The sequence below is a fragment of the Hydra vulgaris genome, chromosome 06 (assembly GCF_038396675.1).
Source record: "Hydra vulgaris chromosome 06, alternate assembly HydraT2T_AEP".
Classification (NCBI taxonomy): Eukaryota; Metazoa; Cnidaria; class Hydrozoa; order Anthoathecata; family Hydridae; genus Hydra; species Hydra vulgaris.
Genome location: NC_088925.1, coordinates 23,890,286 through 24,034,464, shown reverse-complemented (window position 1 = coordinate 24,034,464; position 144,179 = coordinate 23,890,286). Strand labels below are relative to the sequence as shown.

Genomic DNA, 144,179 nt, shown 5'->3' with positions numbered 1-144,179 from the left:
TGGCAATCACTGTTATTCGGTGAGTGCATTGTCACCAGGAATGATTTCTCACCTGTATTAATTTTTTATAAAATTAATGAATTTTATTTTAAAAGTACTCTATCAATTATGTGTATTTAAACATTTTCTAAGTAAAAAATTTTTGTGAAGTAGAAAAATGTTTAAGAATATAATAATATAGAAAACTATATAAACATAAACATACATGGTTCACAATGGAGTAAGTGTTATAGTTTTTTGAACCCAGAGTCCTTAGGTATAATGGCAAGGACTCCGGACTTATAAACAATAAGTTCCAAGTCATTAAATCTCATGAATTTTTTCATATGGCAGATTATAAGTCAACAAGCATGTTTAGAGCTTCTTCTGGACACTACAGACCTAAAAAATTAGAGATATATAGCCGGAGTCCTTTTGGGACTCTGCATCCCTGATTGATTGTTCCTCTTACCTAAAAGTATTAATTTTTTTTCCTATTATAAGTTCATAAATTTTTAAATATTTTTAGAGCTTCTGGATACCAAAAAACTAGGAAGAAGTAATCTTTTTGTGACTTTTATATTCAGAGTCCTTTTTGGGATTCTGCATCCCTGGCACTAGCACTTTTTATAAATGGTAAAATATGATTCACCTGCATGTTCTGAATAAATTCTAAATCTATTATCAGTACTAGTCTAGTACTGATAATAGATTTAGAATTTATTCAGAACATATCGGTTCATCATGAGTTTAAGATGGCTAATATTTGATCAAAAGATAACAAAACCACTCAGAACATGTTAGGCAATTATAATTTAATGTTGTGGAGTTGTCAGTATTTAATAAATAGTTAATATATGCTTGTTATTGCAGTTAATAAATCATCTACTTAACCCATGCCTTTGACAAAATTGTTATTTATGTATAAATTTAACTTTGAAGAACTTTAATATCATAAAGGTTAAAATTAGTTAGTTTTATTTTTGTGTTATAAAGCTATATAACATTATTTGTATATTATTATGGAATATCTATATAACTATATAACATTATTTGTGTAATATAAAGCTTATGATATTATGGAATATCTATATTAACATTAAACGCATTTAGTTCATTTTATAAAAATTTTTGTTGTTATTATACCAACAGTTTTTTGTTAAAATTAGGCTAAAAGTTGCCTTTTTTTATTAAAACTTAATTAGATTTTTGGTTAATATAAAAAAATCTGTTGATATATTTTTACCTATTTAAGTTGGCACCAACAAATATTTTAAAATATTTTAAAAGTATTTTAAAATTTTTTATGGAAAAGGTCAAATTTTTGGGTTTCATTGTTTTTAGACTTCAATTGGTTTTTCCAAGCATCTTTGTTTGATAGCATTTAAAATTTTGTATTTTTACAGCATTTACAAATATTTTTTATTTAGTTTTCATTACTCTAATTGTTACATACTGAGTATTTATGTACAATCTAGTTTTATATGAACTATTTAGGCATTTTTTGAGTCTCTAAACATTGCACTTTCATCCCCATTCTGCCCCTCTTTCATCCTCATCTTGCCCCACCTTTCGTTTTTCTGGGTCAGCTTAAAGTGAGGTTTATAATTTTATTATAATATTATTATAAAATTTTTTTTTAGTTTTTGCTTGTGGTTTTGCTTTGTTTTGGGGTCTGTTTAAAGTTGAGAGACAGTCCTCTAATACTAAGCTTGGGTTTGTGTTTTATCTAATGTATGGAGCAATGGGAAGTGCTGTACTTGCTTTGATATTCTCGATTGTATTGCTATGTATCCAAGCCCCTGGAGCTTACAGAGTAACTAAAAAAGATGATGAAATTATAATGCTTGCACGTTAGAGAATTGAAATTGTAAAGATAAAAGCGTTAACTCGAAAACATTATCAAAGTCATTCAGTCATGTGAGAGAATCATGAAAACGTCTTATGATGTTTTGTACCTTATGATGAAGGTTATAACTGTTAATATTTATTACCATAAAGAAATTATCGAATTTAAATTTGCACGTTATTAATATTTGTGATCATGAAAAAGTTTAGACTGCTTAAGTGTTGTAAATATTTTATGTATTTGCATTTGTTGGGTTTTCTCAAAAGTTTAACTACTTCAAATTATTTAAGTTAAAACATCAATGATTTGAATAAAAGTCTCAACTTTGATTTTTTACTGAATGGGTTTTTTCCTGTAGTTCTTGATGTTTGTTTTTCTTTGTGTTTATAAAATTTCAACTTCTGGATTACGAATATTTTTTTTAAAGGCTTTTTAGTTGAAACTGTTATTTAAGTTTATATAACAATCGTTTTTATGTATGAATTATTATTTCATATATATATATATATATATATATATATATATATATATATATATATATATATATATATATATATATATATATATATATATATATATATATCTAGGTTTTATATTTTTCAAAGCATACTTGAGTAATAATATTGGCTATTTAATTTTCATAATTTATTTAATTTAAGCTATTTCATAAATGGTTTATAAAACCATGATTTTTGATTTTTCAACATCAATATGAGTTGGTTTCGTAACGTCATAAATGTAATGGACGAATTTTTATTTTTAACAGCAAATATATAATTGTGTCCAGCGTTGGCCGGTGACAATAAAATTAGGTAGGACCAGGAAAAAAAATAAAAGAAGCAAAAGGAAAAAAAATAAGGTTTCTTAACATAACATAATTGTATTCATAACGTAACATAATTGCGGAAAAACTACGTGAAGAATTAGTTTTGTTCATTTAGATGAGAGGGTTATCCACTAGCTCTAACGGCAGCGTCACACTAATAGTATTTGAATGAAAACTAATGTGTTTATCCAAAAAATAAATGTTTAAAATGTAAACATATTTAAATAAAGATTACTATGCGATTATTTTCATAAAGCATCTTACTTTAGTTTAAACGTTTTACCAATTGTATACCAAAATATCAATTGTCGATTTCTATTAAATTGATATGTATTAAATTCATTATGGTAAATTTAATTAAACATTTTTAGTTAAACTGTAGTGTAGGGAAGACCGAGGCTAGTTGCAACAAAGTCGTTTTAAAGATGATTTTTATATAATATTCCTAAATTGTTTTTACATAGTATAACTAATAATATGTCAGCTGTAAAAAAACTTTCAGTAATAAATTAAAGTTTTTAAAAGTTATTGATAATTTTTTTTTCGATATAAAATTCTAATTTTTGTTTTCAAAGTTCTTTTTTAAAGTATTGGACTTTTTTTTTAACGAATATGTGATGTCTCGCATAATAAAAGTATTACAACTCAATGAAAACACCAATATGCTTTAATTTAACTATAAAATTTTTTTGTTGCCAAATAAAAATTATAGATTAACTTGTTATTTTTCTTTGGCTTTTTATGTATTGTGTTGCAACTAACCTCATTCACTGTTGCAATTTGTTTAACAAAAATTTGAAATTTTTGTTTTATTTTAAGGAAATTTTAAAGAACAACTAAGGCACTTTTAAGGAACAACTAAGTTTTATATCTATTAATGTTGGTTTAATAAGTCACTACAATCTATTTTATAACCCCCTGATAGAAAGTTTTGAAAAAATCAAAGTTACAGGAGTTAAATGCAGTTTTTGAAACTTTGTTGCAACTAGACCCGGTCTCCCCTAACTATGTTTTAATTGTTGCAATATTGTGAAGCTATATTGTAGTTTTTCATTTCGTAACTTTTATACTAAATAAAAAACTATAGTTGTGATTTTGCCTACTCCTAAGATAGATATAAAACTTTAAAATAAAAATGATACTGAAAACTAAATAAAACGTACTAATTATTAAAAAAAAAAAAAATTTATTTATTAGAATTAATTAATATTTTAACTAAAAATGCTATAATTTTTAGTAGAGTTAATTAATATTTTTAGTAAAAATATTAGAAAATATTATTTCTATCTAAAATTATTGCATTTTAAAAATGTTCAGTATTGTTTTTATTTTGAGGGTTTATACCTAATTTGTTTACAATACAAACGTCGTAAATTAAATAAAGATAAATTTTTTTTTTACTCCAGGCGTCGGGGCATGCAGATTTTTGTATTGTGTTCGAGACTGGGGTTGCTATGCCACTCTCTTATAAGGGTTTCTATCAATTGCTGCATGGTAGTGACAATTTCTTTGGCAATTTCCCGTTTTGTGAACTCCTATGGGATTTCTATGGGGTTCATCAGGTGAATTTTTTTTTCAGTTAAGAATGATGTAACACTTCTAGTTTTATGGCACGGTGCTGAGTCATGCATGAACATATACTCTTCATTATCAGGAAGCCATTCTTGGACTTAGCGCAGGAACCTGTTTTCCAGTACTCACTTGAACTGGTTCAGCCTCATGGTCCCTTCCACAATGTTAAGACAGCCCATACCCTTGGGTGAGATCACAGACCACACCATTACACTCACAAGATGTTTAACCTTTTCCAAAAGACAGTCCTGGTCGAATTTTTCTCCTGGGCGTTGTCGAACAAATGACCTTTTGTCCATCAAAATTTGAAATGTTGATTCGTCCGAGAAGCAGACCTGTAAAACATTAAAAATATATTTTAAATTATTGACCTGAAATTTTCCTGGTTTCTTACAATATCATAAATTTTATTTACTCTACTCCAGCCTTCAATAGTCATATGCTGGTGTTTTCTAGCCCATTCGAGTTTTTTTTTTATGGCATCAATTAAACGTGGTTTTTTGGTTAGACGACGACTTATTAAGTTCTTTTCAGTCAACCTTCTCTGAACCGTCCTTTCGGAGACGTTAGTTCCTTCATTGTTTATCATTGTGGCTAGTTGCGCCTCACTTTCTTTTCTGTTTTAAGACAGATGTCTCTAATTTTACGATTTCAACGAGGGGTAGTGACCCTTTTTCTGCCACTTTTGCCGACACGGTTTTGTTCAAGAGGCACATTTACAGTATTGGACAAAACATTTGCAACCAACATCGAACAATGCTAAAAAGTGTTCCTAATTTTACATGTCTTAAAAACGAAACAAACTATACTACCACAGCAAACAGTTCATGAGTCTGGAGTCATAGCATGCCATGACATGAGCAATCAGCTGACAGGTGACAGCACACAGGCAAAATTTCGTTGACAAGTGCTATTTTGCAGCGGACAAAACAAGTGCAACTTTTTTGCTTTGTTTCATTTTCTAAAGTCTGGTCCATGTCAACGCCACGAAAGTTTTTTAATAATTAAAGGAAGTATCCAGAAGTTTCCAGAAGCATGCAGAAGCTTTCAGAAGTTTCCAGAAGAAGCATCTGGAAGCCTCCAGTAGCATCCAGAAGTATCCAGAAACATTCAGAAGCATCTAGACGCATCCAGAAGCTTCCAGAAGCATCGAAAAGAAGCATCTAGAATCTTCCAAAACAGGTTCACACAGGTTCATTTTACTATATAAGAGACATGTAAATCGACATGTAATTCAGTCAGTATATGGAAGTCAATCAGTCAGTATTATCAAGACAGTTTATCGAAGTGAGTTTTATCAAAGTGTTTTATCGAAGAACATCAATACAAGAAGTGAAATACAACAAGTGTTTCATTACATCAATACAGTCCACATCCAACCAAGACGTTGTATTTCACAGAGCATTATCGTATCATCACAAGGTAAATGTAACACGGTAAGCCTTGAGAAGCGTGATTATTTGTTTTTATTATTTTTATGACTTCAAGTGCAAAAATGGCTCCCGACAGTCTTGGATTGGAACTAAGAAAGAAAGTTATTGGTGATTACGTAAGTGGAATGTCACAAAAAAGTATTTGTGATAAATATCGCGTGAAAAAATGGACCGTATCAAGACTATGTTCCAAATATCGTTCTACGGGGAAGTTGGCAGCAGATAACAAAGGTGGAAGACCGCGTTCCACCACTTCTAGAATGGATTCTATGATCGTCATATCCGTCAAGAAGGATCTCTGGATATCATCAGTCGAGATACAAAAGCAATTAGAGCTGCCTGTATCGGACCGAACAATCAGACGACGTGCTGTTGAAGCCGGATTGTTTTCTCGACGCCCTGCAAAGAAACCGCTGATTTCATTAAAAAAATCAGAAGAAATGACTCTTGTTTGCTACATCTCATATTGACAGGAATGTGCAGAAATGGCGAACTGTCCTGTTCAGTGATGTATCGAAGTTCAACATCATTGGGATGGCATTTGCCGTGTACGTCGACCGGCCGGAAAACGCCTCGATTTACGTTACTGCCATAAGACCGTGAAGCATGGTGGAGGTAATGTAATGGTCTGGGTGTTTTTCTGCTAACGGTCTAGGTCCAATACATCGAAACGATGGAATAATGGACCGTTTCATGTATAAAAATATCCTGAAAGATGTTATTTTACCTCATGCTGAATGGAATATGCTAATAAAAGTTTTTCAGCAAGACAACGATCCGAAACACACTGCAAAAGTAGTCAAGCAGTGGTTTCAAGACAACCACCTATCGGTGATGGATTGGCCGCCTCAATCTCCGGATCTTAACCCTATCGAGAACCTGTGGGAGATTGTCAACCGCAGAATTAATCGTGAAGGTGTTCGTAATAAGGATCAAATGTTTGAACAAATCCAAAAGGCCTGGGCAGCGATTCCACAAAGTTTCATTGATCACCTGATCGAATCTATGCCTTGAAGATGCAAGGCTGTGATAGACAACAAAGGATACGCCAAGAAATACTGATAACGAAATACAGCTTGGTCAACATTTTGTCGAGTTGCACTTGTTTTGTCCAGAAGGAAATCAACTTTTTTTAATACTTTTGATTAATTTATTAATTTTCGTGTACAAATAATGAACTTTGTGATGAATAAAACTTGAAGAACTTTGTCTCTAAACAGTTACATAGTTATTTCTCCAAATTAAAAAAATGCAACACTTTTATATAAAGAAACTAAATTAGCATTATTTGGTTAAGCTCGTTTTGTCCGATACTGTATATCAATTTTTCTTTTAATTCGACTCATTACTGACTGTAAAACACTTGCTGCTATCTCTTTCTGAGAATGTGTAGAATGAAGAAGTAAGGTTTTTTCTTCTTTTTCTTGGGTTTAAGTCTGGAACTTGCCCATACTGAAAAAATCAATGAGAGGTGAGAATGGTTAAAAATCAGGATTTATGCATTAAAATTAGCAAAAATAATAAAATATTAACTATAACTAATTGAACTATTAACCAGTACTTAGGTTTCAATAGTTCTGAACTCGAAAACTCAAACCACACTTTTCGACAATCGACTGCTAAATGAGTAATAACCTGACTTTTTGACAGGGTGAACTGACACAATTGCTACAGTTTAAAAACAATTATAGTTATATTAGTAACTAAAATACTTTTTTCTTATCTCTTATATAACAATTATAGTTATATTAGTAACTAAAATACTTTTTTAATTATCTTTTTTCTTTCTCTTCTAACTATTATATTACTATTTACTTTTACTAAATATTTTGTCGGCTCGAAGAGTAATTTAATATACATTATATTATTAATAATTATTCATTAATCTACATTTATATAAATATATACTTGTTTATATATAAAATCTTATTATTAATGTAATAGGATTTTAATACATTTTTAATTCTTTATATAAATTTTCAATATTAAAGACGAGTTTTGCATTACATATACTTTGTTGTTTGATTTTTTTTTTCTTTTCTTTAGTTTTTCAAGTTGCGTTTGCACCTAACTTTTTTCCTCAATCTGTTGTTTGCTTGTTATTTCTTTGATTGTCATTTCTTCAATGTTAATTCTTCGATTAACTTGTTGCTTTAATATTTGTCAATTAAATTTATATCAAGTGAATTGTATCAATCTATGAAGAAGTTTTTTTTGTTGTTGTTAACATCTTTCTAATCGACCATAATACAAACAAAAGTTATTTTACTGCAAATATAAACACAGTTGCAAGAAAAAATGAATGTCAAAGCTGAACATTCATGTAAATAATGTGGTCATATCTTAAAAACAACAGGCCGACACACCGAAAAAAGCAAAAAACAAACAAATTAATTAATAAAGTTTCCATTAAGTAAACATTTAAAAAATACAACAAGCGTATCATCACATAGTAAAGCGCCACCAATCACTCAAACAGAAGTCAAATGCTATAGCAAAAATACTATAAAGTCAAAGAACAAACCACGAGCCAATTATGCTATAATAAATCAAATAACATCAATGAAACTATTCCTAATCTTTCTGAAGTTGTTCAAGTTAATGAAACTATTCCTAATCTTCCTAAATTTGTTCAAGTTAACAGAAAGCTAAGTGGTACATTTATCAATTTAAGTAGTTCAGATTTCTTTACCTATATAAACAAAGGATATGACGAAGTGTTAAAATGGCGGAAAAACATATTTAAGATTCCTTCTGGAAAAGAAGCAAAAGATTTTATCAGAACTTATATTCTGGCTAACCCAATATAACACAAATTCCGATCTTCACGGAATTGCTTTAAAAGTATTCATGTTCTTTATACTTGTTAAGATTATATAGAAATTAAAAATTAAGTTTACGCATGTTTATGAATTGAGAATTTTTTTAATCTACTCATCGATTTATATTAAATTAATTCAAATTAAGTTCATAAAGGGGTTTTATAATATTTTTAGTTACACAATTATTCTAGCTAGATTGACTTTTTTAGTAAATTGAAAAAAGTTGCAGAAGTCATTCATTGTTTGCAAAATTTACTAGCAACATTGGTTACCACTTTTACATTATATGTAAAAGTTTTAACCGATGTAATTTTACATAATATATAAAAGTTGTAACCTTTTCTAAAGTCATTAGCTAACGACTTTAGAAAAGCAATATTAATAGCATAGCAACAGTTGTATTACATTTTTAGTTGTATTACATTTTTACAGTTTTACATTAAAAAAAAAAAATTTTATACGTAAATTTTGTTAAGTTACCCATTACTACTGGCTTAACACAACATTATGTTATGTATTTTTATTAACACAACATAACTCCGAGTTTTTCCTGGAGAAACAGCAAGTTTCAATGTTAGCAATATTATTTTGTAAAATATACTCCTGAATCCCAGTTTAAAGAGACCAGAGGTGTTTGTTTTTCTTTATTTGAAAGCTCTGCGCGCGCGTCATACATATATATATATATATACCGTACAAATATAAAAAAGAAACAATAAAAACATCGCTTAGCGATCTTCACAAATCAAATAAAATAACGCTGCAATACTTATAAAAACTTATTAATAAAATAACAAAAGGCAAATTTATAATCTTTTCTTTCACTTGACCAGAGCTTTTAATGAAATGTCTTCACGAAAATCAATTTTGTGGACAAGTTACTTGACGAATTCATCAAGTAACTTTTCCTCAGTTTTTATTTTTATTTGTTACTACATCAATTTGTTTGCGTAGTGCTGTGCATGTAATTATATATTTCTTTTGAGGCGCGGGTGATAGTGTTGCTGGTTCAATTTCTTTTCAGGGAAAAATTTTATTGTAAATTTAAATGTTTTATTTCTAGGAGGTCATTATTTGTACACTCGTTCAATTGTACGTTTTCATTACATTGTCGCTCACATTTGTACACTTGTACAAATAATGTTTGCATAATAAAAACTTTATTTGTATGCAAAATTTTGTTTAAATACTTTAATATTTCTCCTCGTCGTTATAGTAGGTTAGTACTGTGGATGTAATAGTTGTCTAATTTCGAGGCCCAACTAACAGGGTTTTGGGTTCATTGATTATGATAAAAAAACGCGTTAGCATTATATTGCAGTTTATATATAACCAATTTTGTAAATCAGTATTTGCTATAAATATATCATAATCTGGACATTTTATATTGGTGTAATATTGTTAAGAACATTTAGCCAGCATTGAGATAAATATTGTACCAATATTGCACCATTGTTGCTTGCTACTATGGAACTTAATCACAACATTTCTTCTTATTTCTTGTAGACTGACCACTGTTTAATAACACTGGGCAACAAAAAATATTTTTTTTTTGTATCTTAAGCAATTTTATTCAAATTATACTAATTTTAAGCTGAGAAAAAAGAAAATGACAACGAAAATTTTTTATTAGCTCTAGTTTTTAAGATATAGATATTGCAATAACAAGCAATATAGATATAGCAATAAATTTTTGTTTCAGTTATTTTGCAATATGACACAGGGGCGGATGCAGGATTTTTTGTGGGTGTTGCCAAAATATAGTCGGCGATATTTTTTTGTAAACCCCTCCCCCGGGCTAGGGAGGGGGGGGGGAGGTTGCAAAAAAATATCGCCGAGTATATATTGGTAATTCGTCATCAAAGCGGCATCAGTACTTTATTATTACTTACTTGGCATTGTTCTCAATTACCCATATAAAACAAAACTAATAAAAATATTGCCTTGGCTATTCTGTTCATAAATTAGACATTATTTACTTGTCTAACCTATTTAACAAAGTGCACCAACGAGAAGGTAAGCCAAAGGACTTTGCACTCCATCTGTAAACTGTCATATGGCCTAAGGTTAGCCCTCCATTTCTGGATTCTTTCCGTTTTTTGATAGGCAGTTTAAGTAAAGTATTAATATTGTTGCCTTAGGTTAGTCCCCCATTTCTGGATTCTTTCCTTTTCTTGATAGGCAGTTAGGCCAAATTTTTTTTAATAGGGTTTTTTTTTTTAATTTTTATGTTGGTTTTTCTAATTTTCACTAAATATAAGATAAACTTAAATATAAAATAAAATACACGAATATAGTCAATAAACAAAAAAGAAATTAATAAATTAATATTAGGTAAAACCAACTCTAAGTGTCGTTCCCCTAAAACAGAAAAAATATTTAAAACTCTTTCTACATCAGGAATTATTTTTTGATGAATAGACATCAGAGCTAAAGAATTAAATCTTGACTCTGTCATGAGGCTTCGCATATAAGTTTTCAGTCTGCGTATAACAGAAATGCTCCTCTCGCATTCACATGCAGTAATTGGAATTGTTCCCATTATTAAAAAACCTTTCCTAATGTTTGGGAAACCCCTCATATCAATAGACTTAAAAGTCTCTGTAATAGTGGATGGGATCACAGATTGATTGTTCCAAAATGTTTCCCACAAATCTAATTCAGCATGAATTGATGTAGGATGAGGCATATCCGATATATAAAAATGTAAAAGTTCCATAAAATCTGACTTCCAAAAACATTTTTCTTTATTTTTTTTTACAACAGTTGCAAGAATACCAGATAAACCTTTGTAAACAATCATCTCACCTTCATCAAATCTATCGAAGAGGAGATGTGATGGAATATTTGAAATAATCTGAAACTGTGTCAGAAGGATAATTATCTCTATAAATGTGTCTGCCACAGAGCCTTGGTTTAACTTTCGAAACATCAAGAGTCTTAGCTAGAACAAGAGCAATTAAGTAACATTCGTTATGATAGACATCAATATTTTTTTTTAAATCTAAAATTTGAGTTTTCAAACAATTTATTTCATTACACTGTTGTGATATATCAAATGCTTTAGTTTGGAGAACAACAGTGATGGCGTAGAAATAGTCCATTATTTGTTTTGATAAAACTAAGCTCACAATAAAAGATAAATTTTTCATAAGATTTAAAAAACATGAAGCTTTTGAAGAAGTATCAATATTATAACTCTTACCTTCATTGTATGCCATTTCTTCCATTAAATGAAAAACGGATATGTAGTTATTAAAAAAATAACCAGACCTTTAAGTTTCTGAACCCATCTAGTTCGACATGTACCAATTAATTTTGCTTGACCAGGAAAAGTGAATTTATTAAGACAGCTAGCACGTTTAGGTGATAAGTTAAAAAAATATGATATATCTTTGATTTGATCAAGAGCATTTCTAACACTCTGAACATTGCATGATTTACTAATAACTAAATTAAGTTTATGGCATGCACAGTGAACAAAAATAGTATATATAAACATCATAAAAAGGAAGGCTTGAAGACTGATCTGATGTACAAGGAATACAATTAACTAAGATTGGATTAGGAGTAATATCAATATTTACATCTACAACTTTAGTTTCATTATCTATGCAAAACTTTATGTGAGATTGAACTAATAATTTTTTATTTGAAAATAGATTTTTAGGAGGTTGACAAGATAAATTAAGAACCTTAGTGGTAACATAAGTATGCGATAGAACACTTGGCAAAACTGAACACGATCCTCTTTTTAAATCACTTTTAACAAATTTCTTTAAGCATAAAACTTCTCTTTTCACAATAGGGACAAAATGATTTGGTGACCACATATATTTATCCTTAGAAATAGAGCAACAATCAGTGTTACACCATAAAATACTCAGAATTTAGATAATGCAATTATCTAAATTCAAAAAACAAAGAAAAGAAGCAAATTTATTGTTTCTGCAATTGTTATAGGCTTCTTTTTCTATAAGTTCAGAAATATTTATATCATTTAATTCTGTAAAAGAATCAGAAGACTCAAATGAAACACATGCCGTGAAAACACTAGAGAGTGAAGAAAAACTTTTAGATTCTACTTGGTTTAAGATTATTGGGTATCTTGAATAAAAGGTTGCTTTCTCAAACAACTCAACAGAAGTTAATAGTCGAAGAATTTCATGTGTTTTATCTGATGAATTTATTAATAAAGCAGCAGAGTTGTAAAGACAGTTACCATTTTCCATTGACCTGTAAAGTCATATCATATATAAACTAAATATAACTAAAAAAAACATATGTAACTAAAGGTTATTTGTTAAGAATTGTTTTATAAACAAAATAAAACATAAAAAAACGCGTTTAAACTCATACTTTAAAACAATATAGTCTTCATTTTCTTTTTGCATGGGAATAAAAGCTTCCATTTCAGAATTTCTTAAAGAAAGAAGATCTTTGTTTACAACAGGAAACTTTGAATTTAAATCTTAGAGATTATTACGAAGCTTTACTTTGTAGGTCGTAATATTAGGCAAATGCTTGGCTTTAATGGCATTGGATAGCAACAAATCCATAATTGCAAACAAAAATAAAATTTGTACTTAAAATTACTTTAAACTAATTTTTGATAAAACTTCAATTTATTGGAATACGTAGAGCTTTATTTTAAAGCTTTAATTATTCGTTTAAAGTTTATACGAATAATTAAGGCGTTATTGGAATAATTAAGGATTCATTTTTATATTTAAACGGAATCGAGAGAACCCTTTTGATCAAACGTTCCTGCAACTTTTTTTTGTTGTCTACCGGAAATTCGGGTCAAATGAATCCTAAAACAATAGGGATTTTTTTGGCCTTAATTACGGCAACCAAAATAAATACATTCCAATAACGGTTGTTTAAAAGGGTTCTTTCGGTTCCGTTTACTTTAAAAAAAAAATCCTGATTAATAGCGACGTTTTAAAACATCACGGAGGAGAGCGAAGTCTTTGAAACATTGTGAAAGCCGTGTATGTTTTTCTATAAAGGCTATATTTATTTTTTTAAAGAACTCATATATACATATTAGTATACTATAAATTTAAGTTTAGTATTTTTTATATTATGAAACGGAATTTTTTATAACTTCTTAGAATATTATGGGTGAATCCTGGGCAACACAGGATACCCCCTAGATCCGCCCCTGTGACATATAATTTATATATTCTAATAATATTTAAAGTACATTTGGTTTTTTTTATTACAGATATATTTTAACAGTTTTAAACAAAGAAATCATGATCATCAAGCTAATAGGTACAAAGGTGATTACGGGGTATCGTCACGAGATTATGATCTTTTTGCTTTCCTTTTGTAGACTAGTTGTGAAGCATCCCTACACACAAACCAACAGTAATCTGCAAGCATAGCCTCATTCCAACAACCCTGATATCTTTGTTCCATTTCATAAATAACTTGTTGAACCTTTCCCCATTGTTCATCAATAGCAGCTCTACAATTGGGGGGAGGAAGGGGGAAGAAGTCTCGGTGTGAGTGGAGGAAATGAGTCTTGTTGAAGTTGATGATATTTTTGCAGAAGTACTGCTACCAATTGAATATAGTTATCATCTCGTTTGTTGCCTAAAAATCCACAAATCACTCCCTTAAGAGCTTCCCAATTTTCCCTTTCTTACCCCTTCAAAACTTTGTCAAATGCAGGATCCTTCATAAGTTGACGTATTTGTGGCCCAACAAAAATTCCCTCTTTAACTTTTGCATCACTTATTTTTGGAAATTTTTTTCTTAAATACCTAAAAGTCTGTCCTTCTTTGTTCATACCTTTGACAAAAATTTTCATTAAACCCAACTTAATATGTAATGGTGGAAGAAGAACATCTTTTGGATCCACATGTGGTTCAACAATAACATTTCTTGCAGGCCAGTCTTCTTTTACACAATGTGAACTTCTGTCTCTGCTGTCTACTTATACAAAATGCAGCAGTATTTAGCATACCCTAAATGCATTCCTAAAAGTATAGCAATGACTTTTAGATCAAAAGAAATTTTCCATTTGTGTTCATTGCACTTAATTGAGTTGAGAAGAACTTTCATGTTTATATAAGTTTCTTTCATGTGAACTGCATGGCCAATAGGAATAGAAAGAAGACGGTCTCCGTTGTGCACAAATACAGCTTTCAAGCTTAGCTTAGATGAGTCTATGAATAATCTCCATTCAATTGGATTATAGTTCAAATTAAGATAATACATTAATCCAAAGACATCAATTCAAACAACAAGACAATTTCTTCTCAAAAAAAGAAAGTAGATTCTACTGCCGTTTTCTGTAATGTGAAACCTTGAAATCAAATTGGAGAAGATTTCACTGCTTTAGTCTTGACCCTAAAAGTTCTGTCTTTTTCTGTGACAAGTCCAGATCTGTAACAAGATCACTTAATTCTGCTTACTCAATCTGTGTGGCATAACATCTGTTAACACAAAATCAGGATCACTAATGCGGAAGGCTTGTTTTTTCTACTTCATTCCTGCCTTCATTTTCTGCTTCTAACTCACAACTTTGTGGTAGAGTAGGAACTGGTAAACTATCTGAATGTGGAATATGTTGAATGGCAGATGGAAGATTCGAATATTTAACTGTTCCTATTTTCATCATTGACAAACCTGCCTTAATGGGTGAGGTCAAGCAGAAATAACAGTCATCTATATGGTTTTTAGGCTCTCTCCATACCATAGGAACAGCAAAAGCCAAAGATCTTTTTTTATTTTTGAACCACTCTCGTAGTTTAACCAAACAAGAGCTACAGCATATATGTGGAGCCCATGACTTATACTGGTCCCCTACCTTCATATCGAAGTAATGCTGGTAAGCAGTCTTCACAAGAGGTGTCATAGTCCTTTTCTGTAAGGAAAATGTTATTTCACCACAAATGTAACAAAAACTTTCCACTAAATTTACACACATCCTTGGCATGTTGCTTTGTCAAATTTTACACTAGTAAATGAAAAAAACAAACAACTAAGAATAGATTAGACCAGAAACTTTAGCAAACACACATAACTAATATCACAAGTTTTAAACATGAATAAAACATTATGGATAGTCAAAAGCATAAAATTTTTTTTTTTTAAAAATGAAAATTTATACCTTTGAGAGAAAATTTTTTTATTTCTTAAACTAGAGCTAATATCATTTTTAAAATGTCATTTTATTAATGTCATTTTTTTAATGTCAGTTTTAAATTCAGCAGATGGAAATATATAGGATATAACTAATATTGGTTATGAAATAAAATCACTGTTGGGCAGTGTAATAATATTGCTAGATAACAATAATTTGCATAGAAGAAGAATATAAAATAAAATATAGCAAAAAACGTTTGTTAAAAAATATAATTTTTGTTTTTGGAAAAAAAAACTTTTTAATTTAACAGTTCAGTAAACTAAAACTTAAAAACAAATTAAAGAACTTTTGTTTACTGAACTATTAAATTTAAATCAAAAAGTTTATTTTCCGCTTTTTAGTACAAAAAGGATTAGTTTCTATAGTCTTGTTTTAATTAAACTTTGGTGCAAATAGTTCAGACTATAGACTTAAACCATTTATTGCTCACACTTTAGTATTAAGTAACATTCAGTGAATGTTTTTTTTTTTTTTGCTTTGAATATTTTGTGATTTTAAAATAAAACAAAGCGAAGTCAAATTTTTGCAAAAAAACTACAAAAATTGCCTTAATTACTCGGTGTAGTTAAGGCAATTTTAAAGTATTATAGCATCTGTATGATATTTTGTTGACTACAACATATTTCCGTTAAATTAAAAACCAAGTCTGTGAATTATGAAAAGACGAAAAAAATTAAACGTGTAAATATTTACACGTGCATATTGTATGATACCACAAAATTAACATATGTTTATAGCGAAAAAAGCCAGACCGAAGATTCTTTTCTTTAAAAAAAAGATCTTCTTATAATCACAATCGCTTGTCCAAATTTAAATAAGATTTTAAATAAATACGTTTTTTAGGTGAAATGAGCATTATAGTTTAACAATTTGATCTGTTTTGATCGTTTATTGGCAATTTTTCTTAATTATAAACTCTTTCAGGCGGATTTCAAGTAATTTTTGTGAGAATCGATAGAAATATTGTGTTTTGACAACTACATATAGCTAATATACGTCAGAACCGATTAGAACTAGGATCAATAGTATATTAAGGAACTTTTTCAAAAGGTTTCAACTAAATTCATGTTAACACCGATGAGCGGAATTGATCTAAAGATTCCAAAATGGTGTTTTGTAGATTTACTATTATGGGTAGTAAAAACATTTTGAAAGTTATATATAAAAAAAGAAAAGTTTCTTTAAATATCAAAAAAACCTGAAGTAAAAAAAATTATACCATTTAAAGCCCTTGTTTGGAATTAGCTGATAAAATCATGCTAATCCTAAATAAAAGAATTCGAATAATTTGTAAATTGCCTTAACTACACCGAGTATTCAAAAAAATATTAATGGCGAACAATGCCACCTTAGATGTGAGATTATTTAAAAAATCGTTAATTTAAATAAAAAAAAGTATAGAGCCAAGGATAAAAACTTAAGGAACCCTTGAAGTTACAGGAAATAAAGAAGAGCGCTGTCTATTGAGACAACTTTTATACTTCGATTAGTAAGAAAAGATTAAATAATCTTAAAGATGTTACCTGATACACCGTAAGAAAACAACTTATGAAGAAGACCAGCATGCTAAACTTTATCAAAAGCTTTAGGATTGTCAAGAGCAAGAGCCTTGACCTCTCCAGATTTATTTAATGCACGATAAAACTTTAGATACAGAAGCTGTAGTGATACGAACGTTAGGCAACGGATTTACCTGTTTGTTGGCTACATCAGGTAAAACGCGACTAATGGAATCAAGAGATAATATTGATAAGAAGTTCTTAGCAAACAGTTCAGCTTTGTATTTAGGTGAGTTGACAAAATCTGAAACTTACAAGAGAGGTGGAACAACAGATTTTCCCTTATTATAGATACTGTTTATATAATATAAAATTTTGTGACCTAAGAATAGCGGGCTTTAACCTTAGACAAAACCTTTTTGCAGTGATTTCTAGCAATAGTAAGCAGACGCCTGTTTTCTTGAGAATTTTTTTGCTGACAGATATGAAAGTAATGGTTACAATTGGAAATTGAAGCAGCATGATGAGAGGAAAACCATAGAGAAGGGTGAGACTTAACTTGAAATTGTCAAGAGGAAATAAAAGATTTTAAGCCAGCAGGCTAGAAAACAACAATGCAGCTTTTCAACAAACTGGAAAACAAGATTCTGATAAACTCTTGTTAAAAAATTTTGAAAATATAGACGACAGTTCCGGATAACACTTCAGCGAGACTATAACAGGTGTATTTTCCGGACCACAAGCTCAAAAAGAGAATAAGCAGGAAATCACTTTTGATACAGAAGCTAGAGTTATACGTACGTCAAGCAATGGATCAACCTGTTTGTCGGCTATAAAAGGTAGGATGTGATTGTGGAATCAAGAGATGAGATTGATGAAAAATTTTTAGCAAACAATTGAGCCTTTTTTTTTTAGGTAAGGTAAAAAAATCTGAACCATGTAAGAAAGGAAAAGTAACAGATTTGCAATTGCACTGGTAAAGATTCTCCAGAAGTCTTGGGTGTTCAAGACCGTACTAAGAACGGGGTCAGCCGGGCCGCGGCTCGAGGCGCCAACTTTAGTAGGGCGCCAAAATCCCCCAAAAAAAAATTAAAATTTTTTTTTTAATTGAAAACAAATTTTAATGGCGTCACTTTGAAGTTGATATTAAAGTTAATTAAAATTGCGCCTCTTTACATAAACTTTAACTTATAAAAGTTCCTTTACTGAACAGAAGAGCGCCTTTTAGCACTAACATAATTGATATATTTTTACAAAATTACCTTCTTTTAATGGAGAACATTCAATGCTAATATTGTTTATGTTTGTTATACTTTAAAATGTATGAAAAGTCCCATCGTAAGATAACAACGTTAAAGTATTTTTACAAAATTGTTAAAAAGAAAAAACCGTTAAAAAAAAGAAGGAAAAAGCAAACTGCATTACCCAGCTAGCACACTTACATTGGGTCAACGTATGTGAATACATCGCGAACGTCGGCTGTTTTATCCAATGCAAATACAATGTTGATCCAATGTTAGTTGTATTGTATTTATATTAATGAAAACCTTAATAACGACGTGATCAAAAATAGCTAGCAAAGTTACATTGGTCCAAAGTATGTAAAAACATTGCTAAAGTTGATTGTTTTTCCGATCTATACCCAACATTTATCCAATGTATATGGATATATCTATATATATACATATTTATCTATCTATTATCTATTTATCTATCTATCTATCTATTTATCTATCTATATATATATATATATATATATATATATATATATATATATATATATATATATATATATATATATATATATATATATATATATATATATATATATATATATACGTAAGTGTATATATATAAATAAAGAAAATATCTTTATATTATCATGCATAATATTGTATACTTGAAAGAGTGCTCAATAGATAAACTAGAGCTATATAATATATATGTTACTGTTACCCGCAGTACCAGGAATTAGCTAAATGCTAATGTTTATAATATATTAAATTATATTATAAACATTAGCATTTAGCTAACATATATATTATATATATATATATATATATATATATATATATATATATATATATATATATATATATATATATATATATATATATTTAAATATAAAGCAAAAGTATTTAATTCCGATAAAAATAAATATAACGTTGTGTAAACGTAAAATATAGCGTCAAATCAACTTAAAATACAACGTTCCGACAACTTAACATACAACGTTGGGCAAACGTAAAATAAAACGTTGAATAAACGTATAATATTACGCAATGCTGACGTATAATATTACGTATAATTATTAATGCTAAACGTATAATATTACGCAATGTTTTTTGGTTGTTGGCAATGTTGCATTTGTAAAAAAACATTTGGCGGTCGATGTTGGGCCATCGCAACGCGCAACATAGCTCTAGCGTCTTATCAACGTATATGTGCTAGCTGGGTAGTATAACTTTTTAACGAAACATTGGTTTCCAAAACTTAGTTAAAACATAGTTGATAACTTGTGAACATTAATATTCAATAATAAACCCCATCAAAAAATTATCTGGCGCTCAATTTAAGAAGAAAATAAATTAATAGCAACGAAAGTGATGATAAACTATAAAATTGTTTCAAAAATTAGTAAGTAACAAACTCTACAGTGGAAAAATAAATTATTTCAATTGATATTTGTGTTGAAGTTAATGACAATTCTACAGATACAATTTTTCAAATAGCTCAAATTAATAACTTAAGTTCAGAATATTATTTGGAATTACTTGAAGAGGAAATTTTCATTAGCCAAAGTCAAGAAGAATTTTGCACAAATGATTCAGAAACAACAGGGGAAGATGAAAATTCCCACGAATCTGATCGAGCTGCGATCGATGACCATGAACTTTATTCAGAAATATCAGACTTTCAACCAATCTAAGGAGAATACCTTTAACATAGGAATCCAGCAACATGATTTAAAGTAACGAACAAAGCAAGAGGCTTTTTGATTCAGCATGGACAGAGACAAAGGAAGAGAGTTTTTTCCATACAAGCTCTGCGGTTTTGACAACAGAATGCAACTTTTTAGCACAGAAAAAGTATAAAAAAACTAATTCTAACGGTGATTAAATTTGTTTGCTATTTGTTACTGTACAGCAATTAAAAAGATTCATTGTTTGTTCCTGCTGTTATTTGTAACAACGAAAACTAACAATTTCTTAGAAATTTCAATAGGATTTTGTGACTGGAAAAAAGTAAATCTCAGAATTCCTGAACATAAAAGTAGCTATGAACACTAACCCTAGATACTAATCCTAACTCATCAAAAAAAACATTGAAGAAGGAAAGTGAAAAAGTGGAAAGACATCTTGAAAATCCAATTGATGCAGTTTGTTCTGGGAAATAACAATCTTGCCCTACGGAGCACAACAGACGTCATGGGTAAACAAAACAGTAGAATTTTTCTCAACTTGATTGAGTTGATATACCAGAATTATCCTTTAGTGGCTGAACACATTGCATCTGTTAAAACAAGGGGCTTTCTAGTTTTCTCCTCGAATTTAAAATGAGCTGATTGATTTACTCAGGCAGAAAGTCAGAAAATGAATATTATCAAACAATAAAGAGGTTAAATACCACTCTGTTTTGTTTGACTGCAGTACAGATGCCTTCCACAAGAAGCGGATTACTTAAATGACCAGATATCTCCACATCAATGATAAACCTGTATAATTGAGAAAAAACTTTGTGAACTTCATTGTATCTCACGAAAAAACCGGAGAAGATCTTGTGACAGAGACAACTGTAAAATCAGAGAACAATGTCTGAAAAGTAACGACAATGGAGCCAATATGTCTGAAAAATACAATGACGTCCACGCTCAGATATGTTCTCTCTGTGATTCAACAAGATTTGTTCTATGTGCAGCTCACACTTTGAATCTTGTTTGTCTCTCATGCTGCTTAGATGACGCTTATCCTAACTCGACGATTACAATTTGCATTTTCCTCACTATACAAGTCAAAGTTGCTAAGTGTGAAAGAAGTATCAGTAAACTTAAGCTCATAAAAAGCTACATGAGATCATCTATAGGCCAAGGACGTTATTCTAGCCTGGCTATAATATTAATTGAAGATAAAGTAGCCGACAGTAGTGAACTTGAACTGAGGCTTGTACAACATTCATGACAAACTGTACTTTAACTTGATGTCATAAAGTTTGTCACCAATAAACCATTTTTTAATTCTAATTTTTTTTATTTTTGTTTACTCGAAGCGCAAAGTTGACTCAGTTTGCTGGAGTCTAATGTTCAATACTCCATAATATGTTCAAATTCTCCATAATAGTATAAATTGTATTAATTTTATAGACAGTCAATTTCCTGGTTAAGTGATAAATATAATTTTAAATTTAAAAAACTTTAATTAATTCAAATTGAAAAATACACAAAAAATTATTTGAAAATATTTTTATTCTTTAAGAAAATTCCACTTCATTTATAACTTTTTTATTTTTGAAGATTTTTGTAATAGTTTATTGTTAATTTAGGCATTGAACTTGGGAGAGAAAATATTATATAGATTTAAAACTATATCCAAAATTTAAGTACAATATTATTATTTTTGTCATGTCAAAATTGAGTTGATCCAATCAAATTTGAAAACTATTGTGAATAAACAGTTTTAGTCATCAATAAAAAATATTCATGGCACCAAATTCCTGCTTATGTTGATAAAGTTTTATCTCATGGAACTCAAATTGGGGTTGAATTAGTTTTGCTAGGTTAAACTTTTGGCAAAAATGCTAAAGAAAGATTTTACAAATGTCATAGAAAAGATTTGGATCATGCAAGAAAAACCTCAAGATTTAACAACTTAACTGATATTTTTTTTTCGAGGCTTAGAAACATCAAATTCTCATATTTCTAGTATTGTTGTAAAAAAAAGTTCAAAGTCTGAATGCAAATCAGCATTATCAGAAAAAGTGTTGCATTTTTTACTGATTTAAAATTCTACAGACTCGGCATTTGATTTTGGTTTTTTTTTGTTTTGTTTTTAGAGCTATGTGCATTTCTGATTCCGGTTAACATGATTATTTGGTGAACTAGTGAGTATAGCTGATTTACGACTTACGGAATTGTTTTCAAGTTTAATGAGTTTTTCCATTTAGAATTTTTTAAAATTTCATTTGTAAAGCAATTGTGACAGAAGCCATAGATATGGCGGACAAAAGTTTTTATTGAGATCAAAATTTTAGTAAACTGTGAAAAAGCGTGTGCCTAAAATTTACGATTTTGGATTGCAGAAATCGATCTCAAATCATTTAAAACGAATAGTACAAAAAAATGACAGTGTAAATTTTCTTGATTATTTTAATTCTAAACACCCGAATATTAAATTCACATGTAAACATGAACAAAATGGTAAATTATCTTTTCTTGATGTTTGTATTGAAAACCAAAATAACCTCATAACTAGTATATACCATAAAGAAACTTTTACTGGGCTACTGACTAATTACTTTAGTTCAATACAAATTGGGGCTAATTAAAGCTCTCATTGACCGTACATTTAAAATAAATAACACCCGGGCAGTATTTTATGAAAATATTCAGTCAACTAAAATAACTTTACTTAAGAATCAATATCCTAATAAATTAATAGATAATTCCTTATAAAAGTATTTGGATCTTAAACACTCTGAGCATTTTGAAAAACCTAAATATGAATGTAAATATTTTAAATTACCCTGTATTGGTGAACGATCTTTAAACGCTCAAAGCAAAATATCGGAGTTAATAAAGCTGTTTTGCAAAGAAAAATTTATCAAAAAATTGGCATTTACTTCTACTAAAATTCAACAGTTTTTTTCATTAAAAGATATTATTCCCAGAAATTTTAAAATCTAACTTTGTTTATAAATTTAATTGTGCAAACTGTAATGTTTGTTACATAGGGCGAACTGTCTGACACTTTTCTCAACGTATTGATGAACATTTTAAGGAAGATAAAAAATCACATATCCTTCAACATATTAAATCCAACATTGATTGTTTTAATAAAGCAACTGCAGAATGTTTTACCATTCTGGATTCTGACAATAAGGAAACTGAATTAGAAATTAAAGAAAGTCTTTATATAAAATGACTGAACCCTGAGTTAAACAAACAAGTTAGGCACAGAGGCACATGTTCAATCTAACTGATAAAATATTTTTATTTATGTAATAATAAATATAAAATATTTTTAACAATGTGTTATGTATTTATTTATTTTGTAATGTATTTACCAATATGTATGTCTACGTTTAAATCTTTATACTTATATATTTTATGTATTTGAACGTGTATATAAAGTTTGCTATTTCGCTACCTAAGGAGCAAGGTGATGAGATGTATTTTCTTCTGCTTGCTCCTGTCAGAATTTAGAGAATGTATTTTATTTTTTACAAGTATGGCCTACTTAAATTACACGGACTACTTACAATTACGCGGCCTTATATTATGCTGGATTTTTTGTTAACTGATTGCCTGCTTCAGTTTATTCAAATAACATAGAATACTGAAATAGGTTTTCAGATAGCTATATATAAACATGCTACTAAAAATAAACTTACGTGCTGCTAACATTGCCTAAAATTTTCCAATGAAAATAAAATCAAAGGTTTGTAATTTTGTATTTATTAAAATTGAAATTAAAAAAAGAAAGATATTTTTGCTAGGAACATTTATTTGGTCTTTGTTTTTTTTGGAATTTATCTCTGGCCCAAACCCTAACCCTGTCCCAAATTATGTACGTTAAATCGCGCCAATCCCTATTTGTCAGTCGATGTATGTGCATTCAGTTATGCCAATCCCTATTTGTCAATCGATGCATGTACATTTAATTGCGCCGATCCCTATTTGTCAGTCGATTTATGTACATTTAAAAAGCAAAATCTTATATTAATTTTTAAAAAATTAATTAAAGATATATAAAATATATAAATTAAAAACATTTAACTTAAATATAATTTAATTTTGACGACAATAAAAACTGGGTTGCGTAATTAAAAAAAGATTTTCTGAGCGATTGATTTCAAAATTTAAACCTTGACGTAAAACGTTTTTAAAAAATGGCGAATATTAAAGTTTTTTAGTGTAGTTTTTTAAACTTCAACAGCGAATTAGAGCACTTTCTGTTGATTTTTAGATCTAAGTTTTTATACGATTCTTAATCAGCATAAAATTTTCTATCATAATCAGGAATAAAAAAAGGGGGAGAAACTGCAGAAGCGCCACAATACGAGATCGATATTTGATTCTACACTTTTGATGTTTTTCATCAGTAAAATTGACACTGCTATAGCAAATCTTTAAAAGTTTTGATAATCCTTAAAAAATATTATGCAAGATATTGCTTAGTTGTTTGCATTAATACTAGTATCAGCCTTCCGAAGATAGCACAGATATATATATACATATATATATATATATATATATATATATATATATATATATATATATATATATATATATATATATATATATATATATATATATATAAATGTATATATATATATATATATATATACATATATACATATATGTTTATACTTTAGTATATATATATATATATATATATATATATATATATATATATATATATATATATATATATATATATATATATATATATATATATATATATATATATATATATATATACTAAAGTAAATAATATTGGTAAAAATTAACAAAAAGATGTTAAACTTATGTCTTAATTTTTTACGAAAAATGCAACAAATCAGGCCGTGCAATCTAAGTTGGCCATACAAGTATATTAAGTGAACGTGTGCCATTTCTCCACATGCAATAAACATCGATACACCTTTTATCTAGTTTACTTGCTATAGATTTATCGCGATAAAGCTACGATACTTTATAGCAAATGACAACATATTGCGACTTTGTAGCTAGCGATATTATTACAATTTTTAGCCACCTAATAGTTGAAGACTTATAGTTTCGTTATCATTTGCTATAAAGCATGGTAGCTTTATAACAATAAATCTATAGCATGCAAACTAGATAAGTGAGTATGGATGCTTTTTGCATGTGGAGAAATGGGCACGTTCAGTTTAATTCCGATATATATATATATATATATATATATATATATATATATATATATATATATACATATATATATATATATATATATATATATATATATATATATATATATATATATATATATACATATATATATATATATATATATATATATATATATATATATATATATATATATGTATATACATATATATATATATATATATATATATATATATATATATATATATATATATATATATATATATATATATATATATATATATATGTCGGAATTCGGTCGAATTCCAACAGTATTTTAAATTTTTTTGTGTCTTTAAAATTATAAAAATAACTTATTTGAGATAATTCATTAATATCTATTGCATAAAAAAATACTTTCTTTAAAAATAAAAAATAAACATAGAATTATACCAAATTCAATTAGTACAGAAACATTCAAATATGGTATATCATTTAATAATAAAAAATAAAAAATTATTGTTTTATTTGCCTAAAATATGCCTTGAGGAAGCAGAGATCACTTAAAGCTGCGTCTCCGAGTCTCGTTTGAACTTTTGTATAAAAGTTACCAGCAATTGAGAAGGCTCGCTCAGACTTTACGCTCGATGGCAGAATCAAAATCAAATATGAGTAGACGGACTCTAATATTTTGCCACAAACGTCGTTCTCTTTGAAAAAATTCATTTCAGATTTAATTTTTGAAATTAAGTTCCTAATTATTATTTGTTGAGTTGAGTTGAACATTATGTTGGACGATAAATTCAATTGAATTTTGTTTTCCAACTTTTGCATTAATGTTAAGGGCTTAGTTTGTACTTCCAACATCACTTCTATTACATCGTCAGCTTCTGACTGCTTGCCTGAGGAAGTTTCCATTTTAGTGTTAAATATCAATCTTTGTGCAAAGTTTTCAATAACTTTGGCTATTGTTTTTTTCAATGGTCTAGTGATGATAGATGATAGAAAGATGCTTGAAACTCACTTTTTCCGCCATTGTGTAAATACTGGAGAGTTCCAGACAGATTAGTTTTTCTTTGAATTATTCGGTCTCCTAATTTCTTCTTTAATTTTAATGAAAATTCATCAGATCCGAAAATCTCAAGCATAAAAGAAAATGCTGCATCAGCAGAAAGCAGATTTGCATCTTCTCGACATAAGGGTTCAATAGTAAGCTTCACTGGGAGAAGTGCAGAGATATTTTTTTTAATCAACAAAATTTCAGCATCTAGAACAACGATATCAGATGCAATGTCAACCAATGCTTTTCTAACACAGTTTTTTAGCTTGTTAAACCTTTCAAGCATTTCGACTAAGCTATTCCATCTACTTCTAGTGTCCATAATAAGTTTCAATTGTTTTCCAAATTCTTGTTTCACGTATACTTAAAGAATAACATTTGGTGTTCTCACGAAATTTCTTTACAATCGAACAAAATTTTTTGATGAGAAAACTAAATCCAAGTTCTTCAGTCTCAACAAGCTCAGCTTCATTATAAGTTTGTTCAATTAAACCAATATTATTATCTTCAATGTATTCCTCATCCGATTCATCGAAGTCACTTTTCCTTCTTCACTTAATCTTTTACACTTGCATTTTCTGGTCATGTGTGATGGTGGCTCACAGATTCAGTTGTATTCGAATTATTATATAGAACATCAATTACAGCTAAATGTATCGCGTGTACGAAGCATAAATGCTGATTATATGGTGAAAGCTATCCATCTTTTTGCATCACAGCTGCCCCATCAGTTGTTATAGAGGTAATATCTTTATCGATGTTTAGATTGTTGTCTTGCAATGTGGTTTTCAGGGCCGTAATGTATTTCTCTACAAGGAAACGTTCTTTAACAGGTACTAGTCCTAAATTCCAAAACTGTTTCTTGCCATGGGCATTCAATTTTAGTTGGATAACATTGGTTTCTTGAAGATGTCCATTCATCTAGAGTTAAGGAAAATCTTGTTCCATCTTCTTTTAAATTTTTAAAATCCTGCATCAATTTAGCACGCATTTTTTGTGCGTATTCTAAAACCATTTCGCAAATCGAGTTAACTGATTTTGGTAATACGTAATCTCGAGCGCCTCTAGCCAAAAATAGTTTTCTCAAACCAATAGACATACAGAAAACTTTGAATGGAATATTATCAAAGGCACACAATCGTGATACGATTGCAGTGATTCATCTTTTTTTGTTGAATAAATAGTTTGTAACCATCATTTTTGATGCGCTGCTTTTTGGACCTTCATCTTGCACGACGTTCCGTTTTAATACATTAATATTGTGTATTGTTCTTAAATGCGTGTGCTGCGGTGTTGCTGTTAAACCAGCGGTTTATACTATTTCATAACATATTTTACATTTTGCTGTTAGATTTTTTGATCCTCTCAAAATATGAATCCAAATAGAATTTTGATTTTTATATGGCTTTATGTATTCCGAATAACTTTCCTTTGAAGACATTTTAGGATATACTGTTGATAATAATTTAATTTGTTACACAAAACAAAATTAAAATTGAATAGTTATCAAATAATGTTGTTAAATTAAAACTGCTATTATTCCTGCTATTATTTGCTTACCTATTTGAAAAATATTAATGCAAACAATTCAATACACAACGCACTCCAACAAGCAAATCTCAACACTGTTGAAAATCGTAAAATATAAGACACGAACACGAGGTTACACCAAATATAAAAGTTATTACATGCGGATAAGAAAAGAAAACATGAAACCGTTAACTGCAATAACGTAATAACGCAACAACGCAATAAACAAATCACAACAAATTAGTACATGCGGATATGAAATGATGACATAAAACCGTTAACTACAATTTAGGAATGTTTTCTCTATGTCTACTTGTATTGTGCAGGATAACTGTAATTTACAATTGTTTTCTTTATTTCTTCTTATAGAATTAGAATGTAGAATTTTAAATATACAGAAACAGAAAGACAATTTAAAAGTTGGAGAGAGCACGAAAAAATAAATTTTAATTCGGAATTCTTTGGAAAAATTTTCGGAATTCGAAACTATATTATGAAAACTGGAAAAATTGGAAAAATTCTCGAAATTCTAATTTCGAGATGCAATCCCTATATATATGTATATAAATTATGTTAGTGTATTCTATAAATAGAGTGCTCAATGTTCTTAAAGAACAGAGCAATAATAAATTAGTAAAAACACTTATCTAAATTTTAGTTGTCTTCAACAGCGTGTTTCTCCATCAGTAGGTTCATCAGAATCTTCCTCATGAACCTACTGATGATGTCTCACATATTCTACTAGGTAAACTGTTGTATTTATTTTATGATTGGTCACTAGTTAGTAGCTAGCGATCCAATAAAGACAGCCAAGTCACTGTCTTCAATGTTACGAGTTATCGCTAACTTATATGGCTAGTTAGTCGCTAGTTTATGTGGCCTGCAATCCTCGAGGCCAAGCTACTGTCTTTATCGTTACGAGTTGTCTTTAGCTAGTTGCATTCTTATATAACTAACTAGTCGCTAGCTTATACAGCTAACTAGTCGCAAGCTTATCTGGCTAACAATCCTCGTGGCCAAACTGCTTTCTTTATTGTCACGAATGTCGCTAGCTATACATAGGGGTGAGCAAAACCGGATACCCGATCCGGTTTTTAAAATTAGATTTTAACGAACCGGATCGGAATCCGGTTCGGTTTGTTAAAATCTGTAGTTGAAGCTTCCGACAATGGGTGAGCAAAACCGGATATCCGAAATAGAGTAATTAAAATCACTCCCAGTTAAAACTTCCAGCTTGGAAGTTTTAACTAGGGGTGAGCAAAACCGGATCGGATATCCGGATTTGCACTCCCTTAGACGAACGTATAAAAATATAAGAGTTGTTTTTTACAAAAGTTTTCCGCCGCTAGTTGCATGCCGTTTCTGTTTCTTTGTTAGAATTATATGAAACCTAGTTCTTTTCAGCTTGCTGAAATAGTCTATAACGAATTCATTTGTTACTTTTATGGAAATTTTGCCCTAAGATTGTTGATTAGTACGACGTTTTTGTTTTTGAAATACATTGATTACGGAGACATCAACGAAAACAATAGACAAATAGATTCAGTAAGGAACCAAAGGATCGGAACTCTTTATTTTATATTTTAATAAAAAAACTCTTTTATAAAAACTTAGCAATAAAAATACGAAATTTAATTTTCTATTCATGCTTTTAAATTTCTATTCATGCTTTTATTTAAAACGCTGTTATGTTTGATGATTTTGCAATTATTGTTATAATTCGTTATAATCACGAACTATGACAATAATAAAAAGCTAGGACGATTGTATTTATTGAAATAATTTGATTAGGCGATTTGTAGTTATTGCCTTTATTAGTAATTATTATGAATTATGACTAGGTTTGTCATAATTCATTATAAACTTTTTCATTAACACGCAAGAGTGCGTTAATGATATGATTGATTATTATTATCAACCTCAATATCAATAAAATACAAGAATATATGCGGTAACCGCGCACTTTTGCGTGCTTAATACGCAGGAGGGGACGCTCATTATAATTCGGAATTTTTCCACCCACCCTTATTAAGGCCCCACCCCTCTTGTTATAAAAAAATCTATAAAAAAATCTCCTAAATCTTGATTTGTCCAAAATGAGTTTGTGAACTTTTCCTTACCACACTATAAAACTTATATAAGCATATTATCCAATTGTAGCTCCTTTTTTTTTCACATTTGTTGGTCGTATTATAATTCTATATTGCCAAAAATAAAAATAATAAACTTTCACAAGTTTTCGATAAACGATATAGCAAATATTAAACAAGGTATCTGAAAGAAGATCAAAGGATCTTGTCGTCAGAACCTTAAATAAATTCAAACAAGCATTTAACAAAAGTAACAACAATAATACTAAACTTGTATAAATTTTCAAAGTATAAATTATATAATCAAAAGTGAAATCACGCGTATCTACTCACCAATATTTTATACAAACGTATACGTACCAAAATATAATAAAATGTTAAATAAAAAGTATAAAAATCAACAAAATAAGTAAGAATAATTTTTTTTATAAATGTTAATAAGTAAAGGCAAAATTATTAATTCATATTATTAATTATAACAAAATATGTCATCTTATGAAAAAATTAGGGCTTTTAATTTACTTTTAAAAAGGCGAAAAGTAATCAGTAGTTCAAAATCAAAATTCGCCAAAGCAATATTATTCCAAAGGTGTGGTGCTCGAAAGGCAATACAAAATTGATTAAAGTTCGTTTGACAAAAAGGTTCATTTAAAAATCAGAATTTCTCAAATTGTATTTGTTGATAGGTTTCGGAGTAAAAATATCTTTGAAGACAGATTTGGACAAGTCATTTTTACACATGTATACAAAGCACAAAACATTACATATATTTAGCTCGTATATATTTAATATTCTCATTTCATTAAATTAATGTTTTGCATGAGAAAAGCGATTTGCAAAGCAGATTAAAAGGATTGCATATTTCTGACGGCGATAAAAACGCTGCAACTTACTTTTTTCTATACTACCCAAGGCAGTATTAGCATAATTTAGATAACTGTGTATAAATGAATAATAAAGTCTGGTTAAAATTTTCTTATTGAAGTAGATTCGTGCTTTATATAAAGCTCCTATGTTTTTTTATGAAATTTCAGTGCTTATGCAGTCGATAAGATGATTCCAAGTGATGTTTTCATCAAGATAAACACCTAAAAATTTTGTTACTGAATCCCTTTTTATTTAATTTGATCGATAAAAATTTGAGGTAAGTTGAATGGCAAAAACCACTTTTTGGAAAACGAATGGAATAAGGTCTACTTTGTTTTATTAGTATTTAGAGTTAACTTATTACACTTAATACTTGTTAGTTTGCTTATTGCACATAATACTTGTTAGTTTAGAGGCTTTATTCAAATCACTAATATAATTTAACTCAATTTAAATCATTAATATAAGTCAAATTTAAACTCAATTTAAATTGTTTATATAAATTAACCTGTAGTTAGGGCACAAATTATTGTCATGTGGGAGTAGTTGGGTAGGGAGGGGGATCAATTACAATTTTTGCCGATTAAAAAAAATAAGGTCCTTGTTATTTAAATTTTCCGACTGCCTAGTCGACATTTACAGCAACTGACTATCTAAATTTGCCGACTGGCTTTTCTAAAAGGGTCAAATATACCGACTAAATGAACGAAAAATTCATTGAGTGTCACACCTTTCTCCCTCACCCCAACAACTCCCCTTTGCGCCGGTCTAACCTGTAGTTAAACTACCGTTAAAAATAACAAATTTTTAATCACCCAAGCTGTTTGGGTTATGAAAATAATGAAAAGATGTATCCGTTTGGTGACGCATAGTGCGGTAGAAAGCTTAATGTTTACGTCGAGAGTATTTCTTCCCGACGTAAAAGAACGACGTAAAACTCATAAGTTTTTTTTTTATAAACATTTGATTTTAAATTCACTTCATCTTTGTAATTAAATTTATGCATGTCTTTTTGCCTTATTAGAATTAAACAAGAAATAAATAATTAAAAAGAATGCTTGTACCATCCTTATATATTTCAATAAAACTGTAAAACTTAATCAAACTGTATTACAGTTAATCAAAACTGTATTAAACTTAATCAAACTATAAAAATGAATCAAAGTTTTTCTTTCAGATAATCTAAAAAGAGATCATCTGACAGATGCTTTGCTTATGCATTGTTGTATTCAAATATGTGCTTTCATTAAATTTACTGGAAAAGTTAATTGGTTTAAATCAAATTATTTTTTATATAAAAAAAAGCCTTGTAAAAAAAAAAAGGTCAAAATTTTTGACTTTTTCCCATTCCTCTTTTAAAAAAAGTTAATATTTTTCTGAATGTGTAACATATGTATTTGTTGCTCTTTTTTTTTGTTTTTTATTTGTATATTTCGAGTTTAAAATTAGTTTTTAGATGGAGAATAATCGGCCAAGAATTAAAAACAAACGGATACTATGTGAAAGAATTGAAAAATTTATTTCATCTGTTTATTTTTCAGATGTAAATTTGTATAGTCAGTATGAATTTTAAAATATTTTTTACATTTATAAACACTTGCATGCATGTGTGTATGTGTGTGTGTCTACACACACACGAACACACATACACAAACCACAAACACACACACAAACATATTTTTGTTTTTTTAGACTCTACACTGAGGTTCAAAAAGTTAAAGAAATCTGGCATTACAATGCTCCATCAAGAATATCTTTTAATGAAGCTTCTAGTGAAAATGTTTTGTATGAAAAAACAAGAATTGGAGAATGTTTTGGCACCACGTGTGTAATTTTGTATATTTAGAGTTTACTATTTAATAAATAAAATCCTAATATCGTAATAGTATTAGAGAATAGTATTATAGCAGTAGAAGTAAATTAAGTTTATATTAGTTTTAATAATCAATTTTCAGTCTGTACCTACACAGATTTTTGTTTTGGTATCTGACTGGGGTTTTAAATATTACTATTACTAGTGAAATTTAGAAGAATGGAAAAATTTTTTGAAAATTTAAATTAATTTCAAATTAAAAAAACTATTTTCTTTCGCTGTTATATAGACTTTTTTTTTCATAAAAAGTTATTTTTTAATTTTGAACCAACACTTTTCTCAAATAATCCTTAATTTATCCACATTTTACTGAGCTCTATTCATAAATAGTTTTCTATTTGTTTACATTTTTCTGACCTCTATGCCTAAATAAATTTTAATATATATACACTTTGCTAATCTTTAAAAAAATAGTTATTGTATACAAAATTTTAATAAAATGAATTATCTTTTTTACTATTTACAGTATTGATTTTTACTATTTACAGTTATTAAATTTGATTAAAAAGATCTATGATGACGATAATTACTTAAACACAAGTACCTTAACATATGATGGATCCTAATACAAAAATTATCTATATACAAAAATTATCTATATACTAAAAAATGAGAAGCTGAAACTCAAATAGGTTGAGTCTCAAATAAAATGTATTTTATTTTTGCATTTTGTGAAAATTATAGTTTGCAATTCTCACAATATTTAACTTTAATTTATTCATCAACTGAGGGTTGAAATAGATGCCAGACATTGATACTTCTCTAACCATCTCCAACACTTGCTTGAAGAGGGCAACCTACTATTGTTTACTTTTTTTGATAAAATGAATGTTCCTATGGATTCTAATTCGGAGATGTTTTATTGCTGTTTAACTTCTGGATAAGACTGTACAAAAGTTAAAGGACATTAAATAAGAAAAAGAAAGCTTAAATATTATAGTTCTTTTGGGAAAGTATTTACTATAGCTTGTAGGCACTAGAACAAACGATGTAAAGCATGAAGTTTTGGCAAATTGGATTTTCCTAGTATGTTCAGTTCACTTTTTAGTAGTTTAAGATTATTGGTTTCAAGATACCATAGGTTTCAATGAAGTATACATAAATTTTGTAAGATTAACATTAACTAACAATTTATTTAGGCTTTTTCAACCTGAAAAATTAAATTGAAGCAAAACTTAATAGAGTAGAGTAAGCTGCAGACCAAAATTTTACTTTAAGAAAACATATATATTGCTGTCAGGATTTTAAAAGTTTACCAATCAAAATCAACCAATACCCAAACTAGTCATTGTTGAGATTTCTTTTATTTGGTTTTTTAATTTAGCTTTTAATTGGTTTTTTAATTTTTTAATTTGTTTGACATGATGAAACAGCCCAAAATGAAAATAATGTTAGTAGTTGTGTAGTCCATTAAACCATGTGTCTTCTTTTTGTGTTATATTTTGACACATTATTCCTAACTATAAAAAATGTTGCATGCAAAACTTCAGCTAAAAATGTTGAGCAGTTGACAAGATACTGCAATTTTAATATTGAAATGGTTTCCCAAAATGACCCGGTTTTCATAACATTCTGAAAAAACATTTTTCTTAAAAAAACAGGAAATAAAAATGGCAAAACTATGAAAATAAACATATATAATGTTTTTTTGATGCTGAATTCAATAAATGCACTTAAAATGCTGAAATATAAAAGGAGCATGCTTAAAAGTTAATAAAACAACTAGTTTCTATAAACCAACTTTGGGGCCCAATATCTCAAATTTTTTTTTTTTTTTTTGCTGTTTATATTTTCAGCTGCTTATAATCTTACTAGGCAAAAAAAATCTAACTGGAAAAACAACTGAAATATATAAAACTTTAATTTCAAAGATGTGTTACTTTTTCAAGAAATTCCCAAACAATATTTGTAAATAAAATGAAAATAAGTTAATCGTAATTTAAAAAGTTACTTGAATAAACAAGATTTTCAAAGGTATCAAAGATGTAAGTTATTTTGACTACGTTTGTAATAGTTCACAATATTGTTCCCATTTTACTTGTACTTCTTCTATTTCAGCATTTTCAAACACATAGTTTCTACCGGAACTAGAGCAAGCTTGTGGAACAGATAGTTTTTTTCAATATGTTGGTGTTGGGAATAAAACAGTAGTCATCTCTTTCAGGCCAGTTAAAATAGATTGATGACCTTTTGGGTGAAGAAATTTAACTTTAGCATCAACTTCTTCTAGGTTGGTTTTAGTTACAATGCCGATCCACCACTTATCATCATAGACTACAGCTACATAATCTCCTAAAGTAACAGTATCAATTTGAAATATATCATGTTTCTTTTTAAAATTGTGGATTTTTGTATAATTAGTATCTGTACTACACCTCTTTGCCCCAACCCTGTTATCTCCAAGATGAATAAATTGATGAAAGCTACGAGTACCAGGTAGAGTTTTTACACCGGTAAAAACTCTACCTGGTACTCGTAGCTTTCTTTTTGCTCTTCACGTTGCAATTGTAAGTCCAATCCCTTTATGTAAATGAAGTTAACAACTTTGATTTTATCAATACAAAATTCATACATAGCTTCTGAAGTGAGAATTTGGTTTCTGTATGGTCGTTTTAAACTTTCTTGTGCTGTTAATCTTTTTACAGTACCACCAATCCCATCGCATGGTGACTTTCCGTGGGACGTAGCAAAAAAGTTCCATTCAACTTTAAAGGCAAATTCGCTCTCTAGTTGACATAGATTGTAAAAGCTTTTACAATTTTTGTACTGTCCTGCGCAACCATCAGTGAATAAATGTAATATGGACATATTGAAAAATTTTATTTTTAATATTGGTATGATTAGTTGAAATATTTTGTACACGTAAGTTACATCATGTGTAATGTTGTCTGATATAAAACAGTAAGAAATATGTTTCAGTACACCTTGATCATCTTTATAGTATATCACTAATGGATGTAAAGAACATTGTTGGGTGTTCCAATGATAGCTTTGTATTTCATCTTGGACTACAAAAGCATAATTTTCAGCAAAGTTGCCAATAATTATAATGTTTGATTGATCCATATTTTGTTTTAGTTGGTTAAGGTACTGTGATTGAGAGCGAGCAATAAAAGAATGAGCTTGTAGCTTTTCAAAGCAAGATACTAATAGTTCAACAAATGTTGGAACATCTGCTCTTAAACTCAATAGTGTTGCACGATCAGTAGTTTGCCATTGCTTGTAGTATCTCAAAATCAACTTCGTATTCTCCAAAAATCTCATACAAATATTTGGTAAGGGGTTCTTTACCAGGACAATTATCAAACTGTGAAAGCATTCTTTGTTTTCTACTGAACAAACGGTTTTCGAAAGTAAATCCTTATACTTTAGTCCAATATTTAAGGCATCTACTAGCAATTTAGCATTTTGGTGATAAGAACAAACACAAATAGAATGTGTACCGCTTGCACTTGGCAAAATGCACCACTTTGGTCTAAGTGAACAAATTTTGAGTAACTTATTTGTATTTCTGGATTGTTTTCTTTGTATAATACATATAGTTCCTTAAATTACACAAAAGCAGTTTTTTTTGTTTATGGACGTTCTTTTGAATGCTAACATAATCTTTTTTGTCTAGACATAGTTCTACATAAATCACTCGAGTCATAAAAAAATTTAACAGAATCTTCTATTTCTTTGTGTAAGACTTTACCTTTATACAACAGAGAGATGGTTAACAATCCTTTTTTATTAAAAATTTGTCTAGCCATTTTTGCTTGGTATTCTGTAACTGCAAAGTTATTTTGTACTTCTAATATTGACCAACTTGAAGGTGCCAGTGTTAAAAGTTGAACAATAGTCCTTTTGTCAGAACATAGAATTTTTTCTTTTATCAAGCTCATTATTTCATCAAAGTTTTCAGCCTTCTTTTTCATGTTATTTGTTTCATAACACAGTTTTGAGGGAACATCGAATTGACTTTCAGATTTTCTAGTAACGTTACTTACCATTTCATTGATGCGCGCAACTTTTCGCTTTTCTTCTGAGAGTATATGTTTTGGTGACTTTGAATGAGATTTTAGAGGAGATATATTAAAATTTTCAAGTTCTTCATTGATCTCCTGTCTTTTTGATTTGAATGATGATATTAGAAAATCTTCATCTTGTTCACCCTGACTTTGCTTCTCTTTCTTAAGATCTGCTTGTCTGGCAATCTTTTGCTTACAAGGTTTGCAAAGTTTCTTTCCAGGAGCAATATTTAAACTACTTCTCATCATGATTTGTGATTCATTTATTGTAACTACTTTGAGATTTTCTGAAAGTAATTTATTGTAACTACTTCGAGATTTTCTAAAAGTAATTTATTGTAACTACTTCGAGATTTTCTAAAAGTAATTGAATTGTATAAAGCTTATCTGCACAATTGTTTAGAACATTGTTTATGTTTTGGAAAACACAAATTAAAAAAGTATATATATTTAAATATTTAAATTCTACTTCTACTTACTTGTGATTTTCTTTGTATGTTTATGGAATGGATCACAGCATGGTTTCTGCCATAAAGGATACATTTTCAAATATTTTGTAGTATATCTTTCACATAACAGTATTAAGTTTGATAGTTCAATGTTACAGCGTAATGATATAGTTTTTTTTTTTTTTCATTGCTTAAAGTTTCAATAACATCTTGTTGGCCTTTGCATGCATCTGATGTCATTAAGCCAATATAACACATCTTATAATAAATTACTTAGTATGAATGTATTTCCTAAAAAAAAGAGAATTCTTCTTTCCTACTTAATTTTTAGTTCAAAAGAAAAAAAATTTTAATATAGAAATAATTCAAACCTTTTCAGAATCCCTGTTGTATAATTTTTTACACTGATAGAAATTGTTAATTTTCTTTATAGATATATTTATATATATATACAATCTATATATATATCAAATTGTTAATTTGTTAAAATTTGAATAAAATTTCACCAATAAATGCTGTTCTATAACTAAACTTTTTATAAACTAGTTATTATAAACTTATACAAAATATAGTTGTCAAAATTTTTTTTTAAACAAATGCACATCAATATCACACTTAATTAGTTTTTATATAAAAACAATTGTTTTTATATAAAAACTGATTAAAATGTTTTTTTCAGTTATTAAGATCAAATAACTAAGTTATCATATAATTAAGACTTCTTTAAATATAACAAAGTTGTTTTTGTTTTTTTAAGGAGTCTATAAACCAAATTTAGTATTTTACAGAACTCTATTTGCAAGTTTTTTAAAATAATTTGATGAAAATTTGATATATCTTTGAAATTAAAGTTCCATATGTTTCAGTTGTTTTTCCAGTTGGATTTTTTGTGCCTAGTAAGATTATAAGCAGCTGAAAATAATAACAGCAAAAAAAAAAAAATTATAGAAACTAGTTGTTTTATTAATTTTTAAGCATGTTCCTCTTTTATTTCAGCATTTTAAGTACATTTATTGAATTCAGCGTCAAAAAAACATTGTATATGTTTATTTTCATAACTTTGCCATTTTTATTTCCTGTTTTTTTAAGAAAAATGTTTTTTCAGAATGTTATGAAAACCGGGTCATTTTGGGAAACCAGGTCAATATTAAAATTGCAGTATCTTGTCAACCGCTCAACATTTTTAGCTGAAATTTTATGTGTCAACTTTTCTTTTTAAGATGCAACAGCCAAATAAGTTTTTAAAAAATTTGAGGACCCATGGTGCAAAATTTCCTAAATTTTGGGTGATTTGATGCGGAATTACCCTTTTATAAGTTGGATAAATATGAGAATCTGAATAGATTTATTATTTCTTTATATAAGTTTTTTCTTGAAACATTATTGAAGTAAAGTAATAGTATATTAAAAAATTTAAACAAAACTAATTGTATTTTGCAAATCATAGTTTAAGGTGTGTTTAAAAAATAAAGTTACATTTAAAAAGTAAAAAAAGTATACCTTTTGCTTTTTTTATATGTTTGGTTAATGAAGCAGCGAATGTTTCATTTAAAAAACATTTGTTTCCTAACTTTTCTTATTTTATTCCATTTCTTTAACCCTATAATTTTTTGTTGTTATTGTCAGTTGAAACATTTTCAATAAATTTCTTGTTTCTTTTTATATGAGATTTGTTAATCAACTATTTGCCCATTGAATAATTGCCAAGATTTTCTAAATAAAACATATAATTTCTAATATATAAATTTAATTTTATTTCAAAGAGCAACCAGAGTAAAAAGTGGGTGAGCCAAAAATAAATTTAAATTAAATAGTTTCAAGTCAATAAACTTAAAGCTATTTAATTTAGATTTGTTTTTACGTTTTACTCATTAAAAACAGAATCCTTGTAAAAATCTGATTTAAATGTATAAATACTATATATTTATATATACATTACTTTAAAACAGATTTTAAAGACGTAAACTGGCCTTAAAGAGTATTTATTGTTTATCTAAAAAAAACTTTGAATTGACATCCAAATTTTTCCTGGATATTTTATTCATTGAGTTTTTTTAATGGTAAAATTAACAAAAAAAAATCATGTTCAAAAATGTTTAATTGCTTTGTTTTAATTAGGAAAGTGTTGCAGTAATAATCAAAGATTTTTTTTTTTTAAACTTCCTCTTAGCATAAGTTTATTTTATAATTCATTAGTTCTTATATTAAAGTATAACAACAATCGTTGCTTACTTTGTGTAAATAATCAGGTGTACAAAATTTAAAAAATCTTAGAAAAAAAAATCTTTCAATTAATTTTAAGGGATTTCAAAATATGAACTCAGTGTTGAACTGAATGAATGCAACAAGTAATTATATTTAGTTAGATAAAATTGAAAGATAAAACTTAAATGTTTTTAAAAATCATTTTTAATTTATAAAAATGTGTTTCAATGTAAAACTTGTTATGATTGTTATTTTTTCTCCTTTTCACTTTTATTTATAGCTGGTCAACTCATTGGTTTAAATTTGAGATTGATTTAAGTTTGCAAAACTCTTGGAAAGGACACGAAATACGACTGCGATGGAATAGTGGGTCTGAAGCAATGGTTTGTTTATTAGTTGCATTATTTTATTATTTTGATATATTAATTAAAATATCATAAAGTATTACTTTATGATATGTTAATGTGCTGTTGTTTGCATTACAGAATATAAATCTGAATGTATGTTAATATTTCATTATCTTAAATCGAACTCTTATCTGATAAATCTGTTTTGTCTGATGATGAGCAAGTTATTACCAACTGCATAACTAAGTGTATTATCAATTCAATTTTCCTCACTTGACAAATATTATTAATACTTTTTTTGTTTAAACTTTAGTTTTATAATTTTACTTTTGACCCCAGTATTTAGTTTTTAAACTTAGTTTATTCAAAATTATAAAAATAAAATAAAAAATTTTCTGCTGATGTAGGTCTGCACTGTTCTATTATATTTTCCAGACTTTTTTCTAAATGTCAGCTTTCAGACAGTTTTTTAATCAAAGAAAAAGAAAAAGATAAGGAATAAAAAAAAGTTAAAATTTTGTTGTAATAAATTCCTTCATAGATTGATATTGTCTACTCAAATCTAAACCTCAAGTTGACATATATGTTCGCTTTTATTTCTTAGTTACATTATTTCAAGAACATCTTTCTTTGATTTAAAGGTGGGAAGTTCTTCCCTATGTATCATTCTTGCTCTAACAAATCCATCTCTTCTTTCTTTGCCATAAACAATGGCAGATGCATCCTTAATGATTTTGACACAATATTCTGTTGCTTAAGTGTGAATGCTGAATTTAGGAATTTTAACGGATTTTCAATGGTTTTGTAGATCTCCACTTTAGAAAGATTACATGTTGGAATCTAAAAGATTGATTTATAACAATCTTTTAGATTCTAAGAAATTAATTCTTGAATATTAGTTGTGTCAGAGTTAATCTTCCGAGATATTTTTTTTTTTTCAGCAGTGTCTCCAGGCTCATTATTTCCTCTAATTTTTAAAATCTTATCAACATCAAACTTTCTTTTAACTTTGCTAGAGCTAGTTAATAGTAAATTCAGAATACAATCACTATGGCTGTACCAAACCCCCGTTTGTATATACGGTGTAATAATATTCAGCACATTGACTGGGAGTGTCTTTTTTTATAAAATAGTTTTTATGTCTATAATTTTATAAAATATATTTTTATGTCTACAGTTCGTGGCGTTGGTTTGACAAGGTTTTAACTGATTTTTTTCACATTAGGAAAATAGTAAATAAATAATTTTTTCTTTTTTTTTGTTGTTGTCTAAATAAAAATATTTATATGATTGTTTTTTTGTTTCTTTATGTATTTTTATACATCATTTAAAAAAAGAGTATGTAAACAAATAAAATAACAATAATATTAATAACTTTAAGTAAACATTAAAAAAAAGTTAAAAGATTCTTTCTAAATTCTCTTAATATAAAAAATTTCTGTTAGAACTTTGTCAAACTTACGCGACAAGTTTTAAGTTCAAGCAAAATGTGCCTTTGTCTGTCCTCCAGCAGATGTTTGGTAGAAATTTCAAAATGAAGTTTGAAATACATTTTGACACAAAATTCAACTAATATCTTCAAGATTTCCAGCTCCAGTATTTGAGGTTATGAATTCTTGTCCCCAAAATACAAACCCATACCTGTTGTAAGCCAGCGAGAGTGAGACAATGATCCACCTTTGAGATTTGCAAGGTTCTTAGAAAATTTTCCAAACTTTGTCAGCATTTACATCTATAACTGATATAAGCATCGGTAGATAAGCTTTTTATGGCATCATGTTTTAGAAGTTCCTCTCCATCTATCACCCATGGCAAGGGTGTAAAATTACAATTTATTGTCATACCATTTATATACTTAAGATTTTTGCAAAATAACCCTGAAAATCTGGCAACGCTATATAAGTCTTAGCTTGTGCTCATTTGTGTGTTTCATGCAAATTGCCTAATATGATTTATGTCATAACATTTTCTCAAGATAGGCATGAATAACTCTGACCTGTGTTTGTGTCTCTACCTATTACTACTCATGATTCAGTTGTTTTTTTAAAGCATCTCATAGAGTGCTTCAGCTATCTTTTTTGCAGGTTTTTCCGGATTAATGGTATGTTTTGGTGTGGTGTGAGCAAGATAATGTCCAGTTGGCACTCAATTTACACTTGCATGCTCCTTTTTTATGACTCTAGGGTGAAGTTTTCCATATTTTTCTGGAATTAATGTTTTGGTCTTGTCTTTTCTTCCATCATACGAAATTCCAATTTTATTTTCATTACTATATTTATGAGCTTCAATGATTGTATTTTCGTTCATTACATTATTCTTCGCATTTTATTTAGGTTGACAGAAAGATATGACATATCAGGAGAAAAACAACCTACAGCTATGCATCATTGTTGTTGCTTTCTTCCCTCAGATCTAAATCTAGTTCAGAATTCTAAACTGTTTTAAAATGTAATTATCATAATATATATTATTTCTTACCAATATTAAATTAATTCATTGATTGTAATTTAGCTAACCTGAAGTTTATTAAACTCATTTTTTCCTATATTTTCTTTTTTTCTTTCCTTTTTCTTTTAACTTCTTACTTTGTGTTTTTTTCTTTTTTCTTTACTCTTTAGGCTTTTTGTAATAGAAGACATGAACAATAAACATGTGCACCTATCTTGCAGTTTTTAGGATTATAACAAAATGATTCTGCCTCTGTGCATATATTGATTGTATGAGTACATGCATTAATATTAAAGAGACTATCAAGGTTCTCTCTATTATATATGATTATAATTATTTTATTGGTTACTTCTTTGGATGATTTTGCGTTTTTAAAAAACTTAGACATTTTAATCCACAATTTAGTTGCTAAATTATGTCTAGTTTTCACATTTGATGTATACACTGGTGGGCACAGTTAAAATAAAATTTAAATTTGCTAACAGACGGTAATTTTAAAATTAACTCTGTTAAAGTTAAATTGTTAAATTAATGAAATACTCTTTGTGCAGTTTATTGTTCATCGCTAATTACTAGTGAAATTAATTTTTAAATCTTGTAAGTATTTATTTACATATTCATAGAAACCGCATAATCAAGTTTGAGAATATTCTTACTGAATATTTTAATCATAATCTTTAAATTAAAAAAATTAAACATACAAACATAAATGAAATTAAACATACAAATATAAATGAAATTAAAAATACAAACATAAATGAGATTAAACATACAAATATAAATGGAATTAAAAATACAAACATAAATGAAATTAAACATACAAACATAAATGAAATTAAACATACAAACATAAATGAAATTAAAAGTACAAACATAAATAGAATTAAACATACAAGCATAAATGAAATTAAACATATAAACATGAATAAAATTAAACATACAAGCATAAAATGAATTTTAACAACTAGTGTTTGAAAAAAATAAACTTTGAATCTTTAAAACAAATTATGTTTGTAAAAGTGTATAAGAGTGTATTTTAAAAATGGATACTACTTGTTTACTTAATTCAAAACATAAGAATTTTTGATTTCAAAATAACTTTAGTAGAAAATTTTTTAATACAAATATTTTTTCATTTAAACAAAACAGAGCAGACTTAATCTTTACATATGATCTTTTAAAAAGAAAAATTTCTCACTCAAAATTTAACAAAAATGCTCACTTTGTTCATAAAAAATGAGGAAAAAAAGCAATTTTAACGCTGTCGTTGTTGTTAGGCTTGCGTAAAAACAAAGTGACACATGAAAAGGTGTTTTGCCAAATCTTTATTTTTTGATTAACGAATATTAGTGGCAAAAATATTAGCGGAAGTTAACAGCTAACTAGTGTCTTTCAAGTCATTAAATAGTTAACCAAAACTTTAATAGAGTTGATTAGCGGCATTATGTTCACCCCTGGATGTAGAATTAGTTAGTTACAAAGTACTCATTGTTAGTACTTTTGTTAAAAATAACAAAAGACACATTAAAATTTTTTTTGAGAAGAGTTTTTTAAAATGAATAAAATTGTACTACATTTTAAATATATCTCACCTTAACAAAAATAACATGTATTTAGACTATTTAACAATATTAATTAAAATAATCAAGTAGATAAAACATCTATTACAAGGTTAAAAAAACAACAACATAATTTTGTCACATGATACGTTTTATCACATATATATACTATGCATACTCACTAAGTATGCATAGTATGAACTCGTTATAAAAACAAATATTATGAAATTTCATAACTGGTATTAATTTTTTTTTTACATGAGTGTTACTCACCATGAGAGTTAATATTGTTGTTACAACACATTCTCAAAAAACGGGTAATTTTTTTAATTTAATTTTTTACAAAAAAATGATAAAATGCACAACAAAATGTGTTAATAGTACTACCAAAACATTTTCAAATTAAACAATACAAAAAAGAAACTCAAATTAAAATTTAATTTTTCATAGGAATATGAGTATGACAAACTACTTTATTCAAAATTATTTTTGTGATCTAACCTAATGGTGGGTGTTTTATTTTACCAAAAATATTTTTCTCCTAAAGTATGTCATATTGAATCTCAAAAGTGAAATTTTATAGAGATTTCATAAATAACATTCTTTTTTAAATGTAACCTTCTTAACAAAGGTATTGTTTAAAAAAACGTCTTTTTTTCAATTTTTGTTGAAATTTTTTTTTTTACACAATAAAATAACATATATGTTACTAAACTGATTAGTCAGAATTTAATATTTTATAATTTTGATTTTTTTTCTGCTTGTTGAATGCTAGTTTCTGTGGTTTTCACAAAAATTTGCAGATACTGTTTCAAATCCCTACCTTGGACATGTGAAGTCTTTATTTAGTTTGATTCTTTTTTTTGCAGTAACTATTGATAGCAGTAACCAATGACAACAACCCAATAATCAATGGCAACAGTTAACTCATTGATGAATCTATGCAGGCATTGGTCTATAGAGAAATTGTGCAAGCCCTTCAGAAATCATATAATATAAATAAATAAACTTTGTTTATATATTTATGTTATACGATTTCTGAATATTCAAAATGCATATTATGTATATAAATATAAACCCTGTATATATAAATCATAAAAGCAGGTTATTAAAATCATACCTGCAGCTAACTTTTACAAATAAGTCTTTTTTATTCCAGATTAGATGTTGAAAAAACCATCCATTGAGATCCATCAAAACTAGATGAAACTAGAGTCATCTGATTTTAAAACCATTTCAATCATCCATTTTCTTTCAACATCAGAAATTATGGAAAGCACATTTGTTCGCATCTGAAGTGATGATTCTATTTATTGCAGATCCCAAATCTTTTTGCTGCCTTTTCATTGCTTATGCCTACTTTTTGCCATTGGTACTTTATTCAGTTGTTCTTTTTTTTCCTTTACTCCTCCCCCTCTCTACCTCTTAAAAAAATGAGGCATTAACAATTCTCTCATTCTATGCAATTTTTTCATAGAATCTTTTTTCATAGAAAGTTTTTAAATATAAAGAAAAGATTCTTCAGCAATCAAAATCTCATATTGCTGTTATATAAATGATTAAAACCAAAGATGTTTTAAGTAATTTACAGTTAATATTTTTAACCTGATATAATTATCTGAAATATGAGAAAAACTAAACTGTTTATGATCTTTCTTTTATTATCATACATTTACTGATTCATTTAGTCATTCATTTTACCAAATTGTGTATAGTTATTCATTTAATTTAGTTTGATGTTATTTTATTTACTCCTTTTACAATTTTTTAAATAAAAGATATTATAGAAAGTTTTTTTTGTTGAGTAGAAGTTTATTTAACTTTTTGAAATTTGGAAATTACAGATTTGGATGGATGGAAAACCAATACAAGTAAGCACAATTTGATTGTCTTCTGCTATTCTACTATAACTTAGAATTTAAATTACTTTCCAAGACTATTTAATCTAAAACTCATTAAAATGAGTTTTATATTCTTATTACTAATTATTTGGCACAACAGACTTACGTGTTAAATATAAAAAATATTATTAACTTGGATTTTATGTCTATTTTTATTTAGCACTATTTTAAATAAAATATTTTAAAATCCTATTTATTTAGGGCCTAACTGGTGGTGACGGACAATTAAGAACTGACTTTATTTTGACAGAAAATTGCAATGGTGATGAAAAGTAAGCACAATTGTTTATAATAAAGACTAAAACATAAATTAGTGAAATATTAAGTAGTCATTTTAAATTATAAGTTATAAATTATTTTAAAATTATATTATTTATTTATAAACTAAGAAAAATTAGTTTAAACACTGAATGTTCAGCATACATGTCACAAGGCATGTTGTATTCAGCTTACTTCATCTTTAAAGTGTTTCATATCTAAAAAGTACCTGTGAGTTGCATAGAAATTTCCTTCAAATTTCTAGTTCTTTATATTTTCTTTTGGATTAAGACCTGGTGAGTTTTATTTGATCATGGGGTTAAGGCTGTTTTGTCAGTCATTACTTGAAAGGTTAGCTTGTCCAAATAGCAGACCTAGAACAATGTTTATTTTATTATTGTATATAGTAACATTTTAAGGTTTTGAATGTTGTGAATTTTTTTAAAACCTAAATTTTTCTTTGATATCAATTTTATTCTTTATTCACATCAGGGTTTAGTTAGGAATCTAAAGAATTTAAGCAATTATTTACTAATTAAATTAGGTATTTTTCAGAAGACATCTGAATTATTTACTTTAATGAAATAACTTATAAAAGTATTTTACAAGTTATTTCATTTATACACACACACACACACACACACACACACACACACACACACACACACACACACACACACACACACACACATATATATATATACATATATATATATATATTTATATATATATATATATAAATATAATATATATAAATATAATATATATATATATACATATATATATATATATATATATATATATATATATATTTATATATATATATAAATATAATATATATAAATATAATATATATATATATATATACATATATATATACATACATATATATATATGTATGTATATATATATGTGTGTGCGTATATATATATATATATATATATATATATATATATATATATATATATATATATATATACGCACACACATAAAATTGAAAATCATTCATGGTAACATATTTAACCAAATAAAATTTTATTAATTTTAAGTGTGATATAAAACGAGATAATGGCAACCTATTGATGACTTACCAATGGTGAGTCATTACTAGGTTGCCATTATCTTATCTTAGAATTTTATTTTGTAGGAAGCAACATTTAATTTTTTGATTGATTAATAGACTATGTTTAAAACAACAAATTTCTGTTAAATATATAACATGCATTTTATATATTTAGAGATAAGATAGTCTTATTTTTTTTAAAAGGCTTCTGGAACAAAATAGATTTCATATAAATTAATGCTATGAAATCTTTTGATAAATGGGGGCTGTATATTGCCCAATTAAACATTTAGCTAAAGATCCATTGATTTAAACTCCTAACAAAGATAAAATAAATGGGTATCTTATAAAATGGAAAAAGGAAAAATACTACTTTTTTATTTTTTATTTCTTTGTTTTAAGACTGAATGATCAAGTTCATCAATTTCAAGTTTTTGTCAAAAGCATAGCAAAGTTAGGAACTATTTTAAAATGACTAGATGATCAGGTTAATTAAACTCAAGGCATAAATTGTATTACAAAATCAAAGCAAAGAGTGGAACTAATTGAAAAAAAAGTCTAGAAAATTTTACTTAAAGCTAAAGATTTCCTAAATAATTGTTTTTTTTATTTTCACAAATAAAAAAAACAATTAGCATATTAACAGCACAATTTTAAAATCTCTTAAAACAAAAACTTTTTATTTATTATTATTGTTTATTTACTATTATTTATTTTTAAAACAAAAATTATTGAGTACTTAAACATAATTAAGGTTTGCATTATACATCCTATTGAAATCAAAAAAATAAAGTACATTAATTTTAAATTATGAATCCCAACTATTAACTTTCAATGGTTTGCTTTAGAAGGCTATAACTGAAAACAGTATCATCATGCAAAACTTTAATTTTGCAGATGAAGTTTTGAATTATATATGTAAACACATTCATTATGCTCTGGTAATGTTGTTTTTTTCAGACATCTTATATCAATGAAAAGAAATTCTAACCTATGCTTTTTATCCCAGGCTAAAATACCACATTACTTTGGTAACGCATACCTATATTAAGCAGTCAAAGAACTCCAAAGTAAATCATGGAACTCTATTTTAACAATTGTTGAGCTGTTTTTTTTTTTTTTTCTAATTTGCTGAGCTAAACTGGAATGAATGTTTTCTAAGACTAAAAAGTGTAAAAACAAAGTATTACTCCTCATTGACAGAGGGGAAGATGGATTACTTAAATCTCTTTAATGATAATTTAAAATGAAAAAAAACATTAAAACCTGATGCATTTTTTTGTTAAAATCTTTTAATTGTTTTTTTTTTGTTTTCATATTTTTTCCTAAAGTTTTATGACAAACATAAATGTAAACATGCCTTATTTTTATAATCCAATATATTAATGTCAAGAAAAGTTATTTTTAATCATTAGACATCTATTTTTGTTGAACAATATTAAATATTGTTCAACAAAAATAGTTGAAAACACTTAAGTTTACTTAAGAGGATTGGTGTCAACTATAGAAGAGGATTGGTATTAACTATAGAAGAGGATTGGTATAAACTATATAAATCTATGTCATAGTATCAACTATTATTAATAATAAATCAGAAAGAATAATTTTAACACATAGGCAAAATAAGTAAATATTTTTGTTGAGTTTTTTTGGTCATGTCAGACAAACCAAAGTATTTCTCAGGAAACGGTCAGAAATACTTTGGTTTGTCACACCCACAACTATATGTGTGTGTATATATATTTATATATATACATATATAAATGCTGTTGCGTTTATATGTTTTAGGTACCTTATATATATTGAAATGTCAGCAAGTGGTATGTTTGGAGCTGGTAAAGGTGGGATGATCAACTCTCCTGATCCTAACAAATTTTTTACTTTATCTCAACTGGAAATTGTACGCTTTAATAGAAGAATTTATGAAATTATTAGGGATTTAAAAATACTGGTTGAAGTTTCACAGGTTTTTATACTTTTATTTTAACTTAGATAAAGTGATGTAATTTTTTATTGATTTATTGATTAATATTTTTTTCAATATTTATATTTATTTATTACTTATAATTAATAATTTTTTGATAAATCAAAAAATCACTTTACCTTTTTTTTTGTGCATTTAATCAATCATATGCATAATTTAACACAATTTATGTTGCCAAAAAATCTGAACTAAGTGCTATTTATGTTTATTTTTGAAATTAAAACAAAGTTTTTTTAAATGTATTTGTGCAGTTAGCTTGACAACAGATGAAACACTTCTCTTTGTTCTCAAGAATACAACAGAATCTAAAAAATTTATAATTGAAGAAATAAAATTGTAATGTAATAACAAGAATATCTGTGGTCAAAACTTTTTGAAAATGTTTTTGATTTGAAAAATTATTCTTCATCTGAAATATATGAAGATTCTGGTGTGAAATGTTGTTATATTTTTTTCATTGTGGAGATAATGGCAATCTCTAAAAATTATTACCACATTTTTAACTTGAATAAGTTAATTTTTTTTTTTTTTAATAAATTAAAATATCTTAAGTTTGACATGACAAACTTTATATGTTAAGTTTTTTAGATTGGGAACTATTTTAGTTGCTTGTCTTTGAAATTTTTCTAAATTGCAAATGTCTTCTTTTATATTTGAATACTGTGAAAGAGGATGCTACTTTTTTAATAGAGTACAGTTTCATTAAAATACATATTGTGTTACCTTGTCCCCTTTGTAGAACACAATAATATTAGGTTATGCAGAACTAGGTAACTATGCAAAATGATGCAGTGAAGCTGTTTATCACAAGTTTAAAAAAACTTGAGTGAATTATAAAAGTGCCATAGAACACAAAAGTTACAGAAATAAGCTAATATCTGCGGTTGTGAACTTGATCAGATTGTAGCATTAATAGCAATTTTGTTATAAATGTATGTGTATTAGATATATATTTTTTAAATAAAATAAATCATAATAGATTACATTGACTAATATAATTGAATTTGAAAGAAACAAAACAAAAAACTAAACAATTTAATTTTAAAAATGTAAAACAATTTAGCACCAAGTTCAGGTTTTTTTAACAACATAATGTTTACTAATGCATATGATCAATTAAAAGTAAATTGTTTAATTATAATAATAATGCTTTTAAAGTTGATTTTTTTTTTGCTTGTTAAAACAAAAATAAATGTTTATTACTTAATAAATCTGTAAAAATTGTTGAGAGTAATTATAAAAACAAATCTTTCTAGTAATTGAAATTAATAAGTTGTCAATTCTTATTTTCTATATTTGCTCTGTTTATTATACTTTTTTTATTAGAAAAATTATTTAGTAATCTTAATTCATGTTCAAATATAGAATCTTGATGAAATGTGTAGTAAAGGCTGGAAAGCACTTCATGTTGGATGTGATGTTGTGAACTACTTTCAACCTCCTAGGAAGGATTCAATTGAAAAGTAATTTTTTTCTTGAAAATTTTTTTTTTGATTTTTTTAATGATTTTTAAATTTAAATTTGTTCTTGATTGTTCATTTTTTTAATTTTTTTTTCCTTCTTATAATTTCAAAAATTTAAAACAAAAATGTTTAATTTAAAATAAAATTTAGAGCAAAAATATTGTTAGACGACTTCTTTGGAAATGTAAAACTGGCAAATTCTGAAGAATTTACTGTGCATGCAATTGGTCATTGCCATATTGATACTGGTAAATTATTTATTAAATTTAAAAATATTCTGATTTAGGTAAACAAAAAACGCCATTTATGATGTCATACTGAAATAGTCATAATGCAGTGGTTTCAGTACTTATGTTTAAAGAAGTTTTGGCTTTCTTATTTATCTGATTTTAAAACTTGAGTTTTGAATTTTTATAGTTCCATTTTACATGAGGACTAATACAAAAATGTTAGGTTTAAGGACTCTTTAGGACTTTAAAATACTTAAAAGTATATCTTAACTCTTAACTTTTAGGACTTCCTATGTATCTTTTTGGTATTAATAGATAAATTTATTGATGATAATTGTTATTTATTTTATTGCATTTTTTCTTTGTATTAGTTTATTTGATTGACATTTCTTTAAACAATTCTATTTTTAATTCTTATTTAAGTTTATTCTTTTTTTTTTTGTTACTATTTTTACTAATATTATTATTTTTATTATCATTATTGTTATTATTATTATCAATATTACTTTTTATTTTTTTTATATTATTGTTTCTATTTTGAAAATATACTTAAATCAATTTTTAGCATGGTTATGGCCATATGAAGAAACAATTAGAAAATGTGGTAGAAGCTGGTCATCAGTTATTTCTTTAATGAGAAGATACCCAAATTTTACTTTTGCTTGCTCTCAGGTATTTAAAAATTTCCTATTCCAGTATTTTTTAAGTTTTCTATCATGTTGTTTAATATTGTTTTTCGAAACTCTATCTAAATTCTATAAAAATACTCGTTGTTTCGATTGCAAAATATGTTTCAGAAAAAAGTTTTTGCTTTTGTTTTTTTGTTACAAATTGCAGTTTTTTGCAATTAATTCTGAAAAAATTGTTTTTATTTAAAATCTGATTTTTCAAATATATTTATACCTTTTTGTAAATCCTTATTTGTAGATGCATACAAATAATGTGCACATAATAGAAACTTTATTTGTACACAAAAAATGTTTAAATACTAAAATTTTTTGTTCAATTAATATAGCTGTAATGCTGTGGATGAAATATCGATCTTATTCTGAGATCAATATGAGATCTTTATTGGTATCCTCCATAGGGATTTTTTATTTTTATTTTAACGTTTTATTTTTAATTAGTTTTTTTAACTATTATTCCTGTTTATTTATAGTTAGGAGAAATTAGTTTTAAGCACATTCAAATAATGCCTACTTATCTTTTTACCATAAAACTTCCTAAAATGTTGACCCACTATACTTAACACAACTTCTTACCATACCTTTTTACATGTTGACTTATCATAGCTTACACAACTTCTTACCATACTTTTTTACATGTTGATCATACATTTAGAAAACATTTACACAATAACTAAACAGTTATACTTTAAATATGTTTATTGTTTATTTTTCAATTTTAAGGCTGCCCAGTTTGAATGGGTGAAAAAGACTTACCCATCCCTCTTCAAAGATATTCAATATTATTCAGAGGCTAAACAGTTTTTTCCAACAGGTGGAACATGGGTGGAAATGGTATTATGTTTTTAATAAAAAATAAAACTTTTAAATTTAATTTGTCATAAACAAATAAAAAGTGTGTTTTAAGGCATTGTATTACATAAGTAATTTTTTAATTGCAGAGTTTTTTATCATCACATTTCACTGAATGTTTGTTTTTGTAGTAAATACTTTCTATTTTGAATAATTAAATTAGAGTAATTTAGTATACGACATAATTATATATATATATATATATATATATATATATATATATATATATATATATATATATATATATATATATATATATATACACTCTTGCATGGTCGTTTTTAATTTTAACATTGTAAAATTGTCACGTCAGTTTTAGATTTTTCTTTAAAAAAAAAATTATTTAATGACCATTTTATTAAAAAAAGTTTTTTTTATTATTATTTGATAGACTACCTGCCCCAACGGAACCCTTATTCGATGTAGCGGCACTTCCTTGTAGCAGCAGGCTATAAGATAGTCAATGTAGCAACTCTCTGTGCATGTTATACAGTTAAAAAATAAAAGTTAAACATTCTGAATGTTTTTATTAAAAAAAAAAAAAAAAAAATATTAAGAATGTTTTTATAAACATGTTTTTACAAACATTCTAATCTTTTAATTTGTGTTTTTGTGGTTTTTTAAATAAACATTAAATTTAATTAGTTTCCTCAATCAAATTAATGCGTTTTGTTATAATCTAACCTTAATTTTGTTAATTTAAATACCATAGACAAGTGAAGAGCTGTTTTTTTACTACAAATTGTATATTTAACGCCTTTTATAGGTATATATATATATATATATATATATATATATATATATATATATATATATATATATATATATATATATATATATATATATATTTATATATATATATAAAGAAGATAATTTTTTAAATTTTATTTAAAAACATTTTTTTATTTAAATTTAAGACATGTTTCAACTATATATAATCATCATCAGTTAAAATATATTGGTTAAAAACGGTATAAAATATAGTGCATAATTGTAAAAAAAACATAATAAAAGCCATAAAATTGAAAACAAACTTCTTATATATACAAAAAGAATTATTAAAAATCATTTAACAAATGTCAAATATAACAAAAAAACCGGTCAATTATTTTAAATAGTAAGAATCATTTTAACATGATTTACTTGTTTATTCAAATCAGGTTTTTTCCCATCCTATATGAGTATGTTCTTTAATTTCTAATTCAACTTTGTTATTGGCGCGATCCAAAGTTGATAAGCATTTATCACTATAATTAGTAAAATATTTTTCTTTTGAGTGAAGATGCTTATAAATAAGAAAGTTTTTATCCCTTCTGTAGTGTTCAATCATTCATGTCATTAAGTGGCGAGAAGTTTCCCCAATATAACAGGATTTACATCCTGCACAAACAAATTTGTAAACAACAAATGATTTAAAATCTACAGGAAAGCGATTTTTAGAAAAAAAAGTTAGCCACTTTTAGCAAAGTGAACACCAATCTAATGGTAACCAACTTACGGTGTCTCTTAATAATTGCATGTAATCTTCACTTCATTAGCTCAGATATTTGACCAATATAAGGGAGTTTAGAATAACAAGAGTTTGTTAGGTCTTTAGACGGTAAAGGAACATCATAATTACCTTTGTTTAAGTAAGAGTTGTGGATTTTTGCTAATTTCCAAGAGGGGTACGTATAACATCGACAGCAATATCTTTTCTTTCTACAATTAGCCTTAAATATTTCAATTTCTCTAAGTGAACATATCTTAAATGAACAAACAACCAAGAAGTTTGGCTTTGAAACTGGTGTTTCTGCTAAAACTTTTTGATTCACAATTGCCATGTATCTGTCACATTCTATAGAGGTGTCATACCTATACAGAAAGTGACTGAGTTCTAATTGGAAATAAAACAGTAATGCTGTTGAGTTTTTCAGTTTTATGAACTAGATAATAAAATCTAAAAATAGCCATTTTATATTTTGCCCACAAAAGTTGCACCCTTTACATTTGTGATAATCGATAATTTAAAATCACATAACAAAGAGCATATTTGCTGTAAATAACGTAAAAGTAAAGAGAATCCTCAAATTTTAATTTGGGTGGTGCCCAAATACAGTGTAGATTACAGTCTAGAATAGCCTCTGATATATATATATATATATATATATATATATATATATATATATATATATATATATATATATATATATATATATATATATATATATCACCTTGCTGTAATTTCAAAATGCTTTAGATTAACAAAGTTACATGGTATTCCTGTTACATAATATTTCAATCTTAGATCTTGAGTAAACTCTTTTCTTCTTCTTTTAACTGTTTTTTCAAATGTTTCTGTGATTGTTGTTTGCATCATCTGACAGATTTTTCGTAAGGATAAAAGTTAGTCATGTGACTTATGCTTAAATTTCATTGGTATAGTTTTAAATAACTTGGACAGCTGTGTTTTATACCAGTAAACATTGGACAACAGTGGTTGTTTCAAAGCCCTTGTTTTTTAAATGACTATAGAACCTTAAAACATTTTTTTGTTATGAATTTTTAAATTAAAATAGCTTAATACTAAAATATCATAAAAATATCTCTAACCTAATATTTTCAAAAAGTTTTTAATTTAAATTTAAACAATTTTTAATTATTATTTATGAATTGAGAAATATTTGCAAAATTAACTTAGTAGTAATTATGCTTATGTCTTGTATTCGAATAGTTATTGTCTATATATAAAATAATATGTTATATAGTTTTTTGTCTATATAATATATTATATAGATAATAACTGTTCGATAATAAAACATCAGCATTCAATATTTACTATTATTTTTATAATAATTCTGATGCATTAAGAGGCCTTTTAAATTAAAGAGATAATTACAGTAAACTTAATGATTAAAAATATATATTATGTTTTTTAAATCATTAAGTATAATTGAAAAAATTATGTTTGATAAATAATTTACATCAACTATGGATTTTTTTAAATATTAGAAAAAATCATTATAAACATTGAAGTTTAAAATTAACTAAATGTTAATAAAACTTTTATAAAGTTATTGAAATCAATACTTTTATTATTGTTAAAGTCGAAAAGAATATGGAAATAAAAACAAAACTTTTTGAAAAAGGTTTCATTTTGTTTTTTGGTTTTTCCTGATGTAAAATATAATAGTGAGTCAAATTTCAAAAATTAAATTTTATTGTTATTAAGATTTTTACTTTTGTTTATTTATTATGAAAAATAGTTTACCCCCTTAATTGCCAACTAACAAAAGTCAACTTTACTTTAAATGGATGTTTTAAAATCTTTCAATGTTTTGAAAAAACAAATTTCTATACATTCTATTGTCTTTAAGTTTTGTAACAAGTTTTTAAATTGAGTTTTGTTGCAACATTTTTTTTTTCTTAATCTAATGTTCGGTTAGTAACCAAAGACAGTTTTAAACGTTAAACAAGTTATGTCACATAATTTTTTTTTAATTCATTTTATTGTCCTGAAGAAAAAAGAAGTAGCCGAAGTATAAAATTTTTGGGGCGCTCATACCGCTCCAGCAGTACTAAAACATGTCTTGGTTTGTCCCTGATATATATATATTTTTTTAATTTTAAATAATTATATTTATAAAAATTGCAAATAATATATAGTTATACATTATGATATATATACATGACAAAAAATTGTTATATTATGATAAATGATTTTACACTTGAAAAATTATTGAAATGGATTTTGAACTTTTCCAGTCATGGTTACCTTTCATTTGATAATGCTAATTATCAATGGCAGTAACCAATGGGCAGTTACCTGACTGCCCAGGCACCAATCGACAGTCTTATCAGTGACCATCGTAGTATTTGTAGGAAAGAGATACAATCTAACTACAATTGGAGTTTAAGTTTAGCAGCAAGAGCAGGTCAAGCAACAATTAAAATGCCTTTTTGGCCTTGTTCAAAAGAAAAATGGTCTCATTATAAGAACCAGACCTAATTTGACTACAGTTTTCCATACAATGACAAATAAGAGATTAATAGTGGTAGAATAAGGAGCTAGAAAATGATGATAATGATAGAGAGGCAACTTTAGTAGGTACTAACTTTGCAATGAATTAGATATATGGTTTCTATGTGAGTTAAGTAGTAAATGGTAATCCAAGAAGACATATAGTAAAGGACTCATCAAGAGTTTTACATTTATGTGTTAACATCAACAATATTTTGTACAATAATTATTAGTAGTGAAAATTAACTTTTATTTTAGTCTTGCTATCACCAGCCACTGCAAGCCCCAGGTTGTCACAGAAGAGAAGTGACATTAAAGATTCTTGTTATATATGGTTCAAGGCAGCAGTTGAATTCAAGGCAATAATCTAGTTTTTTTTATTAATGTTCATTTCTTCAAAGCTGGAGGCATCACTGCAGTTAGGAGGTCACTTTTATTTTCTCAATGTTTATCCAACCTGGAACTTATAACAAATCTCGACTAACATTGTTGCTGTGTTGAGTACGATACTACCATGAATGTGGTGGGGTTTGAACTCCCAACCTCTTGATTATTTTATTACAATACTACTTGAGGCATAGTGTCTTCCTTATGGGTATGATTTCTTCATTATTATACCATATGGTATTGTGCTTATATATACAAGAAAATAAAATAAAGAATTTTGAAGAAAATGAGAGAATAATTGTATGTGAAGACCTGTCTGGGCATTAGGGGTGTTCAGAAAAAAATTTTAGAATCTAAAAAACCAAACCCTCTTAAAAATTAAAGCAAATATGTTTAAATAAACTCTCAAAAAATTTAAAGCACCATTGAATCACTCTTTTCTTGCCCTCAAGTAACATATTTGAGAAAAAAAGAACCTCAAAGTGACCAAAAATAACTTATTTTAGGTGTCTTGAAGGCATAAAATGAGTAATTTTAATCTGATTTTAAGACATTAATAAACCTTACAATGAATCCTGACAAAAATGTTTAAATTTAATTTTTATAAAAGTTGTATAAGTAACACCACACCGCATCATAACCAAAATTTAGCCAATTTAAAATTTTCTTATGAAAAGCCAAGTACAATTGTGCTAATACTTAAAAGAAATAAAAAAAAGTATATAATTTTTAATTACAAATGTATTACTTTATATATATTATATTTATATATTACCTTTGTTTTTTTTGAAACCACTGTTGTGGTAGACTATTTAACTTAAAGCTGGCATCAAATATAAACAAAAGTGGAATACATAAAACAAGAGCTAGCTTTTTCAGAAAAATGTTTGGTATTCCGCCAGGACCATAAGATGTACTGGGTTTGAGACCAATTAAAGTTGAATAAACCGTCTCAATTTAAGATTTTCCTTAAATAAATATGTTAGATCTTTCAGATTCTATAGATTGACTGTTATGTAAAGTTTATGTAAAAGGGTTGACAGAAAGTAACTTATAAGTCAGGTGGTTTCAAGATACAACTGGACTATGTCTTAATTAGAAAGTGTGATTAAAGTTGGGGATAAAAAATAAAATTGGGGAGTAATAACAGTAATTAAAGCTGTTGAATAACATAAAAGTAATTCAAGTTAATTAAGTTAAGTTTGTATTCCACATCACAAAATAGTTTTTTGTGACAAGAAATCGGTGGAAAATTTAAAGGAAAGAAAGGAATTAATGATTAATTGCATTATTTAGAAATTCAAAGAAGATAAATTATGCAATTATTGAGAGAAGAAGAGTTTAGGCAGGAGCGAAATTGGGTAAAATAGAAGTGTGCAAAGCAGGGGTGTGGAGTTGTAAAAAAAAAGTACCAACTTTGACTCTGACTCCAATCGTTGAGATTTTCAGAGTACGACTCCGACTCCGAAAAAAACTTTTTTTATTTGCCAAATACATGAAAAATTAAATATTTTGTTCATGCATGTGCAATACTGAGAGGTTTTACTATTAGAATTGGAGTCTCGAGCCACTCCGACTCCACTACAAATGTCATGACTCCGACTCCACAGCCCTGGTGCAAAGTATGTTGAAAAATATAAAGAAAAAATTAATATCAGTATCTCATGAAGTATGTCGAAGAACATAGTAAGACATAAAGTGAGGTTGAGAATACAGAAATGAATAAAGTTGTAAGATAAATTTTATAAAATGTAGCAAAAGTATGAAGAAAGATAAAAAAACTTTTGTTTTGCTTTTCCATTTTATCTGAATAAAGAAAAAAATGTTGCATGCTGACTTTGTTTAAATTATTTTTAAATGCATATTTATTATTTTTGGTTATACAATTATAAAATAGTTTTTATTTGTTGTTGCTTGTTATATTTATCTATCTGCAATAGATATCTATTATAAAAAAAGAGCTCAAGATAAACATCATCAAGGCAAAGGTTTTATACTGCATTGTAAAGACTGAGTTGTAAATTGTAAAGTCTGAATCAGCAAACTGTAAAGTCATTGTAATGTCTATATGAGCAAGCAGAAAATACTGAAAAGTGTGGAATGTGGTGTCGTTTAGAATTTGTAGGAAAGATTAGGAGCAAAGTTTATTGTTTGTACAGTTTGTAACCCATCAAAAGAAAGAAAGTTAAGTTTTGAAGTTAAGAAAGTTTTGTTATCTTATATATACAATAAAATAAGCTGGCGTCAGGAATGAGTTCAGATTGTTATCTTCATTTTAAATATCAAGTGTTGCATAATCTGGGAAGATTTAGGTGGTTTAAATATGTAGAACATAACAAATGCAAATAATTGAGCATCAGCATTTAAGCAGTAAAGAGTTTCAAGAGAAAAAAAATAGAGTTAAAAGTGGAATTAAAAAACTTAAACTTGGAATTAAAAGAAGATGCTTAAGATAGTGTAAAATGATGAAATGGCATTATGAGAAATGTCTAATGACAATTGCAATGACAATGATCATATTAATGATCGGTTCAAAAACTTGAGTATAAATGTTGCATTGACATTAAATTTATACTTTAAAAAATTTCTTCCATTTATTTAAGGTTTTTTTGATTATTTTGATATTTATTTGTCTAATTTTCTTAGTTGTCTAAAGTTATTTATTTTTCTATAATTTTTTGCTCACTTTACTTATTTACTTTACTTGCTTAGTTACTTGAGTTACTTAGTTACTTTACTTGCTTAGTACTTTAATTGCTTAGTTACTTTAATTGCTTAGTTACTTTACTTAATTATTTTACTTGCTTAGTTACTTTACTTGCTTAGTTACTTTTCTTTACTTAATTACTTTACTCAGTTACTTAAATTACTTAGTTACTTTACTTGCTTAGTTACTTTAATTGCTTAGTTACTTTAATTGCTTAGTTACTTTACCTAATTACTTTACTTGCTTAGTTACTTTACTTGCTTAGTTACTTTACTTGCTTAGTTACTTTACTTGCTTAGTTACTTTATTGGTTACCTCAAATATTTCAAAGAAATAAGTTAAATATTTTTTTTTTTTTTCGAATATTTTTTCTCAGACAAAAAGTTAAAGCTTAATAATTATTAATAATTATTTTTGCTTTTTTAACTTTTGTCTTATTTTTTCTATTATTTTATGCAAATTTATATTATTAAGAATTCAAATGCATTTGTTATTTTAATCTTTTATTTTTATGAAATATTATTAAAATTTAAAACAATTTTTTTTTGAAAATTAGGATGGTAACATGCCCAGTGGTGAATCTTTTATAAGACAATTTTTATATGGACAGAGGTTTTTTAAAATGGAGTTTGGAAGTTATTGTGATACTGTAGGTTTTTTTATTTAAATAAACAATTTGTGATTTTTTTAATCACACTATTAGGTGTATACAATTTTGGCTTATAGTGTATTTTTATAAAAAGATTTTTATTGATTGGTTTTATTAGTTTTTATTAGTTGATCCAATCATCGGCTTTACATTTTTTTTTAATGTTTTAGTTTTGGCTACCAGACACTTTTGGTTATTCAGCACAGTTGCCACAAATTATAAGGCAGGCTGGTATAAAGAATTTTCTCACTCAGAAGTTGAGTTGGAGTTTAATCAATAAATTTCCTGTAGGTTATATTAAAACTTAAATCTCTGTACGTCTTGTGTTTATAAAAGTACAAGGTTAATTTAATAAAGCAAAAAAATGAAATGTTAGAATAATATGAAAACATAAAAGTAGAGAAAAATATATATATATATATATATATATATATATATATATATATATATATATATATATACACAAATAATATATATATATATATATATGTATATATATATATACATATATATATATATATATATATATATATATATATATATATATATATATATATATATATATATATACACATATATATATATATACATATATATATATATATATATATATATATATATATATATATATATATATATATATATATATATATATATATATATATATATATGTATGTATATACAGCATGGAAATAAGGAATAAAAGGCAAGTGGTCAATTTGATTTTTGTTTTTTGGACAGTCAAAAAAAAATTTTTATTCTGTTTAAATTTGTATTCTAGTAATAGTTCTTCATGACTGAACTTTATAAATATACAAAAAAAGTTAATGCTTGATAATTTTTAATTTATTTATAAGATAATTCATTTCAACCCAATGTCTTTGCAAATGGTGGGAAAAATTGAAAAGAATGAATGAAAAAACAAAGTACGGTTGAGATAATGCTCTCATGTTACAATTTCAAATAATAATAAAGTAAAAACTTTTATCCCTGAAGTTAATGAAAAACTATTGCACATTTTATATCATTAAGATCACTTCAAAAACCGTTAATGTTAATTAGTTAATAAAAATGTTATTATTATATATCTTGTTTGCAGATACTTAAACTGAATATTTAATACTAAGAAGATGATTGTTTTATGAAACACTACTATAAAAATTACTAATGTTTACATGGAACAAGATTTTTACTAAATATTTTTTACTAAATATTTTTTTAATAATCCTATTATAGAAAAAGAAGCTCACAAGCGCGCAATTAGTTATTTTAAACTTTTCTATTTTTATTTATTTTTTAATTTTTTTCATTCATTTATTTATTAGCAATTTTCGACAAAACTGAAAATAAATAAAAAGATTTGAAGAAAAATAAAACAAAATTACTAAATGCAGTTGAAAGAAAAAATGTTCTTAGTTAAATACAGAAATTATTATATATTATAATATTGTTATTTAAATAATATATTAAGTAATTTTGTTAAAATAATAAAATAAGAAATTCAATCGTTTTTGAAAAAAGGATTTTCACCACCAGTAAAATGAAAATAATTTAAAAAAGGGAAGCAAAAAACTTAATAGATATAATTTACATCATGTATAATATTCGTCAATGAAGCAAATTAATTAAGTTAAGCGTTGTTAAAACAAAAAAATATAGGTTTCTATTAATATGCAATATTTATTAGGCAACAATAAGTTTAATATATTCAAATATATTTAAGTAGCAGAATTAATAATATAAAATTATAAATAACTTATTAATTTTTAATTATTAAATGTTAATATGAAGTTAATTTAATGTAATGTTTTAAAAACAAAGATAAAAACCAGAAAAAAAAAAGGATTAAGGAAAAATCGCTTTAATGACCTGCTAGCAATTAAAGTGGCATATCATAAACAATAAAACAAAATTTTAAATGCTTTTTCAAAATATATATGATTTTATGAAATTATGGTATATGCATTTTCCAAATAACATCCTGATCATATGTCAAACATTGTTTTTTAAAACTCTAATTTTTTTTTCAACCAGTCAAATATGACCAGCAAGAATTTATTTTAGGAGGTCAGAATAGCAATTTTAGCCATTTCGGGTGCTCGATGACTGTTGAATGGCCGTTATTTTCCATGCTGTATGCAAATATATTCTCAAGACCCTTGAACATATAACAAGTTCTTAATATTATCAAAAAAAAAATTCTTCAAAATTGTATCATGTTGGGTTTTAAATGAAGCGAAATCATTAAAAAAAATTCAAAAATGATAACTATATTATATAAAAATAAATATGTTAAATTTTAACAGATTTAACAAAAAAAAAATAAAGTTTATTAAAAAAGAAAAAAGTGCACTTTTACTAGTTTTTTTGACAATATTTTTAATAAGTTTTTTATAATATAGTTATCATTTTTATAATTTTCATGTGATTTCACTTCATTTTAAGTTTTTGACTTTTTTGTGACTCTATTCCTGTCACAAATCAATGAAAACTTGTAAAAAAAATAATGAAAAAAATTAATTCTATTTTCTTATTAAAAAAGGTCACCCACAAACCAAAAAATTCAAGTTTACCATATACGCGTATGGAAAAAATTTCAAACAATTTTATGATCCTTATTTTTTAATTCTAATTTTTTTAACTGAAGAGTTATTATGTTTTAGTACAATAAGATGCTGTGTATATTGAAAAAATGTTGTGCAGTATTCAGCTTAATTAAAGCGCATTATACAATTCTCTTGCTTTGTTAGACAAAATAAATCTAAGCTGGAGGTTCTCTTTCTTTTTACAGATGTCAAAAAGATCCTGAAGGCACCTGATTGCTCGTTTTACATACTGATTTGTTCAGGGAATTTCCAGTCTCGATGGTTCCTGAGTCTAAAACTTTTGCACTTAGTTTAACGCTTTTTTGTGACCGTGCAAGCTGCTACATAACTTTTGATAATCATCTGCATTGTACATTTGGTCAGTAAACCAATGGTTCTCTCATCTGTAAAAGATGAACTGTCAAATGTTTAGTGAGTCTCTTTTCTCTTATTGAAGAATGAATGCCGAAAGAGCTAGTATTGCTCCAGAATTCCATCTTGCTTTATTTAATTTAAGTGTTTTCTGTAACTTCACTTTATATTCCAGAAATACTCCAGATTCTTCAAAAAAGCAGAATAACTGAGTTAAATGAACTAGAGATTTCATGTCATCACGCCACCCTGCAGTTTCAGTAATCACTACCATTCTTGAAATTCTTCCTGAGCTGTTTGTAGTTTTTTACAAGTTCCTGGATAAATAGATATTCATATCATATTGCTTCTTCCAAGTTCTTCATTCATTGCTATGCGAAGGACTTGGTCAAGAGCATGATATTGACAACCAATAAATTGTGGTTCTTCCAGTTTCTTTACATTAAAATACCTTTGTAACTGACTGACAATCCCATTTCTTTTTTCCAGTGTTTACATTTGTAGTGTCCATTAAAATCTTTATACTCTTCCATGAATTGGATTCATTAAGAATTGGTGTTAAACTTTTAACAACAGTATTTGCTTTTCCCTCTAGTAGATCTTGTACTTGTAACTTAACTTCTCTTTGTTTATTCTTCAACACTAACACTTGACATTCTTGTTGACTATATATCATCAAAGTGCAGTGACCAGCTTTCTAAAAGTTTTTTCTTCTTTAAGCTTAACAGCTTTAATAGTTGATCTTGAAACCAAAAAACCAAACTGTGAAGGTGTCTGAATATCAATTTCATTGTCTAACTGTTGACAAATGGTTGCTGCTTTGCTGGTTGATAACTTTGAAGATGTTACTAATTGGTTGCAGTTTTAGTTTTGCATTAGTTTTTGTTAGTACTTGTGAAATGTTCTTCTGAATCTTCAGACTCAGAAGAACATTTATTTTATTTATATATATATATACACACACAGTCTCTGGCCACAATATTATTATCACCTATAATTTTTGTGTATTTTTAACTTCAAGGGTTTGTAAAAAGTATAAAAAAAGTACAATTGTAATATTAGTTATATTTTATTGATAAAACATGTTTCCTTAATAATAAAATAATTTTTCAAAATAAATATACACACATTTTAACAAACAATTACTCTAATTGATTGCAAGTCATAAAAAAATACTAATATTTTTTCATTCCTCCTTTCAACAAAATGGCCTTAGCTATTCAGTCTGGCATACTTTTGATACAGTTTATTGCTGCTGTCTTAATTTTTTCATTGTGGTGCCAACGATAGATAAATTTTTCAATCAAATTCCTTTTGTTTGTTGAAATCTCGGAAGAGATTTTATCCCATTGACAATATATAGTCTACCTGTGCTTTTACCACTGATAACTGACGACACCATAACGTTAGTAGGATGTTTAATAGTTTGTATAATGCAATCTGGATGATATTTTTCATTTGGTCTTCTTTGGACAAAGGTGGTTTGTCCAACAAGATCTCAAAAGTTGATTCGCCTGAAAAACACACCTGAAAAAGTCATCATAGTGTGGTTGTAATTAAGTTTATGTCAACATTTAAACAGTTTTTAACAGTATTTCATTCAAAATTGACTAACTTACATTATCCCAATCTCCAATAGTCATATACTTATGATTTTTTGCCCATTGCAATCTCTTTTTTATTATTGCTGGAAGTAGCCTTGCTTTTTTAGCCAGTTTGTGTGATTTTAAACCATCTTTAGCCAGATGTCTCTTCACTGTGCGCTCTGAAACTTGTATTCCAGACTCTTGAACAAGTTTTTTCAGGAAAAAGGGGTGACTTTTTTCTATTTTCCAGGCAAATATCTCTTATAATTCTGTCTGTACTGGGATTGGTTTTATGTTTTAACCCACTCCGTCTTAAGAGTGCTGTTGTTTTCCATTTTGTGTTTGATTTTATTGACAAAAGTTTGCAAAACTTTACACATTTTCGTATTTTCCCATTGTGAATGCTTTGAATGCTGTAAAAGTGCTTTTACTTTTGAAATTTTTCTTGGACTCATGTCCTTACCTATACCCATGTTTATTTTTTATTGAAAATTTCAATTAAAACTTATTACACTAAAATGTTAATAAAATGGTACTATATATTAATTCTTGCTATTTATAATAACTTTATAAAATGTATTAAAAATAATAAATAAAGGGTAAGGACATAAAATGTGTTAAAAATATTTAATAAAGAGTAAGGACATAAGTCCATTGCTTGGACTTATGTCCTTACCCTTACCCATATTTATTTTTTATTGAAAATTTCAATTACAACCTGTTACACTAAAAATGTTAATAAAATGGTACTATATATTAATTCTTGCTATTTATAATAACTTTATAAAATGTATTAAAAATATTAAAAAACTTTTCACTCAAAAAAATGTTAAAATATAAAAAAAATGTATGTGACAGATCAACCACGTTTTTTTTAAAATTGACAAAAATTCACATTGCTGACTTAAAACACACCTAACTTCACATTGATCATGATTATAAAGAAATTTTCTTTTCTATTTTATTTTATAGATTATTTCAGTATTGTATAATAAGTTAGCAATAATAATATGCTCACCTTAAAAATACTTTAAAATAACTTTGAAAACAAAATATGTGGAAAACCTGAGGTGATCATAATATTGTATGTATTATATCTATATATGTATGTATTTATATCTATAGATATATCTATCTATCTACATATATCTTCTATAGCTGGTTTAGATGAGCATTCGCTCACTAGTTTTGCTTATCTTTATAGCATACAGCATTTTCAGAAAAAGAAAAAAAAAAAGAAGAAGAATAAAAGAAAAGATTGCTGCCCCATCCCAAACCCTCAGTCGATATAGCAGCACTCTGCTGCGAGTCAGGTTACTTGTCAGTTGATGTATGTACTGAAGCCCCAGGCAGCAAGCTGTTTCAATTTGACATCAAAGTGCCCATCTAAACTAGCAATTTAAGTTATATATATACATATATATATAATATATATATATATATATCATAATATATATATATATATATATATATATATATATATATATATATATACATATATGTATGCATATGTAAGCAATTTAAGTTATATATATACATATATATATAATATATATATATATATATATCATAATATATATATATATATATATATATATATATATATATATATATATATATATATATATATATTAAATATATATATATATATATGTATATATATATATATATATATATATATATATATATATATATATATATATATATATATATTATAAATGTACATATGTTTATGTGAATACATTTCAGCACAGTTCATTTATATGGCAAGGAATAGATGGATCTAAGTATGTTTTGTGTAATTAAAAAGCTGTGATATAACACTTTATTCATAAAATGTTTATATATTCAAGTGATTGATTTCTCATTTATTTTTATTTATTAAAATGTCTTACTAAATTGTGTACTTTAAAATGTCTTACTTTTGTATATTAAGATGCCTCACTCACTTTCCTCCTGCTGACACATATGAATCATCAGCTGGATATAAAGATGTAAGTTTATTATTCATATATTCGTTTTTTAAATTGTGCATGTTATTTACCTACTTAATAATTTTTTTGTGACATACACGATTTAATAAGTTTTATTATTGTGAAAAAAATATTTAATAATAAATTTTTAAATAAATTAGCATATATAAAGTCTTCATATATAATTAGTATATTTAATTCCAAATATTTACTATATGTTTTCTGAATTTATATGCACAAGCCATATTTTTACTATATGTTTTACATAGTAAAAATGTGGGGTTATTTATTACAAGAATATACAGGCTAGTGTGTATTCTCGTAATATATGCTGCATATCAAGTATTGAAATCAATCATATCAAAATTAAACAATTATTATGCCAAATGAAAATTGATTTCTCTAATTAAGAAAATTTATTTTTTAAATCTTACAGCAAGTTTTGCAGCAAATGTTTAGAATAGTTAAAGAGCTTATAACTACATAGAAAAACTGTTTGTTTCTCTAGCTTCCAAACCTGAACAAAATGTAATATATATAACTAACCAAGTCTAAATTAGTATTAAAGTTTGCTAGATTATAAATTATTTTTTTTTTTTGTTTACATTTTGTTTATTTACTTAAAATAATCAACAATTTTTTTTTCTGTTGCTGTTTATTTATATTAAATAAAAAAAAAGTAACATGTTTAAAAAAAAAAAAAAAACTTCTTAATTAACTTAATTTATTTCTAGGTCGTTCGTACTAGTTACATTTTCTACGCATCAACACCAATAAAAAATAAAAAAATATAAAAAATTAACTACGCATAAATTCATAAAATCTGAGTCTGAATATTTTTTCTTTGATTTACTACTTTTACTACTATATATCTTTTGAACCAATTGAGAATTCTGTGTTATATGTGGTGCCATCAGGCTGGCTAACACCCTGTATTACTTAGTTGTTGTTAAAGCTTTGTAACAGTTGACTTTGTTTTTTAAAACTTCCTTTTTTTTATTTAACAAATTGCAGAAACAATATGTTCAAACTTATTTAAATATTATAAGTATATGCACAGCTCTCATACATTGCATACAGATGCTTTAAAAAAAGATGTATACTCTGCAGTGTGTAATCTACATGGTCTGTTATAATATTTATTTAATGACAGATACATGTAATAAAAATACCAAGTTCTTATTAAATTTTTAGATTTTAAAAACAAAGTCCCAAAACAAAGATCCAGGAGTAGTTTGTGACGCTATGTTGCTATATGGTTATGGCGATGGTGGTGGTGGGCCTACGTATGTATTTAAATTTTCATTTCCTTTTTATAAAAAAAAATGTAGTTTGACTTCTACCTATATCTTATTATCAAAAAAGATATATTATTATTGATTTAATGTATGTATGTATGTATGTATGTATGTTATATATAAATTGATGGATGGATGGATGCAAATATATACATTTGTACATGCATGTTTGTATGTATGTATTCATATTTGTATATATTTATTTATATATTTATATATGATTTACTGCATATTTATAATTTGTTATTTAGAGAAGATATGATTGAAAATATTGAGAGAATGGCTAGTTTTGATCAACCACGGTAATTTTTTTATTGTTTTACTTACATGCTACTTTAAAGTTGAGTGTAAGTTTAGTCAGATTGAGATGAGTTTGCATTCTGACTTTAGTTATAGACATAGATATTACTAGTATAGTGTTTATAAAATATTTTTATTTAGAGTTGTTAATTCTAATCCTACACGATTTTTTGAGAGTCTGGAAAATTGCCAAAAGAATCTTCAGACATGGGTGGGGGAGTTGTATTTGGAACTCCATCAAGGAACTTTTACAACACAAGCATTAGTATGTCTTATATTTATTAGCGTAAATAGTATTAGTATGTCTTATATTTATTAGTGTAAATTTCCAATAGATTATGATAATTATGATAATTGAATAAGTTTTATATTAGTTATTAATTAAATATGCGCAAAGTTAATTTATTTTTTTACAACCATATGAGGTTGAAATTAAGTTTGAACATTGTCATTGAAAATCACTACAATGTTTAGTACACACCAACTTGGACATTTTTCCTATTTAAAATTGTGTAATGGCTGGTTGTGTGTTGTGTAACACGCACACAATGACCTCCCATTTTTCCAGTTTTTTTTACAATAGCAAAACTTAGAAAAACTCATCCCAGCACTAAATACAAAATCCACACTTGTGTGGTTTGGATGGATTTACATAATGTTATTTGTTCATTTGAATATGGCGTTATGGGAGAGTTAAAGCAGTTTTTTATAATAGAAAGCCATTCCTGACATTAACCTGTTTTAAAAATTAAAATGGAGTATTTAAATTGTTTAACTATCACTAGGAAAATTACTACCCATGGTTTGCTAGTTCTTCCTATTCTTATCAAATTTAGAGTTTTCTTTAAGAGTCTTGCCTATCTTAACATAGGATCTGTTTAACAATATGATCATATTAAAATAATAATTTCATATTAAAAATGTTTCAAGAAAATTAGTACTGAGTGGGGCCTCTTTTGGTCTTTTTGATTGAGTTGTCTCAGATCTACATACATAAATACATGTTTGTTTAAAAATTATAATATAAATCCTAACAGTTTTTTCATGGGGAAAAAAAGTATGGAAAGAATTTTTTTTTTTTTTCTTTTTGTTATATAATAAAATTTTGCCTAAAGTGCCTCAGTTGATGTATGTGGATAAGGCCTGCAGCTCCTAATTTCAACATGGTATTATCAATGACATTTTATGCAAGGCTAAGTACATAAAGACATTTGTATATACATATTATATTTATATATATTTATATATATATATATATATATATATATATATATATATATATATATATATATATACATATTTATGCTGTGATGCAAGCTACTTGCTCAGGAAAAAAAAATTTGAGACAAACTTCCAATTTATTTTTCAGTAAGGATACAAAGAGCTTATAAACCTTGGTTGGTTTCCTTTCTAGTGTTAGTATCATAATAGAGTTTCTCAGTTTTGATTAAAAATTTAAGCTATGAAGAGCATCAAGTTTTAAAAAATTGTTTTTAATTATGGTTCAATAATGACAATAATAAAGTAATATTATAAAAGTTCAATTCTTCAAAACATAAACATTAAATAAAATATTAAAAATTTCAATGAATACGTTTTTTTTTTAATTGTAATTTGCCGTCCCAAGGACGAGGAGGCCACTACAGTTAAGGAGGCTACTATCATTGTGGTTACAACCCTCTCTCAACTCTATAACTCCAAAACTTTAACCTTGACAAGCAAGGCTGCAGAGATGTGGATGGGGATTGATCACCGAACCTCTTGCTTATGAGGCAATCGCTCTACCACAACACTACTACTGCATTATACATTACTTTTACAAAATTTTTAGTAATACTTATAAAAGGATTTCGTTAGTAGTATTGAGTTCATTTGTTTGATTTTCCTAAATAAAAATCTAAATATATAGTAAAGTAAAAATATGTGTGATATCTTTATGTATTATTATATCTGTTTTACTTTAGATAAAAAAAAGAAACAGGAAATGTGAAGTACTCTTACATAATATAGAATTTTCACAAGTTTGGGCATTTCTCCACAGCTCAGGTAAAAAACTGGATTTGATCGATTTTTTTTTTTTTTTTTTCTTTTTCCTTTAAAGATTATTAGGCACAAATTTTAGCATTTCATCTGAATTAAGTTTTTTTTAAAAGTGATGTACATATTTATTATATTGATGGGTGTATTTATTAGGGTGTCCCAGAAACATAATTTTTTTTCCCCCAGGACACCTCTCCAGTTTTTTCCATCCTCTGAAGTCCCTTAAGGTTAAAAATCAACAAAAAAAAAAGAACTATGCAGTCAAAAAGTGATATCTGTAAAACTTAACAAAATTGAATCCTTTGAAAAAATTACTTCAATTTTGGATTAGTTTGTAAGGAACTTTTTTCATTTTTTATTTATTTATTAAACTAATTGGTAATGCCTAAGTTAAATAATATTATTAGTCTGATGCAATTTTTTATATATTTTTATTTTTGAAACAGGTTCGGGTAAACTTACACAAAAAGTTTTAAGAGGCTCACAAACCCGCTTAAACTTACAAAAATGTTGCCTTTTTTTTATGCTTTGTAGAAAAGACAAAAAACTTTCTTCTGTTCTGATGCATTTTTTTGTTTTGCCCAAAAAAAAAACTTCGTTAAATGATTTTCATGCATCAAATAGGCATGAGAATTCCGGTATAATTAAATTGTGCTCATTTTATGCAAAACATGTGTAATTGCTTATTTTATTTTTAACAAAATCTGAACCTTGATATGTTTATAACCATTATACTTATTAAAAAAAGGCATGCCAACTTAACTTGCTGTTGGTCAATTAAAAGATAAGTTTAATTACTCAATAAAATACAGAAGTGGAGAAAGGGCAAAACAAAAGGGACCTGGCTCTGAGTGAGGTTTCTTTTGTTTCTGATGCTGGTTCCAAGTCAGACGCTGTATTTTTCACAGATTCTGTCGATGAATTACTTCAAAACTCTTATTCTATAGTAAAAGTCAACGTAAACAAATGATGATTAAATGTTGTTTTATTAATTTTTGGTTGTATTCATTTTTATTAATTGTTGACATTTTAAGTAAACTAAGCTAAAGTTCAATTAAAATACATTAAATATAAAAGATAAAATTAAAATAAATTAAATTATTATTTATTATTTATTATTTAGATAATGATAAATATTAGTCCTGGAGATCTGGTGGATTGTATCTCTACTAGTATATTCAGGATTAGTATCTGCTCAGAATAGGGTTGGGATTCCACCTTTAACAGCGATCATTGCAGCAATATGCAATAAATCAGGTGTGAATCTTGAGAATCTTCACATCTGCAAAAACTTATTGACAGACAAGACAAGGTATAATGGAAACTTTGAGGGAAAAGAAACTTGTCTTGCACTTCGACACCAAAAAGATCAAAGAGATTGAGAAAAATTTTATTTTATATTTATGTTATAAATAAAAATTTATAACATAAATATAACATAATATTTTCACATATGAGGGTAGTTTATTAATGTGGTTTAATATGGTAGTTAAATACTATTTTGTTATTTATGATTGTATTCACCCCATGTTTATTATCATAATTGTTTAATATAATTGTGTGTGTGTATATATATATATATATATATATATATATATATATCAGGGGCTATTTTAGAAAAAAAATTTGGGAAGTGGTACACCCCCTGTCCTGAAGAAACTTACCAGAAATATTGCCAAAAAAAAGCGTTTTTTCATGAAAAAAGCAATATTTGCCATAAAAAATGTAAAAGAAAAAGCTGCTTAATTTTTAATTTGGGCTGTGCCTAAATACGCTTGAAGCTGTCAAAAACAGTGTAGAACAGCCCCTATTTTTATATATATATATATATATATATATATATATATATATATATATATATATATATATATATATATATATATATATATATATATATATATATATATATATATATATGATCAGGGTCCACATTGTTTTTTGTTTATTTTTCTTTGCTAATTATTAGTTAGGAAAAAACCAAAATCTTTTCTGTAGAGAAATGTTAAACACAAATAACATAAAAATTAATGAGAAGAAAGTGCAATAAAGTTTAAACGTTTATAAACGTTCTATCATGTGATTGTGGCCAAGGCATAAGGCAAATATTAATTTGAATAAAATAGAGGCTGACATAGAGCATAGTCTTGTTAAAATAACCAGTTTCAATTAGCCTCAAATAAATTGCAATTAAGAATAAGCCCATTTTCCAATATGTCACAATGCTAGTTTAATCTTCCTTTGTATATTTTATTGTGCTTTTTTTTGCATGTAAAGAATGTTTTTGTTATGTGCTGACAGTTTTTTTGGACACCTAATGCGAGGTTTATCATTGACATAACCAACTGATAAATAGCATTTTATTGTTGTCTGAACACTGAATTCACAAATATTTAAGCAACTGCTGATTTGTTGATTGTCATTTTCATTTTATGCATGCCAACGACTTGCTGTTTTGTTTATGATGAGCTCTTTTACCTCTGAAAGATCTTTTGATAAGGTTTTATTAAAAATTGCTGAAGGATTCAAATTGTAGTTGTGGTCTTTATTCAAAATAAAATAAGAGTAATATATGTCAATACAATATTTGTATGCTGCAGGCTGTTGAGACTGCAAAAAATCTATCAATTATCAAGAGTTACAAGTTATCAAAGTTCATTTAAACTTTATATAAAAAAACTAGAAGAACTTTATTGACCTGTTAATTTTCTCATCACCATGCTAATTAACCCAAACAGAAAAAGTTGAAAAATTATTTTAGGAAATAGTTTTTATTAAATTAATAGATTGCCTGTCCAAGCTCAAAACCTCAGTTTATGTATGTACACTCCTTGCATTTTCTACCTATTTAAGTTATATTAACTGATATTTATAATTTATCAATTATCTAATTTTTTGCTGCTTAAGTGAAATTTAGAAATTCAGTTTTTAGTCTTTATTTTTTTAATTTAAAAAAAAAAAGTTAATATCTATTGATCTAAATGATAGACATGTTTCCTTTTAACTAGCTTAAAAAAATTTGATAATATAATTCATGTTTTGTTTTGATATAAGAATTGATTTTAACACTTAATAATTACAGTGTATTTTTTAAGTATGCTTGAAATAAGTCTTCTAATATAGTTTTTCTAGTTAATTAAAAAAAAAAAAATTGTATTTGTTTTCTCTATTACCTCAAAGATTACTAAAATTTTAGACAAGCAATCTTCAGAAACTGATTGTATTAAAAATTATTAGCATAAAAATACATTTGGATGCATATGTAATTTAGGCTCATAGAATTTAGGTACATAGAGAAATTAGGTATATATAGAATTTAGGTATATATAGGTTACAAAATTAAGGCTTCTACTTGGGTTAGCCTGATTGGTTTTGAATTATATTTAAGCACATCTATTACTAATCTTTGTTTTAAAGAGAAAATTTTGCTTAGGACTCAAACTTGGACTTAGGACTTTGTTTCAAAGAGGCTTAGGACTTAGCTTAGGACTGAAGCTCTAATCAGTTACTTCCTACAACTCGTCAAAAATGCCAAATAATTTGTGTTAGCATTTTGTATTTATTGTTTAAAATTATTGTTTAAAATAACTAATGCTATGCAGCAATATAAATCACAAGACACAATTAGCAAAATTATTTAATTGAAACAAATACATTAACTTAGTTCTTAGGAGCACTAAATTAAAAAAAAAAATTAAGATTGTTATCGTTATAATCATTATAATTATTACATTATCAAAAATATTGTTTCAAAGTCATCACTTTTTTTACATAAAATATATTCAAAAATACAAAAACCATAGAGAGGTAAACACCATAGAGAAGTAAACATCATAGAGAGGTAAACACCATAGAGAGGTAAACACCATAGAGAGGTAAACATCATAGAGAGGTAAACACCATAGAGAGATAAACAGTTTAAGCATATACCAAAACACTACTATTTCTAAATTATACAAATGTTTAAGTTAATCGTTGTTTATAATACTTTTTTTTTCATCTTGGTTTTTCTATTTTTGATTATATTTTATGAAGATCTGCGTAAGGAAAAAAAGATAAAATAGTTTGTATGCTGCTGTTGTTTATTTTTTTAATGTTATAGTGATAATTGTTATATTAATTATGCAGTTTTTATTTGTTATTCTATAAAACATTTAAATATTAAATGATCTTTTATAATAAAATTAATAATTTAGTAAGAAAGATATTTATGACCTTGATTTTCTATTTATTTTCACTGAAAAATATTTATAAGTGCATTATAACTTTTTATGTTACTTTGGGAAAAAATCAGGTGGTTACAAACAGGTCCTTCTTTGTCCAGCATAAGCAGCCACTGCTGGTCTACAGCGTTTGGAGAGGCAAGCCAGCAAGGATTTTTTTTTTTTTTTTGCAAATTAAAAAATTTTTAAGTGAAAAATGAAAAATAAAATAAAAATGCTCTTTTTATTCTATATTTATATCTTGAATTTTTTTTTTTTTTCTTTTTTAACAAAATAAAAAAATAACAAATCTAGATTTTGTCATTATTCAGCTTTTTTGAGGCTACCTTCAAGTTTAAAAGTATATTTTATATATATAAATATATATTTACTATTGAAAAATAAGAAGTTAAAAATAATTATATCTTGTAAATAGAAAAGCCCATCAATCAAAAATATTTAATAAGATTTACATTTATCATGTCTTTACTAAGAAACATATTGAAATGTTTAATGGCTCTACTATGTCACAAAAAAAAAACTAGCCATTTTGTTATTAATAATTATTAATAAAACATTCCAAAAAGCAAATGTTTTTAGCTTAGCAATTAAGACCATAAACTAAATCTTTTATAAAAATCAGGGAAAACCATTTTTAATGATTTTTAGACGGAATTAAAGAAAGGCAACAACCAAACATTCTAGTAGAAGCTAGTAAAGTTCTCAAAATAAGATTTGCTGGAGACTGCTGTTATGATAGTCATCTGGAGCAAAATTTTGAAAATGTTCATCAAAGATAACAAAATGCTTCAGGCAAATGAAATCAATTTCACAGAGGTAAATGAACTTTACAGCTCTCTTTTTTTCTCTTATCTTTTTTCATTCAAGAGGTTAGATCAAGTTTTGGCAAATTAAAAAAAAAGAGCTTGGCTGGCCGAGACTTCATTTGGAGAAGAAAAATGGTTTCTGAGATTAATGTCATCGTAAATCAATATTTAACTCTGCTTGAAAAGCAAGGCAAGTTTATACTTTTCTTTCGCTTTGAGTTTCTGGACTCAAAACATAAGAAAAGTACGGAGTTTGGGGACTCTGTTGCAATCATATTGTACGCCTAAAAGTTTTTAAAATCTTAACCAATCAATACAATCTTACCCAAATTATACATTTATTTTCCAAGATTTTTAATTCCACTTCATTTCTAATTAAAATTTGAAGTGGTGTAGCCAGAAAACCAAATCATCTAGATATACTTTTTGTTATTTAATCAAACAAACTTGAATCCACATTCTCTAATGTCGATGTTGTTCCAAGGTTGTTTCTCTCTGCTTTTATTACAAATTGTACCGAAGAGGTCTTTTAACAGTTACAGGGTTAACAGTGAACAGAAACCCTTGTCAACTCAAGATGTTCTTTGAATTGAAAATGTTCTAAAAGAAATTAACGTGGAAGGTGTGATTAATCATTTTGGTGATTTAAAGATTGCCACCACAAGTCATCAAAATAATTTCTCTACATAATAATGTAATAATGTAACTTAGATTAAAACTATGTATTCTATAGAAATGTCAATATTTTACCTTATTGAAGTTTGATCAGCCGTAGTGTAGTGGTTAGCGCGCTTGCCTCATAAGCTCTGAGATCTGTGGTTCAACGCCATCTTTGGGCAAGTTATATAATATTAGTAAGAAAGGAGGCGTGAACTTCCATTTAAATGCTCTTTTGCGGTGCTCTGTTATAAGATTGTAAAGACTTATTAAGGCACTTAAAAATATATATATATAAAAAAAGAAGTGTTTTAAATATATGTCAAATACAAAGAAAAAAAAATCATGTTGAATTTCTCTTTTTTTCAAAGGTGGGGGGAGGGGGAAAGGTAGAAGCTGGAGAGGCCACATTCTTAATTTGCTGGGGGGCCAAGATGACTTAATGGCAGGACTGGTTACAAATAAAAAAAATCATTTTTGTCCCTTATGTTTTAGTAAAAATGTAAAATATAAAAATTGTCATATACCATACATAAAAAATGTTTATGCGCTTTTCTGTATATTTTTAGATAAATCAAAAAATAATCTATATCTAACAGAAATCACTGAAACTCTTCGTCAATGCTGGAAAAATGTGCTATTAAATCAGTTTCACGATGTTCTGCCAGGGACTTCCATACAATGTGTATGTTTATATAATTAGTATGTTTAATAGCATCAAGACTTTTCTTTATAATTATTAGTTTTCATTGATTTGCGTGATTTATAAGGCTGTTCATTAATTATGTCAACAATAGTTGACAAAGGGGAGAGGGGGAGATCAAGAAAAGTCACCAATGTTACTTTTTTTGATAAATTTAATTTCTTTAAAAAAGGGAAGATAAAAATGTTTTTTTTAATTTTAATTTTATTTGAGGGAAGCGGGGTAATCAAATGTAAATGTAATTGTGTAGCAGGGTCTCTAGGGGTTTGACAAGTTGTTGACAAAGGGAATTAAGAGGTGATAAATTGACAAAAAATTGTTGACATAATTAATGAACCTAGCCCCTATTATTGAAGTCAAAAACAGTGAATAAAGTGAATAAAGCCCCTATTATTGAAGTCAAAAACAATTTTAGTTGTTTAACAATTTTAAATGTTTAAAGGTTTTTAGTTACAATTCTTCAAATTAAAAATCAAATTTCAAAAATAATTTTTTGATATTTTTCATTTAGTAACATAATTTTTGTTTTATATCTAGCTACATTTTTTAAAATATTGATTTCAAATTTTTGGGTTTAAACTTTTATAAAACTAACACTAAAAATATTTTAACTTAAAGAATTTTAACCTTTAAAAATGTTTTTGTGGAGTTTAGAAAATTTTTTTGAATTTATATTTACAAATAATGTTATTTATAATTTGTTATTTATGATGTAAAAAATAATGTAAATGTTTGGTATAAACCATAAAATTTATAAGTATCAGGCCATAAAAATATTAAAAAATATATATACAACAGTAAATTAATTACTTTAGAAAAAATGACATGTGATATGATGGTTAGGAGATGTTTAAAATTGTTTAATAATGTTTTCAATTAAAACTGCTAGTTTGTTTTGTTTTACGCTAACATGTGAAGCACTGTTTTACTTGTTTGATAAAATATGAGCATTGTTGCATATATACTGGATTGAATAATATTGTTCATTATTTTTTCTAACAAATTAAAAAAAAACTATAAAAAGTATATACTATAAAAAGTTCTTAAATATATTATAAAAAAGTATGTAAATATGAGTCCTAGACAATGAAAAGTAAATAAAGGTGTGAGTTATTGAATTCCGAAGTATTTTGTGACTTTTGGACTCTTAGTTAGAGTCTGGCTAGTTAGAGTCCAGGTTTCACAAATGCTTAAATAAGTTAGAGCTCCAGAGTTCTCAAAAGAAGAGTTAAGCAGTTTTAATCTGTAGTCATAATAGAGTTGATAGGATTTGGGATTTCAGGGTTCTAGGTGCAAAAATGCTAGAAATATGGAGGCTGTAGGTATTTTGTATGTCAATGATTTAAAAGTCTGGGTAAAAATATACACTCTGAAAACTTTAGAGTCTGGTGCCTAGTTTGATATTTGTTGAAGTAATTATATATTATTTTAATTTCAGGTTTATGAAGATACTGAAAAGCTTTATGAAGGCAATTAGTTTTTACTTTTTTATGCAATTTTTGCATGTTTAAAGTTTGTATTAGCTTTATCTTTTTTACTTTTAATTTGTGAAACAATGTAAACACTATTTTTAAAATCAACTTACATACATGCATACATGCATACATACATACATACGCACATAAATACATACATACATACATACATACATACATACATACATACATACATACATACATACATACATACATACATACATACATACATACATACATACATACATACATACATACATACATACATACATACAAACATACATACATACATACATACATACATACATACATACATACATACATACATACATACATACATACATACATACATACATACATACATACAAACATACATACATACTTGCATACACACATACATACCAGAACCTACCAGTAATTTACATACATACTAGTAATTTACATACGTATGTATGTCAGAACATGCATACATTCATACTAGAACATACCAGTAATTTAGTGTGTCTTTTCACCAACACTTTATCAATTTAATAAAAAATATTTAAACAAATTCATTTTAAGTTTTTAAAGATAATAATAATAATTTTGTCTAACATTATTATGTTTTTCTAACTATTATTTATAAATAACATATTTAAAATTTGGCATTTTCTTTAGTGAACATTCTCTGCAGGTTCTATTGTGATTTCTATTCTATTCTATTGTGACAATGTTGTTAGCTTTTTTTAATCTTTTATCTCTAATTAAATTGAATAATTTTATTGGAAATATGTTTTTTTTTTAAATCTTTAATCTCTAATGAAATTAAATAATTTTATTGGAGATTTATATATATTAGAATAAAGATAAAATTGCTTTTTTTTTTCAACAATATCAATAAATTTGTTTTAGTTGTACTTTCGAAAAGTGAATTAGTTCCCATGCTTTTAAAGAATATTATACACATGGTGTGTCATACTTTTGTAACATTTTTATTTTGTTATTTCGTATTTTAAATTTCATAAAAATCAATAGTTTAACGAGTCTGTTTATTTTTTTTTCAGAATGAAAGAAATGAAAGTGGTAAGAGTATTCATCATGATAACAGAGCACATAGCATAGTAGTCAATTGTTGTTCATGGCAACGTAAAGAATTAGTGTTGTTAGATAATTTGTGCAACAACTCAGAAAATCAACTTGTTCACATGTTAAATGAAGAGGAAAAGTTTGTGCAGTATGTTGAAGTCCCAAGTATGGGTTTATCTAATGTTTCTTGTGTTAAACCACAAAGTGTTACTATTGAGCAGGTGAGTAGACCTTTTCTAGTGTTCGAAATTAAAAATATAAACAAGATTAGTAGAACTTTAGTTTTAGAAAAATAACTATAACATAGTTGTGATATAGTTTAGATTCCAAAGTTCTTATCAAAAAAGTGACCCTATCAAAAATGAGGTTTTATCAAATGTGTAATAGAAATTTTACAACTAAAGTTTAGAAATATAATTGTGTATATAATTTAAAATATAAAAATAAATAGATACTAATAAATATTATTAAAAATATAATTATAAATACTATAAAATTATAATTTTAGATTTAAAAAGTTTGTTGTGAGCACTTAAAATTTACTTCTTTGAATGTTTATCAAAAAGTCTATTAAAACATAGGAAACAGGATTAGTTAATACATATTGAGTAATGTTTTAGTAATAAGCTTCTTTTATGTAATATTTTAATATATTATACCCTTGTTAAAAATCAAATCAAATATCAAAACCCAGCCATGTCAAAACCCAATCTGAGACTGGGTGTGGTTAGAGTCTGAATCTAATTTTATATTATTAACAGTAGTAGATTGCTAGGTCCACAATATAGAAGTTTAAGGTTCAAATCCACCCTAATCCACACCCAATCTTAATGGCTAAGAGAAAGTTTGAGGTTTAAATTCACCTTATGCTTCTTAATGGCTGAGAGAGAGAGTTTGAGGTTCAAATTTACCTTGTGCCTATTAATGGCTGAGAGAGTTTTAAACTACAAAAAAAAAAAATATCTAGGATAGCCTTTTTGACTGGAATCTTGAGCCTTAGGGAGATGAATTTAATAAAATAAAATTTCAAAAAGTATATCTATCTTTTATAATTTTTTTTTAAATCTCTAAAATATATTTATTTTGAAATAAGAGTTGTTTTGAAACTTTCATGTTTCTATCTATGTTATTATTATCATTATTTCATATTTTTTCTGTCATATTACTGTTATATTTAAACTATTTAAGAAAATATTTAAGTATGTTAGAACCCAGACATCATACATACATCACCCAGAACATCATAGAACTTTATGTAATTTTACATAAAAGCAACTTTAATTTCTTATTTATCTTTAACAGCATTTCTGCAACTTTGGTTGTTGAATTTTTATAACATAAAAACTTCAGATGGTCTTGTTATTTTTTTACATCAAGTTTTATTTTTAGCAGCAATATTTACTTTAACAAAAAAATAGAAATTTAATTTTTTTAGAAATTATGTTTAGAATAAAATTATGTTTTGGATAAAAATTCTTTTTATTTTATATATTTATTTTTCAAGTGGCGAACAGCTTTTGATGGAGAAATCCAGTTAAGAAATGAAAATTTAGAAGTTCATTTTAACACTAATGGTCAGATGACAAAGTGCATTTTGCGAAAATCACAAAGGTTATAATATTTAAAGACATTATTTTATAATTAAGTAGAATTATATTTATTTTCTTTTTATGTGGATCATTCAATACTAATATTTATTTATTTATACTTGTTATGTTATATTTAATTTATTTTGAGACTTCAGGCAATAAGATAATAATTTCAAAATATTTTTACAAAAACCATAAAATTAAAAAAATGTTTTTTTGATCATCGTAGAAAAAAATTTAATTCATTATATTTGCATTAGCTTCATTTTAGGTAGTAAAGAGCACATTGTTGGTTTTCAAAATATGCCTTATACATAATGTTGCTATCTAGATTCATACCCATGAGATCTTGTGGTACTGTTTGATGGTGTTAAATTCCTAAAGCCTCACTTTTGTTTCTGTCATATTTGTTCTTAGCCAAAGCCATTACTTCTATGTTTTTAAAAAGTTTTAATAAAGTTTTTTATGATTAGATATTTAAAATGACTTGCCTAACTACTGCCCCATTAGTCTTCTTCCTATCATAAGCAAAGCTTTTGAGTCTTTAATTAACAAATACTTAATCTCTTATTGTGAATCTAAGAACTTACTTTCAGTAATAACTGATAGGTTTTATCGTGCATTAGATAGATGTAAAGAGTTTAAAGCTATTGCTCTTGGCTTTCTAAAGCCTTTGATAAAGTTTGGCATGCTGGTCTTCTCCAAAAGCTCTCTTCTTACGGTGCATCAATTAAAATCTTTAAAATTATTGAATCCTTCCTTACCATTTACAAGCAGTAATAAGCAGCTGTGGTGCAGTGGTAGCGCACTTTCCTCGGAAACAAAGGATCCGTGGTTCAAACCCCACTTCTGGGCAAATTTTTCAACATCGGTTAGGATGGAGGCATGAACTTCTAATTAAATGTTCATCCATGGTGCTCTGTGATAAGACTGTAAGGACTTTTTGGGGCACCTAAATAAAAATTTAAAACAAAATTTAAAAAAAAAGTATAAAAGTTGTTTTGATTGTGGTGTTTCTTGTCATTCAAATAAGTCTCATCCATTCATTCTCATCCATTTACTGTGACTGTTCCTAAGTTCTCCAAAAATATTTGTCTATTTTTTTTCCTCAATCAACAGTTTTTTGAAATTCGCTCCCTTCACTTGTTTTTCTTATTCATATAATTTGCAATCTTTTAATTTGTCTGTCAATTGTTATCTTACTTTATAAACTTTTTATTTTCTCTTCTAGTAATTTTCAAATTTTATAGTGGTTGCTAGCAGCCTTGTTGGAAGTGAAGATGTTTAAATTAAAAAAAAAAAATCCCATTAAAAACCAGTTAACCAATATTAACCAATGTTAGATGGGTTTTTTATAATTATTATTTGTTTGTTCAAATAAAGGCTTAAATATCTTTTCCTAATGTAGTTTTATAGCTTTTGTTTTCTGAAAAGTTCGTACTTATTCTCAACAAAGACCTGTGTCAAGAATTAAATAATAAATAACTTTTGTTTTCTGGAAAGTTCGTACTTATTCTCAACAAAGGCCTGTGTCAAGAATTAAATAATAAAAAACTTTTGTTTTCTGAAAAGTTTGTACTTATTCTCAACAAAGGCCTGTGTCAAGAATTAAATAATAAATAACTTTTGTTTTCTGGAAAGTTCGTACTTATTCTCAACAAAGACCTGTGTCAAGAATTAAATAATAAATAACTTTTGTTTTCTGAAAAGTTCGTACTTATTCTCAACAAAGGCCTGTGTCAAGAATTAAATAATAAATAACTTTTGTTTTCTGGAAAGTTCGTACTTATTCTCAACAAAGACCTGTGTCAAGAATTAAATAATAAAAAGATATTGTTGTTTTATGAGCTATATTCACAAATTAAGTAAAAACTCCATCCATTTTTAGATCATGGTCTGACTTTGGTTTAACCAAAAAATAGAAATAGACAACACTAATTTAAAGGTCATCATAAAGGAGATAAATTCACAATTAATCTCCTTTATGATAAACTTTAAATTTGTGCTATTTCTATTTTTTATGATATTGTGATATTGTTTTCTAAAAAATTTTAAAGAATGTTTCAGTTTCATCTTGTCTGATAAAGCAATCTGTGACAATAAAAGTAAGATTTATGTTTGCTAATTCTAATTGCTAATTCAAAAAAGTTTGACAATAAAAATAAATTTAAGATTTATGTTTGCTAATTCCAATTTTGAACTAATATCTGATCTAATTTCAAATTTTGACTGGATACAATGCTTCAGTAACAAAAACATACAAGAAATGTTTGATGAACTGATTTTTTATACTGAGGTGGCATGTAATCATTTCACTCTAATTAAAAAGACATTTAACTCTTTAAAAATTAGACCAGCCTGGGTTAATGCTAGGTTAAAGTTCCTTATTAGAAGCAAACAAAATTTAAGATATAAAAACTGCTCTTGTAAATGGAAAGACCCTGTTTTGAAATCTAAATACAAAATGATTTGCAAAAATATAGCAGATGAGATTAAAAAAGTGAGACAAAACTTTGAGCTTAATCTGGTAAAAAGAGCCATCAAGAATCCAAAGCTTCTCTACAGCTACATGAACAATCAACAAGCAGTCAAAGATACTATAAAACCATTAAAGGAAGAAAATGGTATAATCACTCAAAATTCAAAATATATTGCCGATATCTTAAACAAAAAATTTCTAGCTGCATTTGTTAAAGAAGATGATGGTCCACTGCCTTCTTTTGATTCAAGAACTACTGAAACATTCATTATGACAAATGAAGATTTTACATATGAAGATGTCTATCTAAGATTAAAAAACTTAAAAGATAACAAATCAAGTGGTGTTGATAATTTACATTCAGCTATTTTAAAGAATTGTGTATCAGCCTTTACCATTCCACCTACGTATATTTTTAAAGAATCGTTTAAAACCAGCAAACTGCCAGTGCAATTTACATCAGCAAATATCACTCCTCTGTACAAAAAAGGCGAAGAAACTTTAGCAGGAAACTACTGACCGGTATCACTCACCTCAATTGCATGTAAAATAATGGAAGGTATAATCAGATGTAAACTTGAAACTTTTCTATATAAGTTCAAACTAATAGTCAAGCAACAGCACAGTTTTGTTAAAAATAAATCATGCTTAACGAATCTACTTGAAACACTTGATTTTATTTCAACCGCCTTAGAGAATGATAAACCTGTTGATGTTATCTTTTTAGATTTTGCCAGGACATTTGATACAGTGCTACATAAAAAATTGTTGCTTAAACTTACAGCTTATGGAATATCTGGTCTGACAATACAATGGATTGAAGCATTTTTAAAAGAAAGAAAACAAGAGTTGTAATGAAATTACCAGTGGTGTGCCACAAGGGTCAGTAATTGGACCACTCTTGTTTGTACTATTTATAAACGATTTGCCTGAAACACTAAAAAATCTAACCAAGCTGTATGTAGATGACACCAAAATTTTAAATGAAATGCTTTCCAGTGCATCAACTCTTTCTTTGCAATCAGATCTTGATTTAGCTTTTAAGTGGACTCAAGACTGCCTTGTGAAATTTATTATTTCAAAATGTATGGTCATGCACTTTGGCCGGAATCACAAAAAATCACTCCTTTATATCAATGAACAAAAGTTAAACTTAACAGAATCTGAAAGTGATCTTGGAGTAATCTTCTCAAGCAATCTGAAATGGAAAAATCATGTAATAAAATGCGTAGGCAAAGCCAACCAAATGTTGGGTGGGATTAGAAAATGCTTGGTTTGCTTAGATATTAGACTGCTGAGAATACTTTATGTTTCTTTTGTGCAACCACTGTTAGAGTTTGCAGTACAAGTTTGGTCACCTATTCAAAAAGGAGAAATTGAGCTATTAGAAAGAGTCTAAGATCGTGCAACTCGATTAATACCATCACTTAAAAAAATCAACTATGAGTATCGTCTAAAAGCTCTCTACTTGGACAAAAAGGAGGCAACAAGGAGATGTGATTCAACTTTTTAAATTCTTCAACAGTTTTAACAATTTGGAAACAATCAAAAAAATTAGTATTCAACAAACTCAAGCGAGAGGTCACAGCTTTAAATATGTCAAAGAAATCACTAAGCAAGCATGTCGTGAAAACTTTTTATTTAATAGATTGGTTAATTTATGGAATAGCTTGCCAAGCGAGTTGGTTAAAGCACAATCAGTTACAGTTTTAAAGCAGGTCTTGCTTGCTTGATGAGCAGCAATCAAGCAAATTGGCTGTCATAGTGTGTTAATACCACACTCACTGGCTCACACAAATTACAGCATTTACTAATACTACTAATACTAATACTAATTATGCGCATCTTTATGTTCTATATAAGACACGAATTTTTTAAAACAGCTGTGGCCATCATTAACATATCTTAAAAAGTATTAGTCCTCCTTTTTTACTATTACATTCAATAATAATAAAATCATGAAAATTTTTTAGTGTTTCTCAAGGATTAATTGGATTATTAAGTATTACAAAACATTACTTAGAGTCATATTGTGCTGTAAATGCAAGAAAATAAGGGATACACTTGAATACAATTTTTCACTTGCTATTTTGCTAAACTGGTTTTTTTTAATTATGGTCTTTGAAATATTAAACTAAAAAAATTTTAGGTGTTGGAACTATTTTTTTTTTTTGGAGCGAATCTGCAGTCTCTATATTAAGAAATCTATTATTTCTATTATTATCAAAAACAAAAAAGTTGTATGTTTGTATTTATTTTCATAATTTTAGAAGATAAAATAAAAAAATTTAAAAGTTAAAATATAAAAAAATCAAAATATTATTTAAAAAATAATAATTTAAGATAACATTGTGAAGTCATTCAACTGCATATTTTAATGCTTGGCTTTAATTAATGACTTAAACTTTTTAGAGAATGTTTGGCATCTGCTAGCAACTGTTTCTGCTTGTATACTGACATCCCTTTGTACTGGGATGCATGGGATGTTATGCCTTATAACCAGGAAACAAAGTATATTTATTTTTAGTTTATTTTCATTAAATAGAGTTCAACTCTATTGAATTTTTATTTATTTTCATTACAACCAAAACCATCCTTAATACCTAGAAAAGGTTTCTTATCAGAACGAGAAAAGTATTAAACATTATAATTCTTTTATTTATTTACCAATTATGTTTTATGTTCAAACTTTATTTTTTACTTGTTGAAATAATTTTTTTTAGAGAAATTTTGAACTTGTGTGCTGAGATACAAATAATTGATCGAGGACCTTTAAGAGCTAGTTTCCAGGTATGTATTATTGTTTAAGAGCTAGTGACCAGTATCTATTATTGTTTAAAAGCTTGTTTCCAGGTATGTATTATTGTTTAAGAGCTAGTGTCCAGGTATCTATTATTGTTTAAAACCTAGTTTCCAGTATCTATTATTATTTAAGAGCTAGTTTCTAAGTATCTATCATTATGATGAGATAATATAATGACATATTATAGATATTGAATGACTTATTGTTTATATTAAGTTAGTATTAGTAATTTTTATTTTAAAATGAATAAAATAATTTGAATTAATTTTATTTAAGTAATTTAACTTAATCAAAACAAAACAAAAAAGTTTCAATTAAAATTATTAAAATTAAATAATTCTTAAAGAATAATTCTTGATTACTTGTTGATTTGTTGTTGCTATGCTTTGTCATTAATTTTTTAGAATGAAAATTACTTCTTTTGATGACTTAATTTTATTTATTTTTTCTAAAGAAATTGATCATTTAGAAAACTCTTAAAATCGAATATTTATGACTTGAGTTTTAAGTGTTTAGTGTTAAGCAATTCATCGCAAGAAAATAAATCATTTCAAAAAACAAGTTGATAAATAAATATTATTAAAAAAAAAAATCATTTCGAGACACCAATGAACTTATTTATTCAATTTGATTTCATTAACAATGATGGCATCAATACAAAAATAATTGTAAACATCTAAGTATCATGATGAACATGATAAACAATTAAAACTTTTTTTCTCAGTAATTTGACCAACAATCAATTCTATGTAAACCTCAAACAACTATAAACAAAACTTTTGTTTTTTGATTTTATTTTAGACTACTTGTTTTTAAAATTTTTAAATAAATAATTTTTTTCAAAGTATACCTCAAGCTTAGAGTACACCAGTTATGCTAGAATTTTGAACAAAGTGGGTAAAATAGAAATCAATCGGCAGTGGTTTGGATCATTGGATGTTCCTGATTTTTATACTGGAATAATTTTTTCTACTTTCCACTCAATAGGCATTATACCTGTTTTTAAAGATAGAAAAATAGAGAAAGAGATAGGTCAAAGGGTTTGACCTATCTCTTTCTGACTTTCTGACTTGTAGATATGTATTATAATGGGTAAATATAGTAAGTGGTGTACCACAAGAAACTGTGCTTGGTTCAAGTTTTTTTTTCAATATACATCAATGATCTTCCAAGTCAACTTACAAATCAAATAATGTTATATGCAGATCTTTGTAAATAATAGAAACAGCAAAGCAAAGTTCCCTCATCTATTCCAAACTACAAATTTGGTTTTATATGCAAATCATTCAAGTGCAAAAATAGTAACAGCAGCAGCTTTTGAGGGATGCAAGGTTTTGAGGGATGCAATTGTGTTGTGCAATTTTAAAATTTATTTTTCTTTTTACTTTTTATTTCAATAAAAACTCAATAAAATGGTAAAAGATGTAATTCATAGAATAGAAGTAAATATAAAAACTCAATAAAATGGTAAAAGATGTAATTCATAGAATAGAAGTAAATATAAAAACTCAATAAAATGGTAAAATATAAAAAATGTTTATACCACATACAGGGATATGTAAAAAACAAGTAAAAAATGGTTATTGGTTATTACTGTTTTTTATTTACTTTACAAATAAAAATGTTTGATAAATAAAAAAAATGTATCATGGTATTAAGTCAGGGTGGGCATCCACTTGCTGAAAAAACTAGAAAAACTGAAAAGGGCTGTTTTGGAAAAGCATGCTGGAAAAACTTGAAAATATATATTTTTTGAGCATTATTAGTTTGATGATGCTCAAAAAATTTATTTTCCAGTTTTTCAAAAACAGCCTTTCCTAGTTTTTCTAGTTTTTCCAACAAGTGGACGCTGTAAGTGTTTTATGATAAATTAGTGGATTTTTATCAATTGAGATTTTTTGGTTAATTTAAAAAAGTTTTCACATGTCTCATGCTTAATCTAAGTTTTAGGAGGGAGAAATTATTTTTGTATTTTTTAACAACCTTTTTTTTAAATGTATACCTCTGAAATACAAAATTTCACTGCCTCATGCTAAGAATTGATCACAATGGCAAAGATCAAGTTTTAAACTACTTGTAAAGTTGTAAAGTTAAAACTACGACATGTAACCTTGTGTTCAAGAGGTTACATGTCATTACATATAACCTCTTGATTCTTGTAGTTTTTGTATTAGGTTTCAACTTTTTGTTTCTTTTTTAATTCTTCCTCAAGTTTTTATTAGGTTTTAACCAGCTTGTCTTTCTATACAGTAGTGGACAACCAAAATCAGTTTTTAGCAAAAACTTAAATTGTCTAAATTTTTTAAGCCAACAAATAAAGTAAAAATAATAAAATTAGACATGTTTATAATACAAAATCTTTGCAGTTAAACATGAAAGATAACTATCATTTTGAAATTATATATATATATATATATATATATATATATATATATATATATATATATATATATATATATATATATATATATATATATATATATATATATATATATATATATATATATATATATATATATATATATATATATATATATATATATATATGTAAATTATGTTAGTGTATTTTACAAATAGAGTGCTCAATGTTCTTAAAGAACAGAGCAATAAATTAGTAAAAAACACTTATCTAACTTTTATCTTCTACTTGAAGTTTCACCATTGCTGGATCATCAGGAAGATCTCTCCCTGATGATCCAGCAATGGTGAAACTTCAAGTAGAAGATATAAGTTAGGTAAGTGTTTTTTACTAATTTTTATATATATATATATATATATATATATATATATATATATATATGTATGTATATAGTAAAATGTTTATTCATGTTAAAAATATGATCCTTCTAGTTAAAACATTAAAAAAAACCTATTTAAATTTTACTTTGATATTTTTTTTAACTGAGAAGGGAACATCCATAACCTACATACACAATGAAAAATTGATTTTCAATCACTTTTACATGGTAAATACTTAGTAGATGCCTCCTAATTCAGTGATAATTGTAGGTTATTATGAAAAATTCCTACTGCAATTTGAATATTCACAAAACCTTACAATTAAATATTATTGAAGAAACATAGAGAAACATAAGCACAATCGCAGCTCTTAAAATGTTCATATATTTTAAGAGTTCTGCTGAATGTATTTGCAATGATGTTTACTATAAAAATAAAATGTATATCTTTTCAACAAAATTTATTTACAGAAAAGGAAAAAAATTCAACAAAAGAGATCAATAAAAATATTTAAAAAAAAACATTCAACTATATCTCTTATTTGTAGATTTAGTCAAATATTTACCTTAAGTAAGAGAAACCCACTTCCCTCCAATGAAATGATGCGAAATCTTTTCCCCAATTCTGGACCACCGCCATAGGGCACTATAGGATGTGGGGCCCTTATTCACATAGTTATAATATAGTAAAAAAAAAAATTTAAAACTAACCTATGTATTCTACAAAGTTTTTCAAAACAAAAAACATCAAGGGTACCATGTTAAAATAAAGTAAAAGAAAAATTCAAAATACTAACCTATATTTCATTCATTGTTTGCATCTAAATATTAAAAAAGTTTGTTTAAATATAAACAAGAACAAACATTAAGTGTATCAAATTATAATAAAGTAAAATAAGTATTTCAAAAACCAATCAATGTTTCCATAAAGGTTTTCATTTAAATAATATACTAAACTATATCAATTTAAAACATAATTAATAACTACTTAGAATAACACAACATAAAATATTAAAAAAGTGTAGTGACAAACATTTTAGAGAGCATTATCATCAATTTCTAAAAATTTGGTTTAATATATTTTCAATTTTCAATACATATCTACAAAAAGGATTATTACTAGACATTTTCTTTAAATGTTTTTAGGTATCTTAAAAAAAGATTTTAAAAATAACATGATTATCTATTAATAAATTAGATAAACAAAATATTTGATTCCATCTAGTTATCCTTATATAAAAATCTTTTATAATATAAACAGGTTTGAATTTTAAAAATGATTATATACAGAATAAATTCTTATTAAAATATTATTAAAATATTTTAAAGTTAAGCTTACTGCGAGATTAATTATGTCGAAGCATTTGAATATTAGACCATGCAATGATTTCTCTCAGTTGGCTTACATAGCTTATAAATCTAATTATATGATTTTGTTCAATTTCTTAAATTATATTTTAGCTACGCATTCTGTTCAGAATATTTTCAACAAGGGAATGGTAAAGTAGCTGTAAAAACCCCAAATTTGCTTATTAACGTGATATTGAGTAATTTTAATGTGATATTGAGTAATTTCTTTTACTTAATATGTTTTTTCAACATATTTCATTTTAAATATAATATTTAATTTTCCATTATGTTCTTATTAAAAAAATACTTTTTTAGACCCCTTTTTGCTTTTTTTAAAGTAGTTTAACCACGTTGGAAGCTTTAACCTTTCATTTTTTAAATTTTTAAGTTTTTAAATGCAAAACAATTAGTTAGTTCTAAAGGTATTATATATACATAATATTTATCCCTTTTCCTTATGCCAACTCGAGTTATTTGTAAAAAACTTGAAAAAATCTAAACTTAAAATAAGCTTTAACATTAATATATACTTTCACATTTAAAAAAATGCATAAGCTACATTTTTTTATGAAAGAAATGTTTAGAGAGGTTCTTTCTAGCTATTAACTCGGGTTAATAGCTACTGTGAGTTCTGTGCAAATACGCACAAATTAATACTATTGTTATTAAGTTGCTCAATATATAATATGATTATATTTTATTTTTTTAAACTTTTGTTTTGTATTTTCCATTTCATTTTTTTTTTTAATTTTGTTATATAATACTTTAGTTAAATTTTTTCTTTATTATTTTATTTGCTTCATATTTTATGATTTTTAATATTTTTCATCTTTATTTTAATTTTATTTATTATTATATTATTGTTGTATTTATTATTATATTAAACTGCATTTAAATGTTGGTTTTTTCTATAAATGCAATTTATTTTGTTCTTAAATGATTAGTATAGAATTCAAATTAGCGAGAAAAGTTATATATCCCAACTTGTATCGTTAGATGCTGGATCGGATTTTATACGATTCGACACAGAGGTATTATAAACAACAGTTTTTGTAATGCTTAGTAATGTCTTTCAATTTTTTTTAGATATGTGACTTTCTAAAACCAAATTAAAATATAGCAAAAAATTTTATAGAGTAAAATTTTTTTAAATATCAGTTCTTATTTTTTCAAAACAGAGTTAGACTACAAAATCAGATTGCAAAATCAGGTCTTAATCCAGCTCCCTTTAATCCAGCTCTGTTATCCTACTTTGAAGTTTAGCTTATACCTTTTTTACTTTTTATTTTTATAAGATATAATTACTTTTTCTAATAATTTTGAATAATTATTTTTTTTTTTAAATTCTTTGATGTAACTGTGTGCTTATATGCAATGATTTTTCTCACTGAAAAGCAGAATGTTTTCAAAGGTTTTTGAGTGAAAATTCACCTCTATAGAAGTGGTTAAGCTATAGAAGTGGTTAAGCTCATTGAATAATTAATAAGTGTATGTAGACAAAAAAGTTGTCTAAAAAAAATTTCTAGTTAAATTTAATTCAAAATTGATTACAAAAATATAAAAAGTTATTTGAATGTTCTACACTTATTTTTCATTTTTTTGAAAATAATTTGCTAATGTTTTCTTAACGTTTAATTTACATAAAGTTTAATTCATTTTCTATTTTAGGTTGAATGGCATGAAAATAGGAAGTTGCTCAAGACTGAATTTTTTTTAAATGTTCATGCAAATAATGCAACTTATGAGATACAAATGGGCCATATTCAGCGTCCAACACATTACAACACTTCCTGGGATTGGGCCAAACATGAGGTTCTCATTTATTTCATATATATGTATGTATATATATATATATTAGGGTGCATCCAACGCCCCATACATTCAAAAATTGATCTGTCTCTATTCTTAAAACTTTCTATTGGTTCTCACAAGACACCCTGTTAAATTTTTTCAAAATTGAATGAGATTTAGGGGGGCCACCTCAAGTCTGAAACTTGCAACAAGACCCTAAACAGAAGGAAAAAAAGTTTTTCAAAAGTATGACATGTTGGGTCTCAAAAGAAGCAAAAATTTATAAAAATTTCAAAAATATCAAAATTTTACACAAGAATTATTATTCTAAGTTTTATTGCATAAAAATTATTATTTTTTAACAAAAAATTAAAAAAAACCTTTTTTTTCATGTTTTTGTCAAAAAATTTTTCAAGGTATTTTTAACAAAAAAATGATAACTATTTTTGAAATTTTTATAAAGTTTCGCTTCTTTTGAGACCCAACATGACATACTTTTGAAAAACTTTTTTTCCTTCTGTTTAGGGTCTTGTTGCAAGTTTCAGACTTGAGGTGGCCCCCCTAAATCTCATTCAATTTTGAAAAAATTTAACAGGGTGTCTTGTGAGAACCAATAGAAAGTTTTAATAATAGGGACAGATCAATTTTTGAATGTATGGGGCGTTGGATGCACCCTAATATATTTATATATATATATATATATATATATATATATATATATATATATATATATGTATATATATATATATATATATATCTGGATTTTACCATAAATGCATGGTTTGAATGCCAATAAATATATAAATGATATATTTCATAATGACATGAATATTAGAGTAAACTAATTATCATTGCGTTATTAAAAGAGCTGGTTTTTTTTAAGCATGGACGTAACTACTTAGAAATATAATAATGATAGATTTAAAAGGTGGAATGTTAAGGAGAACATAGAAAAATTTGTTTTCTTCGTTTTTGGATTATAAATATGCTTGAACATACCTAGTAAAAAATTTGTAAATAAAATTCAACTGTTCTTTTGTCATCAAAGCATAATTTTGTTGAAGTTAATATAATATATTGGATTAATAAATTTATTTAGTAAATATTTTATATAGCTGAATAAAATTTGATATTATTTTTTAATTTCTAGTTTATAAAACTGTGTTTTGATTATTTTAAGACTAAAATTTTAGAAATTATTATAAAATGTCAAAGAAATGTAATTTATCACTAGAAGCACGTTTTTCATTCGTTGCTCTGGCAAAAGATGGTTGTTCTACTAGGTATATTCAAAAATTGTTAAAAATACCGCAATCAACAGTGAGTGATACTATTCGTCGGTTTAAATGTACTGGTACAAATAAAGATAAGAAAAGAACTGGACGTCCCTGCAAAACATCAAAGGCTGAAGACATGTCAATTATACTCTTATGTAAACGAAATAGACGATTAACAGCCCAAGAAATAACATCTAATAAATAAGAAAAAAAGGCTTCAATGGGCTCTAGTACATTAAAATCGGACAGATATAGACTGGCGAAATGTATTGTGGACGGATGAATCCAAATTTCTTGTTTTTGGAACAAAGCGACGGATCTATGTGCAACAAACAACTACTGAAAAATTTCATCCACAATGTATACAGCCTACTGTCAAACATGGTGGAGGTTCAGTAATGGTGTGTGGCTGTTTTGCTTTTAATCATGTTGGTAATCTCGGGAAAATAAATGGAATTCTTGATAAAAATGGATATCGTAAGATATTATGTAGACATGCCGTGCCTTGTGAAAAGCGTCTAATTGGCCACGGGTTCACCATGCAACAGGATAATGACCAACAACACACAGCTAAATACTGTACAAACTATTTGCAGAAAAAAGAAGCGCATGGAGAACTCAAAATTATGACATGTCCCCCACAATCTCCTGATCTCAACCCAATGGAGTTACTATGGGAACAACTGGATCATGAGGTAAGAAAAGAGTGCCCTACATCAATAACTCATTTGTGGTCAATTTTGCAACGAGTGTGGAAAAATATTTCTCCAATTTATTTGGAAAATTTAATTCAACGTATGCCAAAACTTGTTTGTGCAGTAAGGAAAGCAAAGGGTGGATTTTTTGATGAAAAAATATAAACTTTTGTTCGTGTTATATTGCAAAAACTTGTTTATTTTTATCATTAGTTTAAACATGTTGATCAGTTTGTAATTATTTGTAATGATATTTGGTTAAGAGACATTTATACATTGAAAAAAATTTAAGCTTAAAAATGTATTCTTTTAATTTTATATGGTTTTATTAGGTGTGTGGTCATAAATGGGTTGATATGTCAGAATATAATTTTGGAATTGCTCTTCTAAATGATTGTAAATATGGTTTTTCTGCATATGGAAACAACTTGCAAATGTCACTGTAAGTCATTTATTTAATCCTAACTTAAGAAACTCTTAACCTTGTTCAATTTAACAAGAAATTAATGCTGTTTTAGTCTTCTACATATATTTCTGGTTTATTTTCAATTTATATTTTTTAATATTCTTTTAATAATAATAATTATATAAATAAATATCTATTTAAATTTTTGTTTGAGTTATCTTGTCTATTGTCTATCTAGTGATATTGCTGAAGCCAATGTAATGATTCAATTGTTTGAAAAATGAAAGACAATGTAATGATTCAAATGTGTTTGACAAATGAGATAATGTAATGATTCAAATGTATTTGAATAATAATTCAATGGTTAGATAAATGAAGACAATGTAATGATTCAATTGTTTAAAAAATAAAAATGATGTAATAATTCAAATGTTTGACAAATGAAAACAATGTAATAATTCAAATGTTTGAAAAATGAAGACAATGTGATTCAAATAAAAATTTATGAATATTAGTGGTAAATATAAAAGACATAAAAGTATTTGAATATTTTAGGAGAAATATATTTAGGAAAACATTAAGGAAAACAGATTTCTTAATTGTCACTAATTGCTCTTGGGTCCAAGGTTTAAAATTTTACATTTTAAATGTTTGTGGTCATGTCAGCAACAAGTTCAAATTATTGAATAAATTTGGTAAGCTAATTAAGCTTTTGTCACATTGTCAACTTTAAACTTGGATGTTTACATCAAGGAACACTTGCAAGCTAGACTTTTGCCATTTTGTTGAAGTTGCAATGTCCCCTGTTAGTACTTGCTTGATCTTGCTTCTTGTCATTATTCTAAGAAGACCGTAGAGTGTTACAATTTGAGAGATGTCACATTCATACGAAAAAGCTTGATTCCACCTAACTGCCCACAGTTCCGTCCCATTAAGAAATTTTGGAGAGTGGCAAAGCAATAAGTTCAGCTAAAGATTTGATTAGAGAGCAGACAGAGAGTAGGAAAAAAAGGCCAAAAACACTTTATGCTAATCAAAACATTTACACTAATCAACAACATCAACTTATGTGCAGAAGTTGATATTGTTGATTAGCGTAAATGTTCACTTTTTTTCACTTTTTCATTTGAAATAATGAAAAATAAAAAGCATTTTTATAATCTTCAAATTCCTTAAATTAAAATAAATGTTGAAGTTTTTTTAGTTTAATTATTTTATATATTTTTTTATTTTTCATTGTTCTGAATTTAATGGTTGCATAAATTTAACCATCACATTATACTCATTAATTAACTCAACAATCACATTATACTCATTAATTAATTCTCATTATAAACAATTTTGAATAAAATTTTTAATTAAAAAATGTGAAATTTTATTCTGAAATACATCTTTTTTATTTTTAAAGAAATCTGAAAGGTCATTGGAATTCAGACCCTGAAAGGGTCTGAATTCCAACGACCTTTCAGGTGTGACCTTTCAGATGTCAGAATTCCAACAGACCTTTCAGAATGAAATTCACCAGAGGAATGCCAGATGCTAATAATGTTTGCATAGCTTTGAGTTTGCAAAGTTTGTGTATTACAGTTGCTTTCATTAATTAAATAGAGCTTGTTGTTATCATCAAGAAAATAACTTTCTATGTTGTGTCACTATCAATGTATTGGCTTTATGGTAGAATTCAGCAAACTCATTGCAGTATAATAACTTTGCTTTTGTAATCCTTGTGATGCTGTATTGCCATAATACCTCAAAACTTTTAAACAGGTGGACAGCTGAATAATTATTGTATCATCACTGCAGATTGTTAGACAAAATTATGGGGACTAGTGAGAATGAGCTTTTTTTTTAGAAAATGACAGCATTCCTTGCAGGATGCGGAATACACAACTCTGTGGATTCAACTTCTTTTCTTTCATATTTTATTATACTTTATCTATTACGTGCAAGTTAACTGCTTTGTACATAAAAGTTACTTATAAAATTAATGTTGAACAAGCAATAATGTTGTCAATTTATCAAAGTTAATTTCTTCTAAAAATAAACTTCACTATTCATTTACTTAATTTTCACTTAGTATGTGTAGAGCATCCAAATACTCGACTTTTCTATTACTCATTTTTCGAATAGTGAAATTATGAAATACTCACTCTAAATATATTCAACAAAAAAATAAACAAATAAAAATTAAAAAATTAGGTCTTCAATATAAAATGTTTCGCTGTAACCATATTTATCAGATAACTTATTTGTTATCGACAATATTGCCTTTTGTAGCTCTTGTTGTCAATTTAATTTTACAAATTTCTGATTCTTCAGTTGAGCTCAAAATATTCATGTTTAGTTTTTCTCCACTAAACCTTTGAGGGTTGATTCTTTCTAATAATTCATAAGCTAATGTAACAGTAGCATTTTTCAATAAGTAATTGAAGTTTTCTTTTGATCGTGGAATATTACTAGTCTAGGTATAGTAATGTTGTTAAGTTTCTTCTCTCATTCATTCTTTTTTTAAGCTAAAACAGTAATTTATTGCTCAAATTGGATTTCATATCCTTCAGCGTATCAAACATGAATCATAAGAATCATTATCATTATTTGGTTCTTCAGTTAAAGTTTCTTCAATGAGATCAACATCAAAAAAATAGCTGCTCTCATTTGTGTCATTAGCATAAATTAGCATAATCATTAATCTTGTAATTGTTATCATCATGTTTCTTAATTTAAAAAAATAATCAATTACAACTAAATGTAAATCATGGTTAGGCAGAGCTGGCTTATTGCACTCAAATATTTTACATACTTTATCATTACCGCTGCGCCATCATGGGTTGAAGCAGTAATGTCCAATTTAATTCTGCCAGTTTTAATTCTGCTCAATTAAACCCAAATTAAACTCGCCAATTTTCTATGCACTAATAAATTAATCATTTCAGCATTATATCAGCTTGCACTAATAAATTAATCATTTCAGCATTACACCAGCTTGCACTAATAAATTAATCATTTCAGCATTATATCAACTTGCACTAATAAATTAATCATTTCAGCATTACATCAGCTTTTCATTTCAGTTAATCCAAGAACATAACTAGAAGATGTATTTGGTTCTGGTTTAATAACATGAGCATTAACATTTAAATATCTTGTGGTAGCACAGTACATCCACTCATTAACTGCAATTAAAAACTTTACACTTTGACTTTTAAATTTTTCAAATTTACTACAAAGTAATTACTATACTACTATTATAAATCAAAGTTTACTACAAATTTTGATTTTGAAAATGTTATTGATGTAATTCATTACAGTTGTTGGAATTTTAGGCATTTTATATTCTTTTTATATCCTTATTTGAAATCATTATTATATTTTATATTGAATTATATATAGATGTAATCGTCATGCTGCCTACTGCGACTACTCTTACATAATCTCTTTTAGTAATTCTTTTTCAATTTAAAGGTAATTCAGCATGTTTTTGATATCAGTCTCAATTTTTTGCTCCTTTTTTTTGACACAAGTACTTTCTTCATCACTTGTTGTTGTTGCGTTTTGATTTAAAACTATAGCATGAAGCTAATTACTAATGATTTCTCATTGTAGTGGTTAATGAACCTTTACGTTTACATTTTTACCACATTTGTTATTAACAGTCTTACCAAAATTGTTATGTTTCTTTCAAACTACTCCCAAAAACAAGACTTTTTTTTAAAAAAAGAGACATTTTTAACTTTTAAAAAGAGAAATAACTTTTAAAAAGAGAGACATTTGTAATGTGGCTAAAAAAATTTTTATGCAAAATTAGTTAAAGAAATATTATAAAAATCACTCTATTTATAATAACATATTTTTATTTCTAGTTAGACCAACCTATGACAGTATACTTTGTTTTAAATGCACTTAAAACAGTCTTTTGGAATAAAATCCCAAAACCCAAAAAATTTAATCAAATTATACATAACATATGACTCAACTAAATCAAAAACATTCAAAAGTTTGTCTAAAAAAACAACATTCAAAAGTGTACAGATAAAGTAACAAAAACAACATAATTTAATCAATTTAACACAATAAAAAACTAATTTATAATAAATATACCACTAGTAAAAATTTTGTTTCAAATAACCAGTTATTTGAAACTAAATGTTAGGATACCAATTAGCAAATAATTAGTTGAATATAACCAGTTATCGAGTAACCGGCTATTTATGTCTTCAAAGCAATGTAAAATATTAGATTTAGTTGCAACTATAAACAGCTTGCAAGCTGTTAGCTGCAACTATAAACAAAAAACAATGTAAAATATTAGATTTAGTTGCAACTATAAACAGCTTGCAAGTTGTTAGCTGCAACTATAAACAAAAAACTCAAAAGTATACAAAAAGCACTTGTAGACTCATTTCAAATTTCTTGCAGTTTGGCAGCTGGCTAGAGGTAAAGCTGACCTTTTAAGGCACTTGCAAATGAAGACAGTATAAACAATCAAGGCCACAAAAGCATACCATAGACTATTTTTTGATTATATAATAAATTTTGTTTCATTATTGGTATAAGTAATGCTGAAAATTAAAATATTGGTTAAAGGCTTCCAAAAGGAAAATTTGTCTAGATTCAGGGACCTCTAAACATTATCCAATAAAATTTTTCACATATAGTTTTGTTACCAATAAAACAGCGTTACCAGATAGCTCAACTGTAAAAAAAAAAGTTTTGTGATGCACACTATTACAAACACACATACGCACACACACACACACACACACACACACACACACACACACACACACACACACACACACACACACACACATACACACACACACACAATGAAAAACCACAAATACAAGTATATAATAATTTTTTAGTCTTCGATCTTCTAAAGCACCAGATGAAAAAGCTGATATGGGGCATCATGAGTTTTCTTATGCATTTATGCCACACTTAGGTAAATAAAAACAGTAAAATAACAACAATGTTTACTTATTTTTTATTAAAATTATTTTGATTTAATCTTAATTTTATTTTTTAATAATTATTATAAATGTTTTAGGCTCTTTTCAAGAGGCAAATGTGATTCATAGAGCTTATGAATTCAACAATCCTTTGCAAATTGTTGGTCAAAAAAGTATTTATTTTAAAATATTTAATATTATATATTTTTGACATGACATTTTTTTAAATTTCTGATATGACATTTAAAATTTTTTTGACATTAATTCTTAAAAAGTTATAGTTTTTTCAACAATAGCTTAATACGTAATAAGACATTTATCAAAAGTTCAATATGCACTAATATGAGATTTTGAACATTCCTGCTAAGTTTCTCAAAATTTGTTTTTAAACATTTAGTTGCTGTTTTAAGTAACTCTTACAAATGCTGACTTGTTAAATATGCATGATGTTTTGATTGGGCATAGTAGAAAATGCCAAAACCTCAGTAACTATCTGCCAAAAAATCCAACAAAATTTGTGTTTTATGCAAAAGATTTTGATTTTCTTGAAAGACTGAATGTTAGTTTTAAATTTAAATATATCTTTAAGTTTTTTGGAATCACTTTTAGTATCAACTAGTAGTTAGCAATCCATAATACAGGTTATGATCGGTATGTCCCACACCTACCATTTATAGAAGGTGTCTGCTAAACTTTATGTTCAATTTCCTTGACTTTTCCATAATCCTAAAGTTATTTTTCCTGATTTAATTTATGATTAAAAAAACTTAACTTCATAAAAAATGGACTAAAATCCTTTTAAAAAATTGCTTTTTAATTTAAAATATAAAAACATCATTCACATTAAAAGTTTAGAAAAGAGTTTCTAAAATAATCTGCCATCTTGAATTATTTGGATGATGTACAACAGGTCATGTCAGTTTGCTGCAAAGTTGCTTTACATGACTTTTATACAGTTTAACAGAAAATTCAATTACCCTGCTTTTTTACAGTTTAACAGAAAATTCAAATAACCTGCTTTTTTAATAGATACCTTAATTCCCTGATCCATCCTGTTATATTCTTTTTTCTATCAATTTCAATAGGTTTTAGTAAGTAGTAGAAAATAATTATACTTTATCAAGGCTTTGAGTTAACAATTAATGTTAAATACTGAATAACTTCTTGTAATATTCTGTAATACTGTTTATTTCTAATGTTTAGCGCTTATTAAATTTTGGGTATTCCTTCTTCCCTATATTAATTTTACTTTAAAAAAGAAATTTTTTTATTTCTTCAAATTGTTAAATGCGCAAGTTGATTGATTACATAAAGATAAGTCTCTCCATCAAAGATTACAAATATGTTAGAAATTCCTATAAACAAAACTTAAGATAAAATATATGAACAAAACTTAAGATAATAAATCAAATTGAGATGAAAACAGATTGTATTTATAGCAAAATCTTTTTTCTTGGCTCTTATTGAATTATTAGAAACAGTAAGCTTGATGAATGAAACTACCAATTATTCATTTTTATTAATAGATACCAGCAGGTAAGGAAGTCAAGCTATCTATCAACACAAAATATCACAACAAAAATGCTACAATCATAACGCACAACAATGGTACATAAGATATTTGTAAGAACACATTACTTATTTATAAGTACGCATGTTGCTAATTTTTTTTTAACATCTTGAAAACAAGGCTGCAAGCAACTACTCTAAAGCAAATTCCAAACAACTGATATTTGAGGGAAAAAACTAGACAAATTAAAATTTTTGGAGCACTTATGAAAAAGTAAAAGGTCATAGTAAAAGGATGAGATTTAATTGAATAAGCATTGCATGATTGCAAGATTGCAGGATAATTAGTTTTAGCAGATGGCACAAGAAACGTTAGCTCTTTAGAGCAGCACCCATTATAGTATTTATTGAAAAGAGAAAGAAAGGATGGATTAAAGATTTATAGAGATGAAGAATAGAATCTGAAGTAAGAAAATAGCAAGCATAATAAAGACATGCAACCTTAGCACATGCTAATTTTGCAATAAGTTTGATATATGGTTACCTGGAAAGATCAGATGTAAGAGTTAATTATAAGACCAAGGGTAAATGACTCATCAAGTATTGCAAATATAGGAAGATCTATATTATTATAACACATATAAACATTATATATAACACATATAAACATATTACATATTTGTAAGTATACTTTATGCCTAATATTAATAGACATTATTATGTGTTTTCATAATATTAAAAAAAAGCTAGGCAACACAACTTTGCTCTAAAGCAGTTTAACACTAAATGCTGCATAGTCATACCTTTGCTATAAATACACTGCTTGGCTCGCAAGTTTAACAATCCTGCTCTATTGGTTGCCAAGTCAAACCACTTTGAAAACATGGAAACAACAGAATATAAACATGTATACAAACTATAAACACATACGACCTTATATAACATATATAACCTTACATAACACATATTACCGTATTACATATAACAATTTTTAACACATATGACAAATATATTTATTCAAAACTATGAAAAAAAGATAATAACTATAGTCATATTTTCAACATCAAATTTTCTAAATGAAAAACCCAAAGACTGTAAATTAAGAACATTAGAAAATATAACATTGTCATAGAATAAATAGAAATCTATTAAATGCAAGCATTCAATAGATTTGGTGTATATAAGTCGCTTTTTCATGGTCAACTATACACTGCATGTTCAAGAACATAAGCATTTAATAGTTTGTCTTAAATTGATAAACATCCCATTTAAAGTATGTTAGGTGAAAAATGTTACACAAATAATGTTATATTTTCGGATTTTCTTATTTTATAGTCTTTATCTTGAGTCAAGATTCTTGACTTTAAGTTTCAATTCAAGTTATCTGATATGAATTATAAGCTAAACTATAAGCAAGGAAATATAACAGTTTATAATATAACATATTCTGAAGTAATATAACACTAAATAAAATAGAATTATCAAAACTTACATGCAAAAGATCAAAACAAATGAAATATACTACAAAATTATGTATAAAAAATATATAAATATTAATAAAAAGTTACAAAAATAAATTAAAAAATAATAATAGTAAATAACACCAAGAAAAAACACAACAATAAATTATAAATATCTTCACTGATTGAAGATATTGAAAACTTTTTTGTTGTTGTTTCTTCTTTGGTGCCTCACAGCACCTCTGTCTGGATGAACCCTCGAATTGAAAGAATTTTCCATTTTAATTAGAATATAAAAGATAACCAAAGATAAAAAATAACCAAAAACCCTCCGAATGAAATATGTTTCCATTTTGATTAGAACATAAAAAATAACCAGTCATACTGTACTAAGTACTAAATAACCAGTCCATACTGTACTAAGTACTAAATAACCAGTCCATACTTTACTAAGTAATAAAGCTGAAGAAATTAAAAAAACTAATGATAAAAAGGTTGATGTTGAATTTCTATTTAAATAGAATATAAAAAATAACCAATTCTAGCTTTACCAGATGATGCAGCTCATGTAATGAAGAAAAAAAAAAGAAGAAGAACATAAAAAAAATGTTTATATTTGTATTTTAATTAGATTTATAAATAATAATACTACAGTTAATTCTAATGTTGAAGGTTTTAATAACAGTAAAGATAAAAAAATCTTTAAAAAGTTCTATATCATACATTTATAACGAAAATACAGTATTTTAATATAAAAATATATAATTTATAAAGTTGTATGCAGGTATGGGGGAAGAGGGTTACCCAAAAACGAATGTGTACAAGGAGGAAAGGGGTTGTTGAAGACAGCAAGTATGTACACGGTTCTCTTGTTTGCTATTTATTTCCTTTTTTTTAAACAGAAACATTAAATTTTACAAGTTTAAAAATCAATATTATGTTATGTGACAGAAAATTTTTTTTGTTTTTAATGTTTTGAAAAAAAGGTAATAAGATATAAATTCTTGAAAAAAAAGTCAATCAAAAACAATGCTAAATTGAGCTAGATTGATAATGCTATGCTGGATTTATAAATTTATCATATACTTCAGATTTATTAATAGCTATAACTATACTAATCATGGTTTATTAATCATGGTTTACTAATCATGTTTTTTTTAATTAATTTTTAACTAAATTTTTTTTGTTTTTTTTTTCAGGCTTATACTTACTTTTAGTTCCAATTTTTTTTTATTTTAAAAATATGATAAAAATCAATGTATTTAGATTATAAAAAGTAAGCAGTAAGAAAAGTCTTGAAATTTTAATTAGAAATAAATGAAATTCAAAATAAAAAACACTAAAAAAACAAATTGAAAGTAGATAAAGATAAAGAAACTATAAAGAAGTAAGATATAATAGAAGCAAATTAAAGGTAGATACAAACCTTTGTCATTATTTATGTTCCATCATTATTTATTACTTCAAATCAAAATAAAACCAAATAAAAAATCTAAAATCTTTTAGTAGGTCTTAATATAGCAAACAAAAATGCTAATAAAGCAAAACAGAAAAAAACAAACAAGTTAAAATATATAAGCAGCAATATAGTTGCTTGCTATAAAAATTTTAATACTTTTATAAAGTAAAAAAAAAAAAAATAGAACAATGGGCAAATTAAGGGATTAAGAATTGCAATGGGCCAAAACCATTTAGCCATTTTAAAAGCATTTGAAGCAATAGCAATTGCTGGTTTATATATTCCTGGGTAAAAGTTTTTATGAAAAAAGGTTTCATCATGTTTAAAACAATGTTGATACAAAATAAACTGGTAAGCTGAATATTATTTTTGGTTATTTGTTCATCAGGTCAGGTAAAGCTAAATTTAAAATTGTGCGTATTTTTCAGATCACGAGTATTACCAAGAAATGCTTGTCTTTTAAGTTTGTTTATTTATATATGCTTTTAAAGTTGATTAAAGTATTTTTATGATGTATTTGTATTACCTGGGACTAACATCTATTTTATACAAATAATATTTAAAATATAATAGCTGTGAGAGTTTTATGTTTTAATTTTTTTGTTGCAGTAAATTTGTTGTTTTTTCTGCGAAAAACTTCAATAACTGGTAAATTTGAGTTTATTAGCCCCTTTTATATAAGCAACATTGCTAAAAAATTAAATAAGATGTAAACCGAAATGTAAACAATTTAAAAACAAAAATATTAACACTTTTCAAAAAAACCTACTACCTACCACTATCGTACCTACCGCTAGTTGAAAGTTAAAATCAACCTTGTAGTTTTTTAAAATGTGCATAGTTTAAATAAATTGTATTTTAAAGAAACCAGAAAAATGATGTTAAACATTAAACATTCGTTGAAAGAATGATATTATGAGGTATGCAGTATAGAAAAATTCTATTTTACAGAATCATAACTATAACTAAAAACAGTAACTATGACAACATAAACATTAAGCATTACTATTTGTGTGCTGTACTACTTATACTTGGCGCGTCAGGAAAGTTCGTGCGAATGTTCAAAATATTCGCTATTATTATTTATGCATAGTCCAACCATATTAGTATTTATGCATCCTTTCCAACCACTTTTCAAATGTTTGTAATTTGTCTTTTTTGACTTTCAACATCTCTATGATTGTCAAGATAAATTTTGATGCGGTCAAATAGCCAAAAATCTGATGAAGCTAAGTCTAGAACTATATTGAATCCGGCTTGATCTAGGAAAGTTTTCACAAGCTTTGTGACATAAGGTCATTGCCATAAAGAAATTTCATGTTTTTTGTACCTGAGGTAGGTCTTTGCTTGTTTATTTCTTCTATATTTGGTTTCAAGCAACTTTCAATGGAATAATTAGATGTCATAGTCTTACCTTTTTCCAAATATTCAATATGAAAAACGCCTGTTGTCTTAAAAAAGATAGAATACATGTTTTTTGTTTCAAAATGGACCTGTCGTACTACTGTTCTAGAAGATTCACCTTCGGCTACCCAGCTGGCATTAGATGACTTGTGTCCAATCTGTCTCAAGGTAAAACACAATTCATCACCAGCAATAATATCACATAATCGCCATTTACCTTTGAATTTTGCTAAATTTTCACAACAAGCTTCAACCCTCTCCTTTTGATTTTTTTCTGTTAATTGGTGGGGTATCCAATGTGATAATAATTTTCTCAGCCCTAGTGAGTCATGTATGATTTCTCCTAATGTATATCAGTTAATAGATGGTTGCTCCATAATGTTGTCAAAAATTGAATGAGGATCATCTTCAATTATTTGCCGAACTAACTCGATATTTGCAGATATATACATGGTAATTGGGTGTCCAGAGCGTGGGTCAACTTCTCTTCCATCAATGAATAAAGCGGCCTATTTGGCGACTGTTTTCTATTTTGGTGCTTGGTTCCATCAACTTTTTCAAATTTGTTGGGTATTTCAATTGATGGAATCCCAAGCAGAGCATGAGTTTTAATATATGCTCTATATTCATTTTATAAAGTGTTTTTTTAAAGTGCTTTTACTAAAATTGAAATAACTTTTTTATTATATAAGCAATATATAATAAAAATGTAACCAAAATGTAGAGAAATGAATGCTCTTTAAAATGATATATTATAATGGCATAAAATTTGTTTAAATACATAAGTTTTTAATGTTGCACGAACTTTCTTTATGCCTTAAGTATTTAGATTAAAAAGAATTTACTAAGCATTCAAATAATGATTTAAGTGCATACAAATATCTAGTCCTGTTTTGAAAGTCTTTCAGTAAATTCTTTAGTTGTTTCCTAATGCCATTGAATCTTATGATTATTGTATATATTATTTTTGAATTATTATATTATATTAAATTGAGTTTCAGATGGTTCTAGTATTTCTACAAGCCTAAAAAAACACTTTCAGCTTTCAGGTTAATTTTTTTTTTAATAAAACAACCTGAAGGCAACCGTACAGCACAGTAAAATAACAGATCATTTGGTTTGTCAGCAAGATCCACTTAATAAAGTTTTTAAACTTTCTGTGGTTTTTTGCATTTGATCAAATATAGTTTACATCTAACTATCATTTAAAAACAGTTGAAAAATTAAAATATTTTGCTGTTAAATACTCTTGATGAATCAAACGATGATATGGGGTTAATAAATCACAAAATGATCTGGGGGTTGACGAGTCACACAATAATCTAAGATTGATGAATCATGCAATGATCTGGGATAAACCCTGGATACTTAGGATCACTTTTTAATGTTTTTTAAGCTAAAAAGACTAATATGTTTCCTAATCATTACTGGTGCACCATCTGTAGTAACACCATCTGTAGCAACACTAATAAGTTGGTTGGTAGGTGCATTGACTTTAACCATAACTTTTTCAAGGGCTTGACATGAGTTTTTTAGTTCAACTGATTCTTGTAATTCTTCTTTCATAAATAAATGCATCTTAGTTAAATATCTAAAAAATACTGCTGTTTTCATTTGCTATTTTCTGTATTATATGTATATAGATTCACACACACAGATATGTATGTATGTATTTATATATATATATATATATATATATATATATATATATATATATATATATATATATATATATATAGAGAGAGAGAGAGAGAGAGAGAGAGAGAGAGAGAGAGAGAGAGAGAGTTAAAAATGATGCATCTATTATAATTACATGTAAAATATGCACAAAGTTTGATTATAATATTACGCAAAAATATAGTTTGTTACAATTACTTATGAGTAGTATCTTATTAATCTTATTATAATATCTATAAATTTTTTTTCGGTTCTTTGTTATTTATGTTTTTATGTTTTTTTTATGTTAGTTATACACAGATTATACTTAATGAATACATATTGTGCCATAATTTTTTTTAGCTGAGATTGTTTCTTTATCTTTGTTCTCAGTTGATCACCCTGGAGTTGTTCTAGAAACTGTAAAAATGGTATGTATATCTTTTACTTTTCTGCTATGGTGACAAGCAACATGCTTATAGTAGTAGTATGATCATACTACTACTATAAGCATATCATGTTTGAGTTAAAAGTCTAACAAAGAGGCAGGGATTGTCTCAATACCCCTACCATCTTTTACCCTGACTCCCAACAACAACAACAAAAAATTATGTCTCAAATAGTCACCATGCCCTTATAATAAAAGCAGTTAATAAAACACTAATAAATTTAAAAAGCTGAAAAATAAAATAAGCAAGTGACAAATACATTAATAAAAATCAATTAATACCAAATTAGTTATAAAAAGTGTTACAACATAAAATCATTCTGTATATAAATATTTCTATCAAGTGAGAGCTATTTTTAAATATTTTACTATATAGTTATTTTTTAGCATTGATCACAAAAATGAAGTTTTTTTTGGATTTTACCAAAGAAATTTCTTCCAATTTTGTAATTTTGTTCCTATAATACCATATTTTTTTATTTAAAACACAGTTACTCAGCTACCTCAGTAACTAATTTGACTACTTTCTTATAGCTTTGTGTAGTGAATTTGAAGGAAGCTCCAGGGGAGAAAGTCTTAATGCATTCAGTTAAACTAACAACAATTTTGAAGTGATTCTGAAACTGGTTCAGTAAAGACTTTTTTTCAATCAATAAGTTCTTTGATGTTGCAAGCATTAAAGTTTGTTTGTGAAACTTTAAAAGGTCATTAGAAAAACCATGTTCTGAGTTATCAGAACAAAAATGTCCAAAAAGTATATTTTCAGGATGAGTCCACCAGAATTCACTTTTTACATAAGGTTCAGAGATTTGTTTAATCCTTTCATATTGATTTTTTTTTAATCAAAATAGCTTTAAAAGATGACCAGAACCATATTTAATGTCATGATTTACTAAATCTTAAAGAAAAGTGGAAGATAAACCTGTATCACCAAAATTGCAAGCAGCTTTATGATCTCATTCTCAATTAATATTATGCTTGCTTGTATAGAGAAGCAAGCACCTCATGCTCAAGCACCTCATGCTACAAGTCATTTACTGTGAGACAATCTGCCACATTTAAGAGCTATTACTTCAAGATCAAGTTTTACTTTCAAATTTTAATTAATATACTTTTATGTGACTAAACTGTCAGTGCTAATTTGTTTAACAAAATCCTCACTAATATTAAAAAGAAGGGAAAAATTTAGTAATAATTTCAAGATTATTAAGTTTGGAAAAAGGTTTACCAACTGCTCCACACCATCCTTTCATTAAAGAGGTTGTCCATCAAGTTTTTTCACAGTATGAAAGAGTAGAAGCTCATTAATTTAAAACCAACAAAAAGGTATAAGATTTTTTAATTGTGAAGTTTTTCTGTGAAATGAAGTATTCCATCTTTCCACATTTTATTTGATCACTAACTAGTTGCATTTTTCCACACATTTTATTTGTAACGGGTGATGCGGAAGTTATCGGACAAAATAAAAATGTCAATAACTTATTTATAAATAAAAAAACAAACTACTATTGTATTTTTTTTAAATAAAGCATTTATCTTTTAATAAAAATATATTATTTTTTATATAAAAAAACACCACCATCTGCAATTGATCTCAATTTTGCTCTGACGCCTTTCATATGCGACTGTAAAAAGTTTAAATCAATTTCTTGTAGTTTTAGTTTAATGCGATCAATCAAAACCTGCTCTGTTGAAGCTTGCCAATCTCCCTCGTAAACCTTCTGTGCCAAACGTCCCCAAAAATTTTCAATTGGTTGTGCTTGAGGCACATTTGGGGGATTGGATTCTTTATCAATGTAATAGACATATTGGTCCATCCAATTTAGAGAATCTTTAGAATAATGAGAACTTGCTAAATCTGGCCAAAATAAATAGTTAAAGTCTCCATGATACTTGTGAATAAATGGAAGAAGTCGTTTTTCTAAACATTCATTAATATAGATTGATGAATTGATTGCTACAGCCTTGGAAGTGCGAAACAATGGCTCGGACATACCATGGTCAGATATGGCTATCCACATTAATAATTTTTTTGGAAATTTCTCTTTTCCTATAAAACGAACACTTTCTGGGCATGTCTTTTTGTTGTTTGTGTAGGCATGTTGTCCCCTGCAAAACAAAAGTGTTTTTCGTCATCAATGACTAGAAGTGATTTTGTGTTATAGAGTTGGTTAACTAGTTTCCTGCTTCTTTTCTTTGCCTTTATTTGTTGTTCTATAGTGTATTTTGGAGTCACGTTTTCTATATTTAATAATCATTTTTTTTAACTGACGACCAATTGTCGATTGATTTACACCAAATTTAATACCTATTTTTCTCTGACTGACCCCTTTTCGATTACAGACAAGTCTCATTAATTCGGCTTTCTTTTCTCTAGTCCAGGATGTTGGACGACCAGTGTGCTTTCTATCAGAAAACGATTGAACAGTTTCAAGTCTTTTTAGGTTATTATATATTGTACTTCGAGCAAATCCTTCCTTTTCAAAATGATTTGCGATTTTTTTTTTTTTTATATTAGGTTTATTTACAAAAAACATTCTGAGTCGCTTTCGAAAAGATTCTCGTTCAGCTGCATTTAACCTCATTTTAAATAATTGTGTTCCAAATAATAAAGTTTATATTTTATAGAAAGTTTATGCCTACGCATAAAACCATAAAAACTAATTATTATGCTCAAATAATGAAATTAGGATTTGTCCGATAACTTTCGCATCACCCGTTAGTATCATTGCCAACTAGTTGGAGATTAAGATTATTACCTCTTTCTTTTAACCAATAGAATAATCCAATATCACATTATTTGGCTGCTTTTAATGTATAATGAGTAAGGCAAAGCTTTAAGCTCTTTTTATCACAGTTCCATCAATAAAAGTTCCAGTGATTTCACCACACTCTTTGAAATGAAAAACTTTCATGCTATCACAATTTTTTATCTTCAAGTTTTGCTGCCTTCATTATTTATTTCATAATATCAAATCTAATAGTTAATGGATAAAATTTTACTGGTGGCTCTAATTTAGCTTTTGAAGCTTCTTGTTATCAATTTAGTTATGCTTAATTAATTAACTTGTATTAGTTTTTGAATCTCAGTTTGGCAGTCTTTTTAACATCCAGATCAAATTCTTGCATAGATTAAACACTGGATTTTTATCCTAATGAACTTTTTTTGTGGAAAATTACTCTTAAATGTGGAAAAACTCTTAAATTTAAGTCACATTTGCTTAGGCAATGAGTATGATCATCACAGGATTTTTGCAAGAGGCATCATCCTCACTGCAGTAAATGATTTGCAAAAGGCAGTTTACTGCAGTGAATTCTTTTAAGCTTTGTGTCAAGCTATCTTGGAAAATGCAAACCAACTTCTACTGATTTTTAATTCTTCAGTTTTAGAACCTATTCTAATTATTCTTTAAATTTTGGGTATGAAATATACCATCATTCTGCAATTTCATGAGTAACAGAAAAGTTTCTTGCATTGATAAATTATGCAAAAAATTTTTATAAACTTTTTGTCTTGATGCAGATTGAGACATTGCAAACAATCGCGAGTGTTAAAAATCCGATTTTGAGGAACTTTTTACAACCTCTAAGTTAGTTAATTAATTAAGTCACACAAAGCCACAGCCTTGCATAATTAAGTTACACAAAACCACAGCCATAAGATACCTGCTCAAGGTAGTCTTAATTGGTTTTCTAATTTTCTCACATACTAAAAATTCCATTTTTCTTTTATGAATATATTGAGTCTAAAAGATAAAAATGCAAAAATAATAGCAAATAATTTGAAATTAACTATATTATAATAATGATTATATTTGTAAGGTTCGAATATTAACCTTATACAAAAAACTATAAAAAATTTTACAAACTTATACAAAAAACTATAAAAAAACTAAAAACATTTTATACTAAAGCATACGATTAAACAAGAAGCTTTAAAGAATAAAACATTAGTATTTTCGGAAATGAAAAACATTTCCCCGGTAGCAAGAGTTATTTTTCACCAAAAATAAAAAATACCATTTACTTATGTAAATGGTATATTTTATTTTTGGCTTTATGAATACATGGGAAAAGTAACATACTAAATAAAAAATAAAACATTAGTATGATATACCCTAATGAATTCCGTTATAGTTACCCAGCAGTCACAGACGTCCAAAAAGCGTCCTTACCACGTCCAATAAACGTCTCACATCGCTAAGATATCTGTAAGGCGTCTAATGGACGTACTGTGCCCGCTGAGTAGTGCTTTGTTTATCAACTAAATTGTATTTTAGTCTGAAGACCAATCAGGAAATGTTATTTTACGTTTTTATGAATCTTTTGGTGGAAAAGAAAAAACACAAGTCAAGTCCTACTACCCTTTGTCAAGCATATGCAGGTTAAATAATTAAGTTTGTTTTTACCATTTCAATTTAATAACAAACATTGTACTAGCTATGTGTTCAATATATCTTTTTTAATATTATTAAAGACGTTCCTTAGCTGTAATAAAATGTGTAAAACCAAATTCTTTCCAAATTCTTTCCAAATTCTCCTATCAAATTCTTTTTGATAGATAATTGAATATTAAAAAAAATATATAAATTAATTTTTTGTGTGAGTTTATTTTACAGTTATTATCACGAAGTTAAAGTATTTATCACATATTTGCTGTTTTTGTTCTTCCTTGATGTGTACCACCTAAATAAATATATTTCTTTAAATCCTTAGATATTTTTATATTTTCTTCAACATCTTTTACTCGCTTAGCTAAATATTTTGCTCCCGTAGACGCATTTTTCCATATTTATTTTAAGGATTTGCAATACATTACACATATGACAAAATATATTACACACATGACAAAAGTCACCAACTATTATTTTATTTTTTGTTTGAAAATATAAATATTCTACTAAATTGTGTTCTATCTTTGTCTACCATGTTAACATTGTGTAATTTAAATCGATTATGTTCTGCCTTTGTTTACCATACTTTTTATGCTTGCCTGAATTTTAATAGCTTTGTATATTATTAAGAACAATTTCAATCCAGCATCAACATCAACAACAATCCAACACCAACATCAACAACAATCCAACACCAACATCAACAACAATCCAACATCAACATCAATCCAACATCAATAACAATTCAACATCAACAATCCAACATCAACGACAATCCAACATCAACAACAATCCAACATCAACATCAACGACAATCCAACATCAACATTTCTTATTCAACTATTAATTAAAAACAACAAATAAGATAAGAAATATGGAATTATTTTGTTTTAACAAAGTTAAATTGATTTTTTTTTGTTTTTGTTTTTTTGTTTGTTTTTTTACAGTTCTGTTTGATATAATAAATATTCAAATAAAATTGCAACCTATTTTATTAAAAATAAAAGTGAAATAACTCGTTAAAATTACTTTTCTTAGTAAAAAAAGTAATTTTAACGAGTTATTTAACTTTTAAACTACGTTATTTAACTCTTAAACGAGTTATTTAATTTTTAAAATACATTTCTGATTCCAAAAAGTTCTGTAGGAATCAGAAATATATTTTCAGAATTTTATTTGCCCAACTTCCTCCTATGGCTAATTATCTCTTACCTTTTTTTATAAACTTCTCTGCTTTTTTTTTAAAATATTTTTTTGAATAAGATTTCTGTTGCTTATAGCTTTTCGATTATTAAGTAGACAAATTTTAAAACATTTGTAGCACACTGTTAACAGTTATATAAATAAAATTGCTATAAGTATGAAATAAATATGCAATAAATAAATGTAAAGTAAACAAGAAATAATATCAAAAATTATTAATACAGTTTTATGTTTAAAAAAATATTTTTTTTATTTGGTTATGATTTTTTTTTTAATATATTTTAATAATTTTAACATATGTTTTATGTATTTAAATGTTTTCTAAACACTTTTTAGGTGCAATATTTTAGAAGATTCTGTTGAGGTTTCCGATAGCTGCAAACTAGTTGATCAAAATACCATCGAATTAACTTTGTCACCATTTGAAATAGTATCACTGCGTTGTTGCTTTATCTAAATCTGAAAGTTGGGTTTTCTTTTTATAAATTGTTGCATGTTCCAAAATAACTTTGTATCAAAAAATGACGGATCTTGATAAAACAAAAGATCCGTCTATTTTTATTAAATATATAACACTTATTATGGAACTTATAGTGTATAAGTGTTTTTATGATGATGTGGTAAATATTGGATAAGAATTTTCTATTTAATATTTACCTCGCAGATACGCATTCTGGAGAACTGTATTTGTTCCGTGGGAGTACGAGAATTGTTTTAAATAGATATTGCGTCGATATTAAGTCATATTACCGTTCTGCAGTATAAAGAGTTATTAAGTATTTTGTTACTTGCATTTAACATCGTTAGTATTTTGTATAAATGTCTTTTATATATGAAATACTTTCAGAATTTCTGAACGGGTTTTTTTTGTCTTGGTTCTCGATCCAAATGATATGACTTTTTCCAAGTCAAGCTCTCGTGCGGAACCATGATGTAATTGAGATTTTTTTAAAAAAAGTAAAAAGCTATAGAAATAACGTGAAATTTTTATTAAAATTTGTGTTTTGTGATTTCGTATTATTAATTTTTTGAATTATAAAACTTTAATTTATAAAATTTTATAAATTAAAATATTATTATAATTAAATCATACATTTTCTACATTTATCAAAATTATGTTATTTCTTGAAATAACCTTTTAAAAAACCTAAGTCATTCAAAATTGCATTTGTCAAAACGTAATATTATAGACAAATTAATTTATTTTTTGTAAATTAAAGAAAGTTAACGTCCGATAACCCTAGTTTAAAAATTTTTTGCCCACCGTGAAATTTATATTTGGCATTTTTTTGGTATGCCAAAATTATTTTCTAATCTATCTACTTTTGATTTTAATCGTTAATTGCTCACAGATAAACGGTTTAGGCCTAAAGTACACAAAATTTGCCCAAAATATTTATTGATGAAGTCGAAATAAAAAGATTTTGAGACTAAATTTTTTGGAGTGGATCTCGACGAGACTGTTACCTGGAAACCGCATATTGACTATATATGCGCAAAAATATCTAAAAGCAACGGAGTCATATAAATCCAGATCATATTTAAAAAAAAAACCTTAACCCAACTTTATTACTCATTTATTTACATGTATATAAATTATGCCAATATAGCTTGGAGAAGCACCGAATAAAGTTACAATTCCTTTATCGCCGTCAGAAGCATGTAATCCGGTTGATTAATTTTGTGGATCGTTTTTCTCATTCCAAACCATTATTTATGGAGACAAAAATGCTTAACATTTACGAGCTCAATGTTTATAATATTTTATGCCTTATTTACATGTGGAAAAACGATTAAACTTTACCTTTCTTTAAAGAACGTTTTTCTCTAAACCCAATTAATAAATATTTACTTCGAAATAAAAATTTTGTATATGAACCAATTTGCAGAACAAAATTTAACAAATTTTGCATTACATTTTAAGCACCATATCTTTTAAATAAAATTGCTATACCTAATTTTGGTATATCTAATACTTTTCCGACCATTTGGAGTAAACTTAAAAGTTTTATTCTATCTATTGATGATAAATTTAAATACTTTTTATAACAACCACGTATTTGTCTTTTTAATTGTAAAACTGTTGTATTTTCTCTTTCCTATTATAAAGAGATATCTTACAGTCTTTACTTTGTATATATGTATTTATATACTTGCGCTTTTATAAGTTCTGACGATAAGATTTAACTTTTTTATTATATATAAAATTAGTGGTTTGATTTATAATTCAATTTATATCATGATTTATTGTAATTTTTTAGTCTTGTTTATTAGGATTTCCAATCGGTTTTAACCGATAACCGAAAACCACGGTTTTTGTCAAAACCGATAGAAATGAAAGCCGTCGGTTTTCAAAAACGGTTTTGGCGGTTTTTTTGTACAATGTCTTTTGAATGTTTATTTATTATAGAAAAATATAAAAAATTAATTTTGTAAGTAATCAAATTTTTATTTTATTACTTAGATTGTATTTTGCTGGAAAGCTTAACATGTCTTTTCATTTTCAAAATTATTCAAGTATTCCAAAAAAAATGTTCGAATATTGAATAAAACACGCAAATATATTCGAATAATCTAATTGATGAAAATATATTTTGAAAATATATCTTCCAGATAAATCATGTGCTTAGAATGGAAATTTGCTGCCCGGCATAAAATTCCGAATTCAAGAGACGTTGAAGACATCTGTAATAGATGCGGTTCTATTGTAACATGCTCCGGTGGATCTACAACTACTTTGCGGAATCATATTTTGCGTCATAGAGTTGCTATCAATAGCCTTACGACTGGAGAATAAAGCAACAACTCAAATCCACCACCGGAAAAAAAAAATTAAAACCATGGACAGTTATTTACAAAAAACCTTAAAGAACCTCAAAGAAATTGTAGCTGATCTAGCTACAGATGGTCTTTCGATTAATACAATAACAAACGATAAATTTATTTGCTCATCAATTCAACAAAGAAGAAATCATCTTCCTAAAAGTTCAACAACTGTGATAAACTTAATCCATCAAGATTTTTTTGATTAAAAGGAAGTAATAAAACAAAAAATTGTCGAAAAAATTAAAATGGGAAATAAATTCAGCTTAAAGCATGATGAATACACATCTTTGAAAAAAAATTTCAAATTTTTCAGAGGAAAGTTACTTAAGAATTTGGTAAAGAAATCAAACTGCATCTCGATGTTTGTCACTTTTTTCAATGAGTGCGCCTTTGTTAAAAACTAAGAAATGCTTATTCCAGACATTTACTGAATCAAATGCTCTTGATATAATCAACAACTTAGATTTTGAATCATTAGCTTCATTACATGCCGCTTTAGAGCCAGAAAAACTAGCAATGGAATTCCTTAGCAGAGAAGATGCAACGTTATCGACAGCAGACACTGTTTTTGAATTCTCTCTTGCAAAACTATTTGCTATGAATAAAGAAATGGCACCTATATTGCATTCAAATTAAATAAGCGCGTCGATGTTAGAATTAAAGGAAATGTTATGTAGTTCTTAAGATGCCTAAAAGATCCTTCAGTTGTTCCATTAAAAAATACTTTAAATTTTGCTGGGAAACTTGCGTTAAGGCTTATTGGATTTACTTCTAATGATGAGGAACCACTTGTAGCTGAAGCACCATGTACAACATCGGAAAGTTTACCGGTTTCTCTTAAGGATTAATTAAATGCACTTCTCAATAAAGATGGCATCACACACTTGCCTAAATCTACTGATCAATTCAAATGGCTTAAGCAAGAGTTTTTGTTGTACCAAAATACGGGCAAAAGAATAGAAAATCTTGAAAAAATTTGCAATACGATACTCTCTATACAGCCCACTTCAACAGATGTTGAACGCGTTTTTTCGAGCTGCACTAGTTTCTGCACAAAAATCAGATCACGATTATCTGATGAATTGGTAAAATCTTTAGTTTTCTTAAATATTTTTTACAATAAAAAACAATTCAAAGTCCTTTTAAGTTTTATTTCGATTTTTTTTTTTTTTTTTTTGTTTGTTCTTTATAACAATATTTATGATACAGATACAAAAATATAAAAAAAGAAAAGTTAACAAGTCAAGATACCGTAAAGAAATAAAGAATAAAAGTAAATATAAAGAACGCAGATACTTAAAGAAGACCGTCAGGTCTTGTCACAGAGAAACCGCTAATGAAAAAATTAAAACGTTTTTTTTTCTTTTTTTTTTAAAGCTTATTTCCTTTTATTATGGTGTTTACGGCTTGCATCAATTAAATTACTATGTCTTCCGAACAGCTGACTCATGCGAACAATGATGTCCATAATTTCCTAGATAAATCACTTGCGCACACTGAATCTTATTTGTTGAAAATAATCAATGAATCTTATTTATCGCTATATATTATTCACTACAATATCACTGAATATAATCAATATAATTTCATTTTCAAACTGAGTATAATGCATTTCTAGATTGTTCAAAAAGTTGTGCAAAAAGACCTAGATAGCCATACGATGGTTATCGCTGTGTGTTAAGCCAAATTACCAAATTTCCGTTTACGCTTCTGACAACAATATAATATAATATAATGTTAACATATAATATAATATAATGTTATAATATAATATAATGTTAATGAAATATAAACATAATCTTAGAACACTTTGTTTAAATAACTTTTTTAATAAATAATGCAAGATAAACTTACATAAGTTTTATTATATAACAAAAAAACCGAAAACCACGGTTAACCGCGGTTTTTTTTTAAAATTAAAACTGAAACCGCGATTTTTTATAAATGCGGTTATTTGGAAACCCTATTGTTTAGGTATTAATGTAGAAAACTTGTAAAAGGTTCTGACAATAAGATCGTTATGATCTTTTTCCAGAAGCCTTGTTTATTAGTCTAGTAAATAGAGAGACCATTAAAATTGTTCAAGTGGAAACTATTTAGTGCAGAAGCAGTTTTTAGCCTAAAAGTCTTACTATCCTTCAATTGTTGAAATCCAAACACCACCTGCATAACCCTGGACCGTTTTCCACTATCTGATGTCAAAGTGAGGTACCTAGTACGATAAATTTCAAAAATTTATGGTTTTCTTAGGAAATCCTAAAACAGCACCTTTATTCAAATTAAAAATGTGAACTTGTCAGTTACTAGTTTGATCTCATTTAAGTTTATATTTAGCAAATATAAATGTAAGTTAACAAAAATGTAACTTTTTAAAAAAAAGTAATATCAGGGGGGTCAAAAAAATTTTCAAATGGCGGATTTTTAGTCAATTTTGCATAAATTAAGGCCTTTTATAGATTGTAAAATGTTATTAATGACTATTATCGGACTATCTTTTTTTGATTTGTCATAATTATAAGAAAATTGAATCTCAAGGTTGAAATTGAATAATGTTATTTATTTTCAGGGGGTAAAAATAATTAAAAATGGTGTATTTTTAGCTAATTTTGCCCAAATAGGCTTTTTACATACTGTAAAATTTATTTATGACTGTTATTTTATTTACATTTTTTAGCAATAAAAAAATTTTTTTTTACAGTCGTAACTTATAAAAATAATTACATGACCGGAGCTAGAAGAAGACAAGTTTAGTCTTATCATTAAGACTAAATTTATTAGTCTATCTTATTCTGATTTTTGATGAATAAAAGTAAAGTGAACCTAAACAATCAGATTTAGAACTGTTATGTATTTTTAGGGGGTAAAAACATTTAAAAATGGTGGATATTTGGCCAATTTTGTTCAAATAATGCAATTTTTTGTTTTTGCTTTTTCTCTTAAGAAGTCAATGCATTGTATTTTTTGATAGATTTAACGTGTTGTTGCACTTTCGTGCTGAAATATCTGAATTATTTCTTTCGTATGAAAATTTGAAATAAACAGTGATTTTTTATTTCCACAATTTACTATATTCTTTTATTTTTATTTTTACTTATATAAAACAAATTATGGAGTGTGTTAAAGAACCAACAAAAGAGAATTTGATTCAAGTGACAGAAAGAGAACTTAGTGGATTGTTACTATTCAGCAAAGTTTAAAATGAATATTAGTGAAATCGTAGTATTAGTAAAACTTAGTGTTTGTACACGAAAGCTGTAGAAAACTTTTTAACAACAAACGGCGTATTGCTGTTCAAGAACCTTCAAGAAAAAAAACTCGAAAATATATTGACACCTTTGCTTTGAAGATAAACCGTTTTTGTGGAAGCTAGATATCATCAGAGCTGTAGTTTAAATTTCGAAACATAAAAGAGTCAGCAAAATCCACTAAATTAGGAATGCCGCAAAATGAGAGTATAATAAACGCATTTAACCAAGCATGCAAATGGCTCGAAGCAACTGCAGAAGTTATAACGCTCAGCCAGTTGCGTAATAAATTAAAAAAACTTATGGCTCAGGGCGAGGTTGTGTATGATAAATATTACTTAAAAAGGTTGTTAAAAGATAAATTTTGATCTCATATATTATTTGTGGATAATTCAAAAGGTGTTGAAAACATAATATGTTTTAAAGATATGGCAAATTTTATTATAAACAAAAAATTCAAAGAAATAGAAAAAGATATCGAATATGAAAAAACCCGAATTATAAAGGCGGCAGCTAATTTATGAAAAGCCGATATACGAAAAAAGGTATACAGCACTGACTACTACGCAACAAGTGATGAAATAAAAGGTGATTGGATTCCAGAAAGTTTATAATTGTTTCTTGGAGAGTTCACAAACTCAAGAATTCAAAAAAAAAGTATTGGGCAATATAATGTTAAACCTTTTGCTGTTATGAAAATACTGCCAATATTGTTTGCACTTGCACTTGAAGTAGATCATCTATATATTTATTTTATCTATATATATATATCATTCATACATAGCTATCTCATTCATACATAGCTATCTCATGTATGCCAATATAGCATGGGGCAGTACCCACAAATCTAAATTACAACCACTTTACTTACGTCAAAAACACGCTTCAAGACTAGTATACAACAAAAGCAAATTTACTCATGCTCAACCCTTACTGGAACAAATGAACACACTAAATATATTCCAAATAAATATTTTTCAAAATATACTTTTTATGTTTAAATATAAACTAAGTCTGGTTCCAAAACATTTTACAACACACTTTTTTAAAAACAATATAAATAAATACAATACAAGAGCAACAGGCAACTTTAAGATACCTTTTGAAACAACAAGACTCTCAAAATTCTCAGTTACATATCGTGGTCCCTATTTATTTAACAAATTAGTTTCCAGAAACGAATCACTACTAAACTTAAACAACGAACACTCTCTGAAAAAAAAGCTAAAATCTACAATAATTAAATTAAACAACTGAAAGGAATTTTTTTAAATTTGAATAAATAAATAAATGTAACTTAACTTTTAATACAATTCGATAATAAATATAATATTAATAACAAGGTATATATGTAACACGTACATATATACCGCGTAGGCAACTGATTTTTTATGTGTATTACACGTCTAAGAAATAGGTACTCGATGACAAGACTGACTTAAGTCTTCTGCGAGCTTCCTATGACTACAAATAAGTATTTCTTCTTATCAATCTTACACAAATTTTGTTTTTATCATATTTTATACACTAACATTATCTTGAAATGTGGTAAATTAACTTATAGTGAAACTTCTAAACTCTCCTTCAAAAAATCAGCAGATTATTTTTGTTTGTTGTGTTTTTTATTTTATTTGGAGTAAAATAGAGATATGTTTCTCGGATTATTTTTACTTACACGTTATTATCTTGTTGTAATTTGTATTTATTTTATTCATGTCTCGGAGCTGTAAGCAACTATATTTTTATTTACCACGTATATTTTGAACTTTATATTTATGATTTAAATTTGCATATCTTTACTGCCAATCAGTGATTGGTAACTTGTAATTACTTTGTAGTTGTAAAATAAAACATGTATAAAAAAAAATATATATATATATATATATTATATATATATATATATATATATATATATATATATATATATATATATATATATATATATATATATATATATATATATTATATATCTATATATATATATTATTTTATCTATATATATATTTATATTTACTGTATATATTTCAGAAAACAATTATGTTCAACCTAAGACCTATTACTCTGTTACTAAGTTCTCAATTGCTAACAGAGGTCCTAAACTATGGAACATGCTATTAAATAATGAGTTAAAAACTATTTCTTCTATTAAACAATTTAAAAACAAACTTAAGCAAAAGCTTTTATTAAATGACAACGAATTAAAATTTTCTGAAGCCTTTGATTAGGAGTAATCACGTTTGTCTATTTCTTTATAAATATGGTTTAAATATATATTCTATATACAGTTCAATTTGTACATTATGACGTTGTTTTTTATCTGATATAATAAACTTTACATATATAAAAGACACATGATACTAAAATGTTTTTAAAAAATGTTTTTTTTTTTTGTTTGTTTGTTTGTTTGTTGTCGTATATTGTCTGTTATTTTATGATTTAAATTCAAAAGGTTGATAAATCTAAAACCAGTTAGGAAAAAAATAATTTAATTAAAATAATTAATTAAAAAATCTTCGTATACTTTTGGATATATTACACTGTAATATAGCGTAAAATGTTTTTTAGTTTTTATTTATCGTTATTTTATTTTAACGCAACGTTTTGTTTAACGTTTATTTAACGAGTTACTTTGTTTTGTATTTTTATTATTGACATTTTTATTTAAAGGGGCTTGGTGATAAGACAGAACTTGTCTTCTTCTTGCCCCAGCCATGTATTTATATATTTGTATTGCATAAACTTGTAAACTTTTCTTATCGGCGAAATACATAATAATAATAATAGTATGGTTCTAGGTGGTTAAATGACGAATTGTTTAAATTAGACTTTGGAATATCGTACAGCGAGGTTACAAGATTTAAACAGGCATCACTATCACAACCAGTAGATCAACAGTTAAAATAATTTAGTTCTGAAGATGCGTTAACCTTTTTTATGGCGGACAATGTTGATCATAATATTTGCACATTAGACTGGCTTGGGACATTCCATGGGATGGGTATAATCGCATCTACCATATCTAGGAGAAATCACCCAATTAAAGAAACAAAATTGCATAGTCCCAGTAGACTTCTTACATTCATTACAGTTACAATGTTACCAATTATTGATCTCAATCCTTCAGATTTGACATGTATTTCTATTCTAATTTGGTGTTCGTCATCAATCAATCAAAGATATTAGGTGTGGAAATACTTTCAATTACTTTCGAGCTACCATTGTGGGAAAAGACAATTGAAATTGTTCTTAAAAAGTCTCTAAATATAGTAGTACATCTAGGTGGTTTCCATACATTGATGTCTTTTGCCGGTAGTATTGGATCTTTTATGAACGGTTCAGGCTTAGAGTGCGCTATTCAGACTCTCTATAGAGAGAACAGTGTGAAACATATGTTTAACGGCAAAGCGATTGATAGGGCAACACGAGGGCACATTCTTGTTGATGCTCACTCTAAAGCTCCAACAATATGCAAATTCGGATTTGGTGAATAACAAAATAACACCTGAAGAATTGATTGAGATTGAAAAATTCTGCAAGCAAATCTCAGAAAAAGAAATTAACTACCTCGATGTTCCTTGTGCAGCTATTGAAAAGCTTGATTCGATTATTGACTTGTTGAAAACAAGTATTAGCTTTGTATTAGCTTCCAAGTTGCGAACGGCAAAGTTATGGCTTCAATATATAGAATACATTAATATTATGCGTCAATTTATCTGTGCTTCGCGTGAAGGGGATGGGAATATTCATTTGGTTGTATCTGCCTCAAGAATTGTATCATCGAAGCTACCACCTATAAAAAGGGCAGTATGGTATTACGGTTTGAGAGTATACCTTCAGGTTTGGCAGTTGAAAACATTGATGAAGTGTAGCTTGAATCCGTTGGAATGTGGTTGGAAGATCATAAGTGGAAAATTGGTACCCATCATGAGCGACCAGATATCTTTTTTTATCTTATGGTACTCATATTCTATACTAAGAGCAAATATACAAAATTGTAACTTTTTAGAGCTTCGCACCGGAGGAAATTCTCCACGTTATTAGATGTCACTGCAAATTATTGTCGAAGATGCCATGTTGATATAAGCTATCTTTGTGTCGAAGAAATGGCCTTTCTTGTGTTTCGGCATGCGGTGATTGCAAATGTGTTGGTTGTGAAAACATAACTTAAGATGAATCTGACAATATTTCTGATGACGTCTCACTTGATGACAGAAACATATTCGATATAATTTCAAGTCTATAAAAATTCACTCGTACTGATATAATATTGATTTTTTTATATTGATATAAAAAAATACTGAAAATACATAAGTTATAAATTTGATCGTTTAGGTTCACTTTTCTTTTAGTCACGACAGATCAAAATAAGATAGACAAATAATAGTCATTAATAACATTTTACAGCTTATAAAAGGCCTAATTTAGGCAATGTTGGCTGAAAATCCACAATTTTTAATTATTCCTACCCCCTGAAAATAAATAACAGTAATAAATTTCAACCTTGAGGTTCAATTTTCTTCTAATCATGACAAATTAGAAAAAGATAGTCAGATAACAGTCATTAATAACATTTTACAACCTATAAAAGGCCTAGTTTAGGCAAATTTGGCTAAAAATCCGCCATTTGGAAATTTTTTAACCACCCCCCCCCCCCAACCCCCCACACCCCACCCCCACCCCTCACCTCCTGCTATTACTTTTTCTAAAAAAGTTACATTTTGGTTAACTTACATTTATATTTGCTAAAGATAAATTTAAATGTGATCAAACTAGTACTGACAAGTTTATATTTTTAGTTTGAATAGAGGTGCTGTTTTAGGATTTCCTAAGAAAACCATATGTTCTTGAAATTTATTGTATTAGGTAACTCACTTTGACATCAAGTAGTGAAAAACGCTCAAGGGGTATGCAGGTGGGGTTTCGGATTTCAACAATTAAAGGATAGTAGAAACTTTTAGGCTAAAAACTGCTTCTACACTAATTAGTTTCCACTTCGACCCTCTATTTACTACACTATATTTGTTTTTGTAAGCAACGAAAAAAATGTCAAAAACAAAAGTGAAACAAAAAAAAAATAAAAAAAAGTGAAAGTGCCTTGAGTTTTTCTTTACAGAATAATCGGATGATAAAAATGAAACCGCTTCTAAATAAAGCGTTTGCGAATTTTTTTTCTTTTAACGGAGATAAACTTTTTAATATTAATATATTAATCTAAAACTTTTGTTAAACTTCCAGATCTACTTTAAAATTTAAGTTCAAAGAAATTATTTTAGTTAACATACTTTTAATTATCCATTCTCCAGATTATGTATTCTCCCACGATTGAATATTGTGTCTAAAATGATCTTTTTTGGAGAGATATTCTCTCTAAGATGTACACAATAATATTCCACTTATTCATAGTTTAACCTTACCCTGTTTATTTATCAATAATTGTTTTCAAAACCTTTTTGACATGATAATTTTCTTTATGCTTTTAGCAATTGATTTTCTATTGAAGGGACGCCTAATATCTCTTTGTATATATTGAAAGCAGTATCCGGACATTAAACCATTAATATAAGAACTTAAAGTTAAACTACTTTAAGATTTGATCAATGCTCTTCTTTAAGTTTAGCTCCATGTTACAAGTATCACTTGCCAAATAAAAAATATTAACTGAGTTATTTTTTCAAAGAAGACATATTGCTTTTTGCTAAGGGATTGTTCATAAAGTACGTACGCTGGGAGGGGAAAAGGGGTATGCAAGTAGAGTATATGAGATGGGAGGGCAGTGGGTCAATTATAAAAGAATGGAAACACTAAATTAAAAAAATATCATAAAATGTTAAATAAATAGGTTAAAAACGTAGGTAGTTTTAAGGAGGTGGAGGATACTCAAAAAAGCGTGCAAAGATGCGCGCCCGGGGAAGGAGGGGGGATGGACAAAAAAAAAGCGTACGTACTTTATAAACAACCTCTTAGGTCAAAACTTGTTGATAAAATAAACTGTGTAAATAAAATGAACCTTGTGATTGAAGATTATTCATGTACAATTTGAAACATAGTTTAAAACATATTCTTTTACAGGCCCGTAGTAACGGGGGAAGTAGGGGGGGAGGCAGCAGGAGCTATCCCCCCCCCTCCCCCATTAATTTTTCAAATAAATAATTTTGAAGTTAGTTTATAGAAAAAAGCAAACGATTACAAATTAAGAAATAAGAGAAAAAAAAGGATAGAAAGGACCTAAGTTATTATCCGTATTTTCGAAGTTCCTTTGACAAAAAATTTTGACCTACTACTGTTTGACCTACCCAGTAGTATTGACTCCCCCCCCCCCCCCAAATACAATTTTTGTTCCTACGGACTGCATATTTTGAGACCCTATACAGACTCAGAATAGGCGGAGATAATGCGCAATCTGATTGGCTGATTTTAAAATAGAGGCTTTTGCGAGTATATTATAATCAAAACAAATGTCAAAAAGCTTGCGAGAAAATAAAAGTGAAATTGAATAATTGCATATAAAAATCAAAAAATAATTACTTAAAAAGTATGATTTTTCTATTAACATCTGTACAATATAGTACTTATACTTTTACAAAACTTCACAACTCAAAACAACCGCGATTTTCATAATATTTTTTTAAAAATAAAGATTTAAAAAAAGTAGTTTGTTTTTCTAATGGTTTTTATAACTCAAAGACTTAAAAAAGACAACCATTGTAACAAACTACTAACCAGATAGTGAAACTTGACTATGCTGTGATTTTCATACGATAGATTTTTATAACAGTTTTATAATTTATTTTGTAATATCCATAAAATATTGATAACTTGGTATGATTTCTTTCACATTAAGTTCCCAATTAATCCTATCATTTAGCTAGAAAAATATTTTTAAAAATTCCCTAATTTCCCTTCAGAACTTTATACTAATTACTCTCATATACAAATTATATACCTGTAATTATATACCAGGTAATTTGCAACACTTTCAAAGAGGTAATTATAACCCAGGTTAAAATTACCTCTTTGAAATCAAATCAAATAAAGCAACAAATTTTGATAAATTTCATGTTTATTATGCTATCAATTTATTTTACACTAAATACTTCTGAAGAAAAAAAAATCTGTTAGCTCTAAAAAATGAAAAAAAAAAAAAACTTTATAAAATGTATTTTCGTACCAAACTTTATAAATAGTTTCTTTATGTTATTTTTGGTATAACCAATAAAATCAAGTGCGCTTTTTTTGAAATCCTGTGAATACCTCTTGTATAATGATATAAAAAAAATCAATACTCTTTGCTGGCTTGTAATATCAAAGCTTATATGTAACTGTACAAAAAAACTGTTCAGTAGAAAAACAAATATTACTTCTTTTGTATTTAGAATTTTTTTTACATTTACAACAGCTTTAAACGCAGAATTATCTAGTAATTAACAGATTACAAAACGTTGTACCACATCTTAATGGAGAACCAAGGGTAAAGAGGTAGAAAAAAGAAACATGCAAATTCACATTGATTATTTCAAGAGTTTATACAAAAACATTTTATAATAACAAAAACACATAGCAAGACAACTGACTTTTTTATAAAAATCTTATTTTCTTTTCTTGATTATTCTTTTTCCATTAAAATACTTAATTTTTACCAGTTAATTTTGTTCTCTTTTTTTTCAATTATTACAATAAAAAAAAATGCCACAATAATTTGCATTTTTTTGATGCCACAATCCACTTATATTTGGTCAAATTATTTGACTTACAATACTTTTTCTTGCTTGTAATGTCAGTGTTTATATGTAACAGTACAAAAAATTATTGTTCACTAGACAAATATAAATTTTTCTTTTTTTGTTAAAAATTTCAAACAGAGCATTAATATCCAATTGTCATCTTGTATATATAAATTAATGTAGTCTGCCGAACTTTTTCTAAACCTTTGAAAAGTGTTTAATGGTTTCAGGACGAAGTTTTATTAGAGTTATGTAATAAAAAAATATCAGTTTTCTCAAAACTAAGGTTGAAACAAAACATAAAAACAAAATCTCGTTAGAATTCATATATTGACATGAAACATGTAAGCTATATTTGCAATCAGAACAAATTTTCTTTTTTAAAAACTTTAATGTTTAACTCTTTGTAATTAACATATAAATCAATTAACTGCGTATTAACTGCATATAAACTTTGTGTTTGAGTATGTTTTAAAGCCAAGGGCAAGGACATTATATTTTACGAGAAACACATTTATAGATCTTTTCGAATTTACTTTAACAAATATTTTTTTTTTCCATTTCTTTAAATTAACAACAGATGTAATCCCCATCACCAAGATAAACCTTATTGACATTTTGAGATTTTTACGAGCGAAAATTCTCTTGTATTTTGATATTAAATTCTCTTGTATTTTGATATTATTATTGATTGTATAAATTCTCTTGTATTTTGATACCTTTTAAATGCTCTGAAGTGAACTAAAATAAAATTAATTTCCTGTGTTGATAGTAACACAAAACTCGTATTGATAAACTTAGTTTATCATTACTTTGAAATTTATTTCAAAAACCTGCTTGTTTTGATTTTAATTATAATTTTTAATAAATGCGCACTTGCCTCTCTTTCAAAATCAGCGAATCAGATTGCTCATTAGGGTGGAGCGATTTTGAAAATTTTTGAAATTTGATTTGCCTGAGCAGCAAATCAATATCTTTTGGTGAAAAAAGAACCTTACTCTTTTTTTTTTTAGTTTAGATGAGTTCTTGAGGTTCCTCTTTGGATTCTAAATTTTTGATGGGTCCTATTATTGTTTAAATTTTTTTTTCTAAACTATATCAACTTGATACTTAAAAGAAGCAAAATAATATGCTGATTTTGAAAATAATATTTGTTTTTATAAAAAAATTAAAATTAAAAAAGTAGAGTTGTTTTTTTCATTAAAAACCCCCGTCCTCAACAAAACGGGGGTTTTAAGGTATATTTTTGCAAGTATTTTTTTCATTAAAAAATTTTTTTAATAAAATTATTATTTATGAAACAAGCATTTTTTTCTGCTTTTTTTGAGTCCAAGGTTGATATGGTTTAGAAAAAAAAAAATTCAAAAATATTAGGACCTGTCAAGAATTTAAATTCCAAAGAGGACCCTCAAGATCTCATCAAAATCAAAAAATATTTTTTTACTTTTATCTTATAATTAATAGACATTGATTCGTGTCTCAGTAATATTGGTTTTTAAATTCTTTTTTTTTTTGCTATGAAAATCGCTCCACCCTATTACTCATATTTCTGCCTATTCTGAGTCTGTATAGGGTTTCAAAATATGCCTACGGGCTTGTTTTACATAACGGAGATAGATTTGCTGGGTTATCAATTACTTACTGTACAAAGGGAAAAAAAAGAATATTGTGACATCTCATTTGTTTAAAATAAAAAAAATGCAATGAACATAAGATTGTAGATTTAAAAATGGTAAAAAATTTTATTTTGATTAACAAAGAGGTTACACTAAGTTTCCTATTTTATGTCTTTGGGTCTGTAGAACAAAAAAACATTGACTAAGAAAAAACTATTCGTTGAGAAAAAATATGACATATTCAAACAAAGAAAATGGTAAAATTGTCTACCCATAAAGTTAATTTATACATCTAACTCTCTAGGTAAAAACATATGCCTTAAAAGGCTGAAAAATATGTAATTCGGGATTTTAAAAACTACTTTTTTTAAGGTCGAATTATCAAACTTTATTTACCATGTAAAGTTTTATAATTTTTAAAAATTATAAATTGCGTTTAACTATAAAAGTTTGTTTAAAACCTGGACTGGATGGATCCTTTGCAATGATTATGCGATCAACCATTACGTTTATGACGACTTCATCAGATTGGAAAACATGTTTTATCTACACATCTATTTGTTATTGATCAATGCCGTACTTAGGGTCAAACAAGTGGAGCGGCCGCTCCAGACCTCGCGCTTAGGAGCACCTCGCGCAGCAAGGCTTGCTCTAGTTAAAAAAAAGTAAAGTTTGAATGAAAATAATATAATAGTAATATACGTGCCTAAATTATATCATTACCCGCATGGAATGAAAACGAGAAAAGTACAGATGAATGTTTAAATTTATAATCCTTTTAACGTAATTTTAAAAATTATCTATCTATGGGTAATTGCATTTACAGTGTTGATAATACTGTATTGTTTTTTTTTGGTTAACAAGAGCTACCTGTTTCTATTAATTTATATTTAACTCTTATTTTACTAGGATTCTATTGAAAATTTATGTTCAAATATTTTAGAGATGTGCACACATATTACATAACATATACATACCTATGAGCACCCTTCAGACCGATTCCCAAAAACATTATAAATACAGTAGTAATATGTTCAAACAACAGTAATATTTTGTAATAATGTTATATTATTTATAATTTATTAAAAAACCAACAAAAAAAAATTTAGTTGTTATTTTGATTTTTTCTGTTAGATCAAAGTTATTATTTATTTTACATTACTATGTCCATAATAACTTTGAGAATAATTTTTATTGTTATTATTCTAGGTTATTTTAAGAAATCAGTCCCTTTTATAAACCTACAAGAAAACAAAAACTCAAAATTACACCAACCCTAAATGGGAGTCTAGTACTTACACAACCCTTTTCAGACAGTAAAAGATTAAACTTTTTCTTGTCAAAGTGCTTTAAATGATAACTTTGCAAGTATAATTTTTCAACAATTTCATACCCGCAAAATCCCCGGGTAATCATTGATCAAGAGGGCATCGCAAATATGTTTTGCTCCAGGCTTCACATTTAAGGACAGGCTCTGTTATTGATGCAGTGAAAACTTTTGGATTTTGTATAATTAGAAAAAAGTAGGAATTGCAAAAGTGAAAGTATAATTATTATCTAAAATTATTGTTAATAAAAAAAATATATATAAACACGTTAAATACACAATCTTATTTAAAGAAATTAAATGATCTATGACTTCACCAAACAAAACTCTTAGATAATGTAGCAAAGAATACATACATAAATCACACCGGGGGAAGAGGGCACTGACTTCTCTACTTTTTTTCTAAAGAATTTTTTTTTTGTTTTAGAAATTTCTTGATATAGACTCTAGTAAAACTTTGTAAGAAACATATTATATGCTTTATTAGCGTTTGTAATTTTTTAAAGATGAATTCAATTTATAAAAAATAATAGGTTATGAAAACAATTTACTCATTTTTACTCTCGTTGTTCTTTTCAGTTTTTGGGCACTAAAAAATATTATTGCACTTTTGTGACACTATAAATACTGGAGGGTGTCGGAAGTGTCAGATTTAAATATTCCTATTTTAATTTTGGTTTTTATGTTTTTATTATTGATTATTTAATCAATTGCAGAAGCATTTTCTCTGTTAATTCGAGTGGATTTATTAATTAGTAGAATATAACCATTCTGGAAAATGTAGTTGAAAAAGTTTTAAATTTTTTTTGTTGAAGATAATTTAGCAGGAGTTATACATTTGTTATATATTTTTATGAATCATTGATATAAGTGTTACGAGTGTATAAAAAATAAAAAATAAAAAAAAATTTACAATCCCTTAATCGGATACAATAATATGAACGAATACTAATAAATTATACGTATTCGTTCATATTGTACGGTATAATAAACATACATCTAATTAACCTTATAACTTGACTATTATTTGATATTTGAATACCTAAAAATGACTTGTGGAAAATGATTTGACTTTAAACTCTTTAATTATTAAAAATTAAAAGTATTACACTTTTACTTTTTTAATACTTAATATAAATGTTGAAGTTGTTTTTATAAGTTTGTACACTGGTATAAATGTCAAATTCTTTTTTCAAGTTTATACCTAGAGATACACATAAAATATAAATGTAAAATACATTTTTATAAAGTTTAATCACATATGACTATAAACGTGCACACACGTGCATACATTGATAAATACTGTTGTAAAAATAATCGAGTAAAAAATCATATCTTACTATTCAGTTAATTATCTACCGTGAACTGAAAAAAGCATTAAAACTTGTTTACTAGAAGTTTCACTAATCGAAGCGAATCGGATCGTTTTGACTTTATTCATTCGTTACTTTCTATAATCGTTTTATTACTATTTTGAATCTGCCTAGCTTTTTGCATATTTTCAATACATTTCTGATGTCAGAAAAATTCATTTCTATCTTTAATATATACATAACTATTGATTACATTGTTGCATATCCCCAAGGTGTACTACTGTGCATTTGGTTTTGGTAATGCGGAGGGAAATCAATAATACCGTTAGAAGAGTGTGAAGAATGCTCGCTACCTGCAGGTCCGTTTGAGTTTATGTTTACATAAGAAGGATAATGGTGTGTTGATCTTATGTAAGGTTGTTGCGATAAATAACTAGGCGGATTATAGGGGACACTATTGTTTGCACATGGGCTTAATATAGGCGAAGTAGGGTAGTTTCGAGAATGTGTGTTATCATACAGTGACGTTGACTTTGCTGGGCGCCAAATAGAGTTAATAGGCGATGAAGTAGACGAAGTGCTTGCATTATTGTTTGATTTATAACACGGGCTTTCTGGGGAAGGAACGGATGTCTTCGGACTTAGCGATGGAGCAGGCGAGTTGTCCGGCTTTATATCGCTATTTTCACTCGATATTGAGTTGGAAGTTTTTTTTTGAGTTTTGTCTTGCTTTGCTTTTTGTCGGTGCTTTGCTCTACGGTTTTTAAACCATACCTAAACAAATAATTATAAGATTTATAAACTTGTTTAACACTTGTGAACTGACACATTTAATTTGTATTATAGAGATTATATATAACTACTGTTCTTTTCTCATATTCAAGATTTAATGGTTTGTGAAATACATATTATTTTATGAGTATTTATGATGGAAATATCGTTAAAGAAATTATATCGTGACTAGTGGTAATTACAACTTTTTTGAAAAGAAGCCTTCAAAATTAAAGACAGCATTTAATTTTGTATAAATATTTTTATAATAATTACCGGCTCAGTTAAAGAAACCATGTTTCGTTTCATTGTCAACAGTTCTGACATTTTTGATCCAAAACCTCGTAATTTTTGCACCTAGAGACTATGATTTGGGGGTGCTGTTACAGCCAATTCAAGTTATAGTTTAACGAGAAGAAGAATTTCATCTAATAATCTGAATATTCAAAAATTATGTAAATTTACTACCGCTTATTTTGTTGGTTATTTTAACACTAAAAAAATATAGATTTTAACACTAAAAATATAGAACTAAAAATCTGCCGATGAATTTAAATTTAGTATGAAATAGTAAAAGAAAAATATTTTTAACATTGTATTCACATTTTGTGAGAGAAGTGCGGCAAACATTTTATGGGTTTTTAGTAAGCAATGCGAATATAGACAATACTTTCTTATTTAACATAAGCAAAGGAAATATTAAGTTTGGAGTTGTCACAATACCTGGTCACATCTAAAACATCAATGTTTAACTCAGGTTACTCATAAAATCTTGGAATATTTATGAACATCACCAATACCCACAAGTTTCGTCATGATCAAGACTCCTGTGATAGGAATAAGCTTGTAAGCAGTTGATTATGCAAGAATGAGTTCAAAGTCATAGGCTCCCCGCCGGGTCACTATTAAAATTCAACCCAATAAAATTGCTGGAGTTTTCTTAAAAATGTAGTCCGTAAATCCTAATATACCAATGATTTGAAGGTAAAATTAAGTGCGTATGTAGTCGACTTAACTTTTCTGTATGTTTGTAAACTTGTTTAATTTATGCCTATTTGCCGTTTAATTACCTGTATGGAAACCTGAGAACAGGTTAGTAAGTACCAAAATTGATACTAATAAACAAGAATAACCCAATAAGCACACAACGCCAAGCCGACGTTGTTTGAACATTTTTTCTTTTATTTGATAGTTTTAAGTCTTTAGTTTGACGCTATCTACACACTGGATACATTTACACACTGGATACGTTATTAATGAGTAGGCTAGATAATTTATGTAATAATTTCTAAATATTTGGAAAAACCTATTAATGAAAACACAAGATAATCTACTTGGACTCGTGACTCTGGAAGATTAATCTTTCTTGCAGCTTCCTCTCTCATAAAAATATCTGGATAGTGTGTCTTTAAAAAAAGCTCTTCAAGAATTTCCAACTGAGATTTTGTAAATGTTGTTCTTTCTCGACGTTGTTTACGAGGAAATCCTGAAACAAAAAAATCAAGTTTTAATTATGATTAAAAAAATCAACGTCAAAAATAAACAACTTCTCGCTTTTTATCGCTACAAAAAAATATTTTACGCTATAAAAACATAAACTACATACCACAACTAGGAGTCAATGGATAATGCATGTTCACATTTGTATGGTACGGAAATCCTGACGGCATAGAAGAATAGGATGGAACGCCGTTGTATGGTGAAGACCATCCCATATTGGAAAACTCACCGGAGTAGTTGCGAGCCATGTTCTATATAATACACAAAAACGTTATAATTATTGATTCATTTTATGTGTTTTATGTGTTTAGAAATTTTTTTCATTTTAACTCTTTTTTTAATAATCGTTTAAAAATTTCAAAAGAATAATTTGTTAATTTGAAAAAAAACTAAAATTTTGACAAATAATAACAAAATAATTTCAAAATTAATTAAAGAAGTACTTATAATATTATTAATTAATTCACATTACAAAAAACAATATTAGGCCAAATAAATAGAAATAATAGTGATATAAAATGATAATTTTTATAAATATTATTTATGGTAATTACATGAAAATTTTTAAATTTTACGATTGGCAATAACAAAAAACGAACATTCCTTAAAAACTTTTTGCACAAGTTTACTATAGCGCAATAAATAATTTAAAATCAATAGCAAAATAATATTTTCAATATTTAACTGAAATTAGTGCATTATATAACAATTTGCAATCGACATAATTTATTATCATTACAATCTTACCAATGGCCTAACACGGACAAGGTTTTTCCAAATAACCTAACAGAGATTAAAATTGACGTCACAGCTGCTGCAAAAAATCTCAAACGAGCCTGACTCTTAAACATCCATTATTTAAAAGAAGCGTAATCTTGCCAACATTAATGCATATGTGTGCGGTGAGATATTACTTTAAACGTATATGTAACTTGCCACTTCCTGATTAAAGATAAACATATAAAGTATTTGGCGTCGTATCCCTTTAGTTACACTCAAGTATGTCATTTTTAAACTCAAGTTTAACTGTTAGCTGATTTGTTAAACAAAACAAATATTTTGACTTGAAAAAATTTGTTTGTTTTTTGTTGAGTAATTTATTTTTCTCATACGAATATATTCTTATGCATATCTTTGAAACTTATGCGATATTTACCAAATTATAAATAATATCTAGTATTTACCATTTTCCTAAAAAAAAAACTTCATGCGTAAAAGTTTATGCACGTTATAATTAGAACATAAAGGGACACTAACACAGATTATAAAGTTAATTATGAATGATGTTTTTTGATTATAAATCTACCATAATATCGCAACTTAAAAGATTATCTCAGAATAATTTAATTCTTTTGTATATTTATTTATTAAAAAAAGAATTTCCGAAAAACCTTTAAAAAATTGATTACCTTTTGTTTTTGTTTCAATAATCTTCCAGAGCTATTTCTCTGCAAAACTAACAAACTCCAAAAAAATGTTTTCAAAAAATGTCGTTCAAATTGTCGGGATATTGTTCCCGGTAAGTACATTGTACATAAATATTTTTGTCAAAAAGCGGATGAGACGGAGATCCTCCACTTTTTAAAAGGAAAACGTATATCAAAAGTTAATATTAGAAAGTAGTCAGAAATTTTGTTTTTGATAAGAATTAGTTTGATGGCACATATATAAAAAGAAATGATTTATGGAAGAAAAAGGATAGATTCTTGAAAAAAGATTTTTTTCTTTAAGTTGACGAAAAAGCTAAAATAACCTTATTTAAAAACCGAGTACAGGCAAAATAACTGAATATTTAAAAACATTTTTCAAATGTTCTATTATTTTGTCTGTACTCAGATTCAATATCTGGTGAAAATAGAAAAAATACGATACGCAAAAGAGAATTGCATAAAGGTGCAGAACCTTGCGTAGCGAATGGAGTAGAAAAATTGTGTTAATTAAACATTTAGATTACACAAAAACTTAAAGAGCGCAAGCAAGTTTGCTTTCATAGACAAGTAAATAAAGTGTTATTGAAGTACTCTAAATGCAAATCAAGTGTTAAGTTTTGCATCTGTATAAAATAAGATTCCGCAGTACTCGTCATTACTAAAACTATATTTAAAAGTTTACAGTTTACTATTTTACAGTTTCGATATAAAATATGACACAACAGACTCGATAGCAAATAATAATAAATGGTTAATCCAAACTTTGGAAAAAGGAGGTGGATCGTAAACATGCAACCGAGTCACCATGTAATCTTTAGCTAACATCAACATAATAACTTATCAGCTAATATTGACATGAGGGCTGTAACCAAAGTGCAACAAGAAAAGTTTTTAAATATGCTGATGCAAAAAATTTTGCCACGAAATTTTTAACTAGAAATAAAGCTGTTCAAAGTTGAAGATTTTACAGTCATATTGATTTTATTAATGGTAGAGGCGTGTAATCGAATATTGTCTCTTTTCTGTATTGTTTACCAAAAAAATCCGTTCATCTACAAAATTTCATTCACTTTGTTGAAGTTAAATTTGTTTGCATCTCCTCTTATTACGAGCCTTTGTGATTGCCGCCAGGTAATTCATTCATCATTTGAAAGTTTTATGTTTTGACATTTTTTTTTTAATTAAAAATATTTTGATGTGCAATTTAAATTAAACTCCAAACGCACAGATATTTGTAGACAAAAAGTTTTTTTATTAAAACTTTAATTTTAAAAATTTTAGATTAGTTTATGATCAAGGTTGAGTGATACCTTTTTGATGTCGGTTGTGGTGGTCCGACCTTTCGTTTTTTTTAATTCAAAAATTAATAACTTATATGTATGAAAAAATTTTTTAACATATTTAGGGAAAGCCTCTATAATTCTTGTGGAAATAAGTGTAATCTCATCCCCGTGTAATTAAAATCCCATATTTTTCTTAACAAACAGAAACGTCAAAAGAGCAAAATTTTCAATATCAGCTTTCATTTAACTCATCTTCATTTTTTTATTGCTTCTTTTTTAATGCGATCAAAATCGATTATTTTTTAATTTTTTTTTGTTGTTTTAAAGTGACGTAACTCCTTTATTAATTTTAAACCCAATTCATGTTTCTAAATTTCTAATATCAGCTAATCCTTGATATTTTCCTTTCATATTTTTTAAACCCTGAACATTAAAGATTTTTTTAAAACCAATTTCACCAACTGATGTGCACAAAGTTATTTGTGTACATCAGTTACATTACTAATTTTTCTATATAAAATATACATTTTTATATCAACTAAAAGCGACGAGACATGGTTAATATTATTCGAAAAGAAACTAATGAAATAGTACTATTAGTAACAAATAAAAGTGATAAATAGAATTATTGTTTAATTATGACTAATGTTTAATTAATAACGGTTTAATAAATGCTTAATTAATAACGGTTTACATTCTGAATGTTTTTATTTATAAACCATGTTTAGCTATATTTTTCAGTGAAATAAAATATTAACATAGAATAGACAGTACTCGATCATTGACAGCATTTTCTTAAATCTAGTGTAACTATTTTTAAAATATTTTAATCATAATACCTACCTAGATACCATGCTACTAAGTATTGTTTTTAAAACTTGGCCCTTAAAATTAAAATTTAAAAAAGTACGAAGTTTATAAATTTAGATAACACCGTGCCAAGTTTAAAGTTTTGTATTTTCTAAACCTTTATTTAAATTGTGTATATTGCATAATACTTGTTTTTTTAAACAGAGAGCATAAGCCACACAAACAAAAAAGAAGGCCCCGTTGACTAGCCATCGAGTCTAGGCAAAAACATGTTGTTTTTTTTAGAGAGGATTGAGTTTTGTAAACTGAAAATTAAAGCGTCTTGTAAGTCAGATAATTTAACAATTCTTAAAATAAAAACAATTGCTTAATGTATTTTACACGTTTAAAATTTTCATTTCGCATAACCTGCTGTACGTTAGTAAAACTTGATATTGGGCATCTAGGGAAGTAACAAGCGTAGTATACAGAGACGGCACAATCTGTTTACCGCACGTCTCTACTCCCGGTGAAATACTTATGATGAGAAAGTTTGGGTTAATTATTGTTAAACTTTTAAATTTAAAGCTATAAGATATTTATGATGATTTTATTAAAAAATACATATAAAAACTAACTGCATCAAACAAGTTTGCGGATATTTTTTTGTGAAAATAAAAAGGGACAATCGAGCAATCTATGAGTCGTTTTAGGGAGACAAACTTTCATTATTGTTTTGAATTTTAAAATTTTTTAAATAAATAAGAATGAAGCATTAATTGATATCCAGAGATATTGGCGTTCAAAGCTCCGCTTATTACAGCTCTAATATTTTTTTACTGGTTAGTTTTCTGCATAACTTTTTTATAATTTTACAATAATTTTTTTACAATTTTGTTTATAACATTTTTCTTTCTGAAAGAGATTTTTTTATATTATCATTATAATTACAATTTTAACAATTAAGTAACACTTTACTTACGATTTTATTTGTTTTTCTAAACGATGGAAAATTTCAATTCTTCAATTAAAAAAAGTATATCAGTATATAAGTATGTAAAAGTCGTATTTAGAAATATACGACTGATGATAATATAAACCACTAGTTGACTTCCAAGCGTATTACCAAAAATGGCGTCTAATCCTCTAAAATGTTAAACTTATAAGGCGTCATTTTTAATTTTCTTGTTGCTCAAAAACTAAAATATTTAAATCTAAACTTTTCATACATTAAGAAAACACAACCTAGATAGACAAGTAAAATTATGTAAAATTCTTATGAGAAAGTAATTATATTGTTAACCTTTTGAATACAAAGCCGTGAGATATTTATGATATTTCGATTATAAGTTAATTCAATTTCAAATTAAATAATCTAAAGGCAAATTCTCAGGCTACGCGCTATACTTCGATACTTTCGCCAATTTACGTAAAATGGATTTTGTATTATACTTTTTTTTGCAATTTAAGTTTAAAGTTTTTAAGATTAGTATAGACATAGTATGGTGTAAAATTAGTATCGACATTTTATAGTATAAGACATATATAAACTTATTTTATAAATTGGTTAAAAAAAAAATTGTTACAAAAAGTAATTAAATTTGTAATAATGAACCAAAAAAATTATTCCTAAAAGAAATTGAAATTAAAAGACGCTGACGTATAAAGGTTCGAGCTGGCTTTAAATTACAATTTCTCACAGTGGCGAAATCTCTTTACAAATATTGTTTTAAATATTGTTTTAAATAACTAGTTGTTTTCTTCCAACTGCATCATATAAATGGTGGTCCGGCTAAATTTTATATTTATTTATATCATATAAATGGTGGTCTGGCTAAATTTTATATTTATTTATTACTTCTAGTAATGAAAAAAAAAAGGAATAAAACTCTTTAGAAAGCCGTAGCGCAGAAGTTAGACCTCGGACTTTAGAATCAATAGGCTCACGGATTAATGTTTTATATAAGTGAGATAGAAAAAGGCAGAAAAATGCGTGAACCTCCTATCTACACGCGTCTCCAGGGTGTGATAAAACTGTGATAAAATTGTTAGATTGTTTTGGACCTGAATAACCAAGAAATGTTAAAAATTAAAAAACCTTAAAAGTTAGATAAAAAAAATTGTGATGATTTCAAAGCGAGGTTTAACTTTCTTTAAAAAAAATACTATTCAACAACTTGAATAATATTAAATATCAGAAAAGCTTGATTAATATAAAAATACCTTAATTAATATACGATTAATTTAAGAAAATACCAAAAAAAGAATTTTCTAGGTTTGTTTGTTATCTGAAAATTCTAACGTAATAATTTTTAATTAGTTTGAATTATTGCGAGAATTTTCATTATACAAAACCTGTTACATTTAGAAAATATAAAAATTTAAACCATTGCTTTATATTTTAAAGCGATATTAACTATGATAAAATCGTAAGAATAATACTATCTTTTTCTATTACTCTTACTAGTTCTAGTCACAAGAGTGATGCAACTTTAGGATACATTAACTAATCGTAAAAAAACGTTACAAAATTTAAAACCTATTTAGAAAAAATAAAAAAATCTTTAAAAGCTGCCAGCTGATTTTCACGTCTGCTTAATTGGATTTACAGGGAATAAGCAAACTCGGATTTATAGGGATAAGAGCAGCAAAGTGTACATGTGCAGCTGACTTAAGTAGGAATAGGCGCCGTGTACATAGATTGACGAATGGGTTAGGGTTAGTGCAGATGGACTAGCAATGAAAAGATATCATTTTTGTGTTTGCAGACATGTTTACTTTATGTACACGTTGGAAAAGAAAAAAATGGGGACGTATATAGAATAATATTAGAAGTAATATACAGAGTTATACAAAACTCTTTAAACGGTGAAAGTTGTATGCATAATAAAAATAAAAAAAATCATTGAGAAAAATAGAAAAACTTAATAATTTTTGTCTACAAGCTTTTCTCATTGCAGTTGGCATTTCGATTCTATCAAGTCCGTAATTTTTACGCTGCGACGCGCTCAATTAATATTAAAAAACTTTATAAAATTGTTTGTTTTAAAATTTATTGTTTTAAAAAAGACGATCGCCGTCCTATTTTAATCAATAAGTTTCTAAAAAATATAAAGTTTTCCATTTTAATTTCACAATATTTACAAAATTATTACTTATGTTACAATTTATGTTAAATACATAAATTGTATTAAATTATTATAATTGTTAAAGGTATTATCAATTAGCAAATAAAAACAAAAGACTACGTTTAGAGCATTCTGCAAATAAAACATTATAACTATAGCCTTTTAGTAAATAATTTGTACAAGAAAACTGCTCTCTTCTTCAAACCCTATTATGGAACCTTGTATTATTGTACACGGGGGAGCTTTTAACATTCCAGAGTCCTATGTAACAAGATACAAAGAAGGTACTAAAGCTGCTGCGAAGTTTGGTTATGATATTCTATTTAAGGCAAGAAAGTTATCTTTTACAAAATTGTATCATAACATTGTTAAACAGTATCAATTTCTAAATGGTTTAGACCTTTTATATTTAAATATTGAAGTTCAAATATATCAGTCCTTGTGTAAATAAATAAATATATATATATATATGTGTATATATATATATATATATATATATATATATATATATATATATATATATATATATTTATTTACACAAGGACTGAGATAGACGTATGTACATAAAATACAGTATAAATAAATTATATACATATACATATATATATATATATATATATATATATATATATATATATATATATATATATATATATATATATATATATATATAGAGAGAGAGAGAGAGAGAGAGAGAGAGAGAGATAGTGACGCGTTTTTTTGGTGAAAAAAAAAAACGAAAACATCTTTTTTTGTTTTGTTTTTTAGTTGATTTTTTTTAGAAAATATTATAATTGGTTTTAGTGTTATTTATTGACACAGTAAACATTGTTTATTTACATTTATTGTTTTTAACTATCTTTAATATTCGATATATATATATTTTTTTTTCCGATGGAAGTAGAGATGTATATGATTTTTGATGGAAGTAGAGAAGATGGAAGAAACTCCTTTTAGCAGCGACCATGATAGTATTTGTAGAAAATAGAGAGGCAACTTTAGGATGCAGGGAAAGAGGCTCAAGCTTAGCAAATAGAGTGGTTCCAACTATGTTTACAAATACATTTTTGGTAGGCCTGCTGATGCATCGACCATTTAGCTGATGTATCAGCATCCGCATTGGTCTTGGTAACCATTGGTTGATGTCGATTGGTTTGAAAAATCAGTTTTTTTACTTTCGTGTTTCTATCTTGCATGCAAAAGTATATTTACTCCATAAATTATATTGCATGTATAAGTCTAGTTTATTATATAGACATATCTGTGACCACTAAACCTTTAAATACTTTTTGAACTGTTTTTCATCAGGATCTCCCTGCATTTAGTGTCTATTTATAATTTAGAAAAGCAATTTTATAACTTAGGAGTCCAAACTATTCAAAGAGATAAGTTTAAAATAAAAAAAATGTAATGTAAAATGCAAAAAGATTTTGCTCCAGATGTTCAGCTTCTTAGAGGAGCTTTTGGTTTTTGCACAATCTATCTGTTATTCATTAAAAAATTCCTTAATAAATACAAAATTTGGTTTTATACTTGTAACAAGCATATCTCGGTAATGCTAATGTTACAAGAATATATACATAACAACCGTAATTTATTGCGCTGTAAAAAAATTCTTTAGATGAGCGCAGTCTTTAGGTTTTCATAATAGATTACTTATGCAATATTTTGGATTGCTATTGTAGATGTCGTCAAAGGGAAAATTCAAGATTCAATTCTTTATATCAGTTAAATAGTTTTATGTTTTATAAATATAATTTAGAGTGCAATAATTTTATATGCAACAAATGTACCTTTTAAAAAGCATTGCAGTTTATTATGCAACTAATTTATATATTTTTTTATAAAAATGACTTAGTGTTTTTCATTTTGATTATAACGATAATTGTACTTTTGAGAGAAATATTATACTTTTGTGAGAGTCATAAATTGCTCCTGTAAATTATTTTAGGGGAGTGTGGGCAAGCGCAGGGAGTTTAAGGGTGCTTTTAACTCTCGGATAAATAAAAAAATCAGAACTAATTTTTTTCATGTGCTTTGGTTATCTTTTGTGATTAATACATACATAAATATATAGAAAGAATTTATTTCCCTCCCCCATTTATAAAAAATTTAAAAACTTTCTTTTTTTCTTATTAGCAAGTTTTAACCAATTAGATTTCTATTTTTTTTCATTTTTTAATGGTATTTTGGTCTACTTTGTGTTTTTGCTTGTCTGATTTGTGTTCTAGTAGTATTCCTATCTGCCATGGAGAATGTGTCAATTGAAACAAAATAGGAATAATTTATGTATCAGATACCTTTGGTTAGTTTGACCATTGTCTCGGTTTTTACGCAGGAGAGCGCAGCACCAAACTAATTAAAATTAGTTTAGTGCTGCGCTCTCCTACATAAAGACCAGGACAATGGTCACCCTACCCTAGGTACACTTCTTATTCCCAAAGTGCTTATTTATGATGATGGAAACATAATATTTTAGATATATTTAGCCAGTCTAATTTGGAAGGTCATTTTTTTTTGTTTTAACAAAGATATATAGTAGGCAAATGCATCATGGTGGATCAATATCATAAAGTCTCCCTCAAATCCATTTTTAAAACTTGACAGCTTGAAAATATACTAGGATAAAGGAAAACTTTTTCAAAATCTATCTCAAAAATGCTTAAAAAAAAGCAGAAAAACACCAAAAAAAACCCAACAAAAAAACATGTTTTTTTGACTCAAAAAAATCCAAAAGAGAAAAACGTTTGTTTTTCAACTCTCCCCCCCTCTCTCTCTCTCTCTCTCTCTCTCTCTCTCTCTCTCTCTCTCTATATATATATATATATATATATATATATATATATATATATATATATATATATATATATATGTATATATATATATATATATATAAATGTATAATTATATATACATACATATATATATATCTATATATCTATATATATATATATATATCTATATATATATATATATATATATATATATATAAATGTATAATTATATATACATACATATATATATATATATATATATATATATATATATATATATATATATATATATATATATATATATATATATATATATATATATATATATATGTATATATATATATGTGTTTATATATGTATGTATATATATAAATGTAAAGATAGAGAGAATATCAATTATATGTGCTACAAAAGCCATGCACTTTTGATGTGCTTGATGAGAAATATGTCATTATTACTGCTAAAATCAACACATATTTTCTCATAGGGAGGCACTGCTGTAGATGCAGTTGAAGCAGCTGTCAATAAATTGGAAAATAATTCTGCTTTTAATGCTGGGCATGGATCTGTTCTCACTGCAGCTGGTACAATAGAAATGGATGCAATAATTGTTGATGGCAAGTTACTTAAAACAGGTGATGTGTTTATATAATTAAAGAAATTTAAAGTAGGAGGTCTGACTTAAAATACTCCTGGCATTTTTTGCTCTTTGTTAGGTAAAAGCAAAAAATGGTGTCTGAAGTGAGACTTTTGGAGTAAGCATAAAAGTTTAATTTAGAGGACAGCTGATACTAAGGTTTTCTGATCTCTACTGTAGCTTGTAGAGAGGGTGATTCATTTTCCATACAATCTTAATTACTTACCCAGGTAGAATACTAAACTTTGTATTTTACTTGAGAAGTTAGGTTCTTGAGACTTTCCACAGGTTTTTGATAAAGCCTGTGAGTTTAGCAGGTATTTTTTAAAACTATTATAATAAATGGCTGGTCTCCTCCATAAGCTTGCTTTAAATTGTGTATCTTGAGTTTTTTAAAAGTCTTTAAAGTTATTGAATGATCATTTTTTAACCACAGTATTAAAGTTGTCCTTTATAGACAACACTCTCTTTAATTTCCAAAAAACTCTGGGTAACAAAAGTTCCATCCTTAGTCCTGCATTATTCTTTATCTAAATCAAGGAACTTTCAATATAATTAATTCTCAACAAAAATCATCATTTTTTAATTGTTTGGAGGCAGCCAATCTAGAATCTGATCTCTCTTCTGTGACAGCTCAGAGCTTTCAGTAACCGATGAATTTTAACCCAAAGAGAATTCAGCTTTGTGGTGCTAATAATTATCTTAATATTGTTAATATTCATAAATGGCAACAATTATTCTGAATACTCTACTTTTTTCGTGTTCACTTTTGACATTTTTAGATGTGATAATTTAGAATTTTGTTTTTTAAAGCTGGTGCCTCTAGCAGCCAATTCCAAAACATTCACCAACTACCATTTTTGAATTCTGCTATGAAGTATATAATTATAATTATATGGTTTATAGCAAAATTTAAGAATGGTAGTTGGTGAATATTTTGGAAATGGCTGCTAGAAGCACCAACTATAACAATTAAATTTTCAATAGTAGGGGAACAAAATACATTGTTTGTTTCTTGAGAGACTGCAGTTTTACCAATTACTTGTTCCACTCTAAACTTTATGGTTTGGTGGTCTCTCCAAACTAAAGGTGATTCAATTTAGAAATAGATCAATAACAGTCTAGTATTTTTATATACTAGACTTTATATATTTTATTTTATTTATTTCCCATTTATCACAACAACCTTTTTTTGTACTGGGTTTTATATTTACGGTGTCATAACTTAAAATAGATTTAGATCATTTAGTGTCTAATAATGCTTTTATTTTTCTTCTATTCACACATAAAGTTGGAAGTTT

At 26.9% G+C, this 144,179-nt stretch overlaps 4 protein-coding genes across 8 annotated transcripts in view; 3 read left to right on the top strand and 1 right to left on the bottom strand.

The window, feature by feature from the left end:
* LOC100201561 (uncharacterized) overlaps positions 1–2,511 on the top strand; it is a 6,580-nt gene extending 4,069 nt beyond the window's left edge. The window contains exon 4 of the mRNA XM_065799657.1: positions 1,623–2,511. Coding sequence (XP_065655729.1) covers positions 1,623–1,837 — 215 coding nt within the window. The 3' untranslated portion in view covers positions 1,838–2,511. The remainder of the gene's footprint in view (positions 1–1,622) is intronic.
* Positions 2,512–31,594: 29,083 nt separating this feature from the next.
* Positions 31,595–113,375, top strand: LOC100202780 (alpha-mannosidase 2C1). Its single transcript, XM_065799656.1, has 33 exons — positions 31,595–32,314; positions 32,447–32,578; positions 39,572–39,674; positions 45,490–45,516; positions 45,748–45,818; positions 48,656–48,833; positions 50,217–50,314; positions 50,465–50,562; positions 51,110–51,216; positions 51,954–52,064; positions 59,733–59,825; positions 59,996–60,112; positions 66,118–66,155; positions 66,305–66,362; positions 67,536–67,627; positions 67,891–67,941; positions 68,081–68,204; positions 69,904–69,985; positions 76,232–76,347; positions 77,804–77,834; positions 78,732–78,787; positions 78,884–79,126; positions 80,410–80,516; positions 85,386–85,484; positions 85,697–85,763; positions 90,809–90,895; positions 91,533–91,676; positions 93,960–94,069; positions 98,899–98,978; positions 99,084–99,158; positions 106,837–106,904; positions 111,202–111,305; positions 112,855–113,375. The coding sequence occupies exons 1-33, from the start codon at positions 32,211–32,213 to the stop codon at positions 112,973–112,975; spliced, it is 3,192 nt and encodes a 1,063-aa protein (XP_065655728.1). The 5' UTR covers positions 31,595–32,210; the 3' UTR covers positions 112,976–113,375.
* Positions 113,376–130,426: 17,051 nt separating this feature from the next.
* LOC100209084 (paired mesoderm homeobox protein 2) overlaps positions 130,427–144,179 on the bottom strand; it is a 23,009-nt gene continuing 9,256 nt past the window's right edge. The window contains exons 1-4 of one of the 4 annotated variants that reach the window (XM_065799655.1): positions 137,322–137,571; positions 132,944–133,088; positions 132,672–132,823; positions 130,427–131,340 (exon numbers count right to left, since the gene is read on the bottom strand). In XM_065799655.1, the coding sequence (XP_065655727.1) occupies positions 130,816–131,340; positions 132,672–132,823; positions 132,944–133,085 (819 nt within the window). In that variant the 5' untranslated portion in view covers positions 133,086–133,088; positions 137,322–137,571 and the 3' untranslated portion in view covers positions 130,427–130,815. Of the gene's footprint in view, positions 131,341–132,671; positions 132,824–132,943; positions 133,089–133,584; positions 133,780–134,246; positions 134,382–137,321; positions 137,572–144,179 lie in introns of those variants that run through there. The other 3 variants (XM_065799652.1, XM_065799653.1, XM_065799654.1) reach the window with 3 other exon arrangements.
* Positions 134,400–144,179, top strand: part of LOC100212729 (isoaspartyl peptidase/L-asparaginase) — a 12,920-nt gene continuing 3,140 nt past the window's right edge. The window contains exons 1-2 of one of the 2 annotated variants that reach the window (XM_065799650.1): positions 134,400–135,398; positions 142,729–142,876. In XM_065799650.1, the coding sequence (XP_065655722.1) occupies positions 135,255–135,398; positions 142,729–142,876 (292 nt within the window). In that variant the 5' untranslated portion in view covers positions 134,400–135,254. Of the gene's footprint in view, positions 135,399–136,607; positions 136,685–142,728; positions 142,877–144,179 lie in introns of those variants that run through there. The other variant, XM_065799651.1, reaches the window with a different exon arrangement.

What these genes read in the sequence shown, in the direction of transcription:
- LOC100202780 (XM_065799656.1), top strand. Translation starts at nt 32,211, where the DNA reads ATGGAGAATAATCGGCCAAGAATTAAAAACAAACGGATACTATGTGAA. An exon ending in TGGATGGAAAACCAATACAA is followed by an intron (nt 45,517 to 45,747) that starts GTAAGCACAATT and finishes CTATTTATTTAG; the next exon opens with GGCCTAACTGGTGGTGACGG. An exon ending in TTCTAGAAACTGTAAAAATG is followed by an intron (nt 106,905 to 111,201) that starts GTATGTATATCT and finishes ATTGTATTTTAG; the next exon opens with TCTGAAGACCAATCAGGAAA.